The 121,738-nt window shown below is 44.5% G+C and overlaps 8 protein-coding genes across 12 annotated transcripts; 4 read left to right on the forward strand and 4 right to left on the reverse strand.

Moving 5' to 3' along the window:
- The first annotated feature begins 340 nt into the window (after nucleotides 1-340).
- On the forward strand, nucleotides 341-12,551 carry LOC146300773 (membrane-spanning 4-domains subfamily A member 4A-like). The gene is made up of 9 exons (XM_084706010.1): nucleotides 341-469; nucleotides 2,841-3,095; nucleotides 3,268-3,378; nucleotides 10,465-10,521; nucleotides 10,648-10,777; nucleotides 11,290-11,291; nucleotides 11,883-11,996; nucleotides 12,130-12,216; nucleotides 12,422-12,551. The coding sequence occupies exons 2-9, from the start codon at nucleotides 2,922-2,924 to the stop codon at nucleotides 12,497-12,499; spliced, it is 753 nt and encodes a 250-aa protein (XP_084562136.1). The 5' UTR covers nucleotides 341-469; nucleotides 2,841-2,921; the 3' UTR covers nucleotides 12,500-12,551.
- Nucleotides 12,552-14,663: 2,112 nt separating this feature from the next.
- LOC146300774 (membrane-spanning 4-domains subfamily A member 4A-like) lies at nucleotides 14,664-16,329 on the reverse strand. The gene is made up of 6 exons (XM_084668985.1): nucleotides 16,143-16,329; nucleotides 15,872-15,966; nucleotides 15,474-15,530; nucleotides 15,224-15,346; nucleotides 14,760-14,889; nucleotides 14,664-14,689 (listed from the first exon to the last, which is right to left on the reverse strand). Exons 1-6 carry the CDS (start codon nucleotides 16,327-16,329, stop codon nucleotides 14,664-14,666), a joined length of 618 nt encoding a protein of 205 aa, XP_084525111.1.
- Nucleotides 16,330-19,025: 2,696 nt separating this feature from the next.
- LOC146300775 (membrane-spanning 4-domains subfamily A member 4A-like) lies at nucleotides 19,026-23,319 on the forward strand. Of its 2 annotated transcripts, none has more exons than XM_084705999.1 (8): nucleotides 19,026-19,141; nucleotides 19,726-19,986; nucleotides 20,159-20,266; nucleotides 21,398-21,454; nucleotides 21,582-21,728; nucleotides 22,124-22,237; nucleotides 22,364-22,459; nucleotides 22,928-23,319. In XM_084705999.1, the coding sequence occupies exons 2-8, from the start codon at nucleotides 19,813-19,815 to the stop codon at nucleotides 23,015-23,017; spliced, it is 786 nt and encodes a 261-aa protein (XP_084562125.1). In that variant the 5' UTR covers nucleotides 19,026-19,141; nucleotides 19,726-19,812; the 3' UTR covers nucleotides 23,018-23,319. The 2 variants fall into 2 exon arrangements, with proteins under 2 accessions (XP_084562125.1, XP_084562117.1); XM_084705991.1 differs by lacking the exon at nucleotides 19,026-19,141 and having other exon boundaries at nucleotides 19,902-20,008; nucleotides 22,928-22,997; nucleotides 23,169-23,319.
- A 2,258-nt stretch (nucleotides 23,320-25,577) lies between these two features.
- On the reverse strand, nucleotides 25,578-42,757 carry LOC146300776 (transcriptional repressor p66-beta-like). Of its 2 annotated transcripts, none has more exons than XM_084706028.1 (11): nucleotides 42,554-42,757; nucleotides 33,318-33,760; nucleotides 33,026-33,155; nucleotides 32,076-32,207; nucleotides 31,392-31,523; nucleotides 30,673-30,843; nucleotides 29,364-29,718; nucleotides 28,956-29,158; nucleotides 28,541-28,651; nucleotides 28,152-28,386; nucleotides 25,578-27,503 (listed from the first exon to the last, which is right to left on the reverse strand). In XM_084706028.1, the coding sequence occupies exons 2-11, from the start codon at nucleotides 33,746-33,748 to the stop codon at nucleotides 27,367-27,369; spliced, it is 2,037 nt and encodes a 678-aa protein (XP_084562154.1). In that variant the 5' UTR covers nucleotides 33,749-33,760; nucleotides 42,554-42,757; the 3' UTR covers nucleotides 25,578-27,366. The 2 variants fall into 2 exon arrangements, with proteins under 2 accessions (XP_084562154.1, XP_084562146.1); XM_084706020.1 differs by having other exon boundaries at nucleotides 29,364-29,733.
- A 904-nt stretch (nucleotides 42,758-43,661) lies between these two features.
- Nucleotides 43,662-66,790, reverse strand: iqgap3 (IQ motif containing GTPase activating protein 3). Of its 2 annotated transcripts, none has more exons than XM_084706043.1 (39): nucleotides 66,721-66,790; nucleotides 66,386-66,426; nucleotides 66,083-66,170; nucleotides 65,520-65,676; nucleotides 65,076-65,153; nucleotides 64,780-64,856; nucleotides 64,375-64,442; nucleotides 64,162-64,275; nucleotides 63,689-63,867; nucleotides 63,468-63,549; nucleotides 62,941-63,104; nucleotides 62,744-62,831; nucleotides 62,459-62,622; nucleotides 62,093-62,253; nucleotides 61,786-61,901; nucleotides 61,470-61,633; nucleotides 61,095-61,185; nucleotides 60,773-60,940; nucleotides 60,376-60,518; nucleotides 60,048-60,218; nucleotides 59,711-59,794; nucleotides 59,553-59,624; nucleotides 59,321-59,390; nucleotides 58,911-59,119; nucleotides 58,545-58,697; nucleotides 57,892-58,055; nucleotides 57,343-57,567; nucleotides 57,009-57,149; nucleotides 56,765-56,849; nucleotides 56,367-56,599; nucleotides 56,048-56,180; nucleotides 55,759-55,861; nucleotides 55,411-55,558; nucleotides 55,063-55,150; nucleotides 54,658-54,870; nucleotides 54,243-54,409; nucleotides 53,911-54,039; nucleotides 45,898-46,006; nucleotides 43,662-45,175 (listed from the first exon to the last, which is right to left on the reverse strand). In XM_084706043.1, the coding sequence occupies exons 2-39, from the start codon at nucleotides 66,417-66,419 to the stop codon at nucleotides 45,062-45,064; spliced, it is 4,947 nt and encodes a 1,648-aa protein (XP_084562169.1). In that variant the 5' UTR covers nucleotides 66,420-66,426; nucleotides 66,721-66,790; the 3' UTR covers nucleotides 43,662-45,061. The 2 variants fall into 2 exon arrangements, with proteins under 2 accessions (XP_084562169.1, XP_084562161.1); XM_084706035.1 differs by having other exon boundaries at nucleotides 66,549-66,774.
- A 214-nt stretch (nucleotides 66,791-67,004) lies between these two features.
- On the forward strand, nucleotides 67,005-75,655 carry ttc24 (tetratricopeptide repeat domain 24). Its single transcript, XM_084706052.1, has 15 exons — nucleotides 67,005-67,045; nucleotides 67,365-67,467; nucleotides 67,879-68,132; nucleotides 68,447-68,740; nucleotides 69,804-70,005; nucleotides 70,228-70,440; nucleotides 71,229-71,357; nucleotides 72,134-72,255; nucleotides 72,547-72,639; nucleotides 72,978-73,036; nucleotides 73,222-73,340; nucleotides 73,538-73,721; nucleotides 74,579-74,661; nucleotides 75,091-75,139; nucleotides 75,239-75,655. Exons 3-15 carry the CDS (start codon nucleotides 67,923-67,925, stop codon nucleotides 75,348-75,350), a joined length of 1,869 nt encoding a protein of 622 aa, XP_084562178.1. The 5' UTR covers nucleotides 67,005-67,045; nucleotides 67,365-67,467; nucleotides 67,879-67,922; the 3' UTR covers nucleotides 75,351-75,655.
- Nucleotides 75,656-76,471: 816 nt separating this feature from the next.
- On the forward strand, nucleotides 76,472-86,639 carry gnrhr3 (gonadotropin releasing hormone receptor 3). 2 transcript variants are annotated; one of them, XM_084706063.1, is made up of 4 exons: nucleotides 76,472-76,755; nucleotides 81,276-81,798; nucleotides 84,195-84,396; nucleotides 84,519-86,639. In XM_084706063.1, exons 2-4 carry the CDS (start codon nucleotides 81,277-81,279, stop codon nucleotides 84,932-84,934), a joined length of 1,140 nt encoding a protein of 379 aa, XP_084562189.1. In that variant the 5' UTR covers nucleotides 76,472-76,755; nucleotide 81,276; the 3' UTR covers nucleotides 84,935-86,639. The 2 variants fall into 2 exon arrangements, with proteins under 2 accessions (XP_084562189.1, XP_084562197.1); XM_084706071.1 differs by having other exon boundaries at nucleotides 84,522-86,639.
- Nucleotides 86,640-98,451: 11,812 nt separating this feature from the next.
- Nucleotides 98,452-108,841, reverse strand: LOC146300780 (immunoglobulin superfamily DCC subclass member 3). Its single transcript, XM_084669599.1, has 11 exons — nucleotides 108,538-108,841; nucleotides 107,358-107,502; nucleotides 107,093-107,226; nucleotides 106,799-106,939; nucleotides 106,514-106,672; nucleotides 100,994-101,159; nucleotides 100,560-100,810; nucleotides 100,076-100,240; nucleotides 99,585-99,773; nucleotides 99,320-99,430; nucleotides 98,452-98,585 (listed from the first exon to the last, which is right to left on the reverse strand). Exons 1-11 carry the CDS (start codon nucleotides 108,767-108,769, stop codon nucleotides 98,452-98,454), a joined length of 1,827 nt encoding a protein of 608 aa, XP_084525725.1. The 5' UTR covers nucleotides 108,770-108,841.
- Nucleotides 108,842-121,738: the final 12,897 nt, after the last annotated feature.

Raw genomic sequence — 121,738 nt, forward strand, 5'->3', positions numbered from 1 at the left:
CTTATCCCAGTTGTATTTAAGGAGGAACATAACACAAGCCTTTCTTTCATCATCGAGTTTGTTCGAGTTTAAATAGGCAAAAAAATAAAATGTTCCTTAGAGGTTGATTATTTTAAAGTCTGCCTTTTTTTTAAGGCAATAGACAAAACCCAAGCTACTGCATGCATTCTGACTAGACTATGACATTCTAGTGATACTGCCCTCCATTGTATATCATTGAGTAAAAAAAAATCGTTAAAAAGCTCAACTAAATTATGCTACCTTCCTTCAGAGTTCCATATTAGTTTTCAGATTGAAAATGTGGTTGTGTTACGCTGCTTAAACTGCCACCTAGTGGATATTTTTTGCACTTGACGAACGGGAAATCGGAGATGGGTATGACTGCAGCATGGCATGGAGCCTCCTCCCGTCTCATAGCCTCCCAACGCGCAGCTGAACTCACAGCGTCGCTGTTTGATGCTGCTTATCTGTAAGTAGGCCTACATACACATGATGTATAATATCATATTTTGCCGAAAATGTTTGTTTTGTTAAATTTTTCTGTAAATTAGGACTACAGGGTCGTCAAGTGTTACCAAAAACTTGGTGTGTGTGTGTGTGTCCACGGTCAATGCGTGAGGCTTAAGAACCCTGGTCGGACTATGTGTTTGTCAGGGCTGCCAACTTTTCCAAAAACCTTAAAGTGAGATTTGGTGGGGCCAACCAAAATGTTGCTGCGTACAAAGTAACGTCTAAGTTGCTTCACTCCGTGTGCCTGCGCCTTGTCCATTAGTGTTAGCAGGACAAGCCTAATTGGTTGGCGTTGTCTTCTCAGCGTGAGAAATACAAGGTGTGTCGTGAGAGCATGTGAACTGGTCGAAATGCTTGTCTCACGGCCAATGCGTGAGCGTTGGCTGCCCTGGTTATATTCATACGTTCAGTTTCACAACGAAAATCGTTTCAGTAAAGGATATAATACAAATTTTCGTCTGAAGATTAAGGGTTGTCCTAGTGGCTATTGTATCAAGGAAATGGAAAGTAGCCTAAACGAAAAACAACAATAGACGACAACAATAATACACGATTTCGGTTATACACCAGCGATAGAATAAGTGATGTTTTTTATTAAGGCGGTGCTGGTCGCAAGTCAACCCCGATTGAGGGGAGGAGGCTGGTAGCAGAATGTAATATAATTTAGCCTATGTGGGTTTCAAGAGGGATTTCAATTACAAGGGTTTTATGTCTAATTGTTAAGGAACATACTGAGACGAGCTTTCAGTTTGCAGAAAATAGTTACGGAAACATGTGCAGGATGAAAGGAAATGGGGCTGAGGGGAGAGTTGAGGAAGAGGAAGATGGGAATGGGAACGGCTGGCCCGCTGCACCCAACGGAGACACTGTCTCGACATCTGAACACAGAGTAGAGAAGGCAGAACCAAAGATGGAAGCCGGAGAGGCGAAGGCAGCAGATTGAAACAGAGACCATCCTGTGTCGTACTAAGCAATGCAGAGTGCAGTGATAGCCTGTTTAAATTGCCCACCCTGCTAAGAATGTGTGCCCCAACTGCGTGTCTCCTGCATGAACAAGCTCCGCCCAATTTTGCTGTGTTTCAGGGTGAAGATGATCGTGTCTGGGGAGTGTAGCATGATGTCGGAGATTCATAGGTGAGCAGAGGGGTCAAAGGTTGAGGAGGTGGAAATGAATTCTGAGCAACTTAGGAAGCCGAAGAAGGCCAGGAGGAACATGGCTTCTAGGGTGGCATCGGTGGAAAGGGAGTAGTAGCCAGTGCAAAGTGTGTGGATACAGGCGGCTAGCAGGTCGGCAGTGAGGGGTTGCCGTACGGAAGGAGAGCCATTGGCCCACCAATGAGAAAATGAGCTGCAACCATGCGATTGCGATATTGGTTTTTCCATGAGAGACATCATGGCTTGCAAATAACTAAAGCATGGCAGTTGGCCCTGCCTCTCTCCTCCTCATAGCATTTAAAGCTACAGACCCAGAAATGCCACGTCCTAAGGAAAGCTCATTGTGGGACTACTCGTAGTGTCTGTAATTCTGGGAAGATAGATTTGGGAACATGTCATGTAACCTGTAAGGGGGTCAGCCTCTGGTGCCAAGAGTCTGAATTTCTGGAGGGAGGGACGGGAGAGGGAGTCGGCCATGGTGTTGTCGTGACCGGGGATGTGAACCGCTCTGAAAATGAACTGATGTGTGACTGAAAGCCAAGTCTGATCAGCCTTTATTAATCCAGGAGACGACGGCAGTATTGTCAGAGCGGATGAGGATGGATTGGCTTGACCATTCATGGCCCCAGAGGAGGGCGGCGATGATGATGGGGTAGACTTTGTGAAGTGCGGATGAAGGGTTTGGTGAGGGAGAGGGGCAGGAAGGGAGGAGGATTTTGTCCTTTGTGGTGGGAACGAGCAGGTAGTTGGAGAGGAGGAGAGTGGGACACTGTGATTATCTGCGAAGCGCCGCCTTTTTTCTTTCGGTGCCCATGTTATGAAATTGCATTCCTCCATGCTTTAGCTGGGCTGATGCGTATGAGTTGATTGTGAAGGAGGAGTCCTGGTGTTCTGTCTTCCTCCCTAACTTCAGTTAATAGTCAGTCCAAAGTTTAGAATAGGCTACTGGTAAATAAATGTATTCCAAACTAGTAAATTACATGTCTCTTTCTCTCTTTCACTTACTTACAACTATAAAGTACAGACAGAACTATTACGCTATATAATATCACCAGATGTTAACACTTTCATTCACATTGTGAATGTTCCACGGAGGACCAAGTTCACAGAATATATGAGCAGTCATGTGACTATCACTGATAAATGATCAACTTCTATCAACTTTTCCACACTAGAAAGACCAGTCCAACAACCCAACACAGACCACACCAGAAAGACCAGCACGTCCTTCCAACAACCTGCTCTCCACTGTGAAGATGTCCAGCTCTGTATCAACAACCACTAATGGGGTGGTGGTCATCACCCATGTTCACCCTGCTGGGAACGGCTTGGGGATGGGGGCCTCTCCCCCCACCTGTATGGGTCGGGTAGGACCTGTGGTGTCGTCTGTGATGGAGAAGTTCCGTGAGGGACATCCAAAGGCTCTGGGTGTAGGACTTTATTGTACCAAGTGTATGTAAGATAAATATAAGAACGGACCAATAATGAAGCATGTTTCAATGCACAGTGGGGTGTATGGCTACATCATTGTTTACAGATTTCTCTTATGACCATGTTCTGTTATATAGTCACTGTTTTTGCTCTGTCCTGTTTTGCCATCAGACAGTACAAATCATGTTTGGAGCCATGGCATTTTTGTTTGGAATCGTGATGACTTTTGGCGATCTGAGTCTTGGAGTAGTCAGTGGTATATTCATCTGGGGCAGCATCATTGTAAGTGCACTTATTCCCCTTTGTTCCTTTTGTTGTTGGTGGTCATTCTACAGTACTGGTGTGGATTTCAGTTTACTTTTAAAGTTCTGTTGTGTCACTGTTGAAACAATAAATTGAACTAATCGATAGGATCTGTTCTCTTACTCAAAGTATGTGGATAAGTTTGACCAAAATGAGTTGAGCTCACAACCCTTGGGCTTTAATGTGGTTATTGTCACAGTCAAGGCAACTCTATATGTAATCATTAGTGCTGTCAAACGATTAAAATATTTAATCGCGATTAATCGCATTAATGTCATAGTTAACTCACGATTAATCATATTTTATCTATTCTAAATGTCCCTTGATTTCTTTTGGTCCCATTCCTTTTTTCAAATTGTAATGCTCTTATCAACATGGAAAAGTGTTTCGGATTGCTTCGTGCAAATATTTTTTTTTAATTGAAAACAACATTGCAATCGCCTGGCTTCGACAAGGGGGCGGAGAATTCGCATCAGCTGTGTGCTTGGCCATCAAGTTGTATTTCAAACTGGACATGCTGCGATGATAGCTCAGTTTACAATGACCAAACACACAGATCACTTTGATCTTGTCAATGTAACTATTTGGCAACTTTTTTAAAGTAAACCATTCAGAATCTTATTGGAATCTATTTCGTCGTCTTGCGCTCGCCATCTCTCAAAACGTAACGTTAGTTTACTATAGTGATGGGCTGCTCGGTACTACAGTGTCGATACTGTCCCGACACATTCAACACATTCAACACTCATCGGAACAACGTTTTGAGACGGGTTTTAAAAACACTTCCGGTCACGTGGCAAAATGATTCGAAACGTTTTGTGATGTGATCTTGAACGAAACCTGTGCCTAACTTGCCCAAAGACTGATGTGTCGGGGTATAAAATGAGGCGGCAAAGCCAAAGGTTTTGAATGAGTGAGACCTTGGTTGAGAGATTTGTGAGAGTTTGAGAGAGTTTGAAAGAGATTGAGAGAGTTTGAAACAGTTTGAAACAGTTTGAGAGAGTTTGAGACAGTTTGAGAGAGATTGAGACAGTTAGAGAACGTTAGAGAAAGTTAGTTACTTGTGTGCCATTAGCAAAATCCTTTTTGTTCATTTGTCTGTTTGTGTGCTGTTGTGTGTTTTTTATTTTTTTTATTTTTTTTTATATATGTATAGATATTATCCGTATGAACTTCAGTGTAGTTATTCATAGTTTAGTGCTGCCTTAGTTAGTTAATTGTGTGTTTCCATAGTTTGTTTATATTAAGTATCAGTTGATAGATAGTTTGATAGATAGTTCAGATAAATAGTGTAGATAGTTTGTAGTATAGAGCCAACAAGAGACAAAGGTCCCATGTGTGGGAGCACTTTGATCTGGTCTCCCCTAACAAGGTGCAGTGTTTGCACTGCCCTATGAATTCATGACACACATCCACCCGAAATCCATACTCGACTAACAATATATATTTTTGGCCTTCATTTTGGTTTGGAAACAATGCAAAAGATGTAAAAATATATTTTTGAAAATGTATATTTTTAGTTTACCGTCTCAATCTGTTCAGAAAGCATGCTTTGGGCCATTTCTATTTTAGACTGAGAAAGATTTCTGTAATATTCGATTACACATTGTCTGCATTGCAGAACGGCATTAATTCCACTCAACCACGCAGCTCGTTACACAACCAATGTGGAATTAGCTATAAAACTGTTGGTTATGCCATACTCGTAGTTGCCAGCAGATGTTGCTGTTGGGTAAAGGTTTCGAGCGTTTCAAAGGCCCCGACTCAAATGTTTCAATTGTCTCGGTGTTCCGAAAAGCCTCGATTTGCCCATCACTAGTTTACTACCAGAGAATGTCTAATATCCGTGAACGGGCTCTGCTACTACTTTTTAGCCGGCTCGCAAGCCAAACAAGTGTGTGTGGCGTGCCTGTTGTTTTGTTTCCGGTCTAGCGAGATCCGGTGTGGTGTTGTAGTTTTTTAACGTCGGTAGTTGTTGCAACAGCATGTGAAAAAAACTACAAAGTTTGTTTGGCCAAAAAGAGCGCTAATCGCGCGATAAAAAAAATTGACGCCGTTAATTTGGGTTTGCGTTAACGCCGTTAATAACGCTTTGAACTGACAGCACTAAAGATTATGCTTTTATGATGTGAATAAGTGACTTGACGATGTGGAGATTGAACTTTTGAGAATTTCAAAGTACCAAAGCCACTGACGAAACCTTCACTGGGTGCAGCATAGGAACGGCGCATTATTTATGGTTCCAGAAGTGTGTGTGTGTTTCACTGATATCATATTCACCGACTGCATGACGGGCACTGTGCATTACTTTTTACAATGTCATCATGTACACTTATCACAAAATATTTGACAGTTTTTTAAATTAGAAAATACAAAACACCAAAGTATTTTTATTAGTGCTGTCAAACGATTAAAATATTTAATCGCGATTAATCGCATTAATGTCATAGTTAACTCGCGATTAATCACAATTAATCGCACATTTTTATCTATTCTAAATGTCCCTGATTTCTTTTTGTCCCAATCTTTTTTCAAATGTTAATGCTCTTATCAACATAGAAAAGTGGTTCGGATTGCTTTGTGCAAATATTTTTTTTTATTGAAAACAACATTGCAATCACCTGGCTTTGACGAGGGGGCAGAGAATTCGCATCAGCTGTGTGCTTGGCCATCAAGTGGTATTTCAGACTGGACGTGCTGCGATGATAGCTCAGTTTACAACGACAAAACACACAGATCACTGGTCTTGTCAATAGAACCATTTGGCAACTTTTTAAAAGCAAACTTTCCATTCAGAATCTTATTGGCATCCATTTCGGCATCTCGCGCTCGTCATCCACTCAAAACGTAACGTTAGCCTACTACCAGAGAATGTCTAATATCCGTAAACGGGCTCTGCTACTACTCTTTAGCCAGCTCGCAAGCCAAACGAGTGTTTGGCGTGCCTGTTGTTTTGTTTCCGGTCTAGCTAGATCCGGTGTGGTGTTGTAGTTTTTCTAACGTCGGTAGTTGTTGCAACAGCATATGAAAAAAACTACAAAGTTTGCTAGGCCAAAAAGAGCGTTAATCGCGCGATAAAATAATTGACGCCGTTAATTTGGGTTTGCGTTAACGCCGTTAATAACGCGTTAAACTGACAGCACAAATTTTTATTCAAAGTATATAGCTGTCAAACATATCAAATACTAATGAGAAAATCCTATTTTGTAGGTTAGGCCTATTTGAAATACGTCATTGAAATACATGTATCATGAATACTGCCCATGCTTGATGTTATCGATATGTAAGTAGCATAACTTGACATTATTTGGCTATCAATTAATAACAGTTCATTTGTTTTAGTAAGCTCTTATCCGCTCTAGTTACTAGGCTCAGTGCTTCCATTGCATCATCGATACATGATTTCAGCTCCAACCAACAAATCCTGAACACAAAAACTTTGCAAAACCGTCAAACTTCAGTCGGCTACATGGTTCAGTCTTTTTAATGTGTTTAATCAATACATTTCAAACAAAGAAAATATGTGTATAGACAAAAAAAATCAAAATTCACTTTACAGGGACTACAAAAACAATTGTTTGTCCATTGTTTGGCCTTCAAAACCGCGAAACTGCTGTTAGAGTTGCCAACTGTCCCGTATTAGCCGGGAAGTCCCTTATATTGGGCCTAATTAATTTGTCCCATCCAATGCCTCCCTTGTCTAGTTTATTGACTGATATGTTTATCTGTGAGTAGGCCCTATATAGGCTACATTTTGTGGATAATTAGTGAAGACGTTCATATTTTAACAATAATTGTAGTTACATATTATCTGTAAATTATGGGTTTGTGTACCTACTAATGATGATTTAATGTAGGCCTAGGCTATACTTTCAGTTTTAAATCGAAGATTTCAAGTTGTTAGGCAACATGCTGTAAAGACAGAATACAAATATAGGCTATTGTTTAAATATGAAGGTTATTTATATGTCCTGGGGGTATTCCAGAAAGTAGGTTATGTGACATAACCGGGTAAGTTAACCCACCACCAGCTGATTCACAATTATTGCAGCAACCTACTGGCAACGTTGCTACAATGCTGGGTGTCAGCTGGGGAGTTAACTTACCCGGGTATGTCACATAGTCTAACCGGCTTTCTGGAATACCCCCCTGGTTTTCAAGTGTCCTTGTATGAAGGAAATGCAAAGATAGGCTAGACTAGGTTCAACAATAAACTACAAATGTTTACTCTTCGACAGGTCTGCAAACGCCTTTGTAAGCAGAGATTTGACAAACAAATTGTTTTAACAAATCGAGGCGACAAAGCATTTGCTGAACTGTCGAAGAGTAAACATTTGATTTCTTATATAGCCTACTACAACAATACGTGGGAAGATCCCAAATCAAACACGGCAAATCTGGAGCAGACGCCAAGTTGTCAGAGCAGTCAGTTGCACTTGCACTGGTGACGTCACTAAATCTCCAATGCAACATATCAAACAACTCTTCAAAACAACTCTATAAAACGGGAAGCGATTGACTGCTTTCGGACCTGTGCAAAAAACATATTTGGTTGTTTAGGCTAGAGCTATATACTTTGTCACCAAGCAGATGCCACGTTGTAAAGGTCAATTGCTACTGTGAAGAAATGATAACTATACCGCTAATCAATGCTGCTATACCAATCACTACCTCAAGTACATAAAATGTGTACTCTAATGCTTAATACCAAAACATAATTGTAACCAATTGCTTTAATGAAGAACTGATGAGATCATGCAACAGGAGGTTTCTGTGAAGTGAGGTCATGCTGAAATGTAAATTTGGTGTGTGGGCAAGAATTCCAAGGTCAGGCAGACTGACTTGGGAGGCAAGTTCGTGACGCTCAAGGACTGGTGTGAGCATAATGGGGCTACTCAGCTCATGGGAATAAAGTGTCAACTTGGGAGATAAGGTGATGCTGGGACCGTAACTCTTTACTGCTTCAGGACGAGTCAGACCGGCCGGTCTGACTACCTTTGGATATACAACCCCTGTTCTAAGGCCCCATTCCCCTGGAGACCCTGCCCCCCTTCTCACTGGATGCTCCCCTTCCCCTTGGAGACCTCCCCTTCCCCTTGGAGATCTGCCCCTATACATCATCAGCCATAGAAGTGGTCTGCCCCCCCCCCCCCCTCCTGGAGACACAGCCCCCAACACCCTGTACATAATCAGGACCTTGGGATGATCTACTCCCTACCTTAGAGAACCCCCCGAGGACAGGGCGACAGAACTTGGACTGGGCAGATCTCTCTCTGATCTCTGTCACGACCACTTTCTCAACAAAGGCCTTCGTTTCATCTATTCTGAGACTGTTTCTGTGAAGCTGCATTGGCATCATTGACTGATTCACTGTACTAGACTTAGAACATCCTGGTGTGTTGTTTTCATTGTGTATTCTTGTGATTGCATTATTATTTACAATAAACTACAAATAACTTGTTCCAGTATTTCACCTTCTATCATTCTCCACTACCCACATTTGACACACTTTACACTACATCTCCAAGGCACAGTAAAAAACTTTTGTTTACCTCTGCGAACTTTCAGGAGGTATACAAACGGATTTGTTAACTTATTCAGAATGTCTCTGGACCAATAAGAACAGCGTATTGGTCCAATTATAATACTAGTAGCTCTATATAAGAAACAACGATAAACGACAGCTGTAGCCTAAAAGTCAGTCCAAAGTTTAGAATTATAGGCTAATGGTAAATGAATGTATTTCAGTTAACCAGTAGCCTAAGTTACACATGTATCTTACTCAAATAATAAAAAGCACAGACAACATAGGCCTACATAACAAAAAATCTGTATAATATCACCAGAAGTAGAGGACAAAGTTCACAGAATATATGAGCAGTCATATGACTATCACTGATAAATGATCAACTTGTTCAGCTTTTAAGGAGGAAGTCCAACAACCCAACTCAGACCACACCAGAAAGACCAGCACGTCCTTACAACATCCTGCTCTCCACTGTGAAGATGTCCAGCTCTGTATCAACAACCACTCATGGGGTGGTGGTCATCACCCATGTTCACCCTAATGAGAACGGCTTGGGGATGGGGGCCTCTCCCCCCACCTGTATGGGTCGGGTAGGACCTGTGGTGTCGTCTGTGATGGAGAAGTTCCGGGAGGGACATCCAAAGGCTCTGGGGGTAGGACTTTATTGTACAAAGTGTACGTAAGATAAATATATGTAATCAAAACAGAGAGATAGTGAAGAATGTTTCATAGTACAGAGGGGTGTATGGCTACATCATTGTTTACACATTTCTCTTATGACCGTGTTCTGTTAAATAGTCACTGTCTGACTGTTTTGCCTTCAGACAGTACAAATCATGGTTGGCGCCATTACATTTTTGATAGGAATCGTGATGGCTGTTGGCGAATTGAGTTTTGGAGGAGCAAGTGGTATATTTGTCTGGGGCAGCATCATTGTAAGTGCACTTATTCCCTTTGTTCCTTTTGTTGTTGGTCGTCATTCTACAGCACTGGTGTGGATTTCAGTTCACTTTTAAAGTTCTGTTGTGTCACCGTTGAAACAATGAATTGAACTGAAATGAATTGCGCGCGTCATCCTTTTTTGGGGACGTTAGGCATCTTACTCCACCTTCCTTTCCTCCACCCACTACTACACCCACGCAGCAGCGCACACAAATTGGGCCACGTCCGATAAGGCATCTTTAGAAGACGCACGGATACGCCATACTCACCCCGGTTGGTGTATGATCAGTGCTGCTGCCGCCCTCCACCATCCCCTTGTCCCCCTTGCTGTCTGTCTGTTCTATCCTGCAGGGGGATTATATCTCTATTGGTCTAGTGCCTCCCTTAGATCATCCACTCTGCCAAAGTCAAACCTACATGTCCATGTAATATACGTGACTGTCTTGACTGAAAGTTTATTTTTTATAGTGCATCATAGAGTGTACTTCATTATGTAGTTCATAGTGTTGCATAACAAATCAAATTGATTTAAATTGACATCAACTTTGTGTGTACAGGAAACCTACTACTGAGCAAAATTTATTTTTCTCTCTTAGTACATAATTGCAGGCTCTCTCACCATTGCAGCTGAAAAATCATTGAACAAGTGCCTGGTTAGTAATGTTGAGCTTCCTTTATATCCAGTCTAGTGTTTAGGATTATCTTATTTATATTCATATATATTTTATATAGATTTAAAGTTACAAATCCTTTAACCCTGCTTTTTATCTCTCCCTCAGGTGAAGGCTTCATTGGGAATGAACGTTGTCGCCACAGTGACTGCCTGCATAGGCACCGTTCTCTACTCTTTAGATACTGCTGGTGTTTCTCACTATTGTTACTTTTACCATGACATTGACTATCGACTATGTATGGTATGACCATATATATTTATTCCTTTTTAATTTGAGATGTTTATGGAATTTAAGTTACAGTATGTATACTGATAACAATTAAAATGGTCAATTACAGGTCAAGTGCAAGTAGTAAGACCTCTTTCACTTCAGTCAAACAAGTGTAGCTGACCCAGGGTCATGCTGTACCCAGGGTTGAAAGTGTGGGATATGACTAATTTAGCAGAAACAGTGTAATGAGCAATTTATATATATATATACTTGAATATGAGTGTTACAAACCCTCCCCAGATGTAAGCGGCCTAGGGCGGGGAGAGGATGCAACGCTGCAACCCCAATAGGTATCTGGTAGGTGAGACCGGGTAACAGGGAACACTGGACACAGGGATAAATAAATGTTCAAAGGTTTATTGGCCGAGACACAACCCCGACAAGGGTATAAAGGGGACGGAGAGCGTTGCCAAAGAAAAGAACGAAGTAAAGCCACCCTGGCTGCCTATCCACAAACTAACTAAACAGAAGTACAAGGGGTGGCACCCGCTCCTTACCTAATGTTTCTCCAACAGGTAACTGCCTACGTGAGGGGAGATGTAAACCCATGGGTAGCTTGCCTGTCCCCTTTGTTCCCTGCCAGGAGGGCAAAAGAAAAGCTACACCGAGTGTAGACTGAATCAAAACTAATACTGATGTACAAACCAAACAAGGGAGAACCAACACGAACGAATTAAAGTCGGAAACAGCACACAGACACGACATCAAACAGTACACTGGCACGGGGTCTGGCAGCCTCTCTCTTTCCCAGTCAAACCGCGCGGTCTCTTAAGCGGTCCCTCGATTGGCTGCGTGGAGGATGATAGGTCATGAGCGGGGTACGGGACCGGCCAATCAGCACGCGCCTGAAAGGAGGAGGGAGCGGGGAGGGGAAAAAAAAGACAACGAACAGAACCACAGAACAGTAACAGGGGACGTAACAATGAGGCACAACTGTCATTCCGTTCATGCCATCATAAGAGTCTGCCTAATTGATGTAGGCTATTAATTGACAATAGTAGATAGCTACTAGAGAAACAGTATTTGGAGTGAAAATCTTCACAAAATGTTTCAATTTTGTGTCTTCACAGGCGCAACATCAGGGAATGTCTGCCGTCAACTTACTTTTCTCTTTGCTGGAGATGATGGTCACCATCAGTGTCTCAGCATTTGCCTGCAAAGCTGTCTGTCATTCCCCCCCTGAAGTAGGTGGAAGCATTGACAACAATGTGGGTTTTGTCAAAATGCAGTCCAGTGCTGACATCTGGTATAGGCCACTGCAGGGGACGGTGAAACAAGATGCACCTTAATAATTACATGTCTTATCTTGTCTTGTAGCAGGTGTTCATTGTTGGAAGTCACTTACCACAAGGTGGCCCTGTACCTTCACAGACAACATTCAACATCCCACCAAACAGCTATGAGGTAGGAAGTCTAACACTGCTTTTCCCCCTATTCTACACCAGGAGTCTCTGCATCAAAACCTTAGTTACAAAGGGGATGCAGACAACACTAACCAAAACCCAAACATGCTTCCTCTCAGAAATTAACATGAATATTCAACTTAATAAGAATCTATAGGTTATGCTTGATAAATTATGTCTTCTCATATCCTCTTTTGTTGCTACAGACACTAGGAGCAGAAGAGGGATTGCCGGCCTACGACAACAACAGACCCCCCCAGTATAGTACAGCTATGATTCCTTGAGGCTCTCTTGCCAGCTTGGCTTCTAGGTTCTCTTTAGTACCTCCAATAATCACTTTTTAAAATCTTCCACTGGTTAGAGGGAAATTATACAGACTGTATGATGCTTTACCGTCATTATTTCTCTCTCTCCCCTAGTAGTTCAAACTCTGGCATTTATCCTACAGAAATTAGCACAGCATAAATTAATGATCTATTATTTTGTGGAATTTAAATAAATTACTGACTTTGTGAATCAAAGTTGTGTCAAATAAAATTACAGCTCTGGAAAAAGTGAAAAGACCACTGTACCTTTGTCTAACCAAGCTACACTGGCTACACAAACACATAGCACAAGTCTAAATGGCCCACGACATGTATTATATTTTGTATCTGTTCAATACACTTAACCCCACTGAGATCTAGACTTTTGTTACATGTAGTATACAATGGAACCCAAACAACATCTTTCATCAACCGAAGAACCGCACGTCCTTGGGTCTTGAGATGGACACCTGCAAAAGTAGAACTTTGCACGGTGCCCGGTTGCCGAGCTAATTGTTTCCCCCCCAAAAACACTATAAACTTGCACAGACAGATTTCCCTGGCACTATAGTATAGATGCTGCCTCTGATTGATGCCTATTCAGTAATTTGCCCAGACTGGTTGAGATCTGTGGTTGGAGGGATTAACATACCTTGACAAATTCTGTTGCTACTTTATGTTTACATTTCTGGCTACATTTAAAATCAAAAGATATCAATCATTTAATAATTGTTGACAAAGTGCTAAAATGTTTGTTTTCAACATTCAAATAGGTATCCAATGATTGATGAATAATAATGTATTGCTAAATGATTGTACCCTAACTGAAGTAGCTGTTTAGTAGGATCATGATTTTGCATACCATTGAAATAATGCCTGACACCATTTAGTACTATATTTGTGTTTAGCAGTTAAATTATTAATATGAGTTGCTGTGAATAACGGTGCCATCAACTGTCTTCTTATTAATTACTTGTTTATCACTGATGCAAAATAGGCCCTTCTTTACCAATCACCAAGTAACTAAATTAGGATACAATTATGAGTCATTAGCAAAATGTTAGTTAAATATTAAATGATAATAATAAGACTTTATTTATACAGCACAAGAATAGCAGCTCAATGTCCTTTACACAAAATCAATAAAAACAATAAACAATAATAATAAAAACAATAATACAAGTGAAACAACAAAAAACAAAAAATTAATGTAACAACAAAATACAAGCCGCAATCTTTGCGGTGTCTCGAGTCCGTCTTGGATTCGAGCTGCCTTTGTAGTTTCCAAAACATATAACAAACCAGACTAACCGCAATTAAACTGTTAGTAACTTTAAACTAACCTTCATCTGGGTGATCACAAGGGTATGTGAATATTTGATGTGCTGGTTGCATACGTCAGATTTCTGCTTTACTAATTAGGCAGAGAAAAGCTTTTGATATCAAACATTGTCTACTTAAAATCAACTGAGTCAGTGTACTTGTGAAGGGATAGATTAAATAGGTCAATAAATGGGCATAGTTGGTTGTGGTCGCGCTTGCAGAGACGGTGGTTCCGAGTTCGAGTCCAGTGATGGGCGGTTAGGACTGTTGTGCACTGCCGACGAAACTTATGCGGCTACATCTTTTACATTTGGAGGCTCAAAGTTATATGGCTGTATAAAACCAACCCTACTTGGAGCATCCATATTTGTTTTCGTTTTTGCTGTAGCCTAGAGTCTAACCAGTAAAACCCCAGTGTTTGAGATGTAAGAAAACTGCTTTTTTCAAGATTTTGACAACTTACTTGTTTTTTTTCTTTCAAATTTGGCCTATATTTGATCAACATTGCTAGTTGATCGTCAACATGCGTAGGATCTAATCCTAGGGTTAAACTTTGATTCACAAAGTAAGTCATAATCTTCTAAAATCCCACAAAATTATATTGTTATAATTCCAATCAGCCTACAGCAAATGTATGTAATTGCCAGGACAGATAATTCGAACTACAACATGAAAAAAAAAAACATATGACAAGGTAAAATATCATTCAGTAATGATGTTTGATGTTTGATGTTTGAAGATAACAAACCAAAGAGAACCTAGAAACCAAGCAAGCAACCGCAAGGAGGGACTTTTGTCGTTGTCGGCAGGCAAGCCCTCCTCAGCTCCTTTTGGGGTCTTCAAAGTCTGTAGCAACAAAAGAGGATATGAGAAGACATGATTTTGACCAATCCCACGTTGTTTTAAATGCTTTCACCTACTTTGGGAGAGGAATGACAGGCAGCTTTGCAGGCAAATGCTGAGACACTGATGGTGACCATCTCCAGCAAAGAGAAAAGCACCATGACGCCAGAAATTTCCTGGGAAGACACAAAATTCAAGAATTGGTGTACACATGACAAACATTTCGTGAAGATTTTCACAACAGATAAAATGTTACTCTCGTAGCTATGTACTTGACGTTGTATAAGAAGTATTTAGTCACCTACAGCTTTCAGGCAGACTTTTTTGATGGCATGAATTGAATGACAGTTGTGCCGCAAATTCATTTATATATATATATATATATGCAATACAATTGCCAATCATAATACTGTTTATGCTAAAATAGTAATATTCCACAATTCAACCCTGTGTACAGCATGTGGGTCAGCTTCACTTGTTTGACTTCCATAAACATCTAAAAAAAGGAATACATATTTACGGTCATACAAAGTTAATCCGACATGCCCTATCGGCATTGTAATCGTAACAGTAAAATACAGCAACATCTACAGAGTAGAGAAGGGTGCTTATGCCAGTAGTCACTGTGGCAACAACCTTCATTCCCAATGAAGCCTTCACCTGAGGGAGAGAGAAAAAGCAGAGGTTAAAGGATTTCTAACTTTAAATCCATAAAATATATAAGAATATATGTATAAGATACTCCTAAACACTAGACTGGACATTAAGTAAGTTCAACATTACTAACCAGGCACTTGTTCAATGAGTTTTCAGCTGCAATGGTGAGAGAGCCTGCAATTATGTCCTAAGAGAGGAGAAAAATAGATGTTTGCTTAGTAGTATGTTTTTCTGTACACACAAAGTTGATGTAAATTAAAATCGATTTGCTTTTTTATGCAACACTATGAACTGTATACTTATGTACACTCTATGGTAAACTATACAAAGAAGGACATTTAAGTCTTAAACTGGAGAAGCTTAGCTAGAGCTTAGCCATACCAAACAAAACTGCTTTAGTAGAGTAAAAGCTTCAAACATGGGGAATGTGGTTTCAATTGTAAAACAACAAAAGTGAACTGAAATCCAAACCAGTACTGTAGAATGACGACCAACAACAAAGGGAACAAATGGAGAATGTGCACTTACAATGATGCTGCCCCAGACAAATATACCAAATATTACTGCACCACTTAATTTACCAACAGCCATCACGATTCCAAACAAAAATGTCATGGCGCCAACTTTCTGATTGGAAAACAGAAAAAAGTAGCACCATCACAGTCAGTGACTCTTTCTGTAACAAAACATGGTCATAAGAGAAATGTGTAAACAATGATGTAGCCATTCACCGCGCTGTGCATTGAAACATGCTTCATTATGGGTCAGTTTTTATATTTATTTTACAAACACTTGGTACAATAAAGTCTTACCCCCAGAGCCTTTGGATGTCCGTCACGGAACTTCTCCATCACAGACGACACCACAGGTCCTACCCGACCCATACAGGTGGGGGGAGAGGCCCCCATCCCCAAGCCGTTCCCAGCAGGGTGAACATGGGTGATGACCACCACCCCATGAGTGGTTGTTGATACAGAGCTGGACATCTTCACTGTGTGGGCAGGATGTTGTAAGGACGTGCTGGCCTTTCTGTTGTGGAAAAGCTGATCAAAGTTGTTTTTTTATCAGTGATATATACATGACTGCTCATATATTCTGTGAACTTGGTACTCCGTGGAACATTCATTATGTCAATGAATGTGTTAACATCTGTTAATATTAATAGTTCTGTCTGCACTTTATAGTTTATAGTATGTCAGTGAAAGAGAGACAGAAACATGTGTAATTCACTAGTTTACTGGAATACATTTATTTACCAGTAGCCTATAATTCTAAACTTTGGACTGATTATTAATTGAGTTAGATTAACTGAAGTTCACCAGGACTCCTCCTTCACTCCAATCAACTCATACGCATCAGCCCAGCTAAAGCATGGAGGAATGCGACCGAACCTCAAACTCCCTGTTTTCAATTACGAGTTCTGCATAAAGTCTCTTCCGTTCCTCTGGTCCTTGTACTAGCATGTTTTTGTCAATCCTCTATTGAGCAGGCCATTTCCCTCATCCGCCTGGCCGGTTGCGGCACCTGGCTGGCCAAGGCTGAAATCACAACCGCCTTTAATGTCCTTCCCATCCACCCTGACTTCTGAGCTTTCTTTAGGGTTCACCTCAAGGACTTGCACTGCGTTGCCGTCCACCTGGCATTCGGATGCAAAAACAGCCTGACTCATTGGACTGTCTCTCTGAAGCACTCCACTGGATCCTCCTCAACGAGTCCAAGGTCCCCTTCCTCGTTTATCTCCTGGACGACTTCCTCACTATCGGCCCCCCTTCATCTCCACCGGTGCAAGGCTTATCACTCTCCTCCTCTCCATCTACCTGCTCACTCCCACCAACACCAAGCGCCAACTCCTCTCCCTCCTCGGCCACCTGAACTACACACTTCGCATCATCCCCCAAGGCTGCTCCTTTATATCCCACCTCCTCCTCCTGGATTCTTCTGCACAGTTTCTCCACCACTCTGGACACCTCCTGCCTCATGGTGCAGGAGTGCATGATGAAGCTCTGGCATCACCTCCTGCCACACTGGAACGGCATCACCTTTTTTAATCACCAAATGGCATCCAATGCCCATGACATGCAACTATTCACAGAGCCGCCTCCTCCTCTGGTTTCAGCTGCTCCTAATGGTCCTCTTCCCCATGGCCTTCAGAGTTCCCTTCCTGCCCCTTTGCCTCACTAACCCCCTCATCTGCACTTCACAAAGTCTACCCCATCATCATCGCCGCCCTCCTCTGGGGCCATGAATGGTCAAGCCAATCCATCCTCATCCACTCTGACAACACTGCCGTTGTCTCCTGGATTAAAAAAGGCCAATCAGATTCCATCACCTTCGCCATGACCTTCATCCGCCACCTCAAATGGCTTTCAGTCACACATTAGTTCATTTTCAGAGCCGCTCACATCCCCGGTCACCACAACGCGATTGCTGACTCCTTCTCCCGTTCCTCCCTCCAGAAATGTAGACTCTTGGCAACAGAGGCGGACCACCTTCCCATGACGGCTCCCCTCCCCTCCACGACCTTCACCTCCCCACCCAAGATGCCATCTTCCAAGGTCTGTCCCCCCATACACTCACATCTACTGGACAGCCTGGAAGTGCTTGAAGTTCTTCCACACTGCTCACCACCTCACCTTCCCCTCATTCTACCTCCTTTCCATCACCAGCTTCATTTCCTACGCCCACACGCACTTCTCCATCCGCACTTCCACTATCAACGTGTACATCAGTGGCATCAATGTCTTTTGCAAGTTGCTGTCCGGTTCCCCACAGCCATCTCCCACAGTCAGACCTCCCTCCTTATGAAAGGCATTGAGTGCCTAGAACCCCAGCTCTCCTTCCTCCTTTCCACCGATGCCACCCTAGAAGCCATGTTGCTCCTGGCCTTCTTCGTCTTCTTAAGGTGCTCAGATATCACCTCCACCTTTGACCCCACTAAAACTTATTGAAGATCATAATAATTCAATTTTTTATGATTATTTTTAGGGGTGCTGAGATGAAATTTACACGTGCTTGAGCACCCCTAAAAAGAGTGTAAAATCGCCACTGATTAACATAACATAAGCAATATATAGGAAACAGCAGACAAATGAAGACAACATCATTTGCAGAATGTGGGCTACCAGAGCATTGACAATTTGACTAGAATATAGGTGGCGGTTGAATTTAAGAGATTAAAGAGAATTTCAATTGTGATCTGAGAAATGTAGGCACCAAAACCACTAAGAAGAACTGTCATCACCAGCCTGCACTGCACAATAATTCCATAAATCTGTGTGTGTCAACGACATCATCACGGGCACTGTGCCCTATCTATAATTCCAGGAATCTATGTGTGTGCCACCAATTTGATCACTGACACTATGCAGTATCTATAGTTCAAGGAATCTATGTTTTTCACTGACATCTTAATCACCAACTTCATCACGGTCACTGTGCTGTGCACTAGTTAAGTTAGTTACAATACACTGTATTTTTCTCTAGGCCTAGTCTATTTAATGCACATAGTTGGCAACCCTATGTTGCGATCACCCTGACCGTGACCCGGACACCTGATTCTACAATTTTATGTTAAGCCACTGTATTTCCTTTTATTGTAACAAAAAGTTATTGCTGTCTAGATAAAATTACATTTAATTAGGTCTATGCCTTGCAGGCGGATCAAGCTGTGGCGGCGTACATCCCCCACCTCCACCTTCAGAGCAGGAAATCAGGGTATTCCCCAGTTGACATTCAGACATGCAGCTGAAATTATAGCGACACAGTTAATTTCTTGTTTCTGTTGGATGACATTTATCCGTAAGTAGGCTCACATACATATTATAGACAATTAGTGTAGATGTTCATATTTTGCCAAAGTTGAGTTTGTTTCATTTTTCTGTACAAGTTATGTGTTTGTGTACCTACTATGATTTTATGCAGGCCTAGGTTACTTTCAGTGGTACAACGAAAATAGTTTCAGGAAACATCTTCAAGAAAAGTCAAGCGTTGTGTTTTTTTAAGATTTCAAGTGGTAAACTAACTGTCTGGCTTTGCATGGTAACAAGCTCTAGGGGCAGAATAAAAAACGATTGTTTAAAGATGAAGGTTAACTATGGATAGGCCGAGGAAGGAAACGCAATGTCGTTTAAACGACAACAGCAATAGCCTAGAAGTCAGTCCAAAGTTTAGAATTGTAGGCTACTGGTAAATAAATATATCCCAGTAAACTAATAAGTTACACGTGTCTGTCTCTTTTACTGAAATACTATGGAAAACAAACAAAACATAGGCCTACATAACTATTAATCTGTATCCCCAGAAGTCAACAGATTCATTCAAATTGTGATTGTCTCTTGGAGGACACATTTCACGATATATGAGCATGTGTTGTGACTTTTCAGCTTTTAAGGAAGAGGTCCAACAACCCAACTCAGACCACACCAGAAAGACCAGCACGTCCATACAACATCCTGCTCTCCACTGTGAAGATGTCCAGCTCTGTATCAACAACCAGTCATGGGGTGGTGGTCATCACCCATGTTCACCCTAATGAGAACAGCTTGGGGATGGATGCCTCTCCCCCCACCTGTATGGGTCGGGTAGGACCTGTGGTGTCGTCTGTGATGGAGAAGTTCCGTGAGGGACATCCAAAGGCTCTGGGTGTAGGACTTTATTGTACAAAGGGTACGTAAGATAAATATAAAAACGGAACAATAATGTTTCATAGTACAGAGGGGTGTATGGCTACATCATTGTTTACACATTTCTCTTATGACCATGTTCTGTTAAATAGTCACTGTCTGACTGTTTTTGCTCTGTCTGTTTTGCCATCAGACAGTAAAAATCATGTTTGGAGCCATGGCATTTTTGTTTGGAATCGTGATGACTGGTAAATTTAGTTTTGGAGTACTAAGTGGTATTTTCGTCTGGGGCAGCATCGTTGTAAGTGCACATCTTCCCTTTGTTACCTTTGTTTTTGGTCGTCATTCCATAGTACTGGTGTGGATTTCAGTTCACTTCTAAAGTTCTGTTGTGTCATTATTGAAACAATGAATTGAACTAATCAATAAGACCTGTTCTCTTACTCAAAGTATGTGGATATGTTTGACCAAAATGAGTTGAACTCACAACCCTTCTGTGGTTTAATTTGGTTATTGTCACAGTCAAGGCAACTCGTGTAATCATCAATGAATGCTGTCATTCTAAGTTAAACTTGACCCCACTTTACTAGCTGAGTACCTCCAATTACAGAAGTACAGTTACGTAGTTTCATTGAACTGTTTCCTTTTTACTGTTTTCTCATTTTCGAAGCTTCTTCTCTGCTAAAGCAGTTTAGTTTGGTATGAGTACGCTCTAGCTCAGCTTATCCAGCTTTAGACTTAAAGGTCCCATGACATGAAATGTTCACTTTAGGAGGTTATTTAACATTAATAAGTTCCCCAAGCCTGCTTTTGGTCCCCCAATGGCTAGAACTTTCAATAGGTGTAAACCACGCCCTGGGTATTCTTCTCCGCCTTTGAGAAAATGAAAGCTGAAACGCTCGGTTTTGAAAATGTCCCTATTGTGACGTCACAATAGGGAAGGTTACTTCCCCTTTCTCTGCTTTGCCCGCACAGAGAATTTTGCCCACCATTTAGAAAATGAGCTACAACCGTGCAAGCGCGATATTGGTTTTTCCTCGAGACATCATGGCTTGCAAAAGACCAAAGCATGGCAGTTATCCCTGCCTCTTCCTTCCTCATAGCATTTAAAGCTACAGACACAGAAACGGCACATCCTGAGGAAAGCTCATTGTGGGACTGCTCGTAGTGGGTGTAATTCTGCACCAAGGCTGAATTTTGTGAAACAGACTTCAGATACAGTATTAGGGGACCACTAAGACCTATATAAAATCATCCAAAAACAGCATGTCATGGGATCTTTAAATATCTATGTTTTATAGTGTACCATGGGGTACTTGAGTATATACTGCATAGTGTTGCATAAAAAAGCTAATTGATTTAAATTGATAAAAACTGTGTGTGTACAGGAAACCTACTAACTACTAAGCTAACATCTCTTTTTGTCTCTCAGTACACAATTGCAGGCTCTCGCACCATTGCAGCTGAAAAATCGTTGAACAAGTGCCTGGTCAGTACTGTTGAACTTCCTTAATGTCCAGTCATGTGTTTAGGAGTATCTTATATTCTTAACATGTATATATTATATAGATTTAAAGTTACAAATCCTTTCACCCTGCTTTTTATCTCTCCCTCAGGTGAAGGCTTCATTGGGAATGAACGTTGTTGCCACAGTGACTGCCTGCATAGGCACCATTGTCTATTCTTTAGATGCTGCTGGTGTATTGTACTATTGTTACGATAACAATCACAATAACTATGGGCTACTATGTCAGCAATGCAGGGTATGACCATATATATTTATTATTTTTTAAAATTTAAGATCTTTATGGAATTTAAGTTACTGTGTGTATACTGACAATTAAATGGTCAATACAGGTCTAGTGTTGAGCAGTAAGACCTCTCAGTCAAACAAGTGTAGCTGACCCAGGGTCTTGCTTTACCCAGGGTTAAAGGTGTGGGATGTGACTATTTTAGCAGAAACAGTATCATAATTAGCAATTTTATTGTATATATAAATGAATATGGGGCACAACTGTCATTTCATTCATGCCATCATGAAAGTCTGCCTAATTGCTGTAGGCTATTAATAGACAATAGTAGATAACTACTAGAGAAACAGTATCTGGAGTGAAAATCTTCACAAAAAAAGCAATTTCTTAATTTTGTGTCTTCACAGGCCAAACATCAGGGAATGTCTGCCGTCATGGTGGTTTTCTCTGTGCTGGAGATGATGGTCACCATCAGTGTCTCAGCATTTGCCTGCAAAGCTGTCTGTCATTCCCCCCCTGAAGTAAGTGGAAGCATTGAAAACAACGTGGGATTGGTCAAAATGCCGTCCAGTGCTGGTATAGGCCACTTCAGGGGACGGTGAAACAAGATGCACCTTAATAATTACATGTCTTAATTTGTCTTGTAGCAGATGTTCATCATTGGCAATCACTTACCTCAAGGCTACTCAAGGCTTCCCTGTGCCTTCACAGACAACATTAGGATCCCACCGAACAGCTATGAGGTGGGAGGAACAGAGGGGTCAGCTTCTGGGACTTCAGCCCCAAATGTTTTTGCAAAAGCCCCCCAAAAAGAATTTAAGTTGTAATTTTCGTCATGGCCGAAAGGTTTAGGTTGCGAGTACAAGCGGACAAAATGGGTTTCCTCAGGAGGGTGGCGGCCACTGGCGGGCCTCACCCTTAGAGATAGGGTTAGGGTTAGCGCACTCGCATTACCTGTGGAACTTCCTATCTAAGGTCACATTAAACTGTGACTAAGTCCTAGGTTGGGGCTAAGCCAGAAATGTTTACAATGTCTGGCTCCATCCCTGCACCAGGGTTTTTTGTCACAAAGTCACAAAGAGGATGCAGACAACACTAACCGAAACCCAAACATGCATCCTCTCAGAAATAAACATTAATGTTCATCTCAATAAGAATCAGTAGGCTATCCTTGACACATTGTCTTCTCATATCCTCTTTTGTTGCTACAGCCTTTGAGGACCCTAAAAGGACCAGAAGAGGGATTGCCTCCCTACAACAACAACAGACCCCCCCAGTATAGTATGGCTATTATTCCTTGAAAATGTTAACTGTGACTGCTTGCTTGGCTTTAGTTTTTTATGGTCACTTTATTACCCCCAATAATCTCTTTTTAAAATCTTTACACTGGTTAGAGGGAAATCATACTGACTGTGTGATTCTTTACCCTGTCTTTTTTTTCTCTCCTTTTAGTTCAAATAGTCTGTTCTGGCAATTACAAACATTTGCATTTGCCTATAGGAATGGTGTGACATTTAATTTTGTGGAATTGTGGAAAAAAATACTAATGACTTTGTGAATAAAAGTTGTCAAATAAAACTAGAGCTTTGGAAAAAGTTAAGACCATTGTACCTTTTTCTTTCCTTTTTAAAAAAGTTGAGAAGGACAATTGGGTTACCCTTCTGTTCCTCACTCAAAATGGTTCTTTTTCAACCTTTTTAAAAAGGTGCAGTGTTTTTTTTTCCAGAGGTGTACATTATTGGACTGTATTGTTTAATTATAGAACAAGATACAATATGAGCAGTACTCAAATCGGTTCCTCTTTTCATGTTAGTTCTTACAATCAATAAAAATGTCCAAAAAGCAAAGTGCTGTTCATTAGTCATATTGGGTTAAAGCAATCACCTGCTTTTACTGCAACTGGTTGGTTGGCTGTATTACAGACCTGTACCTTTTGAGAAAAAAAAACTGGTTTGGACCCTGGCAGTTCAACACATTTGTATTCTTTTTGAGCAGCAGTATGAAAACAATCAAACAATACTAAGTCTGAGCTAGCTAGTAAAGACAGAGTGGGAATCTATCACACTTTTAGCTGATTTTGTCAACAAAAGCAAAACATTTGTCGTGAATTTTTTGAAAACATCGCTTTAATTTTTTTTTGACAGAATTTGATACAAGTCATACTGAGCCATTTTTGGGATCATACCATGACAGCATTGTGTTAGACTGCTGAATGCTTCCAATGGTTTGCTTGACCCAACACATTGCACACTATGGATGCCTCCACAAACTTAATGACAATGGCAAAATTACCATGTAGCTTAGCATTTATACTACTGTGCATTCAAAATGCACAGTGGAGATCGCTCATCTCATGAGTCTCTGTCTTACTTGGACCATGCGCTGCTTGTACCTGGAAACAGATAAAAAGGGGAAAAAATAAAAATCCCATTCCAGTTGTTTGATCTAAACCAAGCCTTGCTAAATTATTATACCTATATACTAATCAAAATATAAAGCATGAAATAATGTCAAAATAGTAATAACTGTTAAGTGAACAACAGATTTGCCAAAAGAAAACTGGACAAAAAGCAGGTAACTTTACACACTAACAGGTGGCCCTGGGATAGATCAAACAACCATCCAAAATAATGATCCTACTGGATAAGTACTACAAAACAATATACCGAAAGGTGTGAATGCATTTGATAGTAAATAGAAAAGGTAGAATATTAACCCCCACACGTTTTTGCACATTTGTGGCACGGGAATACACAGTGATCACAAAACAAAATGACAAGCTTCACAATATCCATGGCTTTTTGCTTGCACAATGTACACCCATCTTCAATTCATGTGTTGTGCTCCACAAAGGAGTAAAAGCTTATATACATCAAGTCATTATTAATACACCTGTTCAAGCAAGTATTGTATCATTTTGTTTTGTAACTTAGACAAATTCAGTTTATTCAGGTTATACTGTTTTGTATTCATTTTTTTGTTCTTTTTTTTGTTCTTTAATTTTTTTTACAAAAATCTTCAGAAATGAAATTGGATTGACAGTTCAGCAAAAGGTAGTTTTTTATATATATTTAAAACCTTACAAAAATGACATCTGAAAATGATCTTTTCCAAGTGTTATAACTTTTTTCCATAACATTTGTGGATGCATCATCTGGCATAGTTTGGGAAATAGAACAGAGAGAAAAGTTGATGGTAAGGTAGATAGAAGAGATAGCATACACACGACAAAGGACAATTATTAATATCAAACACATAGCATAGAAGACAATGATACATATCAAAAATCTGTGGGGGTAAAAACCACCAAACCGTCACTGTGCTAAAACAGTGATTATTGTGTTTCATCATGTCCTTAGAATAGATTAATTTAATTGGGCTATTTTACCTAAGTGCCACATCCCTTACAAGGGATAAAATAATTTAACGGCAACTAGTGTATACCAGACAGGGATTTCTTTTAGTTATTATGTAGTTAAATTCAGAATAAAAACTCCTAAGAGGCAATTTTTTGCTGTGTATCCAAATATTGCACCTGCTTCTGAAGTTTAACAAGGTTAAATGAAACAGAGGAAAAGGAGATCTTGACCTTAGTGTGAAGCAAAAAGTATGACTACACCGAAGACAATTTCATTAAGAGAAAACTGTGTTGGCAAAATGATAAAGAAAATGGAATAATTCATTTTAACACTGTTGCTCTTCATTTATGAAGCTTCTTGCTCTGAGGGAAAGCACATCTCCTGTATTGTACATACAGTTTCTGGTGGCCTTCACTTCCTTCACTTAGGAATATTGTGCAGACAACACAGACTGAGTGCAACCTGTTAATAATGAATAGAACATTCATATTCGGAACCCATCAAGAATCAAGTCAGACTTTTATTTTGTGGACAGACACACATTCTTGCCTAGAATAGTTTAATTGGAACCTCAAGTGCTCCTTAAAAGTACAATCCTATTCATTGCCATGGCCCATGATGTATACTCTGTAAATGTATTTCTATATAAACAGTTTGATTTAAGTTTGACAGCTGCTAGTTTGTCACACAGTATTTATCGTCATTGAGGCCAAGTACCTTTCAGATACACCACTTCCTCGAATAGACGCTGCAAATATGAGTAGGTTGTAGCTAAGAGCTAGCCACTTTCCCTAAGCCTTACACTGCATAATGGACTTGTACACTAGCAGGTAAAAAAAGTCAGACAATGTAATATTCATATAAAACTTAATCCACAAGTTTATGTCAAAGAAAAGGTAACTCTTACTAGGAAACTCTAGACTTAAAAACAAAAGATAAATAAAAACAAGGGGTTCAACACCTATGTCCCAATTTTATCCCAAAATGTCATATAATAGATCTTCTTCTGAACTTACGTATATCTTTCCTATCCAATTCCTCAACAAGGTTTCCCAGCCAACCAAAATCACCATCCGATGTCTCGTCCAATTAAAAAACTCTGCTAACTGACATCCTTAACAATCCAACGACTTATTACATAATGATGTCACTATCAATCATATTCATCCATTTCTTTTTTCATTTATCTTTCAACATAAAACACTGCAGACTAAAGCACCTGTCCTGACTCAAGTAAAAAAAAACGAGGTGGGATTGCAATGTGGTATCTAAAACTTTAATCTCAAATTAAAACAGGGACCAGTCTCTAAACTCATCTGGGTTCATTGGCCTTTCTCTGTTTTAGGTGTATCCACGTTTCAACAGTCACTTCATGAAGTATTGCTATGAACAAGTTCCCAAGATCTAAAACATTGTATCTTTCAACAAATCATTGGAGTTTTATTTCCTCCTCCTTCTGCACCTAAACTCCCAAGCTTGTAAGAGGTTTGAGAGAATTTGTGCCAATTAAGCGACCACAAGAATCACCTTTTTAAAACAAAGGTTGGGCTATGTCTGCCAGTCAGGGAGATTCCACCATCTTGAAGACGATGTGTGTAACACCTGGATTCCACCTCGAAATGTTGGGGGCCCAGTTGAGTGAAGCCAGATAAGGAGAGATTCGACAATCCGAAAAGACAGTGTAATTCTTGGGGAAAAAATTAAGCCATTCCCAGAAATGACAAATAACTGATTTCTTATTTTAAGAAGGCTGGGACCAGACAAAATATTGCTTAAAGAAAAAAAAACAAGCACACGAATACGAAACAAAAATTAACACCCCACTTCTGTCACCCCCGTTATATAGAAACATGGTGACTTGAGGACATCGACGAGTCAGTAGCGGTGAAACGAGAAGGACATCCATTGCACTAAAGACGATTGCATTAACATGGGGACTTTGTATCACGTGTTAAAACGACTGGTCGTTTTAATTAAGAGCGTTATCTTTCATTTATATTTTTTTGTCTTTTTTTGTTTTTTGAGTCATTGATTGTGTTTTTCATACAGGTTAGTTTGGTAGGCACACTAACAGGCACTGCATGCGATGGAGGGTCGAATGGTTACGGGGGCGGGGGGGTGCGTGTTGCAGTACTGCACCAGGATGGGTTGTAGGAAGGAAGGGGTGGAGGAAGGAGTGGTGTGGTTCATATCTGTCCAAGGAGGGACTGGGATATGGAGCAAAGGGTAAGGTGGGGGGGAATCATGTCCAGCAGGATGTGGGGGGGGGGGGCGGGGAGCGTGGTGTGGTTTCATTTCTGTCCAGTGAGGGACTGGGATATGGAGCGAGGGGGGATCATGTCCAGCAGGTACTCCCTCTGGCGGTCAGCTAGACTGGACCCCTTGTGGCCTCCGACATTGCCTGGGTTCAGGTAGGCAATGTTCACCCCTGGAGAGAAGGAGTAGAGAGAGATGGGAGTTAATGGAAGTTGTACACTGACAGAGGTTGGTGGACTCAAAGTACAAAGTGTTTTTTTGTCTTACATCAAATTTCCACTTTGATCAACACCACTAATGCAGCATAAAATCTGTTATTTTAACTAACAAAACTGTTCAATCTGTGCAGGCTTTCTGTTGCTTTGGTAAGAAAAATACAAACCTGAAACTACCTTGATTTATGGCCTCCTATCTACTACCTGTGTGAGGTGTGCCCCTATTGCTCTAAAACAACAAAACTAAACTATAGTGTCATGGCTTCTACAGTCCTATTTATTTATTTTTATCTGAACATATAGCCACTGAGTAAAGGTGAGTTTCTCTCAAGATGGAGGCTTTCCCTATGGGCAAAAAACTTTCCCTATGAACTTCTTATGAGCTAGCTAGCCTGTCACGGTTTGAATCGCCTGACACACAGTTGTAAAATGGAACTTTCATGTCACAGCTCATCCCGTCAGTTTCAACAGGGTGAGTTACAGCTTCCCAAAAGCAGTCAAGCTGATATGGGTCAAAAATAAAGGTATATAATGGGTTCAGGGTGCGATTACCATTCGCACTTCCCAAACCCAACCCTGTGACCCCTCCCCACCCAGCCACTCACCGGGGATGCTGTAGAGCTGGCGCCTGTTGTCATGCTGCTGCTGCTGCTGCTGCTGCTGTGCCCGGCTGTGCCCGCTGGTGCCCGCCTGGCCACAGCGCTTGCCCGTCATGCCCATGAGGCTGCTGGCCACGGAGAGCTGGGAGGCCTGGGCGAAGTTGGACAGGACGCCTCGGGCGGAGCCACTCAGGCTGCGCTGGAGGGAGGCCTGGGACTGGGTCACCTGGGGCTGAGGGGTCTGGCAAGCGAGCGCATGCAGATTAAACATCTCCACATTTAGATCTCCTCCAGGCGCAATGACACGTGTGAGTGTGGGAACATTACGGGACATTGTGAGATTCAGCGTCTGGATGGAGGCCAACAGAAGGCGGTGGCTCCTTGCGATGGCTCACCTGTCTGTGTGTGTGGTGTCGGCTCATGGTCTCAGCCTTGCTCACACTGGGGGATGTCTGGGCAGAGCTGGTGGCGAGAGCAGCCTGGAGCTGGATTCTTTGCTCAATTTCCTACATCAAAAAGCGTTGGGTCGAGTCAGTGAGGTATTCATTTATCATACAGTAGTGACCAATCTTACATAGAGCAAGCAGTTTCAATTCAACAGAGAGCGAGAATATTTATTTTTCCAGCCAATTCATTTACTGGACTGCTATTATAAATGGTATCATAAACAAACAATTGTTGACAAAGTGGTAAACGATTGCTAAGCACTGACTGACAGTCATAAAAAAAAGAGTGTAAGACACTGCTACAGTTATGTCAATCAACCCCAAAGCATCACTCATCACCACAGCAACAACCCCAAAAACGGACCTGCTCCTGCTGCAGGGCTTTGACGAAGGCGTTCTTCAGTCTATTGGTGTGCTCGGCCTTCAAGGCCTTCTTCTGATTGGATGTCATGCAGAGTTCGCACAGAATGCGCCCGCCCTTCTCCTGCTTCCAGTGGGGTGTGAAGTCGGTCTTACACTGGGCGCACATAAAGGGCTCCATAGAAGAGAAGGGCAAGCGGAGTTTCCCTACAAACAGAGACAAATAGGGGCTCATGAACCCTTCAAAATGAGGAAAAGAGGAACAATTTGAGTAAATGAGGTGACAACTGGAGTATCAGGTAGAAAGAGGACCCCCAACCATCGTGGAACCAGCATTCTCAGCATAACAGCACAGACGCTATGCATACTCCCCCAGAGAAGCATTATCAAAACAATGGACTGTTCCTCTTACCCTGGCTGTCGATGACACTCTGCACCACCTCCTCCAGCCCCACCATGTAGATGAACTCGCTGTTGGCCGCCGACGGCAGGAAGTGGAGGAGGGGTGCTGGCGGTTTGGGCGGGGGGATCTCCAGCAGGGTCTTCTCCAGCTGCTTGCGCAGGGCCAGCTTGGCTGCCGCCTGACTGCTGGCCGTGTCGGCCATGGACGCCGCCGCCGCTGCCCCCCCGGGGCTGTGCAGGGAGGAGGGGCTGACCGCTCCCACCCCCGTTACCCCCGTGGCACCGCCCGCCGCCTGCATGTGGGCCAGGTTCATGTACATGGCGGAGGAGGAGGACGAGGAGGAAGAACGCTGGGAGGCCCCCACCTGCTGGTTGGAGGACTGGAATTACATACAGAGAACCAGACACTTGATTTAGAGCAGGGGTGTTCAACCCTGGTCCTCGGGGTGCGCTGTATGTTTTAGATCAGAGGTCTTCAACCCTGGTCCTTAGGGACCCCCTGTCCTGCACGTTTTAGACGTTTCCCTGCTCCAACAAATCAAATCAAATGTATTTGTATAGCCCTTTTTACACGCAAGCATGTCACAGAGGGCTTCACATACGCCCATAGAACTGCCCCTCAACCAACCTAAACCCTCAAGGAAGACAAGGAAAAACTCCCAGAAAAACTCCCAACGGGAGAAAAAATTGAAGAAACCTTGGGAGGAGCAATTCAGAGAGGGATCCCCTCCTCCAGAGACGGTTGGTAAGAGAGAGGAGCTGACACACCTGATTCAAATGAATGGGTCGTTATTTAGTTATGCAGAAGTCTATTAACGACCATTCATTTGCATCAGGTGTGTTGGAGCAGGGAAACATCTAAAAACGTGCAGGACAGGGGGTCCCTGAGGACCAAGGTTGAAGACCTCTGTTTTAGATGTTTCCATGCTCCAACACACCTGATTCAAATGAATGTGTCATTATGAAGCTCTGTGGAAGCCTGATAACGACATATTCATTGGAATCAGGCGTGTTGGAGCAGGAAAACATCTAAAACATACAGGACAGCAGACCCTGAGGACCAGGATTGAACACCCCAGATTTAGATGGTCCATGGAAGCCTTAAGTGAATTAAAATGTCAATATTTAATTCACTTGGTACACAATAAAGTTCATATGGTTCCAACTGATTTCGTTTTTCAAATACAACACATTACCCTCGAAAAGGCACAGATAGCATCAAACCGAGAAAACGAGTTTGCTACGATCCAGGAGGAAAAAACACTGTATCAACATGCGGAAACCTCCTAAAGATGCCTCGGCAAAGCAACTGGACTTGCCTGCTGGTAGCTCACGGCGCTGTTGGCGTTGCCCGTCGGGGTACGCATGCCGCCCTGCTTCTGCATCAGTCTCTGGCCCTGCAGCTGGCCAGGGTTGGGTGCTATGACCCTCTGTGACATCATCATCTGGGACATGGAGCTGTTGGAGGCGGACCTGATGACAGAGTGACCCTGAGCAGGACGAGAAAAGGGGTGAGGAGGAGATTTTGTTTTTAATGGGACTCATCAGTTGAGTGTCAGCCATATAGGCCTTGAAAATATGCCGTTTTATCCACCCCCAAACAAACCTACAGGCTACGTAAATAAATAACGTGATCTACATAAAATATGCACACCCATCAAATTATTTTAGGGGGTTGTAGTTCCTCTTCCAGCCACTAGATGCCACTGCATCACCAGCAACAAGACTCGCAGAATCCAGGAGCTATTTGTAGTGCATTGTGTTCCTCTGACCCAGGCATGTGACAACATGAATATACCCAGTAACTGATAGTGAATTAACAGCATGTGTGAATGACAATCCGAGGTGTAAAATGACCACATCTAGAATCAGTTATACTTCTATGTTTGGTTATCTTCTTGAGTGATCTGGTCCTTCTTAACTGGCAGAACAGAAACAAAATAGGTGGAGCCCTGCCAAGCGTACTCATGTGGCTAGCGAGCACACACAGTAGCTAGAGAGCCAACTGGGCCCAGAGCTGTCCTTGTGGCAGACCCACCTGTGCCAAGCGGAGGTTCTGTGGCTCCGGGGTGTGGAGACCGGGTCGGGCAGTCATCTTGTTCATGCTCTGAGCACTGTGGACAGAAGCTCCGCTCTGAATGGTCGAGGCTGTGTTCTGGACCACAGGGACCTGGGGGTCGGTCAAAGGTTAGAGGTCAAGGTGCAAAGGTTCAAGGGGGGGGGGGGGGGGGTTAGGGTCACAGAATAATTCCAATATTACAAATCATTGGGTTTGGTAATGTCAAAAAGATAATTCTTTTCTTAGAAACTTTAATCAGTTTAATGTGTGGTGGATACTAGCCTATCAATGGCAGAGAATAGCTGATGTTGCCCGGGGAATTTTTAGTCCTTTATGAAAGTGACTGGAGTTTGATTGAGTTTGAGTATTGTGAATTGGTACAGTGAACCAAATGCAAGGGTGAGTAGTGAATGAGTGAGTGGATGAGACACGACGGATGAATGAATGAATGAGTGTCCTAAATAAATGGTTGAGTTTAGATTACAGAAAGAAACCGCAAAAGGGCATGAAGTGGTACAATAGGATGAGTGTACGGAAATGAGGATTAGTGCGTAGAGATGGATGAAGCCTTAGGATAGTGTAAACATGGATGGATGGATATATAGCTTGGTGTATGGATGGATGGATATATAGCTTGGTGTATGAATGGATGGATGAACAGACCTTTTGGACCAGGTTCTCCTTCTGCAACTGGCTCTGCCTCAGCTTCTTCAGCAGCACCAGTCTGGCCTCCTCCAACCTCAGCTCCTCTCTCAGAGACCGGATCATCTTCTGCCTCTCCTCGCCGCTCTTACCCTACCCCCCACACACACGCACACACATTAATATCCTTGACCTGCATGCACAGACACCTGTGCATTTCCCACAAACCACACAGGTGTACAGTGTGCACACACACAGTGTCTGCAGTATGAGGACACACTGACGCCCCAAGTCCCAATCCGGATGACGTTGCGTCGTTTCGAAAAATGGTTTGCTTGTGGGCGTGTTGCCAGCTGTGAGGCAATCAGCTTGGTCTCACCCAAGTTATAGTACTCACCTGTCAATGTTTGAGTTGCTGAGGTGAAGCTACTTCACCAAAATAAGGTAGCCAGTAGCCTTGCTTATGATGATGAAACGGGTCAAAACGCATAAGTGCAGCCAGACCTACTGGTTATTCCACACGAATAGGCTAAACTCAATTATTACCATCAAGTGAAATGTAGGGGCGAGTGGGGTCATATCATTCAGGAAATCCCGAAACTACTCTCATTAGCTTTTCCTTCATCCACATTGCTCTGGGTAGTAGAAGCGAGTGGTAAGGAAACCGAAGGGTCAACGTCGCAGTCAACGTCGCAGTCAACGTCGCAGTCCCCGCAGACGTCCTGTATGTTTATTGGTGTCTGCGTGGCTTCGCGCTGCGTTCATTTGCATAACGTTGCGTTTCCTCAACTTTTTCCCTGCGTCGCGACCTGGCTCCGCACCGCAAGCAATCCCAGCATGCTTTGCACTGCGAATTGCTCGCGTCCACATTGATCGCCAGGCAACCCGCGTTCAGTGGGGCCTTGGATGTTATCCATCTCCATACAATGTTGACCATATCTTCATAATAAAAGTCATGCACACACACACACCTTGAACATCTCTAGGTTGGCCGTCCTCAGTCGCTCCTCCCCTCTGCTGGGCCCTCTGGGGCTGGACGCCTCGTTGTCTGACAGGACGATGACGTCAGGGGATGGGGTGAGGCGTTCTCTGTCCGTGTCACTGGGGGTTACACGCACAGTAGGAAATGTATACAATTATAACTCTGTATAGCACAGTCAATGACATTTTTCGTACCTAAAAGTACCTGGGCCTTTTTTCTTTTGCCCGAGCACAAACTCCCCGACCCAGACCCCTCTCCCTTCTCTTTCCCCCTCCACTCACCCTCTCTTGGCGCTCATATCCACCGGCTCCTCCCCCATGTTCTCCTTCCCACTCTTTCCCAACATGGCGTGGTGGGACACGCCCGCCGCCGGGCCCCTCAGGGTCCCATTAGTCCTCTCGTCGTAGGCCCCGCCCCCCAGCCCCGACGAGCTGTGGTGGTGACCCTTGACCTCGGCCATGCCGGCCGCGGCGGCGGCGGCGTTGAGCCCCACCAATCCGGCGGCCTCGAAGCCGGCCAGGTCCTTGCGTTTCAGGTAAGCCAGCATCTTGAGGCGCTCCATGGCCTGGTGGCCCTCCATCTTGATGCGCTTGGACAGCAGCTCGTCGCGCTCTGCGGCGGGCCCCGGGCCGTGGGACGAAGACGAGGAGGAGGAGTCCAGGCCTCGCTTCAGCAGGCTCAGGCGCACAGCCTCCTCGTTCAGCCTCTCCATGACTGGACTGGACTGGAGGGAGGAAGTGGGGGGGGAAACAGAGGGGTGACAAAGGTGAGTGGAAAAGGGAGGAATGAGATGCGCGCGAGAGAGAGAGATCGAGAGATGGGGAGGTTGGATTTTGTTTGATGGAGGAGAGGTCGAGGGAAGAGAAAGACGGGTAAACACTTAGTTGAAATAACAGACCGTTCCAAGTCTTCCCCTCTTCTTTGTTCAAATGATATCAAACCGTCCCTTTTGGCATCCCCCCCCCCCTCCCCACACACACACACACACACACACAGATGTCAAACACCCACTCAATCCCCTCACGGTTCACCTTTCCTACGGCAGAGCGACAGTGAAGAAGAGCCTGTCGTGCTTTTCTCCAGCGGGGAGGCGAACGGGATGACAAGTCTACTGCTCCGCGCTCACACCCCCACCATATTGTTTGCTTTGCCACCTCAGACAGCGCTAACAGTTAGCTGTCATCGCCCCTGTCCGGTATCCTCACTCTCATAGGAGTCTGACACGACACCAAGGCTCGTCCCCGGCACCTTATTCCTTCCCTCGACCACTTGTCTTAGGTTTCAAAAAGGGAGAATCGTGCCAACGAGCCGCCCTCCGGTCTCACACCCAACGTAGGAGGTTGAGACACAGAGGTGCGATGGTTTTAGGATGGCTAAAGTCATTAATATTTGTATGATTCATATCGTTTCAGTCAGGAAAGCGTATACGGCAAACTGTCATCGTTTTTTCCCCAACAACAAAAAAATGAAGACTCTGCTCAAAGTGCCACTCCCCGCCGGAGGGATGCATTGCACTGCCATGACAACAATAAAGACAGGAAACAGGACGTTGGCGCGCCTGGCACATGTAAAGCAGAGCATAACTGAAGCAGATAAGGGCTGGGGGGAAGAATGCATTGGTGTGTATGTGTGCGTTCACGTGTGTGTGTGTGTGTGTGTGGGGGGGGGGGGGGGAGGTGCAATTAGCAACCATTAAAACCAAACTGTGTTCATATTCCGTATAGTATAGAAATGTGATGTCATCCGTCAACAGTCTTATTGGATTTGGATATTCTCAAATGTCCATCAAACCTACAGAACAGGATCTGAACAGTCCTTTAAAATGGCTGGCAAAGTATGGAATGAACAACACATAGTTCCCTGACCTCTTCCGCCCTATACAAGTTGAATGAGAGGGTAATGTGATATGTACCTAGTACAGAACATGCTTGAGGGCTTGATGCATGTATGCTTATGGATATATACGGTATCGCTAGTGTGTGTCTGTGTGTGTGTGTGTGTGTGTGAACAGCTTACTGCAGTGAGCTACAGGCTCAGACACATGATGACTTAAACAGGCACACACATGTGCAACCGTAGGGTGAGCGGGTTCATGTGTTCTATACAGCGACAGTATCAAACCCTGCATTGGTTAAGTGCCTGTATCACAGTGTGTGTGTATATGTGTGCGTGTTTCAATCCGACTGCATTAGACACACTTGGTTGAATCATCGGGTTGAGAGGGTTGGTTGAGGATGCAGCGGGAGAAGCAGCATAGGTTGCACCGCAGGGAGCTAGTTTGCCCTGCAACTTGGGCCAATGATACGCATTAAGACTAGGAAGAGTGATGGGGATTGGCTAGGAGGGAGTAGGGGGAGGTGGGAGGGCTGGGGTGGCAAGGGACTAGGATGGTGGACTGGTTATAATTAGAGCACAATGCCTCGTTAGGTGGAGATAGAAGCACTCTTGTACACTCATACACATACATGCGGACGCACACACACAAAAGAGGTATATCCAAGACACACTCACGACAACGACATACAGCACGTTCACGCACATGCTAATGAGGACGACCTTACACGCATAAACACAATACTGTACTGTGTGCCTGTTCTTACTCACGCAGCCACACAACCCCCCCCCCCCCCACACACACACACACACACACACAATACTGTACTGTGTGCCTGTTCATACACATGCAGCCACACACACGAACTGCATGCTTTTTAGTACAGCTCTGTGATTTACAGTACACTATCCGTAGTAGTTATGAGTCATGGAAGTTACCATTTCCTTTGTAGGGGCATACAGTAAAACAGAAAAGGCCTATATATGCCAAAGCTTTGACTCGAACCACCCACCTAGGGGGGCGGGGGGGAGAGAGAGAGAGAGAGAGAGAGAGCAAGAGAGACTACCAAGCCAATCAGTTGAGTGTATCTGTGTGTGCGTGTGTGTCTTTAGCTCCAGCCCAGCACCTCTTGACCACCCCCCCCACCCCCCATCCTCATTCCTTCTTACATAATATGATGACTGTAGCCCTGCAACACACACCAGACTCTCTCTCTGTGTCCCTGCCCCGTCTATACCCATCTCTTATACGTGTGCTGCGGCCACATACATCCACTCACACGTGTACATGCAGTGTGCACACGTCGGCAGTACTTTTATACTCACGCGTGCACACACGCACACATGCACGCACGCACGCACCTCTGGGCCTGCAGCCAGACAACACAAGAGTCAGACTCCTCCATACCGCGAGAAGAGGAGGAGGGAGAAGAAAGAGGTGCTAAGATGGAGGGGATGGTAAACGAGAGAGCTGATCAGCATAAGCAACGACACACACACACACGATAGCGCGCACACACACACACACCGATACATCAAGATTCCCCCGAGCTCCACACACCTATTCTTTTCAACACGGAGTTCAGCTACCTCTGGTATGATTTTACCACCCGTTAAACAAATAAATCACAAAGGAATTTTTTTTTTTTTTTTTTTTTTTGCTCTTCCTATGACCAGCTCCTTGGATAAAACACCCACACACACTCAACACAAAAAAAAGAAAAATTGTGTAGATTTGTATGACATCAAGGTAAAAGGCAGCCGTGAGATGGAATATCCTTGGGCAGTCTTGGATATGAAGACAATACATTGCAGATGGGTACAGTTCTAGGGAAGGTAAAGATTTGTACAGTACAATCTTCAGCCATGCACAGCCCTGCACAAAACACACATGCGTGTGCACGCGCGCACACCACAGCACATCCGTACATTTGACCATGCATACGAGCGTGCAAAACGCCCAAGCACACACACACACACGAGAGACCATGCCAACATAAGGCTCCTTTGTTCCTTTTCCCTCAACCCCCACTCCTCCTCCTCCATTTTACTACAGTTGTGCGATGCCAACAAAGCCCCCGTATAAACACTCACTCCCCCTCCCCCTCCTGACTCCACTTCCCTCCACCCATCCCTCCAAAAACACAGGAGGGGAGCAAAAAGAGAAACTTTTTTGTGGAGGGGGGGCGGGGGGGTAGTAAAAGTATGCTGCGTAGTTGCATTTTCAGGACCCCTGAGGGACAAAGTGACGAATATGGGCTTTTGTTGCTGAATTGTTAGCAATACAAGTCTGTCTCCGGGGCTTTGATTTCTAAAGGGGATAACAGTATGGGAATACTGTACGTGCTCGGGTTGTGAGTCTGCGTTTGTCGCGGTGTGGGTCTGGGACTGCGGTAATGAGGAAATATTACATTTAGGCATATCACTTGTACGGCTGTAGGCTTACTGGATCGCCCGTTATATGGAGCAAAATCCCAAACAGCTTGTGAAACGGAACCAAAGCCAATGCGATTGTCAGCGTTCCCTGTCTGTCCATGAGACCACCCTGTAAAACGCGCCGCCGCGTGACTGAACCACTGGAATACGCCATCTTCCAAACACATCTCACCCTGTCGATAGGGAAAACCGTGGTTGTGTGCAGTGACATCAAAAAGGAGGTGCTGACTATCCACCATTGTCTCTACATTCCCTCAGGGGATGCAGTAACCAGATGGAAGATCTCCACATCACGCTGCCTGACAGGGCCGTAACATGCAGCTTGAGGTTGGGGAGATAAGCTGTGAGTCAGACTTCCAAAGCTTTTAGTACTGCGTAAGACTATGACGAAATGAGTTCTCCCCTAGAAGGAGCAGCAAGCTAAATGAAATGAGCAGCTAGCCGAGATGGTGCGACGGCAGGAAGATGAATCCGGAAGGAGGTTTATAGCTTGCGCCCTGAGCGGGTTAGGAGGTGACACCCAGGCCCGGTCATTTCTCAACACACAGGAGCATCCTTCGCTCCTACCTCGCCGAAGGAGGTGGTGAGTTGGACACGTTCACAGCTATTCTGGACAAAGCTAAGACATGCAGCCCAGATAGCCTCCAGCTCAGTTTCACACTCGTTGCCAGCTGTGAATACTCAAGTAGCATGTGATACAGGCACTGACATATGCACTTGAATGAAATCATTCAAGACACAATGATGACCAATGTTGAAAGAATTAGGACTAATGGCTTGTTCTAAAGGGTTCCCTGACCATGTGTGTTCCCAAAGGTGTGCTCCAAGATTCTGGAACCCAACGGTTTTGTCTCAACAGCACCCCACCACACCACAATAGGTTCACACAAAATGAGCTTTGAATATGACCCAAAGGGTATAGTTTTTTTTTTTTTTTACATAAAAACCTGGCCTCCAATCAACACATTCGCATTTATCGTCAAGATGGTTCCTCCAGTGTAGGCATTATCGGTACACCAAAGATTCAACAAAGAGAATACTCTTTCTAATTCAACCCAATAATCGTAGGAAGCACACTGTGTGGATGTGAGGACACAACAGAATCATTAGCACGGCCTCAAGTCTCCCCCTATCTCATTAGCCGTAGCCCGAGGAAGACTATTGATTTGGAGGAAAGCGAAAAACACGAGGACATCGTGTTGATGGCACAGCTGCAGTCTCCAACCAATAGCCTTTCATCACCATCAACCCACACGAGCGCATGCATGGACACACACACACACACACACACACACACACACACACTACTGAGTGGGTACAGAGAGTTCCTGACATTAATGAGAATGATCAGGAAACAGTGGCCATGGTAACCAAGTGGTGAGCGCTGGTCGTCTTAAACATGTGAAAACCTGGGAAGTTGCTGTCCAAGTTCTTATTAAACCAGCGTTTAAACCGATCCGCAGTAAAACACTACAGCCATAAGTCTGGCGCCAGGCCCACAGACATACAGGACACACACACACACATACACATTTAGGAGGTATCAAATAATGTGATCTCCACATTCCAAACACACAGCCTATACTCCATGCAAACACTAACACAGACACCCACCCATCCTCCTGCACCCCACCCCACGTAACAATAGTTAGACGCGCAGGTCTTCATCACACAACACTTATCACCCGGTTGCCAAGGCAACCGTGGCCTGTCTATTTATAGACCGCACCACTAATCAATTTAATTTCTGCGGTTGCCTAAGGGAGGGAGGGAGAAGGTGCAGGGGACAAAGGGAGCAAAAGGAGGAGATGGAAACATGTCAGAGGGAGGGAGGCACAGGGTCACGCTGCGTACAGGAGAGAAAGGGTTTCGTCTTGAACCGTGGGGGTTCAGGTGCTACTGTGCACGACGCAACAAAGACGGCAGACTACGGTGAGGACTGACAGACGTCAGCCATCGCTCAGCTGGAGCGTGAATGGACATTGAGGAATGAGCAGTGGGACGGATGTCCGACCGGGCCACCTTGCCCATTTCTAGTCCATGCACAGCATCGTGTTTTGATCGATGTCCATATATTAACAATCCCAAAACGATCATCGATCAGTAAATCAAACCCCTTTCTTTTTCAAAAAGAAAAACATGTCCCAGAGATGTTCTGGGGTTGTAAAACCGTTGCCTTTCGAAGACAACCAAACACTTCCATAGACACCACATTGTGACATTCACCACTACAGAAGAGGGGCAGTGTCTCAGACTTGCCCCCACCTGTCCCTTTAAGAGCAGGAGAGTCCCCCATTCTCTCTCTCACTCTCTCTCTCTCTCTCTCTCTCTGTCTCCCTCTCTCCCCCCATGGTGCCAAGCAGAGTCCTAAAGCGCCAGCCAGTCTGAGCCGGTTTGTAACCTCAGGATATGGAATTATCTCTTAATGTGTAGCCCTTCATGACATCACACACACAGAGACAGAGACGGAGACGGAGACGGAAACAGAGACAGGGATGTGGGGTGGTCGATCACTAACAAAGTTGGAGGAGGTACACTGTAAAGTGGAACCGCTACTTGCTTGGTACCAAAATGGTGGAGAAACAAACATGTGTACCATGTGACCTGTATTCATCCTCCGAACTAGACCAAAAAAAAAAGATATCACTATCTTTGCAAATGCACCTGTGCACAACCAAACGCCACTTTCATAACCTTGAGGTCGGTCGCCTGTGCAACAACAAGCCTCTTGTCAACAGAACATATGCCCAAGGCCAAGTCAGATCAATACTCTAATGTATTCGTTTCTTTTCTCCACATTTACATGTAGTCATTTAGCAGACGCTCTTATCCAGAGCGACTTACAGTAAGTACAGGGACATTCCCCTGAGGCAAATAGGGTGAACTGCCTTGCCCAAGGACACAACGTAATTTGGCTCGGCCGTGAATTGAACTGGCGACCTTCAGATTACTAGTCCGATTCCCTAACCGCTCAGCCACCTGACTCCCCTGACATTTCTCACCTGCTCTCATTTACCTATAGTGAAGGAAAGGTCTGGTGTAAGCAGCCTCGCAGAACTCTCACAGCTGGGCTGGAGTTGGTGGTACCTTAAGCTCATGAAAAGCTTGGAAGTTTAAGACCTACGTGTGTTCCCAATGTCACCCACAGGGATACCCGCAATGTTCCGGGACCCTCAGGTCACCCGTTACGCATTCTACCAGTTACCCAGTTCATGATGTACGACCACATGCCTGCCTGTGTGCATGTGATCTCTCATGTCAGTGTGGCACAGTGTTGAACTGACCAGCAGGGTAGTCCAGTCAGGTTCAGGTGTACTGTACATTGTACTGTACATCAGAACTCACAAAATGTGTGTTTTGAGTGAAAGCATTTGGCACTTTTGAAGGGACTGTGATGGAACTAACTGGGTGAAACCAGTGACCCTTCTCTAGGAAATACCTTTAGAAATCCACAGTGTGCTTAACATGTCTGTGTAATACAATCCACAGACGGAGGACGATCTTACACAACGCTTCTTTAACAGGTGAATCATCTTTCTTTATCAAGCTTGGCTCACTGTCTCGTAACCTGAAAGGACGAAGACGTAGAAGACTGTAACAATGGCTGATGGGCTATACTGACAGACAGAAAGAGTCTGTGTCAGTGTCAGGATCAACAAGCCACAACCACCTTTATTGAGTGCACCTTATACAGTGGCATCTCTACTTCTAGCAACAGTCACAAAAGCACTGAGCTGTAGAGGACACACTCACTTTCACCTGGCAAGGTCAATAACACAGTGGCCTTAAAAGAGAAAAGTAAGTAGGAAGGAGAGCTCAAACAAAGGCAAACATGCTATTTTGGGTTGCACATGCACCAAATACAATGAACATTGCTTTAGACAACACATGAGAGTTGTTGTCAGTGCGCAATTTAAGAGCAGAGGCTGATGTACAAATGCACAGACCCTGATGCTTTTAAGTGAAACAACTACCAATCTTGTGACACTGTGATACACTGATATCACTGACAATAAAAAGCAGTGGGAAGTTGCTTGTATGTACATTTTTTGGGTAAGGGAACTGCTTATTCGACTTTAAAATGTAGTGGAGGCTTTATCAAACAATTATGATAATAAGAAATGGATAGAACTGTTGGTTCCATGCTAATTCCTACATTAAATGTAATTGTTCATAAAAAAAGTGAAATCCACTACTGTGAAAGATAGTCCTCTGTGAAAACGTGACACAGGTCAAGTTCATAGACCCACATGCATTGAGCTATGTCTTGACAATTATAGGTTGAAAACATCATATATTTTAATAATTATGACTTTATTATTATTTATTACTTTATGGTATGCTTCCAAGTGACAACATTGAAATGGTAATTGTAATGCTCCTGAAAATAGCAGCAATAGGAAACTATGTAAAATGCTAACTTGAAACAACATGACTATATAATGTTGCCAAAATTATAAAAAAAACATAATAAACCCCAAAACATTTTCAACTGAAAGGGATGTAAGTGACCCTTAAGAGTCATTAAAGTCATGCATTCACTAATATATGCAACACCAGTTGTCATCGAAAACCAGGGTGGCCATTTGCATGCATACGAAACAAGTTGAGAGGGTGAACACGTCTTCACTTACGTAAATGGCTGATGCATTTTGAATTCATTTTATTGTATGACATCTGCACACACAACACTTCGTGTCGCCTCCTTCCAAAGCTCACCCCGAAATAACACCGAGTTTCAGAAACTCGATTGTAAACGTAAAAATTGTGCAGACACATTTTTTACCATTAAATGTATGACCGCATTTTGGTATGAACACCGACACCACGAAGACGTAGCTATTTTCCGACCAATCTCCAGGGTTAACCCCAAGGGACTCGAGATTAAACAATAAAGCGGATTCCTTTCTGTATCAATATGATCACCGCGCGCAATATAATTTATTGCTATATTGTAAACAACTTTGAACGTGGCAACATCAACTGCTTCTTTGTATATTCTGTAGAATTAACACATGTTTATTGTCTAATTTTGGAACTAAAAATATAACGGTGGCAAGGAACAGCTACTGTATCAAATAGGTATACTCAGTAGTGTACCGTTATTTCAGTATCATCTCATCCTGCATTGCCACTTCGCAAGGGCTCAGTATTTTGATACCATATAACATACATAATCTAAATCGGGCATTGAGGTTTTTAGTTCAACTTCAGTTCAGATAGGCCGCGGCTCAATCCTCGGTCTCACCTGACTCGCCTTCACCCCGCAGGTTCCACTGGCTTCGGGTTTGGCTTTGGGATCCTGGGGCGCAGCAGTAACTCCTTACAACCAGTCAGTCCCCAGCACCGGCAAGCAATACAAAAGCGCTGATTGGGTCTCGACAAGCTCTCATGCTCCCAGTCCGTAAGCAGACAGACAAATTATTGGTCCGTGGTTGTGTCGTTGACGCGCCTCCACTGAAGGTGTGAGTTGTTGTCTAGGAGGGAGGGGAGAAAAAGCGGCGAGTATATGAACCAGAAAGAGATGCCCATCGTTGTCGACAATGCAATTCTAATGCCATTTGAATGGGCCCATAAAAGCATCCTCCTATCTTACAATAACTTACAACTCATCAGCTTTTATGTTTATACTTGCGACAAACTTTTTAAGTAATATATTTATTTATGAGTTTATTTGGTTAATTATGTTCCATTTATACTTATCTAATAGAACACCATTCATTAATTTATCTTTTATTCAAACACCCTATTGGTGCGTAAGCAAAGTATTGGACTAAACATAAAATATTTGATTTAAAACAAAAATGTGCCTTATCAGTTTTAATGAAGTGTCCACCAAGACCAAATTAGATGACAATTTGAAACAGACTGGTCTTTTTGTCTTTCAAATAGTATTGATATAATTTGCGCATTTATAAATAATTTGATTGGTTGCAAATCTATTGTCCTCTCTAAGATCAGTCTACTCGAGTAGGGTTCGATGGCATCAGTTGACCTCACTTCCAACTGCGCCCTCTGGCGGGGACATGGCAGTCTGCGGGTACAAATTACAGTATCAGTGGACGCATCACCCACCATACTAGCGTTAACCACTGCCAATCCAGAAACACTTTTAAGTGGAGATCCATGGCGGGTTTTGTTAGACACCAGTTTGTGGAACTCACTGGGTAAATGGGCATGTGCTAAAACGGTTTGCATCTAAAATGTCCGATGGCCAACTTAACTCTTGCGTCGACATAACGGGTGAAATAAATGGTAAAATTATCAGGTAGCTGATAAGTTGTTAAAAAGATTATCTACTCTTGACAACCATTATAGTAAAAAAAAAAAAAAGAAAAACATGACAAAAGCTTAAGTGATTGTCTATAATTCGAAGTTTATTAATATACTACGAAAAAGCAGCACCAACAGTTGTCATAGCATAATATGTAACATTTCTTACAGTTCTCTCTGGTAGTATTTTATTTAGGCAATACAGTAAAATGACTGGATTTTCCTTATAGCCTACATTGCTGGTATAAAAAAGGTTTTCAATGCAAAATAACCTTTAATAACAAGATTTTAGAGTAAAGATACAGATTATTCATATATACACACACACATTGCTATAGCAATCAGTTGAAGGGTGAAATAAGGTACATAGCAGAGGTACATAAAAACAAAAGGATAGAAAATATTTACATTAATTGAGCAAGAGATTAGGTCAAAGGTTACCAGGGTTAAAGGTTTACTTCCAGTAACAACAAACAGGGAGTCACCCCATTAACAAATGTGTGTATACACTTCTCCTCAATCAGAGGACATGCACGACACACTTCAGGGACCCCCAAAACGGAACATAATTCTGTTGCAATATCCTGAATCCCATTTAAAAAGCAGACTGAAACAAAATGTTATGCTCTGCAATGTTACATTCTGCAGAAAATGGTTTAAGAGTGTAATGGTATCAAGTAGTTGCATCAAGACAGTTTTAAAGAGTTGCACCAATACACAAAACCTGTGTGCAACAGTAGCCAGCGCCTGTACAGTACAGGCTGGAGTGTTTCTATTTAAACACCATCTCTACATAATGCATGAGAAGACGCTCAGGGAGTTGTTGAAGGGGTGCAGGCAGGCACAACCAGCCGGCTGGAAATACGATTAGGAGACTGTTGTTGTGTAACATCAATGGGGGATTAAACATTTTTTTATATAACAGATAAAGGAATGCACAGAGATTGAATACTGCATGTAAAAACTGTTGCACACACCTTTTGATTACAAATCCCTTGTTTAAGAAAAGCTTCTCTAATATGTTTCAAGAGTTAAAAAACAGCAGCACATTGTAAAAAAACAAAACAAATCATTTGTACTGGAGGAGTGTGAACTTAAATGCAAAAGACATATCAAGGAATCAAACGAAACTCATTTTCAACGCCTTTGGTGCACATTTCGTGCTTTTGCAAAAAACTAGAGCACCAATGCTTCAAGATATAAACCCTCATCATCCTGACTGACCACATTCTGAACATCTGGTTTCAGATATAGCAACAAAAAAAAACTGCATGCTACCTTTTGAAATCCCAAGTGAAGAACAGTTTCAGAAGTGTTGATGTACATAAAAAAATCATACTGTAGGCTTAGATCCAAAACAAAATGAGTTATTGTACTGTGAAAGACCTGAAAGCAATTTGCCGTGTGAGAAGGGGATGGCGCTTTGCAGGGTCAGTAGGAGAGGAACTTCTCAAGAAGGCCTCTCCAATCTTTGGATGACTCCTCACTTTTTAAAGAACTTCTTGTTGAGGAGGAAGATGAGGAGGTTGACATTGACCTTGGCCTTGCCGAACATCTTCATCACGGCCACACCCTCGTACTGCAGCTGCAGCAAGTCCTACCAACACACAGGTGACATTGTTGAAAAAGTTTGGTACAACTTGTGGTTCCAGTATGTGGATCAACTGTCGCCAGTATCTTACACAACAATCACTTTGATATTGCCAATGCCAGCTTTTCTTCCCATTTTCCATACAATAGAATACAGCTTGAAACTAACACATCCATATATATTTACTTAAATAAATCAAATTTGCATTCCTAATGTCTACTGAACAGGGAATTCAAAATGACTGTATGGAGAATATTCCTCGGAGAAGATGTATTTGAATGAATGTATCAATGGACTGGATTTCCATATTGTTGGAGAAAAAGCCAAAGGACATCAATTATTCAACATGTCATCTTGGCCTTGTTCAATGCAGCAAGAAATGGGGTCAAGAAGGCATGAAAGCTTGTCGTCTTTGTACTGGGATACACACAAATAACAGTCATACTGTATAGACCTTCTTCATCTCCTTCCATGTTCATTACAGGGAGAGCAATACATCCAGTTGTTGTAGTTCTTGTTAGCTCTACAGCACCATTTTCTATACCATCTACAACAGCTTTCTAACATTTCTACATAGATTCATATTTGTATTGTCAGTTAATTGAACTCACTTTCATTGTGTTTGCTCCATTTGCACGCAACTGAAGTGATATTTAAATATAGATCTTTTGATTGTTGTTTTGACCCAAAAACATAAATGACTTTCCCAGAGAGCTATATAGCCTTACCTGATATTTCAGAGGGAACTTCTCCATGTCCACCCCCATGAACCGAGCTTTCACCTGGAACGTGCCCCCTTCTTCGCTGGGCACAATGTCGAAGATCACATTTTTAAACCTGAGGGCGGAGGAGGAATGGAACATTGAAACTCGACGAGAGTGAACTCAAGTCCGTCCAAGGACAGCGTGCATCAGTACATCCCGGTTGGGGTTAGAGTGTAACCGGACAGGTTAAAAACGTTAGACCCTTGAATACACAACAATACCAACAATGTATTTATGAACACGGTTTTATTGGTATTAACAAAGTTTAAAACAGGAAACTGTCATCCTATAAAATACTAGCAGAGGAAATAACACAAGAAAACAACTCATCAATTCACAGTTAGAACAGGGTGGCCAGACTAGGCGCCGGCAGTGGAAATGGGTATTATCTGCAAACCTGTAAAGAGGGCTATAGTAATCTAACCGACCGTGTGGTAACCCTATAGTGGAAAACGTCAAGATGTGCAAAGTTTAAGCAGTGATCCCCACTGAGATCAGTCTGTGCAAAGCGTGTAAACAATGACACTGCAAACGTACGTGCAAAAACTGCAAACAATCTGGCACTATAATAGCATGTGCAATATGCAAACAGCTGGAGGCTAAATGAGCCAACAGGTAAGATCACCACCCAGTATGACAACACAGAGCCCCAGGTATGAAGATAATCGATATAAATATGGTGACACTGCGGGCAGCCAGTGGAAAGTCTAACCACAATTTAAAATACACAATTCCCTACTCTAACGGGGAACGGATTCGAAGGCCAATCACCGTTCGACAGTACTCACGGCCCAACCCACGGCCTAGCCAACCGAAGTCCAGGAGGAGGTTGAGGGACAGATGCGAGCCTGTCGGCCACGCCTACGAGGCACTGACGTTGTTCCCCCGTGCGTTAGCAGCCCAGCTCAGACTGGGGAAACAGGAAACTATAATCCACACCAACAATAGTTCGTCTCGGGGTAGTCGTCCACACTGCTGATGGCGTCTGCTTCTTCTGTGTGCTGGGGAAGTGCAGGAGGTGTATAATTAAACGCAACCAAATGTAACGATCACGGTTGCAGTTGTTCTTACACACATAAAGTAATAGCGGGGCTACTTCCCTTTATGGCGTGGAGTTGAGTGCGTTGAACAATCTGATGGGGCTTGGAGGCACCGTGCTGACCGATCATCCAGGACTCGGGGAAGAGGGCGGCTGGCTCCGGATCTCGCCTCCGTGTGTGGAAACCGTTGTCGTCCGTAGTCGGGTGCGAGCCCTGAGAGGAGATCTTGGTTTGTTCTTATGCCTTTACCCGGCCAATCCCGTAGGTGGTCAAATCAGCCCGCCGATAAGGAACACCTGTAGAGAGATGTCACGCAAACACCGACACAGCAAACATACAGAACGATATCGGCTGTCCCGCCCCCAAACATGTGTTCAAATGAATGACATTTGCTCCCGTTACAATTCCCCCCCACATTAACAGTGGTCGTCCCGAGCACTACTGTCTGGTTCAATCCTCAGGGCGGTACCGTGCTGGAGGTTGACCCCGATTGTGGCGAGCTGGGTACCTTGGTGGGGTACCCGTTGCGTTTCCTTGATGGTGTGTAGGGGTTGGGCCATGATCTACAGGTACATTAAGAGGAACTACTAGATCGTATACAGGGGCTTCGGGGGCCGGGGCGACTGGAGCAATGGCAGGAGGTGGCGTTGCTGTGGAGGCCGTTGGCGCTGCGGCCGGTCTCAGCGGTGCGGCTGTGGGTTCCTGCTGCTGTTGTGGCATCAGTTGGTGGCGTGCCAGTGGGATGTATGGCCAAACCGGTTCTGGTTGCCAGGTGTCGTTTCTATGTGGGTTCGCAGGGGTGTGGTTGGTTGGTGGTGGATCACCAGGACAGGATCTCAAGTTGTTACGATGGATTGTTCGAATAGGACCATCTTTACCCTCTGGCCGTATAGCAAATACTGGCCGGTCCTGGTAAGGCTGGGAGACGACTACAAAGGGTAATGGGAGCCACTGAGGGGCCAATTTACCTTGAGCCCGACGGCGAAAATTTCTGATTAGCACCCTCTCTCCAGGTAGCAGCGGCAAGGTACGGGCATTGCGGTCATACCGTTTTTGGTTCCAGTTTACACGACGCTCCGCATTTCCCCGTACTGCGTCATAAGCTTGTAGAAGTGAGTGATAGTGCGTTCGGACCCACCCGTCTAGATCAGCTCTTTGTTGAGGTGGTGCAACTTCATGTAGCATGTCCACTGGAAGCCTGGCGTGGCGGCCAAACACGACGTAGTGTGGTGTCATCCCGGTGCTAGCGTGGGAGGAATTGTTGTATGCTTGCAGGAGGGCTGGAAGATGAACTGGCCACTGGGCCTGGTGCTTAACCTCGATTGTGCTCAACAGGGACAGAAGTGTGCGGTTAAGCCTTTCGCAGGCCCCGTTGCCCTGTGGGTGGTACGGGGTAGTATGTACCTTCCTGCAGCCATACATGGCACATAGTTGTTGCATTAGGGCCGACTCGAATGCTCCCCCTCGGTCGGTGAGGATCCGTTCTGGGCAGCCAAATGGGAGGATGAGAGCAGTCCACAGTGCCTTCACCGTTGTAGCAGCCGTCTGATCCTTCGTGGGCACGGCCAGTGCGTAGCGTGAAAACAGATCCGTGATGACCAAAATATATTGGTAAGGGTCCGCGGGCCTTCCGAGTGATAAAAAGTCCAGGGCCACAGTTTCAAATGGAAAGCTGGACGGAATGGGGCACAGGGGGGCTTTTGGTTGTTGCCCCCGCTTTCCTACCACACAGGTGGTACATTCGGTGGTCCATGCCCGGGCACTTGCACTCATTCCCACCCAAAAGAACCTCCTCCTAAGCAAGGACATCATCTTGTCGCCGTGAGCGTGACCTGCCGCTCTGTGGTATTCCTCCCATATCGATCGAGCTTGGCCCTCTGGGATGACAATTTGTCTTACTGGGGCCCCAGTGTCAGGTTCAGTGACGTGCCTCACCAAGGCTCCATCTTGAAGCTCCAGATGGTCCCACTCTTGAAGCAGGCGACGGAGTTGTGGGGACAAGGCCGAACGGTTACCGGTGACTGGAGGTTCTGCCTCTAGCCTCCAGGCCTGGAGGAGTCGTAGGTCTGGATCCTCTATTTGACGCGTCGCCCATAGGTTTGAGCCAGGGCAGGGTTCTACTGACGTCGTGCACGCTGTGGCCTGTGTGGTGGTGCTGGTGGCTTCTCCTGGAAGTCGCGACAAGACATCTGCGTTTCGGTTGGCCGTCCCTGGTCGGTAGCGTACTTCGTACGAGTAGTTGGCCAGTTGGGCCACCCATCGTTGTTCGGTTGCCCCCAGTCGTGCGGTCTGCAGGTGGACTAGCGGGTTGTTGTCTGTGAACACAGTGACTTGGGCCCCCCACAAGTAGTCTTTGAATTTGTCTGTAATTGCCCACTTCAAGGCCAAGAGCTCCAGCTTGAAGGAGCTGTAATTTTTGTCGTTGCGCTCAGCCGGAGCGAGGCTACGGCTTGCGTATGCTATGACCCGCTCTTTTCCATCCTGGACTTGGGACAGGACCGCTCCTAGGCCATCCAGGCTGGCGTCTGTGTACAGCTTGAAAGGCAATTGGAAGTCCGCAAAAGCCAGTATGGGGGCACTAAGAAGAGCCTGTTTCAGGTTGTCAAAAGCAACTTGGCAGTCAGCTGTCCACTGGATTGGGGCAGAAGGTCTATTAGCCTGGCCCTGTAGGAGCTGGTGAAGTGGAGCGGCGACTTTGGAGAAAGCAGGGATAAATCGCCTGTAGTACCCCGCGAAGCCTAAAAATGACCTCACTTGCTTGACGGTCGTGGGCGCAGCCCAATCGCGGACAATGGCCGTCTTGTCTGGGTCGGTTGCCACACCCTGACTGCTAACCACATGCCCCAGGTAGACCACTTGCTTCTGGAACAGATGACACTTACGGGGTTGTAGTTTCAGGCCATGTTCTTGAAGGCGGGTAAATACCTGTTCTAGGTGTTGTAAGTGGGTGGGGAAGTCGGGCGAATAGACTATGACGTCATCGAGATAAATCAAGAGGTGATCGTACACTTGTGAGCCGAGGCAACGTTGCATTAATCTCTGAAACGTAGCTGGCGCATTGCAGAGTCCAAAAGGCATACGTTCAAAGTGGTAGAGGCCAAAGGGTGTAGTGAACGCAGTCTTCTCCTGGTCCTCTGGTGCGACATCCACTTGCCAGTATCCGCTCGCCAAGTCGAGCGTGGAGTACCATTTGGCTTGGGTTAGGCTCGTGAGGGACTCCTCAATGCGCGGCAGGGGAAAGGAGTCTTTGTGAGTCACGGAATTAAGCTTGCGGTAATCCACACAGAATCTCCACGACCCGTCTTTCTTTTTTGCCAGGACCACTGGAGCTGCCCACGGACTCGAACTTTCTTTCACTACCCCACTGTCAAGCATGCCCTGCAATAAGGCCCTCAACTCTGGGTAGAGGTTTGGAGCGACAGGGCGGTAGCGTTCTCTTATTGGGGGTGCTGTGCCAGTGGGTATCTGGTGGGTGACCACTGAGGTCCTTCCAAAATCTTCATCGTGTGCAGCGAATATGTGTGACCACTTCTGCAGGAGGGCCTTCAGTTGTGCTTGTTGATAGTCATTCAATTCCTCCCCACGTAGTGCCAGTGCCGGGTGCTCCTCGGTTGAAGTCTGCCCTACGTGCTGTACATCGACCTCAACTATCTGGGGACCAGTATTGCGCAGCACCAACTTCGACCGCCCTTGTACATCTCTGGGGTCAATCTGGGTCACTGTAGCCAGGGGGCGTCGTTGAGGTAGTTCCAGCGGGAAAGGATTAGGGTTGCAGATGCGCAGGGGGACCCTCCCACCACGGGTCCAGCTCAAAGATCTGGCCACTCTCCATTCGTGCCCATGGTCTTCTAGGTCTTCAACCAGGACCAGGCAATCCTGTAGGCCAGCTGCTTGTGGAACTTGGGCCCAGATAATAGTCTCTGTGGTAGGAGGTAACCTCACTGGGGACTGCCGCTGGAGTCTAGCCACCCCTTGTAGCTCCATCTGGCCCATCGACGTATCCGCTTTCTGGCAAGCGGCAAAAGCTGCATCCCAAGCCTTCTCTGCATGAGGAGAGAACACAGATTTAAATGCCGTCACTCCTGGGTGCCCCCTACGGAATACCTCTGTCCAACAATCCGCCACCACATTCATTCCAAGGAGGCCATATTCTGTGTTTATACAATCATCCCTCACAATAACCACACCCTTTTTCTTAATGTCTATTCCCCCAATACTAAAATCCAAGACAGCATAACCCACATAAGGAATACGAAGACCATTGGCCGCTTTCAAGGTTAGCCATGGTATACCACTGGGATCTTGTATGCACTCCCCCCCAAAATAGTGCTGGAACAGTGTTTGGCTGAACATGGTGACTTGGGAGCCAGTGTCAAGTATAAATGGAACCCGTTGCCCTTGAACAAACACTTCCACTTCAGGGCATTTGCCCACCATTGAGGGCCTTTGTGGGGGTACGATCTGGGGCCCCTCCCGGTTCACTCGCCCTGCTGTGACCGGGGATACCGAAAACCCGGCTGGTGCGGCCGTCGCCGTGGGCAAAACCTCTGAATATGCCCAGCCTCCCCGCAGTCGCGGCAAATGGCTCTCCCTTGGCCATCCCATTGGTAAGACGTATTATCCGGGGGGGCAGACCCTAGCCGCTGTCGTCTCGGGTCATGTTCTTGACGCCAAGCCTGTTGGGGGTTTGCACCCATGGCCGGCAGTGCTGTAGCACCGGTGGCTGGTATGATGTTTAAACGCCCTTGCAGCTGTTCGACGATGGATTTACTTAGGAGGCTCACCTGTTCTGTCAACTCTTGACGCAATTCGGCTCGGAGGGCTTCCTTCATTTGCTGCCAATCAGAGGTGACCGTTGAGGGCCTCTTGGATGTTGTGGCAACAGTTGGGCAAACTTGGGCTTCTTCAGTGTGGCCCAGTTCACGCTCCAATGCTTTTGCCTCTGCACAGACCTGGACAAATGTAAGCGTTGTGACCCTTCTGAGCTGTCTTTGCAGTTCTTGTTTGGCTAATCCCTGCCTCAGGCCCATGGAAAACTGGGTGCGCAGCAGTTCGTCATCCGAGCCCGCATCCTGGGGGTCTCTTGCTCTCCACCTGTGATGCAGCTCCCGCAGCCGAAGAGTGAACGTGCCCACATCCTCTCCAGGTTCTTGTTTACAGTTAAAGAACTGTACTCGCAGCAGGGCTACTGGTTGCTGGCCCCCATACAGCCTCGCCAGGGCGTCCAGAATCTTTACATCCGTATTTCGATCAGCCTCTGCCAACAGCGCCACCTCCCTTTTTGCATTCCCTTCCAATACGCTCAACAAAAAGTCTACCCGCTGTTCGTCATTTAGCCCCTGGGCCCGAATAAAAGCCTCAATTTGGGTTCGCCAATCTAGAAATTTGGATGGTTCTCCTTCCCCGCTATACTTTGGCACCCATGGCCCACTCATGAACCATGGCATCATTGTGGGCACTACTTGGGGTTGTGCCCCCGCTACCATTGGCTGCCCGCCATTATTCATATTGCTGTGTACGTCAAGGGTCCTGCCGACTACGCCAAATTTGTAACCGGACAGGTTAAAAACGTTAGACCCTTGAATACACAACAATACCAACAATGTATTTATGAACACGGTTTTATTGGTATTAACAAAGTTTAAAACAGGAAACTGTCATCCTATAAAATACTAGCAGAGGAAATAACACAAGAAAACAACTCATCAATTCACAGTTAGAACAGGGTGGCCAGACTAGGCGCCGGCAGTGGAAATGGGTATTATCTGCAAACCTGTAAAGAGGGCTATAGTAATCTAACCGACCGTGTGGTAACCCTATAGTGGAAAACGTCAAGATGTGCAAAGTTTAAGCAGTGATCCCCACTGAGATCAGTCTGTGCAAAGCGTGTAAACAATGACACTGCAAACGTACGTGCAAAAACTGCAAACAATCTGGCACTATAATAGCATGTGCAATATGCAAACAGCTGGAGGCTAAATGAGCCAACAGGTAAGATCACCACCCAGTATGACAACACAGAGCCCCAGGTATGAAGATAATCGATATAAATATGGTGACACTGCGGGCAGCCAGTGGAAAGTCTAACCACAATTTAAAATACACAATTCCCTACTCTAACGGGGAACGGATTCGAAGGCCAATCACCGTTCGACAGTACTCACGGCCCAACCCACGGCCTAGCCAACCGAAGTCCAGGAGGAGGTTGAGGGACAGATGCGAGCCTGTCGGCCACGCCTACGAGGCACTGACGTTGTTCCCCCGTGCGTTAGCAGCCCAGCTCAGACTGGGGAAACAGGAAACTATAATCCACACCAACAATAGTTCGTCTCGGGGTAGTCGTCCACACTGCTGATGGCGTCTGCTTCTTCTGTGTGCTGGGGAAGTGCAGGAGGTGTATAATTAAACGCAACCAAATGTAACGATCACGGTTGCAGTTGTTCTTACACACATAAAGTAATAGCGGGGCTACTTCCCTTTATGGCGTGGAGTTGAGTGCGTTGAACAATCTGATGGGGCTTGGAGGCACCGTGCTGACCGATCATCCAGGACTCGGGGAAGAGGGCGGCTGGCTCCGGATCTCGCCTCCGTGTGTGGAAACCGTTGTCGTCCGTAGTCGGGTGCGAGCCCTGAGAGGAGATCTTGGTTTGTTCTTATGTCTTTACCCGGCCAATCCCGTAGGTGGTCAAATCAGCCCGCCGATAAGGAACACCTGTAGAGAGATGTCACGCAAACACCGACACAGCAAACATACAGAACGATATCGGCTGTCCCGCCCCCAAACATGTGTTCAAATGAATGACATTTGCTCCCGTTACAAGAGTTCCACCCGTAAAGAAATAAAACATTTTATTATTATTATTTTTTTTTTAATCTATTACTGCCATGTTTGGCATTACATATGGGTGTCTTGAGTGTGGAGCGTGTTCCCACTCACTGTGTGACCGGCAGGTCTTCGATCTCCAGCAGGACTCCTTTCTCATGTAGACGGGCAGCAGTGTAGGTCAGAGTGGCCTGCTTGCTCTTCTTGCCCTTTCCCTCCGGCGCCTTCTTCCCATTGGCCTTACTGAGAGAGTCGAACGGCACACATCAGCCTCAGAGGACGGGCGTCGCATTCTAGTATCAAGCGCTTCTTGTTTGGTACGCTGTGGTTTTTCTTTTCTTCAAGAGGCTACAACACGTTGTGTACGCGTGTGTGTGTGTGTGTGTTGCTCGTGGATAAGTTGCTTGGAAGACGGTTCTCCAACAGTGGGTGTAGAGTGTTAATACCTGTGCTTGGCTGTCAGGTTGTCCAGGCAGGTGGTGATGTACTGGCTGTAGTAGTCCACCTGTTCACTGTGGAAGGAGCTCTTGCTGTGAAGACTGCCGAGGGTCTGTCTCAGTTTCACCAGCTCTGCCTGTCGACGCTGCCTGTAGAGCCGCTGGTGGCGAATGTCCTGAGGGATGGGGCCAGGGCGAGGGTTAAACACAGTTCCCTGTTCCCACGCTCAGTCAAGGTGGAAGGCACTGAAGCGTTGACATGTTGGAGGATTGTAGATCAGATTGGTTGAGACTGGACACGCCCCTACTGCTCCACCAGGTATGTGTCCAGGAGCCCAATGAGGGGGAGACAGTTCAGGTGTGTGTGTGTGTGTGTGTGTGTGTGTGTGTGTGTGAGAGAGAGAGTGAGGGAGTGTGAACACACCTTGGATATGAGCTGCAGTATCTGGGTCTCGGAGTCGGGCGGGGTCAGGACCCCCAGACTCTCCAATCGGCGAAGGCTCCTCTGGATCTTCCTCTTCTTCTCCTCCAGCGATAGGTTGCCGTCGGCAACCAGCGACTGGTTCCGCTTCATCTTCTCCGGGGTGCGGGCGTCGCGCTGGGCCCGGCGCTGCATCATCCAGCCGTGCTGCGCCTCCTGCGGCACGCGAGCGGGGGTCGGTTAGATTTGTCCGTTTGGGATGAGATCGGGTTCAGCACCCGTACACGAAAATATGGACGGCTATTGAGCCGGACCGATCACTAATTTACCAGGCTGAAATAATATAAATAGGGAGGAACATTTTGTGGAGGTATGTGGATAAACAACGGTTGGAGATGTACGCTGCACCTGGTCTTGGGAGGTGGAGGCGCGCAGCACCTCACTGAGGGTGTCTCCTGACTGGGCCCGGATCACATCGATGATCAGCTGCTTGGTGCTGGAACACAAATGTACTTTTGACACTATTCCACAGGACGTTGTATCCACTAACCATTTGATCATTAGCTTTTTGGAATTTTTTAAAAGATGCTTAAACCCTAATACATGCAATCCCGTGCATGCATTGCATAATTTATTCCTAAAAAATGAAATCGGGAATACATTGAGATTTTCTTCTGATATTTGTTGGCTTAAAATATTGGACGACTTTCATCTCGTTCGACTCTACAGACCTGCTGAACAGGGTTTCCCCCCTACCTGAGGAGGATCGCTCTTGAGTCCTGCCGGTCGTCAGAGCCCCTGAAGATGTCAAACTTGCTGGTGAGGGTGAGAGACACCTCCATCTTGCTGTACTGGGTCAAGGTCTGTTCAGTCAGGGGGTCTCCTGGGCTGACAACACCCTCCCCTGGAAACAGGACCAAAGACAGGGGCCGTGACTAAACGGTTCACACACCGTCTCTTAAACCACATCTACAATAACATACAGTGCTGACAGTTAACATTTTCAGTGGTTGGAATGTATATTTTTTGTAAAACAGTGAAGGTGAAAACAAAGGCGGTGTTGATGCTGGGTTGTGATTGGTGGGGGGCATAGGGCGGGCTTACCAACTAGGGCCTGGATGGTGGGGACCTTGCCCAGGTCGCTCAGCAAGGCCAGCAGGGGATCAGACGGATCTGGGCACAAGGAATCCTGATGCTCCAGGAGAAGCTACACACACACACACACACACACACACACTTTAGTTCTATCTCACAACTACACAGAAAACTGAATCCCAACTGAAATGAGGTAAAACCTGGAAATTAAAGAACAGAAGATGGGATTTGAAATACAAAATCAACATAATAACGTCATTTACGCCCACAATTCTATCAACCCAGGTTCCATCTAGACCTTGTGTGTGTTGAGCAGCTCGCTGATGGAGATGTAGATGACAGGCTTGTTGAGGATGACCATCTCTGAGTACTCATCGATGTTGAAGCGCTCCCCCGGCTCTGGCACATCACACGCAGAGCGCAGGAACTTTCTGGAAAAGGCGAGCGACAACGATAGCTTAGTGTTGACCAGTTCCTCTGGTTCAGGTTACTAAACTCTACAGACCCAAAAGCATAGTCAACAAGGTAAAGGGTTGTTTGTAAGCTTGTATTTTGTATTTATTTTGTATTCTTTAAAGAACATGGGTCGTGAAATGCATCCCGGAGGGAAACCTCACCTGAACTTGGCGTGGGTCAGGGTGATGTATTCATTGAGGGAGCGCAGGTGGGCGCTGTCCCCGTGAAAGTGCTTGTGTGCGGCGGCGTGCTGGAGGACACGAGCGATGGAGCCAAGGATCCGGCGTTGCTCGGGCAGGAGGGCGGAGCCCGCCGAGAACTCCACCACGTCGAAGCCGTCGGGCGCCACCACCGCCGGGTTCATGTAGCGGTAGTACACCAGGTTCCCCACAATCTGACCAATAAAACGAGAGGCAATAACAAACCTGGTCACCCAGTTATCTTTCGATGATAACTGACACGTTTGCAATAACTTCTACTACACTGTAGCAGATCAGTTGATAATTAATTATTTGACGTGGACAAATAATACCAATTGGAGATGAACAAAAACTGTTACCTTATAAAGCTCTTCATCACTGGCCTGTGGAAATTTTTCATGCAGAGCATCTCTCAAGACTTTGGCAGTGTAGCGCATTCCATACCTGGACCAAACAAAGAATACTTAAATTAAGTTCTGTTCAGATCACCAGTGGAATCTCTCACAAGCCAAAGAATATCCCACACAAGCGTTAGAATTTTCTGAAACTGGAGTTTCAACTGGGTGATGATCATTTGCCCTTAAGCCAGTTTTGTTGACTCACGGCAGCTTGTGCAGGTTGCTGGTGATGGCATTGAGAACACGGTCCGTCAGGTTCTTGAGGTTGACAATGGAGATGTCAAGGCGACGCTGCACCTCGGGGTGGGCCAGGGCCTGATCGGCGCTCACCTCGTACGGCAAGGAGCTGGAAGGGACACCGGAAAATTCATTGACTCGCAGGACTATCGCCTACCAACGTGATTGATTTAGTCATTCGTGTTTACACGCGAGCGTGCATTGCTCTTTCACGGAGTGGTTCAAAAAACAGCTCTGTAGTGTGACTGGTCTTCGAGTCTTTTCTAGAAGGTACGTTACGAGTCTCTGTGACCTATACTGACCTCCTGTGGCCAGTCTGGGTTTCCGTCTGGTTGACCCAGCTCTTGTAGATCTCCACTGGGTCTGTGCGGATGCTGATGGAGCGATCCTGCAGCACCTCCAGGATGGCCGGGCCTAGGATCTCCTTGAGCGCATTGTGACCGCGAGCGTGGCGGTAGAAACTCACCAGCATCTTGATGACCGTGGGGTTCCCCATCACAACCTCCTGGGGCTGGTCCACTTTCAGTCTGGTTGACAGAGCGGACAGCATGAGAGAACAGTTTGATGGAAGTAAGACGTGTTCTGATGACGCAGTGCAGTGTATATGATTTTAAGGTGTGTTTGTGTGTGTGTGTTAAAGCTCAGCAGAAGCCTGATAACAGACGATTGACTTGAAACAAGTGTGTTGGAGCAGGAAACATCTAAAACCCCACAGGAAAGTGGGTCCTGAGCTCCAGGGTTGAAGACCACCATGCTAAAGAACTGGATCTCACTGTGAAGCACCGAGTGAATGTGGAACATGTGACTGTGTGTGCGTGTGATCGGTACAAGTGTGTGTGTGCACGACTGACTTGATCTCATGGCGCAGGGCTGCGGTGAAGAGTTGCAGCAGCAGGTAGGCCTCCCTGCAGTCGGAGCCGTAGTTGAAGAGCGTGAAGATGACGGTCTCCATGAAATTTGTCGTCTTGTTCTGGGACATCAGGAAGATGAGCTGGGCCAGGTAGAGGGGCTGGGTCTGCGAGGGACGGAGCACACACACTCATGTTGGGGGACTTCTGTATATACACACAGTCTTATGTTGGGGGCTTCTGTATATACACACAGTCTTATGTTGGGGGACTTCTGTATATACACACAGTCTTATGTTGGGGGGCTTCTGTATATACACACAGTCTTATGTTGGGGGCTTCTGTATATACACACAGTCTTATGTTGGGGGCTTCTGTATATACACACAGTCTTATGTGGGGGATTTCTGTATATACACACAGTCTTATGTTGGGGGGCTTCTGTATATACACACAGTCTTATGTTGGGGGACTTCTGTATATACACACAGTCTTATGTTGGGGGCTTCTGTATATACACACAGTCTTATGTTGGGGGCTTCTGTATATACACGCAGTCTTATGTTGGGGGATTCTGTTCTATAGGAAACGCACAAACCACAGAAGCAAATATGAGGGGTACTCCTACTGCACCCTCTCAGTTTTCCTTTGCTCACCTGAAGCAGGTAAAACAGGTGCTGGTAGGCCTCCAGTTTGTCCCTCTTGTCCTTGCTCAGAGCCTTGAGGCCCTTGCTCTTCTCCAGGGCCATCATGTCAGACAGCTGCTCCTTGTTCTTCTTGGTCAGCTTCTTACAGTGGGACACCACTTCCTGTGTTCGAGGTTCATCATGGAGATAAAGTGAGAGGAAGTGGCATTCTGGACACATTTAGGAGGTTTAAAAAAAGCGTATTTTGTGTCTCCCAGTGTAAAAGCGTGCACCTCGTTAGTTTTTTTGTCCAGTTAAATATAACATGGCAGGCTTCCCCTAACATACTTGTGCAACACATGGCCGCATTCACACGCCCCACAGCGCGCCGTCTACCTGCAACGTGACACGGTTGCGGACCAGCAGGCCGATCTTGAGGTCCATGAGGTCGAGGTCGGCCTCCAGCTGGCGGTTGGAGCGGATGGTCCTCACCACCTCCTCCCTCAGGCGCAGCAGCTCCCCCTCCTGGCGGATGTCGCCGTCGCCCATCTCCAGCAGGTGGGCGAACTTCCGCACCACGGAGAGGGGAGGGGTAGCGGAGTGGACTGGGGGACGAAGAGGGAGGGGGGGCGAGGAACAGATGTTTTGAGAAAGTCATTGAGAGGCCCTTCGTTATTGTACAGTGGCTGAAGGGAGAGAAAAGAACTGAAAAAAGGGGTGTGTTCCCAACGTACTGTACCATTCTCAGAAGGTACATTGGATGTACTGTATGTATGGAGCTGATCACATCCTGCCCTGCGACTTACCCAGCATCCTGTACTCCTCGCGGGCCTTGTTCGCACGGAAGAAGGCCTGGATCTTTACAATGGCGCCCACCTGTGGCCGCAGAGATACGCAAGACAACAACAATCTCCTCCATTACTCTTTTGGGGTGGTCTCGACAAGACAAAAGGATCTGAGCATTTATGCCAATCCTGAGGGCGAGGAAAGCGATACATGCCCGAGTAATATGTTGAAAAAAATACAAAATAAACGTACATGGCGCCGGAAGAAGCGAAGGCGAGCGCGGTATCTGCTCCGTGCGAGCCACATCTTCACAGTGGCCTGGATCTACGGGGTGAAACAGTTCACCTGGGTCAGACGCTGCGGCAAACGCAGACGCGTACGACACAAGCGACTGTCGGGATGGAGCCTACCTTGACAACGGCCCTCCAGTTGAGATAGAGGTGCTGCAGTCGGTTTCGGTAGGCCCTCTGCTGCACAAACCTCCTCCAGTGGGACTGAACACACACACACACACACACACACACACACACACACACACACACACACACACACACACACACACACACACACACACACACACACACACACACTATTGATTGATCCACTTTGTCAGAGCATCAATCCAACCTGACATGCCGTTCTTCCGGAAGTCTATATAGATTTTGCTAAACAAAACCACACGACACTAATGCAGTAATATCCCCAGTCAGTGTTGACTCATGTGTGTGTGAGTGTGTGAGTGTTGACCTGGATGGTGATGACGGCTGGTAGCTGGGTGTTGAGGAAGTGCAGGCGAGCCCCCAGGGTCTGCCTGAGGAGGAAGCCCCGGGCCCTGGCTTGCAGCTGCACCACCAGCCCCTCGCTGGCCTTCCACTGGACCTCTTTGCTGTGGGCTGCTGTGACACTGCTCAGCACAGCCTGCAGGGGGAGACAAACACGACTGTTGGCTACCTGTAAGGTGGAATCCGTTCCTGTCAGTACTAGGCAGGTTCTACTGGGGGAAAAAATGACCTCAACTCTACATCCTTTTGTGTACATCTATGTGCCTTTTGTAGGAGTATGACGTGTTAAAGACCTGGATCTCGTCATGGGCCAGGAAGATGTTGCTCTGCTCGAAGCCCTGGGGTCTCTCCCAGGTGCCCTCCAGCTTCTTCAGGTGGAAGTAGTAGAAGCTGCCGTCCCCAGTCTTGGTCCTCAGCCACGGGCTGCGGTTGTCACCTGAGTAGCATAGTTGCGATGTCGTCAATAGTAACAGTGTCAACTTGTTGCCATGCCAAACCGTTGAGTGAGTATACCGAAAAAGACGCTGATCAACTTGACCGATCTGAGAGATGCAGTACACACAGGATAGCCTTCAAATCAATCTCGGCCAACTTGATCCCAGGCTTTTGTCATAGGCTGATACAAGTTGACATGAAAGACAAAAGGAGACATGGACAAGGCCTCGGTTGGAGGTGAATGAGAGTCTCTACCTCCCGCCGCCTTCGCCCTGAGCAGGGCAGAGAGTTCAGCCTGGTAGCCTGCAGCACACACATCCACCAAGCTGCGCAGCGCCACCTCTGGCAGACGCAGGACTCGCAGGGTCTGCGCCGCCTTGCCCTCCTTCACAGCCTGGTTCACCGCTGCCAAGCCCAGGGACACTGGCAGCCAAGCCAAACGCAATATACATAAGCCAACAATGCACAAATGTTGTGTATTTGAATATATGTTATGTGTGTGTGTATATAATACATATTCATTCCTCGAATAACAAGCAGAGGGCTAAAGCTGCGATGAGCCGAAAACAAGCCATACTCTTTAGAGCTTTCTGACTGTGTTGATTGGCTATCCTCACTCCTTCCTGAATGTCAGCCAACCACAGCTCGGCTCCGGGATCGCGGTGAACCTATGATAATAGGAGAATGTCACGTTGACTCAGCGATGCAATCTGAATCAGCGGAAACTGACATTCTTATATGAAGGCATGAAATGGTCAAGCAGCATTTGTTTTGGCATTTCAGTTCATGATTGTGAATGTTTTGGTGACTGATATGGTATATCTTAATGTCCTTAATACTTCAGCAGGCCTTCAGACAATACACTCTCACAATGAAATGGTGCCAAACCCACCAATTTCAGTCAGTAACCACAACCCTGACATCCTGTGCCTAGTCAGAGCCTCTGGTGTACCTTGGCCTTGTGCTGCCTGGCCCTGGTCAGCACGTCGTGGTAGTGGTGAGCGTTGGCCGGCTCCACCTCCTGGAGGCCACTGGAGGGCAGCAGCAAGGCAGCCAGGGTCTTCTGGGGGTCTCCTCGACACAGAGCCTGGTTGATCAGGCTGATGGTGAGGATCTCTGCAAGACAAAAACACAGCGACGACAAGTCAGAATTTCATCCGAAAATAATAATTTTCTTTCTTTTGTTCTAGCTATTCTAAATGATCTGGGGTGAACGAGGCGCTCTGGAAAAAAAGGCCGTGAACCCCGGAGTGTTACGAAGGCCGTACGGTCGTGTTCGTCCTGCGCCGCGGCGTTGACGTTGTTGAGTCCTCCCTGCAGCTGGTTCCAGGTGAGCAGGGCTCTGCCCGCCTGCCTCTTCTGCTCACACAGCTCGTCAAAGTACCTGAGACAGGAACCGGAATGGAACAGACGCCGTCAAACATCCGGGCGTGTTCTAAACTGACACATGGAAGCCAGCGCGTTCTTGTCGTGCGTACACACAGAACACGGACGGTTCAATTCATAAATGGTCAAATATGGAAAAAACATTTACCTGCATGCAAAGGTGCCCAGGCTGACTATACACACTCTTACCTCTGAACCAAGCTATCGTCGATGTCTGCCAGCCCAGCGGCCGGGCTTATCAGCGTGGCAGAGAAGGCCCCTACGTCTTTAGCCTCCACGGCCTGGTTGATGAGGGCAACCGCAGACAGCATCTCCACAGCCACGTACAGCTCCTCCTGCTGCAGCTCCCCCTGTCGGTTTGGATGAACAAATGTGGAAAATGGCATGATGACGACAACACATTTGAAAAAACATTGTACTAAAGTCATCAAAAAATGTATTTGGTATTTGAAGGATGTTAGGCATCTTTATGTGAGAAACTGAAAGCTGAGTTGAGATGATCAAACTAGCTACTGTGCACATATGTGCAGTCAGAGGTCTCACACACACACACACCTCAGGGCTCTGCCGCTGCAGAGGGACCAGCTCACTCTGGTAGAGCGCCGAGGCGAAGGGGTACACGTCAGGAAGGTGGGCGTCGGGGTTCATGAGGGCGCGGAGCGTCTGCCTGGGATCACCGCGACGTAGCGCCTCGTTGATGCAGCTCACAGCCCCCTGCACTGTCGGCCCATTCATTTACATGAGTATTCTTTCACTTTCAAGTTAAATGTGTTTTTATGGTATGTCTTTTATTGAGATAGTAACGTATATCTATCTGAGGGAGTGAGAGTGCGTGTTTACTTGTCTGGGCGCGCTGAGCTTCCTCGTTGGCGACACACACACCCTCCTGAAGCTCTTCCCGCTCAAGAGGGTCCACACAGCCCAGGTTCTGTCACAAGTCACACGGAAAAGTTACTTAACACCGCGTGGAGCGGGTGTGTGTGTGTCTGTGTGCCGAAACTGTGGTGTGACGACTATCAGCATTGGTGTTCTCTCACCAAGGCTTTCTGTTCGCGGTCGGAAGCCAGTTGGTCCAGGTACCAGGGCCCGTGGTCTCTGTGGAGGCCCCTGAGGGCCAGACAGGGCTTCTGGAGGGCAGAGAGGAGGGCCAGCACTTCCCCGCATTCCAGTGCCTCATCCACCTGCTCTATGGCTGCACGCACTACACAACAATATGGCACAACAAGGCAGCATTTAAGGACCAGCTGAACACATTTCAGGTTAGACAGATTTATTAATTAAATCTCTTCGTGTGATATGTTTATCTTGCTTCTGTACAATGTTACCATGATAATTCACCTTGTAACTGACGGCAATGGTTGGGCAATACAGTAGCTGAACATTTCGGGACATTTTCTAATGAAATATACTGCCATCTAGTGAAAAACATTTGTATATGTCATCTTTGACAGAAGCCAGTAGATGGCATTATTTGAATTTTTTTTCTAACGCTTCATTAACTGCTTCCCAAACTGCAAGGAGGAAAAGTAAATACAAACATGAACAATCATTTAGTCTGACTCACCATTTACTTTGTTGATGTTATCTTGGATCTCATTCTGAGTAAGATACTCTTCATAAATATCCTTCTCCTGGGAACCATTGCGCTGAGAGAGAGAGTGAGTGAGAGAGAATTCACATATTTGCCACTAACCAGATATGGATCCAGTTTCATTAATCATCAGAGATGATTTGAATACAACTCATAGAAACTTCACCATGGGGAGAACGACATCGTTTGCCCACCTTGGTGTAGGAGAGAGCGGCCTTCTGTGCCCGCGCCTGGCGCAGCATCTCCTGGTAGATGGGCATCATGTGCTCCTGTAGGTCAGCCAGCATGGCGTTGGGATTACGCAAGGCCTGGGCAGTGTCCTCCACGTGTCCCCTCTCCACAGCCTCGTTGATCGCGATGACTGCGGCATGGACTGGAGGCAAAGGGGAAAACAGAGGGGGGTGAACATTTCAAGGGCACCGAGGAGGCTGATAGGTAAAAGACGAGCCGTTAGAACCGCCACACTGTCAAATGTGTTATCGAGTGTTTGAAATACAAGTAGACATTCGTGTTTCAGCATGGGTAAAACACATTAGTTTGTTTAAAGAAAGGTCTATCACCCAGAAAGATAAACCTGTGTTTTTCTCCTTGGAGAAATACAGGAATATCTTGAAATACAGACCCCTCCACTTCATAGTACTGAGGCCAAGCACGTGACTCCACATACCAGCAGCCTCGTCCACCGACAGCTCATTGGCCAAAATTCCCCCAATCTTGCTGAAGGCAGGCATCTGGATGCCATATTTATCCAACTCCCGCTTCATGTTGTTTATCTCCTCCTCTACAAAAGAGATGAGACCCCACAAAAACCTGTTACGTGCAACACAGTCAATCCAGCTTCAAAGTTAGCCGTAACTCGAAATCACAAACAAAACATTACCTGTAAATTTGACCTTGCCACAGAGGTCATGGATCTGTGGGGCCAACCCGAGACGGAACAAATAGAGGCTAAAGGGAAAGACAAACCCATGAGCAAACACCTCCTTGTTAGTAATACACTGGGCACAAGATGCATTGTTTCGGAAATCCTCTCCATAGTCATACAGAATGACTGAGAGCGTGGATGATACAGACTGATAGCTGACCTGAGAGCGTAGATAATACAGACTGATAGCTGACCTGAGAGTGTGAATGATAGACTGATGGTTGACCTGAGAGCGTGGATGATACAGACTCATAGCTGACCTGAGAGCGTGAATGATAGACTGATAGCTGACCCGAGAGTGTAGATGATACAGACTGATAGCTGACCTGAGAGTGTAGATGATACAGACTCATAGCTGACCTGAGAGCGTGGATGCAGTACACAGTTCTGGGCATGTTCTTCTTGTCATAAATGTCCGTTGTCTCGGGGTGGAACATCTGATACATACAGAGATAAATCAAATCTTAAAATGGACAATTGCTTGGTTAGGTTTCAAAATAAGAAACAACATTTTGATTTCAAATAAGCAGATGGGTGAGTTTTTATGGAAGCAATTTCACCACGCTGTAACCGTTAGAAATGTCTATTAGAATTTCCTCCGGCTCTTTTCAGATTTCCATGAAGTGGCAGGCAAGTGAAGCTCATGCATCATTTACCGTTGGAAGTCCGACATCCACCATCGCACTGCGCCAGTGGTTGATGTTGTCCGTGTGGCGGAACTGCAGTCCCAAGGCCTGGGGGTGGTGGTGAGGGGGTATGAACAGTTAGATATTAGCATTATGACACTTATTTAAAATTCAGTGAAGCTGTGCAAATCCATGATCTACTTCAGCACAAAATATTAACTCTGCACGTACCACTTTTTACCCCAAACACAGAAAAATGCATGACGTGCACATAAAGTAAGTTCAGTGTGAGTTACTTAAAACAATACCACATTGTGGAACAAAACCCTTTGTAAACTTGGAATATATGAACATGACTGAACACATGTAAATTCACTAAACATTAAGCAGTCAGAAGAATACAGTAAAAGAACACAGTTGTAGAACAGGGAAGAAAAAAAATGGCAGACACAACAAATGAAACGTAAGCTGTACCTTGTAGCGTTCCTGGTCCAGATCGTAGATTTTCTTGAGAGGGACTATTTTAGGAGCAAAGCAGTGGCCCAGCTTGGCCAGCAGAACCCCGTTTCTCAGGCCCTCCTCCAACTCTGTTGGGGACGGCAGGTCCTCATGCAGACAAGCTTCCATCCACCTAAAAAGAAAAAAAAGTAAAGGGTGTATTTCAGGCCTTCCCAGACTTCAATCACCTTGAATCACATGCTAGTAATTCACAACATGTGCTTATCCAGATGTTGACACCTGGGGAAACCATACAAATGTGAGAATCGGTATAGTTGTTTCGGTGAGTATATATTTCAAATCGGTGTAGTTGTTTCGGTGAGTATATATTTCAAAATAAAGGCCACTTGAGATTAACCTACGATGCCTCTACAGTCATGAGTACAGTAGACAATGAGACTGTCACTGAGGAGCAAAATGAATGAGTCAAGGGCTAGCAAGCAGTCAAGCTTTGATAAAATCACTGACATTTGAAATGAGACATCTTTTACTTGGGGCATTATTGGGAAAACTTTTATATTTCTATCAAGCTAACTAACCTCTTGGCCTCCTCCAAACGGCAAAGGTATTGGTAAGCCACATTTTGGATTCGTTGTTCATCCATCTCCTCGGCTGTCAAACGTTCATCTGTGACCACAAAGTAAAATTGACATTACCATCACCAATAACATTTCAAAAAGATTGCAGATTGATTATCTTCTGTGTGAGGTTTTCAGCCTAGTCCACGTACACACGAAACGCTGCTACAGTAACAAATATGGTGTGGAGGTGTACTTCAAGTGAAATTGTGTTCTTTTAGCTGGCGACAATCATTTTATTTAAGAAAATGTCGCTTTACTTACATCCTGAACGTGGTTGTCCACCGGAATCTCCCATTTTGTGACTTTCCCAATTTGTATTTGTTGAAAGAAGGGCAGTCGGTTACACACAGGATCTCCTGCGTTTTTGCTTATCAACTAATCTAGCTACAGTGCTACTATAGCTAATAGCTCTGGCTTTCCCTACCTTGCTATCGACTTTTCTCTTAAAAGGGCTTTTTCTTGTTCCACTTTCACGATCGTTCGTATTCGCATGCCAATATTATCTTGATTTGTTTCGCGCGCACATGTATTCAAATCCAATACATCTTATAACTTGCAAACTTGCTCAAATGAAAGACATAACAAAACTGACTTACACATTCAACGACTGAGTTCTGTCTGGAATCTCAAAGCGAGCTGTTTACTTTCTGTCAAGTTTGAAATATCCCGCCGGTCACTCATTGGCTGGCTAATCAAACAGTAGGTGTATTCGACTTCATGCAGCGCCGGCGTCGCCTGCAGCCGACTGCAGCCCGGCTGAGTGAAGCAGCCAATGGCATTCTCTGCTTCAAGGCAGCCGGCTGTAGCCGACTGTCGGCGCCGTCGGCGCTGCATGAAGTCGAACACACCTAGTTATAGTCATAGATATATATATATACACCTATGGTTATAGTAGCCATTGGATGAAAACGTTGCATTACGGTACATGAAGTTTATTTTAGACACTCATGTGCGCACAGACTGACAGAAAATCGATAGTAGCCCACTAGATCTTATGATTACTTATTGAACCACGTACATAATGTAGATATATTAAACTTGAAATTAGATGCATAGATTTTCTCTCTTATGAAATAATCAGTCGTAAAAAAGTTGTGGCTTTTTTAGTTGTCCTTGTCCACACTTCCTAATTAAGATTGCTATGGCAACGGAGTCAAACCAGACTTGGGAACGTTTAGCTAGTAGCTAGCTAAGCATTGTCAAAACCTAAAGCTAACAATAGACTACCTATTGCCCACAGGCATAATTAACATGCTCCACTATCACCGAAGAATATCAGCAATCCAGATGAATCGCAATACATTGAATCAATAACTCTTTGGATGGCCTATTATCTTGAAAATGTAAGTGTATATTTGAGCTACAAGCAACAGTACTGTAGTCGTGCCTAGTAACGTGATAAGATTGAAGCTGGCAAGAAAAACTGTAACTTAATTGCGACCCAGTTATGCTACAGTACTGTGTAGAATATGTCAAAGTTGATAGCCAGTTAACTATAGCTATATAATTTGACTGCGTTTGTCAGTAAACCAGGTGTTACATTAGACAGATGATTAAACATTTATTCAAAGGGGACAGGCAGTGAGTCACCACATGTCAACATCAACGCCTCACATGTCAAATCTCTCAGCTACCGAAGGGGGGCAGTATGCCGCCCGTCTATCAAGTCGCCTTTGTGTTTACCTACAGAGTGGTTGCGTAGTGATATTATTAGACCTTTCTAATCTCTCCCTCTCTCTTTCTCTCTCCTGCAGTGTCATCATAATGCTCCCCTGTAGAACCCCCCGCCAAGCCCAACATGGCATCCGATAGCTCTCCGTCACAAGAAGGCAAGAAGAGGAAAAAGAAAAGTGACAGGGCTGTTAAGTGCAAGGACAATGGCACTGGGGTTGCAACAGTCCATGCGGACATCGACGAGCTCACTGCCTCTGGGCACAGTGCCCTACAGGGGGGCAATTGTGAGGAAGCCCTCAGCTACTTCAAAAAGGCCTTCAAAGCTTCTGTAGAGGTGATTTTAATTAGCCATATCAGCTAGTACATCCTTCCTGCATAATACACATGTTCAGTCTAACTCTCAGCTGCTTCAAAATGCTTCAAAGCTTCCATAGAATTTGTATTAATTAGCCCTACAGGCCCATGCACTACACACACATACAACTCGTGCATTATACAGACGTACTGGATTGAGTTTGAGTGAGATCCAACCCCAGATCCCTGTATCTTAGCAAGCATATCAAGCTGTTAACATCCTATTTAGTGTAAGCCAGTGTATTATTACCCAGTGTACCATTTCTCTAACCCCCACCCTCCCCACACCCACAGCTAAAAGAGACCCGGGTCCAGCGGGTATGCGCCTTTAATCTGGGTGCCGCGTATGTGGAGGCGGGCAAGCCCCAGAAGGGTCTTGAATTCCTGACACGCGCCCAACCTGGAGAGCGGGGGGAGCGGGTTGCAGATCTCCAGTTCAACCTGGGCGTGGCCCGCGATGTGCTTGGTGAGCTTGGCCAGGCGACAGGACACTACCTCCAGGCCGCCCAGCTGTATCGCTCCCAGGGGGATGGTGCCAGTGAGGGGGACACATGCATGAAGATGGCTCACTGTCATCTCCTCTTGCAGGTCTGCATACACACCTTTTTACAGTGCGTCATGGGGATTGCATTGTCACTCAAGATACAGTACTTACATGAAACATGCTACGAGGTTATTTGGATGTGCCCAAAGCGAAACCTTGCCGTGTCATCTTCTGAGTCTCTCTGTGTATTCGTGCTGCAATGTTGCTAGCATGCTTGCATTGTGATGCATCACAAAAATAACGCCCTTGTCATAGCCTCTGACACTGAAGAATAGAGTTCCTGCATCTAAAACTTGATGATATATAACATTGTTTGCTCCACAATGAAATATCATCTGAGCTTACCTTTCATACAGTTTATCTTATATGTTATCTTAACTTAAGCATGTATTTCATCCTACTTTTTATCATGAGAAAACGAGATGTGGGAAATGAAAAAGATGTGCGCTTGAGGGATGCCCTTCTGAAGTAGGATATTGCCCACAAATCAATTTCCCTTCCGTCTAATAAATGCATGCCTTGCTTCGTAATAGGGAAGGATTACTGTATATGGAGCTTTGCATTCTGTGGCCCATTAGTAAGTTGCTGAAGCAGCATTTAACCACCCTCATAACGTCTGCACATGCAGAACTCTTTAAGAATACTTTAAGCTTATGGATTTGGTCTGGATACACTAACGGACAAAGCATTTATTCACCAAGAACCGTGATTAAAGATCCCAAGAAAATTTTAGCAAGCAGACAATCAGGTGATTGGACGATCCTATCACTCATTTTATTATGTGAGACAGTCTTTTTTCCTTGTGTAGTGAATGGGTCATTACCTGGGGAGCATTCATCCAAATTGAAGAACTGAAGAGCAGCAATCAGGGTTTCAATCTCACCGCCATCGCAGAACATTGATTTTTCCCACGATGGGGACTTGGCATAATTGTGTGCATGCTTCTGCCCTCTACAGTATCTCCATATGTTCAAGTCTTATGTTCAAGTCTTGCTGAAAGCACGCAGGATTTAATATAATTTGTATTCCAGTAAAACAAAACAGGAAGTGTACAGGCATTTTTCTGAAGACTTGGTTATGGATCAGACCTATGATCTGTGCAAGCAGGAGTGGAGCTTGGCTGCCAGCAGCTACCAGAGGGCCGGGGAGAGCTACAAGGTGGCAGGCAAACTGGACACTGCAGCCATGGCCCTCAAAGAGGCAGGAAGTCACATGCTCCGGTCCGATGACTTCACCATGGATGACATCATCAACGTGCTGACAGAGTGCCTGGAACTTAGCGAGAACATCAAAGACCCAGAGTCACTGGGTAGGTAGATTACCGCCTGCAATGTAGGTCAGATTGTGCTGGGCAGTCGAAGCCAAGTAAAGAGGGACTCATTTTAGAATCATCTGTCATATTTCTTTCTAATAAAAAAGGCTGCCACCCGCACACATCATCCCCCTCTCCCTCTCCCCCCCCCCCCCCCCCTTCCTTCTTTCCTTCGGTGCACCCTCTGTCTCTCTTCTACTTCTCCCGTGCCTTTGCCAGGTGACCTGTACAATGACCTGGGCTTGAGTTTCTCCCAGCTGAAGCTGTTTCAGGAGGCTGCAAGCTGCTATGAGCGGGCACTGCCCCTAGCTGGCATTGGGGCCAAGCCCAGCAGGCTGGCAGTGGTCCTGCAGAACCTGGGTGCCGCGCACAACTCCCTGGGCAAGTACAGGCAGGCCCTGGAATACCACACTCAGGCAGCCAGCTTGCACGGTGAGCATGGGGGTGGGGGGGGTGGAGGTACTGGGGGGTGGGGGGGGGGTGGACACAGTTCATATTGAAAGAGAGTGAACAGTTAGGGAAAGATAGCGAGAGGTGAAAGGCAGAATAGAGAGGTTGAGAAGAAAGACATAACAGAGAGGGTTAGGGAAACGAGGAAGAGGATGACTAAAAAAGCCCAAAAGGAAGACAGAATGATGGTAAACGATCCGAAAGATGAAATAGTGGTTGCATGAGAGAGCTCCGCTCACATACTCTCCTACCTATTAATACTGGAGGTGCATTAGACAGTACCCTACATGATGGTGGTGTACGTCTGTTTAAGTGGGTGTAAAGGCATGTCATTTTAGCCATTTAATTATGTGTGTGTGTGTGCATGTGTGTTTTATGGCTTTGTGTGTGCCCTACAGTACATGGCTTTAATAATGGCTTTAATTTGTCTCTGGACAGCTCTCATTTGGACAAGTGAATTATGTGTCTGCTTGTGTGTGTGTGTGTGTGTGTATGTGTTTGGGACCAAACTCACCCAGGGGTACTCCTGCAAGAGTCACCAGAGTGCTTACGACAGCACTGCTTAATGACTCATGCTGACGTAGCGTGTGTACTTTTGAACAGCATGTGCGTCAGCTCCAATCGAAGGAATGTGCAGAAAGGACCGCGGCACGAAAAGATCTGTTAGCCGCAAGAAAACGTGTCTCAAGTGGGAAGCTGAGTGTTTTAAAGGCCCTCCGCCATTAGCCCCGGTGCATTTACCTCATAGGTACTCCACTCCATCTCTCCAGGCTCCCAGGGGAGTCGCCGTTCCCAGGGAAGGTGCTTCAGTAACCTGGGCTTTGCCCTTAGTCAGCTGGGCCAGCATGAGGAAGCTGCTGAGAACTACCTCCACGCCCTGCAGGCCTTCAAAGACACAGGTAGTCCTGGTGGACCCAGTCATATTTTCGTCAGCTTTCTTCTGCTACTGACCCATGCGTAATTCATTTAGACATGGGTTTGCGTTAGCCAGTGGAGCAACAGGCAAGCTTTAAAAAGTCTGTATGTGGAAGGCTATGTTACTGTTTTCAGATCCCAACATCACATTTGGGTAAACTGCTGACCTTTTCAGTTGGCAAATCATATCCTCTCCTTTAGTAGCTTGCATTGTATCCTGGAATAGCTGGATTGCATCAGACCACATGAATGATTCTAGATATCTCTGTCCAACTTCGATTTATATCTATCAAATGTCAACATCTCTGGATATCTGGACTCCAAATGGGCCAACAGCAACCTGTGTGATGCCCCCCCCCCCCCTCATCACCGCCCCCCACCGCTGTTATCCACATCCTCTAATGATCTGTCACTGTCACCAAGTACCTCATAGCGCTCCCTGTTGCCTACGCAATGATCTTCCTCTCACCTTTTCCTTTTCTCTCTCATCCCTGCCTCCCTCCTTCTCTGTCTTTCACCACCTGCTCTTTTCTGTCTTCCTTTATTATATTTTTTCCCAATTAACTTTCCTGATTTTCTCTCTGTATGTATCTTTTGTTCACTCTCTCTCTCCCTCTCTCTCTCCCTATCCCTCCCTCTCTCTCTCTCTTCCTCTCTCTCTTCCTCTCTCTCTCCCTCTCTCCCTCTCTCTCTCTCAATCTATCATTCAATATAATGGGGCTTCATTCTTTTCCCCCCGCCCTCCCTCTTTCCTCCCCAGACGACTATAAGGGGCAATGTCAAGCGTATGAGGGGTTGGGTGAGGCTCGCTTCAAGCTGAGAGACCTGAAGAAAGCTACGCAGTATTACAAGCAAGCTTTGGGAGCTCTTTCACAGTGTAAGGTGAGCTTGGATCAATTCAGTCCATTGTTAACACACCAATGCAGTCACTGTAAGATCAATCGCACGTAGGAAAAAGGACCGTTTGCAGATCGGTGCACTCCACAACTATTATTTGGACATCATTTGAGCTGTTTTGGCTCTGCACATACATATGTCATTAATATCTGATTTTTTACATTTTAGCAACCAGGTTTTACACTCGACCATTTCATCCACTCGTTTTAGTGATGTGAATCAAAGCCATAATAGCAGTCTAACTGTCAGTCTGTGTACGTCCCTCTGATCTTCCAGGACTCCTCCAGTAGTGTCCAGGAGCGTCTGGTCAACAAGCTGAGTGACACTCTGCAACTAACCCTCTCTCTGACCACCCCTGGCAGATTACAGGTACACGCAACATGTACCCCTTTGCACATTGGAATTGATCAGTGATGTTATACAATAATCTGTGTAGTTTGTGGTTAGCAGTACTGGTCTGGTTAACTTTTTAAGTCATCCTGTGCAAAAAGTGAATGGAGATTTCTCGGTTGTGGATCTGATGAAATGTGCATTTAGTGGCTCTTAGCTGAGATAAGTTATTTTCGTGTTTGATCGAAGACTCCCATTTAAATATGTGTACGACTCCTTTACAAGTGTTTCTGGTAGCAGAGCAGTAGTATGGATGGGCAGAGCGATTCAAGGATGTTTCCAAGGCTTGTCAACATCACCTTGTTTTTCTTTCACAGAGAGGTCCTGGTCCTCATCGACCCTCCCACAATGGGATTCTTCCGGGACAGGCTGCAAGGTGAGACTAAGCACAAATCGACAGGCCACTATTGTTGATAATTGACATTTAGACACAAGTCATTTATATTTCATACCACTGCAGATGGTTGTGCGGTAGAAAGAGGAGTGCTGCTGACATTTCCTAAGGCTGCCCAATAGGCTGTGGGATTTCAGTGTGTTCTTAATTCACCCTGAATACTGTAGGCTGCCTGACATCAAAGGCACCAAGCCAGGGCCAGGCCTCCAAACTCTGGACCCGGAATCCACCCAACACCACAGGGGTGGCCTTTCAAATGGGCACAGGGTGAAGGGTGGCCCCCAGAGTAAGCTCCCAACATTGACATTCCATTGCGTGTTTGCCTGCCTTTTCGAAAGCAAGTACACAAGTGTGTTTGCAATGTGAGAATGTGAAAATTTTCTGAGCAGGTGACTAAAAGTGGTTGTTAACTTGTTGTAAGCGTATTTCACTTCATTTGGCATGTGTGCCTTTATGAAACATATGACTACTGTTGGTCCTTAGTGAGTGGAGCTGACTCCGTAGGAGGGTCTTCCCAGGAGCAGGTGGGGGGAGTGGGAGCCCTGGGCCAGGATGGAGACCAGACACAGAGAGAGACCACAGGAGAGGAAGCTGGGCACGTGTCACCTCTCAGGGGAGGGGCACCAGAGCAGTCAGGCCATGTGACTGTGCTTCCTGGGGCCAATAGGTAAGGTACCCCCGCCCCTCAACACACACATACAAATGATATAGTATGACACATACTGTATATACACACCTGAACAAACTGTGTTTGTGTTTTCTGTGTTCACCACCCTCTGTTTCTTACAAATGTACACATGCACATCTATAATTGAACAGGGAAACCCCCCCCCCCATGAATACACTTTATTTTGTGAATGATAGCTTCGTTAAGTGCTTACAACTGCATTTCACATACGGTTAAGTCAAAGGCTTTTCATAACCTACCAATTAAGACCGTCATCTTATGTTGTGTATTTTTGCAATGTGGCAGTATCCTGGTGTAATTCACCTACAACAGAGATGGAGGGCTTGGGGAGCATCCGTCTCTGCGGCAAAGTCATATAATGAGGAGAATAGAGAATCATTAGCAGGCTGTGCATTTATCAATAGAGTCCAAGCAGGGAAGGTTTAAGCACATGCACGCAAAGACAATAAACACACAGGAGGAGCTTTGACCTTGACTGATGATGATGATACACCAAACCATCCACACGCACACAGACTCCTTTGCTCAGTCTCTCAGTCTTTCACGTGCAAACATACGCACCAGCTACCCAGTAAATTCTTCTTTTTCCACTATAACTGAAGATTGCCTTGACTCTTGTACAGTTAGAGTGTTGACAGGGCTTAGTGTCTGTGAGCGTGTGCAGACATGTACTGTCTGTGTGCTTGTGTGAAATCCTCCTGTTTTACCCACTCCATGAATCCAGTTTCTCCTCTCACCTTTCGCCACAGAGTCAAAAGTCATTTTAATTACCCTGCAGATGTTGTCAGGAGAAGATTGCTTTGCTCCAATGTTTCCTCCACTCTTTATTTGTCCAGAAACCTAAACAATACATATGAGCACCCAGACCCACACTACCAGAACCAGAGCATCTCTGGCAGCATTGGGAACACTCAGCAAAGTAGGTATCATAACATCGATGCAACTTGACGACAGTCAGCTCTTTTAAGAAATCCTGAGGGGCAAATCCTCCTGTAATATCCAGGATGTATTAAATACATTCAGTCACATGACCATACAAGGGCAACTCCTATAAAATCTGGAATGTAAAAATATTGTGTTGGGACTGCAGGTTTTTGTGAAATCAAAGGTGAGGGACTTGCTAACACGGCATGTACAAATTGTACAAAATGTACAAAAATTTGTATTATTGTAACGATCTTCATGTGAGACAGTGTCATTGATGAACATCTTGTGCTGACATGAAATAAGGTGCTGGAGTGCCACCATTCTGAATGGATTATAAAAAAAGGACCTGATCCCCACTCTCAGATCCTCCTTTAGAACCAGATTTGACAGCTGAATGAAATGCTGTTGTATTTCTCTGCAGGTGAACATTTGTACGAAAGTATCAAAACTGGGAAACTGCAAATTAACAGGTAAGGAAAATGATGGATGTGTGGTTTCTAATGAAATGTGCAGAAAGGAGATTGAGGAAGGCTAGGACCCGCAATACTCAAGTTATTTTCCTGTTGAAGTGAGACCCCATTGATCGAAGACCAAGAGGCTCCACCTACTAGTGGATCGGTTAATGAAGATGCCACAGCCCTGATTAAAAAGTGGAAGTCTCGAATATGTACAGTCATGTGAATGGTGTAATTAAGTACTAACTAGCCATTCACCAAAAATGTTTTATAGCCTCAATTTGTCAAATTTGTACTGGTATGTGCATGTAAATATTGTTCTTGGGGGGTTTTGTTGATTATTGATATTTGTTGATATTTGTCTAAGGGCCTCATACCTTTCATTATATTTCTATGTAGGCTTTAATTATTTCTAATAATGGCTTAGAAAGCAATAGAATTGTATGGAAAAGGGCTCTGGGAACATTTCACAGATTGATCTGTACTGATGTGCACTTATTCACATGTACAATTGACTGTGGGTTATGAATCATGGAATAAATTATAATTTAAAAAATGGCTTTGGCTGTCAATGCATTCTATTGTTTGCCAATATTAAAATGTGTTCTGCTTTTCATTAAAATAATATTCATAATGTTTTAAATCAAATAAGCAACTAATTTTCTACCACTGGAAAGGAAGTTATATTGAAACAATACTTCACTGTCACAATCGACCACTCAATCTGCTTTCATTATTTGGTTCTATAGGGCGTATCTTGTGGAATTCAGTCTTAGCTTTGCAGATGGCCCTCAAATGAAACCTCAACTGTGAGTTTCCTTGATGTAAGAAGACTCACCCCCACTGGAATCGCTTTACAGATTGACACAGGGGGGTGGGGGGAGTAAACTGACTAATCCAGTCGTTCACTGACCACAGTGCTTGAGCCGGTAAAAATGCTAGAGGTACGGGGCAAACAGCGTCAATCTTTATGTAGCCGTCTCAGCAGATCAATAAAACCATTTGTCTGCACACTGACTACATGCATATTCTGGTTTTCTTATATTCAAACTAATAGGATTTAGCGGAAACTGACTGCTGAAGATCCAAACTGCTAGAACGGTTACCTTCTCTACTTTCATTTTTTATTTTAGGGAAACCAGTATGACGGAAAATATTGTCAATTTATATACGATTTGTTCAAGACCATCAATCTACTCCGACCAGCACTCTTCGCCTTTCAGCACTAAGTATGCGAACAGCACCCGCTTAGTTCTCTGAAATACAGCGCTAGTGGGACAGAATCAAGTGGTCGCCACTGCAGTCAGATGCGTAGCCTGATTTGCCTTCCGTGGACCAAACGGACAGATCTTTGAGAAAGATTGATGTAGTAGGGAGCTTTTTGAATAGACAAAATACTTTCATCAATTAATAGGTTACTAAGCTAAATTAAAACATTGAAAAAACGTCAAAGAAATTGGATCCCGGAAAAGAATAGCCTACCTACTTTGAAGACTTATTTCACATGCTTTTCACGGAAAATGAAACATAATTTTTTATTACATAACAGAACTTTAAAATTGGAATTTCCAATCAACACTAAGGTTACATCCAGTAAAGAATGTTGATCCAAGTGACCTGAGCATTTCAAGGTAGGCTATGACTCATTTTGATGCATTATAGGCTATATCAGGAAGGTTGAACTGAACTGAATCAGCCTAATAGGCTTTAGCTAACTGACAGTTACTCAGCAAAATGAGACTTTGAAACTAAATGCATATGCTTCCTCACATATTATTTTAGTTTACAATCTACTCTACTGGTTGGCCAAACTGTTTCTACTACTTTAAGTTTCTTAAACAATTTGCCTACTCAGATTGCTAGTCTAAAGCATTTCCCAAAATCAGTCGACATTAAAATAACAGTGAAGTGCCTTTGGGGCTACAGCGTAGCTAGAAATACCTCGTCTGATGTAGGTATAGGCTGTAGCAATGAAAGATGTACTGCGAAACTTGATACTCCTTCAGATATGAATGAGGATCACCTTCTCGAGCCAGGGATGCCTCAGTGGGCGAAATAACAATAACTGCTCCTAAAAATACATCCAAGTTCACTTTCAAAAGTGCAGCGAAGCCATTCGCAGCTAACGAGTCTTCGACTTTAAAGTGTACAGGTATATGAGCAGCATTGGACCTGGAGCTGGTGTTGGAAGAGTTTAATTCATTGATGTAGCAATTGATTTTGAGTAACCGGGAAGATCATTAGGTGTGCTTGCGTTCGTGTGTGTTAGGGTGCGTGTGAAAATGTGAAGAACGCGTGTGAATGCATGCGTCAGAATCTACTATGAAACGGAAGTGCTGAAACGTGAAACCACGTTCATCTTTTAATGGATCTCAAGGATGCTTCTACACGTGCTAACCGAGCTCGAGCTTAAAGGATCAAATCAAAGAGCAGAGAGACGGGACATGACGTACAAATGTTAGACCCGGTGTTCTGACGATTTGTCTCACAGTTTCAAATGTTCCTTGGTAGCGCAAAACCACAGGGTAAAACTTGACCCAATCTTAACCATGATGTGTGCAGTAATTTAGGTTTCTGCACTGGAATTAACATTTCTGTGTATATCTAAAGGTGTGCCAGTGCCATCAATTCTGGCTGTTGGTCAGCTCAGTGTTGGGGTTTAACAGGTTTCACCAAACCTGTTCCTCAAGCGTTCGCAGGTGTCCTCTAATGCAATGGTTCTCAATCCTGGTCCTGCCCTGCATGTTTTAGACAACGACAACGACCCATTCATTTAAATCAGGTGTGTTGGAGCAGGGAAATATCTAAAACATGCAGGACAGGGGCCCCCAAAGACCAGGATTGAGAACCACTGCTCTAACAGGTTAACTCAAAGGAAACATCCTGAATGAGTCCCCATTATTTGATTATTTGATTTTTGGTTTGATTCCCGGTTGTGCCGAATGACTTTGTGTCCTTGGGCAAGGCACTTGACCCTACTTGACTCGGGGGGAATGTCCTTGTACTTTACTGTAAGTCGCTCTGGATAAGAGCGTCTGCTAAATGTTAATGTAAGTATGAAAATCACTCCTACAAAATATTTGTTTAATTGCTGGTCCACTTACAGACCTAATTATAAACACACACACAAACACATCCAAGGTTGTTGAATTAAGCAGGAGTGGGGAATGGTGCATGGGCCATCAAGGCTGGGTTTGTGCCGTTCTGACTGCAGTGTCGATGTTATCAGTAGCGACCTTTCCAAGAGATGCTTCACAGTGAATCAACTGGGTGCTTTCAGGAGAATAACCCGACAGTGGACAGTCATGGTCAATAGAGAATGACCGGCAGGGAGGTCATCATGTTGGGAAATTGTTGTGGACATGATGTCCCAAATGTTGCAATGAGATGTCGCTCATTTGGATTGTAGGATTCCAGTAAGCCTCAATTCTACAAACAGACAAGCACAGACATTTAAAATACATAGAGTTCTTGGTCCGAAGTAAATAACATTCTGAGAAATGTGATGGTACAAAATTCATTTTGGAGATATGAATGATAGGGTTTAATTCAGTCTCTGTTGTTCAGATGTAGTCTCCACATTCCTCAAAAACTGAAGGAACAACCCTCAAAAACATAAATAAATTGTGCACTTTACTGCAATTGATGCAAGGGTTGATGTTGAAGCAAAGACATCAACTCTCAATCGTGGAATGATGTCATCCTATGATGACATAGGATCCATGATGATATCCATGATACCTTCAGAAACAGGAAGTAGCCAATTCTAATTAAACAAAGACCAAACAGGTCTTTGACTTCCTCTTGACCCTCTCAATTTGGGAATAGTTTTTTGTCGAGCACTGGGCTATAAAGTCATACATCAATTATTTAATGGAACACAAATGCAGACACGGAGCAGATTAAATTAATTGAGGGCACATCCACTTAAGATGTCAAAAACCATGACAAGAAGACATTTCTATACTTTTTTTAAAGGGATGAAATCACTTATCACTGAAAGATGCACAACATTTCATGCCAAAAGGGCTTCAGGATTCATTGGCTGTTGACTCCACCCCTCACATTAGCCCGTGGACAAAGACTGAACAGCCTCTGCACTTTATTTCTAACAAATGACATGCCCTTTGTAGAAGATTTATAAACACTATTAGTCCCTACAGGGTTGGTTTGATGACAAGAAAACGAAGATTGGATTGCAATGGTTTGTGTGGCACGTTGCACAAGGACATTTCTCTATGGCAGAACCGTGGAGCAGAAAAACCGTGTCCCTCCATGCCAAAGCAACATCACTTTGTTAGTATTCACATGGCAGGGAGGAGTGTGAAGCTTTGACAGCTCTAGGTCAGAGCTACTGGTCCTCTACATCGAGCCTTAAGCCAATATTGTCAGGAGGGAAGATGCTACATGTGGCATACTGTCCAGTGGCTCTTCTTGTCATGAATCAACTCAATTTTACTGCACCCAAACAACGAATGTCTTCAAGATGCTGCTTATACTGTTTTGAGGTTGTCTTGGTGTGAAATACCTTGGTAGTCATCATAAAATCTTGCCACTTAGAATCCTTCCACCTATAAACTGTTCCACCGGGAATTAGGAATGATTCACCCAAATAGAACTGAAGAACCTCTGTAAATCTTTAATTTCTTTTGAAGAATTATGTGGGCTGCCAAGGCAGATGCGGACAATTATTTTACCCAACCATGTCACTATGACATTATAGTTATGGGCTGGGTAGAACCTAGTATCTGAGCCTAAACCAAGCTTTGATTAGATTGTTCACAGTCCAGAGGTGTGATGAAACCTATATCTCCCTTCTTCCACCTGTGTACGTCATTGTGCCACAATGATTCACTCGTCACAACTGGCCACACAATGCAGCTTGAAGGCAATAATGACTGTTGCCTAGGCCACACACAAGCAGGGTGAAACTGCCTTGTATGTGGAAGGTGATTTCTACAGGCCATAATGTAGTAAAGAAACAGATAAATCATGTTCCCAAAGTCAACTAGGCTGTGTTGTAGTTCCTTTTCTGGCCTTTCCTTGAACCCACTTTTGTGTGGGTGCTGGTGTGGTATATTTTCAGTCAAAAGTTATTGTTTTGGCCTCTGATGACAAAGTGCTTCCAATATCTTGGTAACAGCTGGTTTATTGGAGTTGAGACATTGATTGTGGTGGTTTGTTTGATGTTGAACTTTTATGTTGTGTAGAACACTGCAGAATTGATCTTGCTTTATGTGACCTTTCAGTGTTTAATAAATGATGCATTGCATGGATGTGATTTAGGGAAATGCTGTCTTGTTATTACAAATGCAACTCAGCATATATATATTTGCTGTATTTGTACAGTACACGGGTAATAGGTAATATGCATAGGCATGCAAAACATGAAATGTTTGGGAAATCTGTTGACTATTTTTCATTCCTATATTCTGGTTTATTTACATTAATATATACAAAGTACGTTTAATCAAAAGTCTACTTTATACCCCTTTACATCAACAACATTTGAAGCACTCACACGAGTGAGATCAGACGGGCATAATAAATATGTTTAGCTCAAGTTAAGGATATTTAGTAGACCAAGCAAGGTTAATGAACACAAGTTAATTTGAAAAAATTGTCAGATTTACAAGTTTACAAGTTGACAACTGGTTTATTAATTGCATTGGTTATGCTGCAGAGACTTTGTATTTGTTATTAACAATAAAGGGGCTGCTCTGACGGCTTATTAGAAAAGAGCTGTCTGTTGTGAAGCTCTGAAAACACACACTTATCTGCAAAAGCAGTTCCCAGTTACATAACACAGAGCAATTATCGCACACACATTTTCTTTTTAGTGCTGTGGGATTGCAATCTGTCACATATAGATTTGTGTGATCATTGTTTTTAATCTCCTAATGGCTGTCAGATATTCTGCTGAGTTGGTTGATAGACCTTTGTAAGGAAAATGGAAAACCCCAAGTAAACCCCACACTTAATAGCATTCAGCAGAAGAGCGACCCACATTCAGATTTGAATGAGCAACCACATAGTATAAGAAGAGTCAGTCTGAGTAAAACATCCTCATTCTTGTGTATGTGGGAGAAACTGGAAAGTAGTCATTGTGTATGAACCAAAATTAACATGAACTATCTCCACTCTCCTCCAGGATGTCTTGGAACCTGTCTTTCCTGGCGTCAACAGTGTCGCCGGGGCTCCCTGTCGCCAACTCCTCCCAGTTCCCATCACTGACGGAATGGGAGGCACCCACCTTTACCCGTGCCGCCCAATTCCGTGTCAGTGCCACCTTTGTCCTCTTCCTGTTTGCCGCCTGCAGTAACCTTGCCCTATTGGTCAGTGTGTGCCGAGGGCGTGGCCGTAGGCTGGCCTCCCACCTGCGACCGCTAATCGTTAGCCTGGCCACAGCAGACCTGATGATGACGTTTGTGGTGATGCCGTTGGATGCCATCTGGAACATAACAGTGCAGTGGTACGGCGGGGACGTCATGTGTAAACTGCTCTGCTTCCTCAAGCTGTTTGCCATGCACTCTTCTGCGTTCATACTGGTGGTTATCAGTCTGGATAGGCATCACGCCATCCTGCACCCCTTAGACTCACTCAACTCCCACCACAGGAACAAGAGGATGCTGGGATTGGCTTGGAGTCTGAGTCTGCTGCTGGCCTCCCCACAGGTGAGTGGGTCAAGTGTGTGTGTATGTGTGTATGTGTGTATGTGTGTATGTGTGTTTGTGTGGAGGGGAGTCTTAGAGAATAGAGAAAAAGGGGAAGATAATTAGACTGAGAGAGGGAAGAAGAACTGTGTGGGACATAAAGAAAAACAAAGGCAGCAGAAAAAAGGGGTGTTTGTCTGATTCTGACACATGGATTCACCTAAAACATTTCATATGGTCTTGGCAACGTGATTAATCCTAATCACTAGTTGTGATGTCTCAATTGGCCCAAGCTTTTAGGACCTCTAAACAAAATGAGTGTTATGCAGTGCTACTCAATAACCTAGTGAAGCCACTGTGCTGAACAGATAATCAATCAGTGTGCACAACCCATGTTTTATGTACCGTTACGCATTCATTCTCCAGTGACTGATGACGCGACAGAAAGGAAGGATGGCGGAGGCCATTATTTGTAAGCTGGTGTTGAAGATATCATGTGAAGGTCACATACACATGTGCCCCCACACACACACACACACACACACACACTTGCTTAATTTTCGTCATTCAAAGGTCTTGAGTGAAAGATTGAAAATGTATGAATCCTTGAAAAGTTGATGTTAAAGGAAGTGGAAATGAAGCATTGATCTGTGTGGTGTGGTTCGAGCATCTCGGGTCACAGAGGGGTTTATGTAAACAAGAAGCCCCTTTTTAGTTGAATGCGTAAAAACAACACACATTTGGCTGCAAGTACGTCATCTATAATGTGAATATTGGTCATTATTTTTATTTTTTTTACATACTAACGAGTAAAAGTACATTACTAGGTCCTACATTTGTTACGTAGATAAAATGCTTTTAATGTGCCATTTCTGGCAACCCTCCTCCATCACATCCTGTAGATGTGTTTGCACATTTACCAAGAAATGACTTGTAATTCAATTTGGGGATTAAAGAGGGTCATGGGCTCAACACAGGTAAACATAGTATCAAAGCATATTTTTCAAAAACGCTGTCCCTAATGAGGACAGATTTATGACCAAAGCAACAAATAAGGCTCATTTGCTGTCAGGGGTGACTCCGGGGCTCCTGGGAATTTTATCTATGCACCTGGTAGAAGTGGGTGATTCACAGAGCCCTGTCGTCTTGCCTCTGGCACCTCTCCCATAATTGTATATTCAGTTTTGATCCAGGGAGAGAGAGAGAGAGAGCGGAGAGGAGAGAGAGAGTAGCGACCAAGATGTACGCAGCCATGCCGCATTGCAAGAGCACCCATGTGACCACAGCCCCTACCCCCACCTAGACGTGACCATAGCCCCTCCCCTGTTCCAGGAATAGAAGCAGATGGGTTAAATAAGAGGGGTGGATCATGGGGAGGATTTCTAAATATAGTGTGTGAGGCAGTGTGTGAGGCATCTTACTATATTATCTTAATTTTATTGATAGATTCTCACGATCCAGAAATCTGTTAATTGAATACTGGAATGAATGATTGAATGCTGGAATGAATGAAGAGAGAATATGTTGGTAGATTATTGAATCAGTGAGTGCAGCAGGTGGAGAAGAGTGTGTGTTGGAGGGGTGGGAGGGAAATTCTGTATGTGTGTTTGTGTGTGTGCTTGCCTTGTATTTATATGTGTTTGTGGACAGTCTGTTTGGATTTAAAACACTGAGCAAATGTAAGTACTCTATAGAGAGGTGACACAACCTCACAATGTTCTCACAAGATAACTCGACAGTGACTTCAAAAGGCTGTTTGCTAAGGCTGTACGCTGCTGTAGAACTGCATGTTTAAATCTTCTGCTGTCAAATCAGTAAAAAAAATAAAGAACTTGCTTTTTGTAAAACTATTATGACTTTTATGTTAACCATATGATTTATGTTTGCTAGTTTTTGGAAACCATGCCTTGTCCTTCATTCCAAAGCTAGCTCAACAGATTAAACTGTTGACAAAAATGAAATATTTATCTTTTGACATGAGTAATGTTCCCAAACTATTGTAGATTGAAAGCTATTTTAGTATCTACTCCTGTGACACTAAATCAAAATGACTAATCCACCTTCATTCTAATTGTGACAGTCATTCAATAAGAGAAGGCTCGTCAGTGAAGTTGTGTCAGGTGGTTGCTGCCAGCCAACTTCTTTAATTAAACAGAAATGGCCACAGTAAACATGAGTCAGCCTTTCCAGTTTTCATTAGAACACAAATTCTGAAAACAAATTCTGCTGCATTACAAAATGACTGTTTGCACTAGATATACTGCCAAAGTGTCTCATGTAAATTGGACTGGACACAAACTAAATCCATAATGTAAAAACACAAGGACCGACAAAGAATTGTCAGGGCCTTAGAACACCACAGGCAGTGCAGTGATGTCTTCGTTAACAACAGTATTTCTCCACCTTCTGTTCCACAGCTGTTTATCTTCCGCGCCATCAAGGCAGAAGGCGTGGACTTCACCCAGTGTGTGACCCATGGCAGTTTCCAAGAGCGATGGCAGGAGACAGTCTACAACATGTTTCACTTCGTCACCCTCTATGTGTTCCCTCTGCTGGTAATGAGTTGCTGCTACACCCGGATCCTCATCGAGATCAACCGTCAACACCACAAGAACAAAGGTACCCCAGTACAGAAAAGCGAATCCCTCACTTGAGTTCAATGTGACCATCTTTTGGCGAGGTCTTTTATAATCTAACCACAGTCTCTTTCATGTTTATTGAACAATGTCTTACCTTTACAGCAGGGGAATCTTGCCTTAGACGCAGTGGCACAGACATGATCCCCAAGGCCCGTATGAAGACACTCAAGATGACCATCATCATCGTGGTATCCTTCACCGTCTGCTGGACACCCTACTACTTGCTGGGCATCTGGTACTGGTTCCAACCCATGATGCTGCAGGTCACGCCGGAATACGTGCACCACGCCTTGTTTGTCTTCGGCAACCTGAACACATGCTGCGACCCAGTCATCTATGGTTTCTACACACCTTCTTTCAGAGCTGACCTGGCTACGTGCTGGTGCTCCAAGAGGACCAGGGACTTGGCTGCTTCTCCCAGGTCTTTGGACCGCCTGTCCGCCCGGCAGGGACCCCACAGTGGGGAGCATGACTCCGACGGCCCCAGTGGGGACCAGACCCGAGGCACTGCAGGATAGTTTCATCCTCTCGCACCCAATGAGTTTGGGTTTAAGCCTTGAAGTACAGTGGAAATACGTTTGCGTTTTCAGGGCAATGTAACTAAACCCATCGTGTGATATGTGGACAGAGCATCAATATAATACGTTTGTGGAAAGTGTTGGAGAATTGAATGAAACAATGGGTACCACCATTGTGGAGGTCGACAAACTACATAATGGAGAGTGAAACTCCTATTTCTCCATACTGTAGGGTATAGTTTAATAGGCAGTAGCTGAGAGCTTCCAAAATAAATCACTGAACTGAGAATGTGCTGGAATTTATCATTAGAACTCCAGAGCCATTTGACTCACCTTTCAGTCTTTAGGTGGAATCTGATAAGTTAAATCACAGAAACAGCCAATTGGAGTGTTTGAGAACATCTGTCAGGTCAATAAGACTGTGCCCTACAAACAAAGGTGACTTTTAGACGCCAGTATATCTTCACAGCTGAATTGAGGGGATACTGTACATTGGACACAAACTAATGTCACTGTCTTTCAACATTGCTTTATTAAACTGTAATTAGTTGCAGAATATAACATTCATTCTGGTCCACTTATTGTAAAATCTAGTTTTTTTTTACCAGCAGATCTGCCTCTACCTCTAGCAAACCAATTACATTACCACCACCTCTCATGGCTGTATGACTTTACACGCCATCTCCCCAAAGATTGCTTTTCCATGCTGCTATGGGCATTGTGTAAACGCATCACCACATTTCTAAAATGTCACTTGCACTCTGTGGTGAGGATTCATACAGAACTGTCCGTTCAATCAGGACGTTCATGATAACCAAAGTGCAGAACTATTGAATGGATAGCAGGACTTTATTTTACACTTAATTTTCAACCTGTATTGAAATGTAAAAAACCTTTACTACTAAGATCCACCTGCTGTACTGTATATCTTATGTTTGGTAAGTGCATGTTTGGTATCACATTCCAAGTGTGTTTGTAAGTCAACAACTTGTCAATGGTGGATCGTATATGACATAAAGGTTTAACTGAAGCTGAATTAAACTTGAATTGTTATGCAGCAATTATATTACATTTGTAAAATCAGTTAAATACTTATATAAGCAAGGGAGTCACAAAGATTCAGCACATGAAGGAAACTACCAGGCGTTTGATATTAGTGTATATCTTCAGGGTGTATATTTTCACCCTCTGATACAGGACAATGTCATCATTTGCTCAGAGCTATGAATTTCATTTAGAATTATTATATTGCCTCAAGAGCTTTGCATATATCAGTAAAAAAGCTGTTGTAACATGATAGAGTGATATCTGTAGTCATCATCAGAGCCTCAAGTTTAATGTTTTATTATTTACACTTGCCAAATTTAAATAAATATCAAACATATTTTCTTTATTGCTCTTTTTAAAGTTTTAAGTGACAGCCCTGTATTTAAATTGAACATCTAGTTTCTCCTGTAAGCAAGACAAGCACAACATATTCAATTCAGAACTTATCTAAGAAGATAAATGTCATCTCACAATGTTTATGACTGACCTATATTTGAAATAATCTGGTATTCTAGTAAAATATTTCCATCAAACAAAAATGTAATTTAAATTGTGTAATATGTTGTCTGTCTATCAGTCTGTATATCATGTAAGTGGCTGTCATTTGTTTTGCTGTTTTATAGGATTCCCAACAATAATAAAAAATAAAATGCCAAAATAACTGAAGAATAACTTTAAAATGTATGCTCCAACAACTCTCTAGACTATGCCTTCATGAGCATGTCTGCTTCTTTAAAAAAAGGTTTATGTGAGGCAAGTGAAAAGAATATAGAAAGAGAGCGAGAGTGAGAGAGAGAAAGAGAGAGAAAGAGAGAGAGAGACAGGCAGGGTGGCACACAGGCATACCAGAAATACAACTTTAGTGGCAGAGGGATTCACGAGGAAACGATCATTGATCTTCAGATTTGTGAAGGCAGGAGCAACAGACGAAGAGCACAGGGCCATCAGTGTCTAATCAACCAGGGACAGAGACGACAGAGGATTCTCACAGGCTTCTTATCTAGCGGGCGCTGTCCACATGAACTCCGTGTAGCAGGGGGCCTCACAGTCATCCATGTCTAGCTACCCAATTTACCCAATTTACCCAATTTACCCAATTTCTCTCTCTCTCTCTCTGTCTCTGTCTCTCTCTCTCTCTCTCTCTCTCGCTCTCGCTCTCGCTCTCGCTCGCTCTCTTTCGAACACTCTCACACAAACATCCGTGAGACTATGCTGCACATGGGCACATACATGTATCTACAGCTGGTGTGTGTGTGAGATAGAGAGAGTGAATGCCTCTCTTTATTCTCGCTTCAGTATGTAAATAATCTTAATTTCTGAGAAAGACAACGGGATGCCTCATGCTCCTAAAATCCTGGTAGATCTTCTTACAGAAATATGGAAATGCAATCCCAGGACGTTCTACCTTCTGCCAGAAAAGAACAAACAAGGACACATGGAAAAGTGAAACCTGAGATAAAAGGAATCATTACTGTCTGACTAAAATGTTTTACTAACACTATGACAGTAATTTTGAATGAGATCTGCTTGACGTCAAGAAACAGAAATGTACCTATTATTATTTTGGAGGAGTGCTATTCGAGAAGGAAATGGTTGGTTATAGAAACTTACATTTAAGTTGTGTTTAATCAAAAACAAAATAAGGTTCACTAACGTGTTATTGCTGTGTTGTTTTTCAGGTTGACATCTGGAGGAGGCATGGAGCAAAACAGCAAGCTGTGCTGTTGGGAAGAAACCTGTTTTCTCACTCTGAAAAGACGCAATAATTCACAAGAGCAAAATAATATCAATCCATAGCAAATATTCTTATATCTTTTGTTTTCACTCGGACTCTCTCTCTCTCTCTCTCTCTCTCTCTCTCTCTCTCTCTCTCTCTCTCTCTCTCTCTCTCTCTCTCTCTCTCTCTCTGCAGACAGGGTGAAAAGCAATCATATCCAATGTTATGTCTCTCTCTCTCTCTCACACACACACACACACACACACATGAACAAACACACACACACCTACATACAAACACACAGACCATTAGTATGCGCCAGAGTCCACCTCAGTATGCTATTCTTGATTTTGTGGATTCCATGGTAACCTGTTCCATAGTTGACGTCTAATCCAGTGATTCCAGAATAAGCTGTGTGCTGTTACATGTGCACAGCCTCTACATACGGTATACAATAACTCAATATCTAGAGTTGAATACATCTGCTGTTGAAACCAAATATGAATTTGTTTATATCCTGACTTATAATATGCTTAATTAAACCTACACATCACCTACAGTCTGTTATCAGCAGAAAAATTGACGATTACCATAATGTGTGCTCATACATATTAACACTTCATTAGAATTGGGAACCCTTAAGTGAATACAAATTTATATATGTGCAATCATGCAAGTCATGCAAGTCTGTGAAATCTGGAATGCGCAGTTTTTTTGTTTTTGTTGTTGCTTTGTGGCACATTTTCTAAACACAGATTCAGCAGCCAACTTCAAAATGTTGCTCAGTTTAATGATAACATGTTGAACCATATCAGTGTCTTTTAAGAGCTAATGGTAATGGATGCTGATATTACGTGTTTGAGGAACGACTCGAGCCATTTGCTTATTCTTCCTTATCAACCACCTGCAGAGAGAGCATGGCATGGGTTCCATCATTATACAGTCGTCATCAAACGGAGAACATGGAACCTTGTCTTAATAACTCAGCATGGTGCCACACACCTCACAATCCACCTGTACATCCTTCTCCCTGCAATAGAATAAGTAGCATGCTAGTCAAGCTAACTGAAACACAATGTGACGATGGGGATTTCTGTGAGATAAGGAGGAAATAGAATCCCAAATACATAACACAATTAGAATTTGCAAATACGATATCAAAGAAGTGTTTTCGATGCTCAGAAAATGAGTTATATAAAAAGATTTGTGAGTATTATTTGATTTCGTTTTTTTAAATGATTATTTTCTCTGCTTTTTAATGATCTAGGGAAAGATTATCCCAGTTCGTTGCCACCGAGACCACAAAACCTCAAAATATAATCTTTTTATACTGTAACAGTAACGCATGCAGTTGTACACCAACATTCAGTAAAATTCACCTCTGTTTTGTTGCGATTGCACTTTATACATTTCCAATAATTGCAAAGGTACTGTAGGTGTCAAAAGTAATGACCTTGCACCCATGGGCCCCCTGTAAGATTGTGTCAGTGAGGGGGCCCATCTCTCTTGGTGAGAGGGAGGTTGGAGATATGGATCTGTGTTGGCTTAGGAGGGTTATTCTTGGAACTCAGCCGGAGATAAACAGAGGACCCTGTCCTTTACAAGAACCTGGAGATGGAAAACAGTGAACAGCTGACAGGGGGTCTGACAGAGGGGAGCAGCTAGAGATTGTCTTCCACATGACAAGTTCAGAGGGACTAACACACAGAGCAGGATCAGAAGAATGTATCTTCTATTGACGGTGGGGATGTCGAGGCTGCGTGGATGTGGGTGTGTTTGTGTGTGTATATGTCTGTTAATTCTATAGTATTCTCTGCACTCAATGCCTCTATTCACAAATGCATAATAGGCAAAGACATGAGGGCTGACATTAAAGTGAAAATCAATAACGTCACGAATACTTCTGTACTGCACACCAAGGTCCGGTGAACAAAAGGTCAACATTACAACAGCAGACAAGGCAGAGGATCCTGTTACCTCCACACACCCTTGCTCTCTGTTCAGAGGTTACACGCCACAAACACTCAAATGACCCACACCAGACCAAAATAAAACCCCTCTGAATCCTGGCTTATCTGTAAACAAATAACACTTCTTTAGTTTCCTTTTTAGTCATCTTGTGTCAACACACTCTGGTATTTGATGTATACTGTATGTATGTATATATATATATATATATATATATATATATTGAAAACTGTCTGGATGACAAAAGCCATCTAAAGGGATGGTTTAGTCTAGGATTTGGGGGGTTGTTACACGATCTTGGAGGACGAACATTTCCAATTCAGAATCAGTCTCTGCAATGTCTTATTATTGTCATTCCCATCCAAGGCCCCGTCACTGGGCTGAAACATCCAGCACCATACAGCAGCATTGGACTTGGGGGGGGTTGTGCCTTTACTGCTGCAGTCCCTTGGTATTTCACAGAGCCATGAGCTGCACTGGATGCTGTCAGAAGTAATCACACTGGCAACAGCGGATCAAATGAATGCCAGAATGAAGCTACAATGACGGGGCTGCCCCATGGGAAGAAGAAAAGGGCTGGAAGGGAGAAATAAGAGCCCACACTTAAATTGCCCTCCATGCGGTGGTGGAAATCTTTACCTAAGAGATATGAACACAAGCTTGGTTTGGTAGAGAGGACACATGATTTAATGCATTATTTTGTTGTTATCTGACTTTGCAGTTTTTGTCAATTACCTGCCAGGTGAGGAAAATTTGATTTGACACATTTCAGGTTACATTCAGGTGTTGTGGTGGGTCTACTGCTCAAACAGCTACTGTAGCTCATCACTGTATTCAGTCATGAATAAAAGATGGCTTCCCCATAATATAATTTTGCCAGCACTGCACAGTTGTCACTCATAAACAATAGGGTGATGTAGGATATACACTTTTGACAATTGATACCAAAAGCTGACGCATTTCTCAACCAGAGTAATTTCCTCCTTCAGACAAAATTGCATAAATTAATTTGTGTATTTTGGAGAATGTGAAGGTTTGTGGCAGGAATTAACAACCTATTAAACAAGGCCTCCATTAAATGATCCCAAAAATGCCCAGCATTGTTTTGGTTAACATTCTGCTCTGTCCCTGGGAGATAGGGAAGTATTGTGTGCCATGCTCATGCTGACGGTTCAGATAATATCCCACCTTGGTGCAGAGCTGAAAGCAATTAGGTTCATCCATAGGTAATTGAATCGGTAAATGACCTGCAAGCCAAGATTAGACTCGACAGTTTTATCACCAGAAAGGATTTAATTTGCAGTAGAACCAAAATTAACTGAAGGTGAACAACTTTTTCTGTTATTCCTCGTTCAGAGGAACTACGACGGTTTGTTCATCAACAGTGACAATTGTGTCACCTAAAATATGACACCCTACAGTTCTTAACGACTTCTTACCTGCCTCCAGCACTAATTTGATCAAAGGTTCCTCACTGCATGAAGTAGAACTGCATCTGTATGAAGGCATATGACTAGGATTCATTATGTAAAGGTATCATTCCAACAGCTGACATGTGCTATAAACAAATCAGCCCAGAGAGGTTTAATGTTAAGGGAAAGAGCTTCAACATGAAGAAGAGGCATCCATTCAAAACTATTAGGATTTAGAATATGAAAAATGAGATCTTAACTTCCCCTTTGTGGTGCTCTACTTAGATGGGGTTTTTTCATTAAAATGTAAGAATAATATTATCTTCAAAGATCCCCATCTCATCTGCAAGTGCATGCTGTGATTTCTCAGTTATCTCCCAAGGATAGCATCCCTTCTGTAGCGTGTGTATATGGTGGTGCATTGCTGTGACAGTAAACCCAAAAGCCTCCAATATGCTTCATTATCTCAGTCCAGGGTGGTGTCCCTAAAGAAAAACAACTGTGCACTTTTTCGTCACAAATGCAATTGATTGGCATTCTGTCTTAGAGTGCGACCCTTGGTAACAACCAACAGTAAATTTAATTGTGAATGATATGGAAGGATCTTCCTTACCACAGATAATTGTTTTTAACGTAAGAAACACACAAAATACATATTTAAATACAAAATTAATTAATTTCACAAAATGCTGAATTTTCATTTGTTTACCAGTTACCAGGTGCTAGTTTTACTGGTTATATTATACTTCACCAGACCTTCAGACAAAGACCGAGTTAGCGGAGTATGATCTCAGTTGATGTAGTCTTGTCTAGATTACTTTGCACCAAATAGATTGTAATGACTTTCACATTGTGTGGATCCCTCAAGTGTATTTATAGCTCACTGAATAATTAATAGGATCTCTGAATGTGTAGAAAGGAGAAGGAAGGGAGTGGAGATACAGGGTAACGAGGCAGCAGTTTACCTCAGGGCTAACAAGACACCAGTGAGACACGGGATAGACATCAAACATGCCTTTTAATGACCAGTTGAATTTCTCTCTGTCTCTGTCACACACACACACACACACATACATACACACACACACACACAGACAGACAGACATACAGACACACACAACTCTTTCTTTTGTTCCCTCAGGAGTGTTCGTCAGATGTGACTGTGACGAACCCTGTGCCTGAATCTTATCACTCTACAAAAAAAAGTATTGATTTGCAAGTGCCCCTTGAGCATTGGCCTAGACTTTATGACAGGACCAATGTATTTACCGTGACTTTCAACCAGTTGTCAATATCATGGAGAAATAGATTTGGTTTCAAGATTGAAAACAATTTTTTTGTTTTCCCCAGGGTATAGGATGACCAATCCAAACTATGTATTCAATTTCTGTTTTAACTAAATAACATGTTCCATGAACATCGTTTAAACCCAAGTAAAACAAAGTACAGTTTTGTTAACATTAAACAAAAAACAAATCCTAAATTTGTTAAGTTAGCACGTCATCAAACTTATCACAAAAAGAAAGTAATTTCTTTTTTATTGCAATTTTTGGGATGGGACCAAAAAAGCATGTCCGCTCATCAGTCACTTGGTCTCTAACTAGTAAAAAGTGCTGTGTTAGTATCTTGCACCTTGGCAAAAGCTTTTCTGCTTGCTATTCTAGACAGCATTAATCAGGCTTGCCAGCAGGTGTTATCAGGTGCTGGCGCTGTGGCTTGGGCTCCCCAGGCAGAGAGGGACTGTGTGTGTGAATGTGTGGGCAGACCAGTTGATGCCAGGAACGATGCATCCATGCCAGCTCTGGGGCGGACTGGAAACAACTGCATTGCAGACAGCTTCTGTGATAAACAGTCAATTTGTGTCCAAAACTGGATTGACAAAACATTACTGTTCAATTGTTGGAATTTGGAATGTTCTTGTAGGTTCAATATTTGTGTCACTGTTAGCCGAATTTAATGAAATGAGCACCTGGGGCTAATCTTGCATTAGGCCAATAAAGCCTACTTGTTCACAAAAGGCACACTTTTGTTAAGTAGATTGCTAAAAAAAACAAAAGTGTCATGTGAACCCCAAGTCGATTTTAATCTGTGTTCATATTTAAAATTGTAATCATACCATTACTTTTGGGACACTGATATTTGTAACTGTGGTGCAAGTTAGATTAAATACCATTACACCTTTTATTCAAAGCTGTTGAGAAACTAGAAGCTGGATTTGACCTTTAAACCATCTAAAAAGTCTGTGTTATAGTTGGCATTGTAAATGAGAACTCATAAAACTCTGTGGTCTACTTTAATGGTCTTAGTTTTATTTGGTTTTCAGGTGTCATTTCATGTGAAAGAAAGAGAAACAGAAATAAAAACAGGCATGTTGTTTCAGATGGCGTATTTCAACACTCATATTACCCAGAGACCCACAGTAGGGAATCAAAGACTACAACCATAAACTAGGTCATCTCAATCCTGGTTGTTTCTGTTCAATAACCATTGGCCCATTCGTACAGTGGAAACAACAACAATATGGAGTCTAATCGAGGTCTCTGGTTATGCCTTGAATAGTTTTTACATGAAGTCTCCAATTCTCTCCTCTGGTATGGAACCAGTTTCTAAAAGCAATTTAAAGCTTTGGGGTTTTTAAGTATGACACACAAAAATGTATGGTTTAAAGAGAAAAGAAAATTGTGAACATTAAAGCATCCCTTTTCTCATTGGTTCTAACATACATTCACTATTTCTCTACATTTATGTTTTACTACAAGGGCAATAGTTTACCAAGAGGTAGGCTGTGTGTCTGGCTTTGTGAAATAATCCATAAGTTCAATGCAGTATTGGTTTTACAAAAAGACCGAATTAAAATGTATTATTTGAAATACAAGTATTCGATGTACTGTACAAAAGTATAGAAATGCAAAGTAAAGTTGCATCTGATCAAGGTATGGACTACACAACAGCTGTGTAGAATATGGCTTAGGAATTCTCCTATATGGCTTACTATGATATGGCTAGTGTCCATCTTGAAAAGTTAACTTAAATAAAATGCTACATACTTTATAGGAAAATAACATAATAGGTCATTAAAATGAAAGTTCTTCTGCTAAATGTTTGTAAAGTAAGACTCTGAAATATTCCTCCATCCTAATACTGCTTGTGACCCTACCCTTTGCAGACAACACACCATCCTTTTCAAAAAATGTAGCCAACATTTTCACATCATTCAACTAGATAACAATTAAAAAGTAAATACAAATGAAAATCAGAGGAAGGGAATAAAAAAGGGAATACTTATAATATTAATAACAATAATAGTGACAGCTTTTGAAAAATATTATTATTAATAGGTCTTAATTTTGGCAACATTTCCAATACACAGCAATACAGCAGTAAAATGAAAATCCATTAATGAAAAAAAAAAAGATTCTACAAAAAGAACAGCCACAAATATCCTCATGTTTTTGTTTAGCTCAAAGAAATATTGGATCTGAAATTATGTCTCTAAAGTCAAATTATAGTATAATGGCAAAGTATTTTTTAATTGCCTTTTGGTATCACATTTGTTTCAATTAGAAAAAATAATCACAAACAAATGTGTTTGTGTATTAAATGAGGTATTCACAGTAATAGTGAAGGCAGTGGTGAATCCTGGGCAACTGACAGTTGTGCTGTAACCTTGAACACTGTTAGGGGAATGTGTTTGCTCATCTTGTTCAATACTTTGTCTTATACAAGCAGTGTAACAAAAGCTGCACAACAAATAAACAATCATAAACATACGCTAGAAGTGCAGTCTAGTCATTTACAGCCAATACAATTTAAGAATTTGAATATAACATTCACAAAAACATTGAGAATAAGTGGCTGCACATGGTTTACCAACTGCCAGTCAGTCAGCGAAGACACACATACTCCATGTAGATATTTAAAATGTATGTGCTTAAGTCATGAATATGTAACTTGAATTTATCTGAATATACAGTGTATGCTAAAATAGGCAAGAGGTATTTGGTTATAATAGTATTTCTAAAATTCGAAAGACAGTTATTTGGCAATTTCAACTCCATTTAGTTATAAAGAGAGATCTTCTTGTAATAATATATGAAAATATATATCCCATTTTAAAAGCAAAATGTTCCAATGAAAGGAAAATAAATGTGGCATTCCTATTTAAGTCTGCCAGTTAAACACAAGAAAAAACAACCTTGGTACTTTAGTGTGATAGGAAGTATACTATTCTTGTTGTTTAGTGTTTACATTTTGGCTCACAGTCCACTATTCTGTTGCTTTAAGGACAACTGGTTTGTCTTGTTTTAATGGCAGTCCATTTAAACAGGAATCCTGTTGGTAACATTATTTCACCAATTACAGACCGGTAATGAAGATAAAGACTGAAAACCGTAACAATTTTAAATCTTTGGATATCGTTCCACTTGGTTTTCATTGAATATTTGGAAAGTTTGGTTGAAACAGAAATCTACAGGAGAAAGCTAATATTGTGCCATGTAAGTTTTTGAACACATTTTGAGGCAAAACAAAATAAAAAACTGTAGGTTTAACAACCTTCAAAGTAATAGCAGGTTTTGATGATGACAAAGGCCTCACAGGCACTGCAAGCCAATCACTTGTTTGGTAATGGAAAGCTTTCTGTAAATGGCCATCTCTGCAAAAAAACACATAAAAAGTATGCAGAAAAGGGCAAAAACCTGTGAAGTTCCTTCCATTGACCACAAACGAAACTTGAGCAGGTTCAATAGTGTCCATACTTTTCGGCAAGGCTCAAAATAACTACCGTGTTATTGTTTATCTGTTTACCATGTCTCAGGCATTCAGTGCTTGCCTCCTGATGAACTTTTCAGTGTCTTTTCTCCCCTGGTGAGAAGTGAGACGGTACGATGCTACCAGAGGTCTTGGGGCCACAAGTGGTGTCTAAACATTGACCGATTCTGCTCTCATTCACGGAGGACACATGTTATTCCATCACTCTGACAGTGCTCCACAGCTTGGCTTGAAAAGCTGTCTGACATCAAAAACAGAGCATGCTCCATAAACTGGTTGGGAACCTGTGGGTTGGAGGTAGAGTGAGGGTGTCTCCAAATCACCATTGGGGTGTGGAGATGTAAAGGCTTGACACATCATGGAAACATTCATCAGGTTGAAGCGCAGTAGTTGACCATTACAGGTTTTACAGTTTACAGTCAGTAGAAAAAAAATCCCCCCCCCAAAAAAACAACAGTAGAGAACTTGGTTTGTTCCATGAACTTCCACTTCTTTGTGACAGCGTGGAGCGAACCAAGTACATTCCGCCGGGGTTTGGGGGGGGCATCCTGACATACATTCTCTTTTTGAGGATTCCTGCTTTTCTTGACAGCAAGGATGGTTGGAGGTTGGAGGCAGTGTAACAAACTTGACAACAGGAAGTGGTGGGGACTGGCACAGGACACTGGCACTGGCACCCAAATAGCAAAGGGGAAAGTGGGCACACAAGTACCCTTTTGGTTTTGAGGTAGGTACGCTTGACCAGCAGCACAACAGGCAAAATGGTTACCTTGATAGCTCCGGCATTTCTTGCCAGGCTGAGGTAGCTATCTTTGGAGGTAGATAATTTTGGTGGGGACGCAGTAGGGGGGGGGGGGGAGAAATGGAGGAAAGGGGGGAAGGAGTGGGTTAAAAAATGACTTATTCTCTGGTTCCTACTCATCTGCCTTGAGGCTAACTCGGTGAGACAAACAATCAACTCAGTCAGGTTCAGTAAGGCTGAATCAGAACACGCTAAGTTGCCCTAAGGTACTAACTGACCACAGCGAAAAGATACATAACGAAAACACCTCCTCGTATTCGCTTGGTGAACAGTGAACACACTTTGGCTCTGGGCTCAATATCATTAGATTGAGTCAACATGGACTTCTCAGCAATAGCTCTCAACACCTAATAATCTAAAGGCCATGTTCACTGTTCACATTGGTCAAAGGCCTCAGTGTGTCTGTAGTTTGGCTGAACCTGAAACATGGCACCGTTGGCAATTAACTTAAAAAATGACATTAAATTAAGCTGAACTAGTAAGGTTTTGGTTTAGGAGGAACCATCCTTGGCAGTTGGGTAACAAGCTATGGCAACAACGATAACAAGCAACCCAACTAATGTCTAGTACCACACAGGGAATACTACTTTCTACTAGAAAATTACAACTTTTCTGTACTTTAAAGTAATTTGTACTAATAAAACCAAGTAATTTGTAGAGATCAAGATATGAGACACTCTGAACATTCCCTTCTGACTATTGGTATGTATATGAAAGTAAACTAGAAGTTTTGCTAAGCTTTGGTTTGATAACAACATTTTTAAGGAAGGCAACAATAAGTAATTTGGGCATTTAACAGAAAAAAATCTGCAAATGCAATACTGAAGCTAAAGTATGTTAAGACTTTCCTGTGTGGTAAAATACATTCAACAGATGTCCTTGGACATGCTCACGCTCTCTCAATCTCAAACTGAATTAGAACCACTCGCATTCATAAAAAGGACTAGGGGCTTGTAGCTGCTATTAGGCAGACTATGGCTAAGGCTTAGGCAGGCAGGCTAGGAGTAGGAACCATTGAACCATCAGCCATTTGTTTCAGGGGGAAGGGCAGAGGGGGGGCAAGGGGAAGTAAGTGGAGGTGTGGTTGTGTTTGCTTTAGCCGGTGCTTGTGCCAGGCTGGCAGGGGGGAGCCTGCTCTACGAGGATGTGACACTGAGCTGGAGGGGCGTGTTCGGCCCCCACCACCATCACTGGTGCAGCGGAGTTACAACTCTGCAGGGGGAGAGAGAGAGAGAGAGAGAGAAGGGGGGTCGTTATTTTAAAGGGTGATGGTAACACGTCTGATGGAAACAGAGTGTGTAAGTGTGTGTGTAAGTGTGTGTGTCTTTGATTCTCTTCATGCATTAGCCTGTCAGAAGAGCTCACCTGAGGCCTTAACTCTATAGCCTCGGGGATGCGGATCACCCCCTCTTTGGGGACAGCAGCCCTCTGTCCCACGTCACCCCGGTCCCTTCCCTGTGGAGCCCCCCAGCTGTCCTGGGTCCCCTTCCTGCAGAAGAAGCTGGGGACCGAGAAATGTTCACACATCAAACTGTAGCTCGAAATCTCAAAAAGAAAAAACTACAGTATACTATGGCAGTATACCATTGCCCAATGCATGACAAGATTTCCCAGCCAATGCAAATATATAAGAGTTGTAAATAAAGCAATTTACACATATATACATACACACAAGGGGTTGCTAGGACTTTTCTCAATAGAATCCAGTATATATTGTATATGGGTTTCTTATTGGGGGAAAATGTCACTATAAAAGGCTAGGAGATTGTAACTGCCAGAAGGTGCTGTATGTGACCAACGTTTACCTGCGTCTGTAACCAAACATGAGGAAGAGAACACAGAAGATGATGCAGGCCATGCTGATGTGGATGCCGACCACAATACCCGTCATGGAAGCATCCGTGCTCTGCCCGCAGTTACAGGGCGCCTGACCACCTGTTCATACACACACATACACACACACACGCACGCACACAGGCACGCACGCACACACGGGGATAGGTTAAGCTTTTTCAAGGGTACTTTGAGAACACAGTGCAATGCAACACAATTGATCTCCAGTGTAGATGCTTGTAGAACACACCCGCAAACCCAAGCACACACACATTGCAAACATATGTCCTCCGATGAGACCAATAATGCATTTGCATTTGTAGATAATCCAGTATAGAGTATAAAGCCAATCATTCTCTCCAGACACTGGCTCTGTGCATAATGGCACTGAAGTAGTTTCCCATTTCAACTATCAACCTTCCAATTGTACCGCATAGCACACCCCCACCCCTGCCTACGCTCCTGTGCTACGGTGGTTTCAAACTACGACTGGCGCTCAGCAGACAAACACTTATTGTAATGAGGCGTGTTTGGAATAAGCGGACATAAAAACACATTCTCTCTCTGTGAAGCATGTCCTTGAGGTCCTGTCTCAGACACACACCACAGCTGTGCAGACACACGCTGAGACAAGCAGGAGAATAACGAGCTGGAGAGGGAATGTGTGTACTCCCTGACTGCCTCACACTGGCCAGAGCAGCACACCATCTGTGTGCTGCTCTGCTCCGTATTGCCTCCTAGTGAGAAAATGATGCATTGCAAGTCAACGAGGAACCAGCATGCTGTGTGGTCAGGATTCTAGTGAACGACTGTAGTTTTCTGGGTCTTACCGCCACCGTTCTTGGCGCTGGTACCACTCTCAGCCAGTGAGACCAAACGCTTGTTGGCTGAACCATCCCCGTTCCCGTTGAAGGCCACCAACTGGATCTCGTACACAGCAGCAGGTTCTGAACCAGGAAATTGATCATTAAAAGTGAGTAAATAACAGCACAATGAATGGTTATAGTTACGGTTAGGACAACGTTACTTATAATAACTTACTTTCAGTGCTTTCATTTCTGAAAAAGATGAGGAGCATGTAAAAGAACTGTTGTGACAAACCTAGGTGGGAGATGGTGTGGGTGTTGATGTGGCCGGGAAAGACTTCCTGCCCCTGGAAATCGGGCTGGGGGACCTCGCGGTAAGCCAGCTTGAACCCTTCCACCTTGCCAGGCTTACTGGGCAGCTCCCAGAACACCTGCATGGCTGTCTTGTTCAGAACCTTGGTGAAAAAACTAGGGGAACTGGGAACTGTGAGGAGAAAGAGGGAGCCAGAAAGAGATAGAGGGAGGTAGAAATAGAGAGTGAGGATAAGTGAATTAACATCTAAATACTTTGATACTTCTGGGAGACAGAAAACTGTGAAAAAGCAGTTTGTTTCCACATGCATAAGCATTAAGCATATTTAAGGGGGAGAAAGAGAGAAATAAAAGACAGATAAAGGTGACTTAGATTTGAAAATAGAGATGGAAAATAACTTTTTGTTTGAAAATGTTCATTATTTCTCCTGTCCAAATGTAATCACATTCTCGGTAACATGAAAAGTGACTTACCGCCCCCTAGTGTTGTGGAAATGACAGTGCTGGACTGCTGACTGGCACCCAAGGGGGAGTAAGCCTTGAGGTAGATGGAGTAGGTGGTGGCAGGCTCCAGATTAGCAAACTCATGCTGGAAGGTGGTCTTACTGACAGCCTCCTGCAGCTCTCGGCTGTCTGGCTCTGAATGTGAGGAAGAAATTGTGTCAGCGGTAGAGTTCACAACAACAGAGATAACAACAACAAAAATCCCAGCAATTATGTATGACAAAGTTTAAAATATTCTTATGATCTTAGACAGACCATGTTCGTAACAATCGCACAGTTTAGGAATTGGAGCGCACACATTGCAGTGATATATTATCTTGTAACATCATCCGCTTTATACCTGTTAACAACAATCCTAAGAAGCCCCAATCTACCGCCATGGTCTGCCATCACTGTTTTGTGGCAATTCAGTAAATCATAGTCAACGAGATAACGCAAGCAAGCGTCTCCTCACCTCCCAGCATGCGGATGTGCAGCACGTAGCCGATGATGCCGTCGGTAACCTCGGGGGAGGGCTGAGCCCAGCTCAGCTGCAGGCTGGTGGAGGACAGGGGCGTGGCCTTCAGGTCCTCGGGTGCCTCGGGCAGCTCGGTTGACTGGGTGATGGCCAGGCGGGCGCTGGCCTGGTTGGTGCCAGCGCTGTTCTCGGCGATGCACTGGTAAATGGCCTCGTCCTCTGAGGTGATGCGTGTCACCGCCAGAGTGCTGCAGGGGGAGGTAGAGGGAGTTGAAGAGGAAAGTTCATTGAGTGAATGAGCAATGACACTTGGTGGTGTTCTATCGGGAATTGTTCCGTCTTTACAATCCAACAAACGGTCTACGTGAAGTCACGGTTCCATAATCCTGTACTGCAGCTCATGCACAAGGAAGCAGCTAGGATGTATGCACCTGTTGTTGTTGGTGAGCTTGACGTTAACACCGGGCGTCAGGATCTTGCCGTTCTTCAGCCAGATGAGGTGCGGCTCAGGGACGCCCTGGGCGGTGCAGGTGAACACAGCGCTGGCCCCTGCTGGCCTGGAGACAGACTGCGGCCACTGCAGGAACTCAGGAGGAGCTGGTGAGGAAGAGGGAGAGTGATTTCCTCCCGTTTCCTTGGCTTTTACCAACCTGGCTTTTCATTGATTAGTATTTTAAGAATCATCTAATGAAACCATAGTATTGTTCGAACGTGACTTCGAAACAAATGTTACACCGAGGGCACAGAGGATGAATGTGAAGACACACATGTTTATGTACACATGCGGAGGCTGACAGAGTGGCGATATAGTTTCTAAGTTGTAACTCAAATTTGGAGCCTAAAGAGCAGTGATTGCTTGCCACATGGGGCTGCCTCCCACTTCCTTCTCCTTTGCTGTCTCCTGTCTCCTGTAGTTACTAGGAGTGTCCAGTGGAGGGCAGCACTGGTGTGCTAGCATTGAACTTGACACCAAGACCATGACCATGCTGAGTGACGGAGAGAAAATGAATTTTACTTTGTAAGATGTACAACTGTCTGCTCAGGTTTTTCATTTCCCAGTGGAATTGAAAAAGTGTAACACCAAACTTATTTTAAACCTCCTCTGCAATACATCCATAGTCTAAATGGCACATGTGCGTATACAATGGACCTCAGGTATTGTGAGTAGGGCTGCGCCACTCCATTTAGTTGGGTCTATGGAGTGGGTTCAATGAGTATATGTTTGTGGAGTACGTTCATGTTTTGCTCAGTTGAACCAAGAACAAAAGCCAAACGACAAGCACTGACTCCCAGCATTGGAACAACAACACACAGCCGTGTTCTGGGGTCCGACGTAGACCAGAACGAGGCATATGCCTAAAAAACAAGTTCATGACCCGTGACAGCCGCGTCTCGTCCCCAAATTAAAGCGACACCCCTCTTCAGGCCCTCTCAGCAGTGACCGTGTAAGGGGACGGAGAAGGGGGACAGATGCGGTCTCGCCACCACCCTGCCCTCATATGGGACACAATAGCACGTCTGCGTCGCGAAAAACCTGCGCCCGCCCCCCTTCCCTCCCCCCCGCACCCATCCGCTCCTCTCAGCATCTCATTAGTCTAACGTCACCCCCCCCCACCACCCTCCTCTCTCACTCTCGTAAAAATGAGCTCGCTCACAAACCCATTGTGATGTCTCTGAGAAGAGTCCAAGGAGAGATTGAGGGGGGGGAGGTTCCAGGGGCCAAAGGGCAGGGGGCACGGGAGGGAGTGGGGGGGGGGAGCGGAGGAGGGGTGTCCAAGGAGGAGCCCGTGTGAAAAGGGGAGCCATTAATCAATCGCAGGCATGGATTTTATTTCTCGATGGGCCCGTGGGGGCCTCAATCTCTTTCATTAACAGGAGAGGAAAAATAAAAGCCCTGTAAAAGATTTAAAGGGAGTAGCCCTACGCCCTGAAATACAGCTTTGGTTCCTCACAGACTTATGCCTAGTCACTGCTGTGGTTTGGAACGCTTCACAAGCTAGTTTAGGGAGACTGATATGGCCATAAATGTGTCAGGGGTACTATATCTTTGCAATAACCACACCTTGCAGTAGCAGTATTTTCAGGCCATCAAAACAGTTACTGGGACTAAACTAGATCTTAAATTCTTAAATACAGGGCCTTTGGTAAGTTGAAGCAGTCGGTATGGACAGTCTGACAACTGCCACTCTCCACAGTAACAGACACCAGCCACCCCCTTATACCTAAAGTGACAGTGAAAGAGTGAAACAGTGTGTACATTTCACTTCAACCACAAGCAGTTTGGAGAGCTCAAATTGAGTCGAGTAAACCACTTAATGGCGGTTGTGTGTGTGTGTGAGAGAGCCTTGGTGACAGGGTCATTGTCATTGTCACTGTGTTTGCAGATGGAGCCCCCCAGCTGTCCCAGGACTAGCCCACCGAGGAGGGGTGGGGTAGATAGGGGTAGGGTGCAGGTTCACCCTCTCGTGGGAGTGAATAGGTCTAGGGTGTGTGTGTTTGTGTGGTTGGTAGGTAGGCCCGGCAATCAATCTACCCCTAACAACCCCCTTTCTGTACTCCCCATGAGCTGGAAAGCACTTTACACTTGAACTTGGGAGAGACAATTTATCAAGAGTAGATGGCTAGTCAGACAAACACAAACCCAAGTTGTTTTTCCAAACGGGTTGGTGTTTCTCATTTTGCTCAATAAAGCAGCAGGAGAGAGCTGAGGTAAAACGCTGTTCTGAGTTTGTCATTCTCTTTAGCTTCTTCTCTGTGGCCCTGGTTTCTTTGACAACGGTTCTTCCCCACTGGCTCTAAAAGGTCCCAATGCTCCTTAGCTTCTGTTTGAAACCAGAACCGAACACATCTGACGCAGAAAAATCAAGATTTTTATACGTAGTTCATCAGGTGTATCTGGGATGTACTGAGAATACATACTACTATAAAAGCGTAAAACACAGATGTGAATGCAATTTCTTCTATTGTACAGAACTTTTATAAATGTTCTAATTGCAGTGGTGTACAATCATCAGTGATTGTTTGGACTTGTCAAAGGCAGGTTCTCAAATAATGCGTGTTCATCAAGCTATAGTGAATTTATCTTCCTGTCAAATGGACTGTAGCACTGCACATCCTATTGTATCATAGCACAACAGCCATCCCCTTCACTCTAAAGCATGTGGTCTTCCAAGCTCTGTCGTGAGAACCACCCCACACCCAGGTTGGAATCCTATTCCACATGAATTGCCCCGACCTCACAAAACCATATGCACAATATATGCACATAATATTCAAATGTGTGAATGAGCAATGACTCCCTGCACTCCCTATGCATGAGGATGACGACCAAAAGCCATGGGAATGGCCCCGTTCTTAAAGACCACCCTTAGAACTAAGCTGTTGTGTACACACAATGCCCGCCGTGTCCCATTGTCATTCCTCAGCCTCCTCCTTGTCCCCCCCTGCCACTCAGTGTCCCCTAAACCTGGCCTTCCCTCTGTCTGTCACTAGCAGCTGGGACAGAGACAAGTGTCCCCACAGGGCAGCATGCACACGTATGTGTGTGTGTCTCACGTTTCAATCAAGGTTTGTCAATCAAAGCCTACAGCCTCCAGCTTCAAAGCAGAGCAGTGCTAGTTTGCCATGGCTGCATCGCAGCCTCTTCTGCTCGCTGCCTCCGTAACTCAACGCCCCACCCCCCAACCTCTCTCACGCATCATTTCCGGGGGGGTCTGTTGGGAGAGGGGTCAGGGGTGGGAGGTCAAGGGTGATCCTTCACTCTGACACAATTATTCTGCTTCTCCCCAACCCGTCTCTCCTTCTCAGCTAGTGTTGTCTGTTTTACTTGGCTACTCAGATGTCTTTGAATTTTAACAATGTTTTATGAATAAAAAATCACCACATTTTCTTTTTCATTCTTTTTTTCCACCCATGTGTTTCCCTGGTTTTATCCAGCCTATGTTACTACATCTTTTACTTCAATCTCACTTCTTTCCCTTGCAATGTAAAGTACACCACATATATATATATATATATATATCAATGTACAAGTATGCTATAACTCTTATTGTATGTGTATATGAGATACTTGACTATAATGTTCAAAATAATTCTTTCTCTTTGGAAATTTCCCTTACAGATGGTGGCTAACCATTGTCTGAGCCTTGTCTACATCCGTCCAAGTCACTTTGTACTCCATCCTTCCCTTCCCTCCCCACCCCCTAACCCCCACCCCCTAACCCCATCCCAAGGCCACAAATGAGGTTGAGGAGAGGGGACAGATAAGGGTTAGGGGGTGGCCAGACGCGACCATGGAGATGAGGCCATCCTGCGATATGCACTAGCAAGCCCAGATTGACCCTAGATTTGACTGCCAACATAATGACAAAGGGTGCAGAGAAGCAGTGACTGGTCAAGTTCAAGTAGAGTTAGTGAACTTCTGAGATCCTGTGATGGACTGACACAGATGGTGTATGGAGGACAGAAGGATATGGAGGGCAGGGTCACACACATATTTACTACACACTTCAAATTCACATATTAAATATAAGTATAATAGGTTCATAGCATTTTTTGTAAGATAAAATATTTACTTTTCAAATCTGCATTGTAATCAACTTCAATCTTCCAGACATAAACTATAGTCCGTAGTTTCTATAAATAATCAGAATCCCATAAAGCGAGGCTGTAAACAAATAGTAATTTGTGTTGGACTTTTTGTTTATATCAAAGGGGGGGGGGGGGGGAGTGGTCAAGTGAGCACCTTTGTCCTGTTTCCAAAGTCAATCAATAAATGAATGAATATATTAGAGCACCAAGCCAGATCGTGATGGAGATAGAATGGATGTATAGGCAGGTATTGATTGAGCAGGGTGGAGGGAACTGTAATCAACCAGATGTTGAGAGCCTGAAGCCGTTAAGTCCTGGAGCAAACACACTTAAGCATGTTCACTCAATGTGTGTTCAGAGAAATAGGGCACAGATGTTATCAATACAAATGATTATTCTGTACATGTAAATACGTTGCTTTGCGCACTATAACAGAATTAGAACGTTATGCATGTAGGGTTATGTTTTTGCCCCTTTGCAGTGAGAGTGTATCTGATTTCAAACATTGGTCGAACAAACAAAGCCAAAGAATTGTCTCCTTTGTCATGATGCGAAAAGGCAGATCAATTGTCGAATATCTTTGAATGGAATGAGGCTGGGGTTTTGAAACTACAAACGCCGCTAAGTCCATCATCCATATCCAGTGGGGCCCTCAATATGATATCCAGATCACATTAGAAAATGGCCAGTAGCAGGTTAGAAAGCCCAAAGGCCCAATCTGAACTGAGGTCAGAGGTGACTAGAGCAGGGGGATGGGTCCAGCTCACTCTGGAGGTCATGGTCAAATCCAGCAAAGGTTAACACAGTCCGACCTCCTCCCACACAAAAAAAAACTCTATCCACCTGCCACACACGCACACACAACCTAGATCCTCCTCCTCATTACTTACATCTCTCCTCCCTCCCATCCCCCATCTCTCTCTCACACAGACACACAGGGTGAGTATTAGGTGCTCCCTTGAGGGACCCTGGGTCAGGGAGATGGTCTATGGAGGTGGATGGGGAGGTGGGTGGTTGACTGCTTTGCTTCAGTGGGGGCTGGGAATAAGTGTTAGATGGAATATGCTGGACAAAGCTTTGTCATAGCTGCCCTGAATTGTGTGTTGTGTATGTATGTGTGTAGTGTAGGAGTAGACCACTAGATGTATTTTCAAAAGACAAGTTCCCAATTAACAGCAACAAAAACAACGACAAACAAGGAAGGACTAGTAATCTAGTCCTCTTAATCTGGCCTAGTGATCCATGTGAAGTGTCAAGTGGTATCCATGCTAAACGCATCTAAAATGTGATCAAGCACAGCAGCACTTCTTACGAGTATACCTCGTGCATCTCTAGCTCATTTGAAGTGGTCGAAGCCTCACCTTGCACCACCAGTCTGCCCAGCGCCGTACGCCTCATCCTGGTTCCGGGGCGGTTGGCAGAGCACACGTACACGCCTGAATGCTGCAGGGTGGCATCGGAGATCATCAGGTTGCCCGTTCCGAGCACCTGGATGCCCTCCACCCCGATGGAGCGTCCATCTACGATCGGGAACGAAGGAGGAGGGAGAGCAACATGTCATTGAGGAGAGTGTGAGAGGAACGCATCCGTCGGGACAGAAAGGGATTTATCGGATGCATCGGATGACAAGAATGTTAAGTGTTTACCCAGGCGACTCCAGGATACGATGGGTCTTGGGTTGCCAGTGGCAATGCACTCCAAGATGGCGGTCTGGTGAATGGTAATGGTCAGGTTCTGTGGACCTGACAGGATCACAGGCTCCTTGTAGATCCTAGGGGCTGCCACTGACAGGGGGGAAGAAAGCAAGAGAGAGAGAGAGAGCGACAGCAAAAGAGAGACAAAGAAAGAGAGAGAGCGCCATAATGATAAAGGTCAGATTCTGCCACTTGAAAAGATTTGAGGACAATTTCGGATGGTCCAGCCACACAGAAACACTGTCTTACCAGTGACCGTCAACTGAGCCTCGTGACTGTAGCGTGTGTTAGCGATGTTGATGGCAACACAGCGGTACACGCCACTGTCTTGTCGCCTCACTCCAGTGATCTGCAGGATTCCATAAGGGAGGAGGGTGTACCTAGGTCCAACAGAAAGGGGTCAGATATTACATGGAACGGTTGCTCTTGAATGAATGTGGAATATACATTTGTGGATAAGGACAGTGTGTGTGTGTGTGTATGAGTGTGTGTGTGTGTGTGTGTGTGTTACCTCTCGTCGTCAGTGTTCAGGGTAGTTCGGTTTCTCTCCCAGGTGATGTTAGCCTCTGGGATGCCATTCACCACGCAGGCCAACCTGGCGACTCCACCCTCATCCACTATCATCGACTCTGGGTGTGTGTGGAATTTAGGGAGAGCTGTTTGTGTAAGAAAGAGAGACAAAAGGAAGAAGAGACACAGAGAGATAGGGTAAACAGAAGGGAGGAGTGCATTGGAGAATGAGAATTATAAAATGTTTCTTTCATAACATATGTGACTATTTTTTTTTTCTTTTTTCATTTTCAATGTCCAAACACTGAAAAAATTGATCTCCCTTGAGACCTCTCTCTGATTGGCTTTGAGGAATAGCCAAACAACCAGGCCAATTTCACAATCAATACCGATCATTACGAAAGTGGGGGCATTCTTCTTAAATGAAATTGTATCACCATGGTAACCCATTCGGCTCAAAGGCAGCACCACCAATCCTCACTAGGGCTATAATTCCAACGCTTTACCCATAACCCCCTGCCCTGCACCCCGCCCCCTAACAACACATGCTCGTTGGCCACTTCTGGTTTTATTTGGCCAGAGGGAGGGGTCAGGGGCATGAGTGAGGGAAAGGTCGTTCACTCAGAGGGGGGTTTGGGGAAAAGAGAGGCAGGGGCTGAGGCTATTAATGTCCAATCCCAACTCGGGGGCTGGAGACACTAGATAAAGGGGGCCAGTGGTGGGGTAAAACCGTCAGGTGTGATTTAAATGCACCCTGGACAGTGTTGAATAAAACCCATACTGTACACCAACACATAAAAAGGGATTGACCAGCATGGGAGCTAGTTTTACAGGGGAGATGAATTGCCCACCTCAGTGTGGAGCTGGTGACATAAAAAAGGACAGGACACATTATGTAGTTTCCATGTCTGTTGGTTCCACAACCATCTTTAACGACCAGCCTTTTCTGATTTGTGTTTTGTATGTAGAGTGGTTTGTAAGGGTAGTATTGAAATGAATCCTTCAAGAGTTCAGTCTGATAAAGGACAACTTTAGGGCTTTGGGTAAAGAACACGTTTGCCAAGATTTACATTTGACTGAAAACACGCAAATACTTATCCTATTTTTACATCCTCATCGTGGATGCATTCGTCATTCCATTTGTGTATACAAATTGGTTTGTGAGTGTGTATACCACTTACATGCCAGCTGCACCCGTGCCTTGCGGCTGATCAGCATGCCGTAGCGGTTCTGGGCGGCGCAGTCGTACTCGCCGGCGTCTGTCTCATTGCTCTCCCTCCTCTTGGAGAAGTTCTTGATCAGAAGCGTCCCATTGGCCAGCACGCTCGCCTTCAGGCCTGTGGGCACGGGCCGGCCGTTACGGCGCCAGGTCACCGAGATTGGCCCCTCGCCTTCCACCTGGCAGTCCAGCATCAAGGGACGGTCTCGCACGGCGATCACATCATTCGGCTCCTGCAGGAAGGCCAGCTCAGAAGCTCCACCCAGAACTGGAAAATAGAGAGAGAGAGAGAGAGAGAGAGAGAGAGAGAGAGAGAGAGAGAGAGAGAGAGAGAGAGAGAGAGAGAGAGAGAGAGAGAGAGAGAGAGAGAGAGAGAGAGGTCAAATTGAGAGGTGTGCTCACTTTGGTAAATCCTCAGATTACACATGGTGATGGTGAGGGTGATGATGATGAGGAAGAAGAGTGAGAGAGGGGGAGATGCATACTCACAAAGATTTTAAGAGCCGGTGATCCTCGGACTGAAGTCACCGATGATGACGATGATGATGAGGATGGTGATGACGATGATAAAGTGTTGATGGAGTAGACAAATGTCTTGGAGGAGCAATCATTCACAGGAGACAGAGGTGATGTTTGATACAAAAATGAGATACCCCCAAGGATAACAGCACATTTACTGCTATTGCAACAGTGACCACAGCACAGAAGAGTTATTGCAAGAGAAAAAAACACACTCTAAAACAGTGTGGTCAAAGACTGTTGTGAATCAACTCACAGTCAATCAGACATAACTTTTCGCAGATGCTTTAACGATCCCAGAAACGAAGACTCTTAAAAAAAACAGACTCAAATCAACGTTATGACCTTCCACCAAACTACAAATCAAAGAGTGATTCCAGAACACTCCATGCAGGGGGCCAGAGAGATGTGTTTTCCACATCCATGGGCTGGCTTTACGATATGAACTGGTGCTAAGTAACAGTGCTGCTGCAGCTACACAGCACTAACCTCAAATATATTAGAACAAGGCTGAGGTGATGGTCCTGGCTCATAAATGCTGAGAGGACTCCATTTTATGACAATCACTCCTCGTTAAGGTGAGGTAGGAGGTGACAGGGATCATGTTCAAAGATGGCCAATGGGGACAAGGAAGAACGCTGATGTCACTGACATAAATGGTCCTTCTCCTCCATCAATGACAGTTAACAAGATGAGTTTCCTGTCTTGCAATGTCTTAAATCACTTGTGTGGCAATAGATTGCCTGGATAGTTAGCAGGTTTAGTAGCTTGACATACAGGAAACATTCATGTTAAGTATATATGGTCTTGTAGGGCTGGGTGTCAACCTGCCCCCACCTCTCATATGCTAAAATCTGGAGTTGCTTGACAGGGTCTCAACTTGATGGGTCTCACACCCCATTGTGTAACTTACTGTAGCATTGCTAGTCATATGTTGAGAAGTAAGAATCAAGATTTGGTATGATTGGTTGTTTTTGTGTATAAAAGGAATTGCGAAGTATTGTTCTGTGGATTCTTGATCTCTTGAGACCTTCTCCCAGGCTCTGGCTTGTCCTTGTACTCCTTGTCCATCCTCACATCTTGCTTTTCTATCTTCTTGTAATTGATTTCATTCATTTGCAAAGTTATTAATTGTATTTCATTTAACCGTCCTTAGACCATTCTTGCTCAGATTTAACCCATATGGTCAAATACCTGGAATTCTATTGGTATTGGTATTATGTGGTTCATGCTAATACACTGTTCAGTTTCCCATCTTCCTTTAAACCATAGGGGAATTCGCTTTGTTTGTTTGGCCAATATTTAACACCCTACAATGTTATTACACTGTTCAGTTTCCCATCTTCCTTTAAATCATAGGGGAATTAGTTTAGATTGTTTGTCCAAAATGTAACCCCCTCCAGTCTTTTAAATACATTAATAAAAAAGACTGTTGAAACCCATGTAAAACAAAGCCTTCAGTATTTTACCTCAGAGGTGAGGTGAATGTTTAGGAAAAAAATCCTACACGACGAAAAAGGGGTTCCCAAAACCAAGACATTCATAAGATTTTTATTGTTACTATATTCATGATCTCCTTTTTTCTGCAATGAATCAGTAGGCCAACTGAACTGCATCAAGTAAAACACCTGGCATGATCCCAAAATGGCAAGAAGCCAACACCTTATTTCGTTGAGATTCCTATACTTTGGTGACCAACAAAGGGCTTGGATCACAACCCACTCACCTCTGGTGTGTTGGACAAACTCCAGGCCCTCGTTCCCTTCATAACACCTTAATTACAGCTGAATAGCAGGGTCGTTAATGAAGGATTAACAGGGGAGTAAGGGTGTGTGTGGGATTCATCCTTGGCTGGGTTTTTACAGGCTGCAGGGGAGAAATCGCACACTGATAAATGGGGAGTTTCATTGAGGGAGTGCGGACAGCGTGAAACCCTAACTCTTCCCCTACAATGACGATGGATGAAAAGTGGGAGTCGCTCCCTCAGCGGAGAGCAGCCCACACTGTGAGCACTGGTGACAGCTTCATTCTCCAGCAGAAACACTGTGTGTGTGTGTAGGGAGAGTCATCAGAGTGAAAAAAGTGAGAAACAAGGGCGCAGAGGGAGGGGACGGGCCAAAGCCAGGCTGTGGAGGAGTCTGCCTGGGGTAGAGTTTTCTGAGGGGTGAACTTGCACTTGACTTTGCTCTGACTTGATTGATAGCTCTGTTAGTTAGCTACCCCTCTCACACCAACACCCCTATACCCACCCCACCACCATTCTTCTTTTCACAATGCCCCCCCCCCCCCCCCCCACAAACCTCACCCCCCCCAGAACACACAATTCATCCCCCCAAAACTGCTTCCCACAATAGAAGTGAATGCCGGGGAGCCATTGAGGCAAGAGAGAGCTCAAACAATGGCAGAAGTGGAGGAGAGGGGGGGTCAAGTTAGGATGACTTCAATTGAGTCTGGGTGGAGGACTTGTCTAGTAATAGCACCGCTCCCCGACACCCTCTGCCCCTGTTAGTCATCACCCACTCAGGGAGACTGAACATCTGCCCCCCCTCCCCTTCACTCCCACCCACCCCCGGTTCCTCACAGTCCCTTCTGCCCCTCCTGCTTTTTAACTTGAACTTGGAGGTGACTTTCCCATGCCACCCCCATCGCTCAGTCGCCTCTGGACCCCTCGTTGACGTCGCCGACACGCCCGTCCCCTATTTTACGCACCATTTGAAGGGGGGGGGGGGGGACCTCCGCATTTTCCTGATATTTTCTATCCCCCAATTTTCTCTTCCCCCCCCGACCCCTTTCTGATGTCCCAATCCCTCGTTCCCAGCTGTTCCAGATAAAGAGAACAGCAAGTCACAAGACGGAAGAAAAGGTTTCGCACCATTTCAATCTCTTGAGTTTATGCAGCGACATGTGAAAGGGAGACGGGCCTCAAACCCCTGACGTCTGGACTGGGCTCCTTTCACCTCACGAAACATTTACAATGAACACAGGCCCAGACACAACACCACAACAACCCCTGTAAGCAGCAAAACATCCCGCCATCACACCCAGCGCCCCGCAGCTGCTCTCTATCTCTCCTCCCCCCCTCCATTCTCACACTCCTTCTTCCTTCACCCCTCCATCCGCACTTCTGCCACCCGAACCCAAGCCATACTCCTCTTCTACACACATCAGTCCATTCAGACCCACGAAGTGAAAAGCCCCAATCTTGGCTATGCTCCAGCACATGCTGTGCGACAGCAACCAGTTCCAGTTGTGGTTTTGTTTGTCTAATTAGCCTCCCCCTTCTTACTCGCTGAGCCTTCCCCCTTGAATCCTTCAATCTACACTATCTCTCTTACAAGCTCAATCTGAGGGGCCAATTACAGGCCATTCACTATTCACTTTACTGCCTGACACTTTGCCAGGCGTTCCTCATGAAGTATTTGATCTGTTCCAAACTGGGAACTATTCCATTACTAATTCAGACAGCAGCAACCATGAAAGTTAGGATTTATGGTCATGACTAAGTTCTCCCTCGTCGAACTATACTTTCATTCCCCCAAATGATCAAATTTACTTGGAGGCTAATGCAATGACAAGTTTTTTCCAGACATGTATACATACTGTACATGTACATCATGATTTGAGTCGGTGTACTATCCTGGGCTGAGATGTATCAGATGAGGTTGTTGCACAATGGTCGATGGTCAACATGGTCGATTTTCACACCCTTTCATGCCATGAAGCCAGGTGAGGACCTATGGACTTCTACACAAACACTCAATATTAGCTGTGTGACTGGAGCCGACAGAAAGCCAACCAACCTCCCTTCTGTTCTGCTAACTACAATCTGAATACCCCTGTGTGGACCAGAGGATGAGAGACAGACCTTGCTCTCCCAGGTACACCCCAGGACCGCAGCCTCCTCTGGGGTAGATCACAGGCACCGAGACCCAGGGCCTCAAATCAAAAGCATAACCGTACTTCCAGGACCAAAGACACACTGCCTAACACAGCACCCACTGGGACAATAGACCTTGGGCCTTTGTCAGTTCAATTGGCTTCCTCTTGACAGTGTTAACTCTCCACGGTTGGACATGGTGCCGTGCTTTGTGTGGGATCTAAAGAGGGAAGGAGTGGATTAAGGGATACCTGGGACTAGTGAGGCCGCAGGGCGCATAGAGAGTGAGATATCAGTCACAGGGACTAAGGATTAGATTAATGTCGGAAACTGGTGGGTCGAAGCATGGGATTAGAGCTACCTGGGGACTTCCAATACTGGGGCTGTGAGAGAGTGTGTGATGTAAGCAGAGAGCAGGGGAGTGAGTTAAGACTGAACAGTGTGTGAGCAGTCAGATGTCAAACAGTGCTGGCAGATATCTGAGGATTTAGACCTGTAAAGGGAGCTACAAAAGAACTCCCCGTTGGCTTGGTTCATTTAGCGCAACGTTTCGACAAGAGCATTATAGTGAAATGCAGCACTTTAGGGGGGGGGGAGCACACATTAAATAGATATAAAAAGGGTACTTTAATAGTGAATGACATTGATAAATATCACTGTCTTAAATATTATTTTAGGTGTCAGTGTTTGCATGAAGACATGGGTGTTGCGTAATTACAAACAGTCATTAAGTAAAAGACAGAAAGGCAGATGTATCCCCCTCTAAAATGTTCTCTGTACTTCACGTTCCCAGTTGTATTCCACCCGGCACCTGCTTCAAAGCCAATCTATACCGCAGACCTCCTCCAGCCCCCTATGACCCCGGGTGTGATTGAGCGTTCAAGTTTAGGGATAAATTCGCCACCCATCTGTGTCCCAGTACTATGAAGAGGGAGTCTGGCCGGGGGGATAGCAGGAACACTGGAGACAGACATCACCCCCACCCGATTCTATCATCCCCCACACCCTTTACATCCTGAAATCCCAAATCTCCAACCCACCCCCCCCCGCCCCCGATTTTGACCCCCAGCCCCTAAAAGGTCATGAGAGAGTTGGGTGAAGGGGGGACCAGGGCGGAGGACAGCTTGCGGTCGGCCACCGGTGCAATCCAACCCCCCCACCCCCAACCCCAAAACCAACCAACACCCCTGAACCCCCAGACTTGCCTTTTTGTCTTCACCCCCCCTTGGCCATGAACTTCATGGTTTCCATTGAGGCCGGTGGCGCAGCGCAGACTAAGCCCCCCAGAAGAGTGAAAAGGGGGTTTGAGGGGTGAGACTGAAAAGGCAAACACTAGCAAATCCCTTCATTGGTTGCGTCCTGCGTTCTCCGTATAACCTTTATGGGAGCGTGCAAGTTCGCATGTGTGGGGGGGAGGCAAGGGGGAGGGTCGGATTCGGTCATAAGTGAGTAAAGACCTCATTGGTGAATGTGTCTCAGAATCCTTAACTGACTCGTCCTGTCCTATGTCATCCCCCAACCCTGGGAACCGTGACAACTGTTCAAACTCCAGCATGTTGGTGTACACCTCATATAAAGGCACTTTTACAGTGAAGTCATATTTATGTCAAACGCACTAGTTAGACAGACAGGGTTCATGGAGCCTGATACTGTGAACAATGCAAAGGGGAATAGGTTGTTTAGACAAATAAAAAAACCCTGGATACATGTCACCTGACTGCAGCTTTAACAGACCTGTGTGACAAGGGGAGTGATGCTCCAGGGGACATTCAAAACATCTCAGAATCATCAGAACAGGCTTGAGTTACAAGCTCTCCAAGTGATTCAAAAAAGATGAAACAATATCTAATGTAATCTCACTTGGATCACTGATCTACTAAACAAATGAGTAAACAGTTTTTTTGTTTGTTGTCAGAATCTACTTGGACAGGGCCTACTGACTAAAGGGAAGAATGGATGGGAAACAAGGGTTGTATTGACAACTATATGGGGGTTTAAGTCAGAGTGCTCTGCTCAACTGGGATAGTTGAGGGGGGAGTTGTGGACTTGAAACCCAGTGGCGCAGGGCTGAGCCCATTGTCCCGCTAATAGGAGTTAAACTCCCCCCTCCTCCTTCCTCCCTCCCCTCTGCCTCCACCGGCTCTGTGGCACGCTCTCTCTCTCTCTTACGGCCCTGCGATGGCTGCCAGTGGATCTTACACCACATAGTTCCCAGCGCTATTGTATAATGTCTAATGAGTGTTCATTATTAATTGGTCTCTGCCAATTTGGGGGACTGGTGTGTACCCAAGAGCCCATTTCCAATTAGGCTAATTACATTAGCATAATGCAGGAAGAGTCTTCATTCATCATGTTACTAGCTCTGCAGCAATTACAAACCTCGGTTTTGAGGACACACTTGTGTATTTTCTGTTAATAAAATGGAAAATAGTTGGTGTTATTTTTGGATTGGGTCTACATTTTGGTTGCAATGTTAACACATCTAAGTCAACGGGCCGATGGGTAGCAGATTATGAACATTTAAATCATGTTAAGGCCAATGGGTACGTGGTTGAGTTGAGCAAGCTATTCCCTTTTCATTTACCATGAACAATTAGTTTTATATAAAGTTTAGTTCAGTTATGAACTTTTGTTTTTCTTTGCAATAGATCACATTGTCCTGGTGTATATTACAAGTTATGAAACCATACACAGTATATCCCAACTGTAATCCTATACACACAATGTCTGTACCATGACGAGCAGTCTGATACACAGAGAAACTAAGGTCTCCTAGGTCCTCAGTCTTAGCACTTTATATTGAATTTACTCAACACATACAGCAGGAGACAACCTTCAATATATGTTTTCTTTTGTTTCATAAAAGTACAGACAGTCCTTCCTTTTGAGTCCATTGTGGTGAACTTGTACACAAGTTCGTGTCATAGCCATTCATAACGACTGATGAATGGGATCACTGGAGCCTTACAGTTCATGTCTTAAGCGGCAACTGAGGCATTTGAAGCCATAGCTAGCAATGATCTGTGGGAATCTTTGTCATCCCTTTTGGAATGGCAGCCAACACCCATCATGAGCCAAATTTGGTCCTATACTTGGTAAACAAGAACCCAGGGTGAGACCAGCTATATCAGGGAGGATATCAGTAGGTGGCTATGGGAGACTATGGCCTGTAACAAAAAAGGTTAAGGGAACTGGGCCAAGCTTTCACCTCTGATGGCTGCATAGGGCCTTAGCTCTGATTCTTTCTCATTGTAGGTCTTTGGGATTAACACCCTGGGTCTGAGAGATGCTGTTAGGATTAAGAGAACACAGTCTGAGCAAGGGCAAAAGGAGAGGGTGTGTGTGTGTGTGTGTCTGTCTGTGTGTGCGTGTGAGGGAGAGATAATTGTGCTGAGGTCTGGTGGTGTCCAGGCAGCTGTGGGGGGATTACAGACGACACTCCAAACACACGAAAACACACACACACACACCATCATCATTATCCCCAGCACCATCCACAATGAGGTCTTAATCAGGGGGTGTTGCACAGACAGAGAGGGTCTGTCTGGTGTATGTAAATGAGGGTGTGTGGAGGGTCAGGGTGAGGGTCAGCCATCGTCTGGCCCTTAGGGTTATCATGCACGGCTGTTTGACCGTGACCATGAGAGCTGTCTGAGCTTGAAGACAATGCAACTCGAATTCTAAAGCACCCTTGAATATCAAAAGTGACTATTATGTCCAAGTTTATGTCCAAGTTTAGGTAAAAAAACTTTGAATTTGTCTTTCAATTAATTAACTTTTGATGCAGTTGGGCTTTTTAGAATGGTGGGAAATGACAAATTTGAGACAAAAATTTGGGGAATAAAGCTTGTTTGATTGTCTGAGAATATCAACTTACAAGTAAAAATGTTCCATTGCATTTAGTCAGCAGCTTTTGACTGTAATACCTTGGTAATGGACAGGCTGGTGTGTAAATGAAGAGTTTCACTGTTGAAAGTTGTAGCCACTATCTAATTAGCATTTAAACATTGTGTTTAACTAGAGGTATATGTAATAAATTATGAAATTAGAATTCCTTGTAAGGGGGAAGCTAGTAATTAGTCTAATGGTCCATTAGGTAAAAGATAATACCTGACCAGAAGTAAGTCAGAGATTCTCTGACAGAGAATCATAGAAAACAAAACTGTAGTCTTGAACGTCTTGGACCAGAACAGACTAGAAATCTAAAAAAGGCAACAGTTTATTGGAAATCTTTGGATACAACTGGATAGCGTCCTTGCGTCGTAATCCACGCCTTTTATTTGTACCTTTGCCACCTTTAGGCTATAATATGCAGACCTAGCACCAAAATTTTTATTTTTTATCTGGACTAAGCTGCCTATGTATTACAAAGAGTAAAAGTAAATCCGCTCTGCCAAGGTCTCTGAAGGTCAAACGCATTAAATGAAATAGTTGTAAATATCCTAATGGTTGAAAACATAGCCATTCGTCTTTACGCGCGGCTTAATGGAGCCATTGATTGTCACTAATTATGCCATTCGTTTCCCGGGGTCAACAATTACAACTCCTATTGGCAGTCACTAGACCAGTGTTTTTAAGAGAAACAAACGTTCAGATATTTTGGTGGAAACAGCGACAAAAACACACGTTTTACGCACTGAAATTGCAAGTGTGTGCAAGGACACATGGCCACTCCGTACACCCAGGGCATGCTTCGGATAAAACAAAGTACACATATACAAACATATTTTGTGTTTCAATCTTCCCGTTATAGTATCAACGTAATAGGATATGGCCGTAATAGGGTAATCGTCACTAACACATTATAATTCGTTTGTTACTGAACAGTTACCTGAGCACCTCGATGAAGCCTACTTGTTTAGCTTAAGTGTTCTAGGACCGTGAACTTGACTTTCAAAGGTGAAACTATCAGACATTTACCGATGTTTCGCGTTACCTGACAACACTTTCGGGTGAAATCATGAAGAGACTATTTTACTTAAACGTTGTCGATTTAAATGGACCTTTCTATTGAATTTTCTTTTCAACAACTAACGCTAGGCTATTAGTTTGCAGTCTATCGTTTTCATTGCCAGGATAATATATTATGGTCTTTAAAAAAAGTATATAAAACGCACTTAACTGGGTCATTCTTAATGTCATTTACGGACAACTCTTGACTCACGCAGCAGCATGAGAGGTTACATGCATTTAAATGTAGGCTATATATTCGCTTAACGATAGGCTACAATAATTCATAACCATTTCAGAGTGTATAGAAGAAAAATTACCTGTGGAGATGACCGCTAGTAGAAAAACCTGGAAATTCCGAGTCTTCATGGTTTGGAAGTAATCCTTTATAAGTTTGGGTGTCTATAACTGCAATCTTTACGGATATTGCTAAATAAAATTAGGCACGTTCATAAAGTGTAATATATCCACTGCTTCACAGTTTTTAAAACGATCTAATTTGAAGCGACATTTCTAACATTAAAAAAAAACATTCTTGCTTCTCAGTTTCCCTGTCCAGCGCGAAAGGGCTGGCTTCTGGACTCGTTCAAGGCTACTGGGAGAATGTCCTCTTTGCTATTGTAGAAGGGTCCTCGCGGGGTACAGAGCCGTTTAGTTATGCATAAGGGTATTGTTGTCTTCACCCCCGTCAATGAATAGACACTGATAAAACAGAATTGGCCGGCTGAGGCTGGTTAGTGTAAGGGAGCCAATGACAGGACGTTGGCCAGTCAAAAGGCGGGGTCCTACTCACACCTCAAAGGACCTTTTGGGGATGCTGCATAAAAAGGGTAGCCTTCATATGGAATGGACTTGACCATGGATAGATGAGCACAGATCCCGCTGTGTATGCCTACACAGACCGTTCTTGGCATTAGAGTTCACGTTCATTAGATCCTAAAGTTATGATTGGACTACCTGTCAATGGAAAATCTGGTCAAAGCCCAAACCAACAGTCTGAATAAAATGATAATTCTCCAATGTTCACATTCTTTTGTTCTCTCTCTTTTTCACACACAGAATAATGACAACTTTTTTTTAATGAGATTGAATTAATTGCCATTTCTGGAGCAAAAAAGCGGTTTTTCTACCATAAGGCTCATTAGCACCATATCTATAAACATGTACATATGTGGTATTAACAGCCTCTCAAAATGTATATGTGGATGAATGAGAAAAGTAGTGAATTGTTTCTGTGTAGAATCTTGAGGGCCTGGTCCATTCAAAGGGCCTTTTCACCCTATAAGCTACATCCAAACTCGTCTCATCATCTCAGCCTTGCGCACCACAAAGGAGATCTCAACTCCCTCCCGCACAATAAACCCCCAGTTTAGAAAGAAAACAAACATATTCAGCTACCATCACCCCGTCACTAGGCTCCTCATGTTCCTTATTTGGGCTTATAAAGGGAAGCTTTTGGATTGCCTGGCTGTTGGAATGCAGCGCGGCACACGGTGTGACCCAACAGCCAATTAACTGGCATCAGCGTACACGGCGTGGTGCCCCCGGCACACAATACACCCCCCCTTCTAGGCAGAGAACAACAGGGTGGGGAGCCATGTGGTTTTCATTAGGTGGTCCTCTGTGTTCGGGAGCCTCTATGAGGACATTCAAAAGAGATCTAATTAGAGCTGAGGTCCAGTAGAGTCTGGCTTGGACGTATAATGAGGAAGATATCAACATGCAAAGCAACAAGGGTCTGTAAGGAGAGCGAGAGTGAAATAGAGAGGCACACAGCCGAGGCTGGTGGACAGAGGGTGAAGATGCATGTCATCTCCTTGCTCGATACACAAAAGGACTGTGTGTGCACACATGCGTACACATGCACACCTAATGTGCTCATTAGCAAGGTCTTGGGTGATTTTTACCATCACCTGGGTTCTCATCGATGCTTCTCCAGTTACATGGAAACTCTCATTGTCCATTCTGGGGAATGCATACCATTAATAACACTCTTTTGGCTGTTTCTTGGAAACCGCTGAAGATGAGAGCTTTGTAAGGCTGGGTGTCAACCTGCCCCCCCCCCTCTCATATGCTAAAATCTGGAGTTGCCTGACAGGGTCTCAACTTGATGGCTCTCACACCCCATTGTGTAACTTACTGTAGCATTGCTCGTCATATGTTGAGAAGTAAGAATCAATATTTGATCTGGTTGGTTGTCCTTAAAAGGAATTGCCAAGTATTGTTCTGTGGATTCTTGATCTCCTGAGACCTTCTCCTCAGCTCTGGCTTGTCCTTGTACTCCTTCTCCTTCCTCGCATCTTGCTTCCTGTATCTCTGGTTTACAATAATCATGGTAGTGTAGGTAAGAATTAACCTTCATTTTGTAACATGTCTGCCTTGTAATTGATTTCATTCATTTACAATGTTATTAAATGTTTATTTCATTTTAACCTGACTGTGACCATTCTTGCTCTGATTTAACCCATAGAGTCAAATAACTATCTTTCTATTCGTATTGGCATTATGTTCATATCAATACATTGTTCAGTTTCCCATCTTCCTTCAAAAAATAGGGGAATTAATTTAGGTTGTTTGGCCAATATTAAACCCCCTAGAGCTTCGTGCCACGTGAAGGGGCAAACTGAATCCCACAAAAGAGAAGTTTTTTCACCCTAATTAGTTGGCCTATAAAGATAAACACATTTCTCAAGAATCTCTGGTAGGTTTCCGTTAATTCTACATTTCCATCTTTCGTATTATGTCAACAGCTGTGCATAACGCTTGAAAATACTGTACAGCATCCATAAAACAATGTGTGGGAGTTACATAAAGCTTGGCTAGTTATAGTACATAGCATTGCCCTTGTGTCCCTAACAAACAAGGCAGGCTCCATTCTTAAAAGATAGATTGGGAATGAAGCGTCTAAGCCCATTTCTCATTAATCTAGCCGGTAAAGTGTTTTGTTCAATTCCCAGAGTGAAAGGGCCAAAGGACAAGAGGAATAAATATATTGAGAGCTGGAATCCATAAAGGACGGCCCTTATAGCTACAGTTTCATCAAACCACGCTGAACCAAGGACCAGCAAGGCGCGGGAGAGCCTTATCAACATACTGTACACAATCTTTGAAAGAGCCAACTGACCCAACACACATACATAATACTCATATACCCTTTCATTTCTTCTATATACTTCTTATAACTCATTGCTTTCTTGCTGACTTTATCGTGGTTTATAACATACAAGATCCAGTTAAATGTGTTTCTCATATCTACTGCCCTGCCCTCAGAAGGTCCAGATTCTGCTTTATTAACCGTGATCCTTTGGAACTGTGATCCTATTGGCTTTGAAAGATGAAGACTCAGCATGTAAACAATGGGTCAATAAAAGACAATAATAAAGTTTCAGTGGTCCCGGTACTTCAATCCCTTGGCCCCAGAGACCAATATGGCAAAGACTATAGTAGACTATACAGTATAGTAGCAGGCCACCCACCACTGACATCACAAACTGGATATAACTAACCAAGGAAATCAATGCCCGGAGTACGGTTGAAACCCTCCCACCATTATTAGAAATAACAAAGTTTAATAGAGTTGTCCACTACTGTTCAGTTCAACAATGGGAACCACATGAGCCTGGAAGATCGACCAACACTTGGCAGCTTGTGCCAGTCAAGCAGAGCATAATCCCATTAAACACATAACAGGCTTTGGGGTTTCACATTGCGACGACCACAGTGGCCAGATCTGAGCTGGCTGTACCCTCCTCCTCCTCTACCTCACTTGGTGCAGCTTTTCACACCGTTCTCAGTTCAGGCTTGTTGAGCTTAATAG

The sequence above is a fragment of the Hypomesus nipponensis genome, chromosome 2 (genome assembly GCF_054491055.1).
Source record: "Hypomesus nipponensis isolate SF chromosome 2, ASM5449105v1, whole genome shotgun sequence".
NCBI classification, from domain to species: domain Eukaryota; kingdom Metazoa; phylum Chordata; class Actinopteri; order Osmeriformes; family Osmeridae; genus Hypomesus; species Hypomesus nipponensis.

What these genes read in the sequence shown, in the direction of transcription:
- gnrhr3 (XM_084706063.1), top strand. Translation starts at nt 81,277, where the DNA reads ATGTCTTGGAACCTGTCTTTCCTGGCGTCAACAGTGTCGCCGGGGCTC. An exon ending in TGCTGCTGGCCTCCCCACAG is followed by an intron (nt 81,799 to 84,194) that starts GTGAGTGGGTCA and finishes TCTGTTCCACAG; the next exon opens with CTGTTTATCTTCCGCGCCAT. An exon ending in TCAACACCACAAGAACAAAG is followed by an intron (nt 84,397 to 84,518) that starts GTACCCCAGTAC and finishes TTACCTTTACAG; the next exon opens with CAGGGGAATCTTGCCTTAGA.
- LOC146300775 (XM_084705999.1), top strand. Translation starts at nt 19,813, where the DNA reads ATGTCCAGCTCTGTATCAACAACCAGTCATGGGGTGGTGGTCATCACC. An exon ending in AATCGTTGAACAAGTGCCTG is followed by an intron (nt 21,455 to 21,581) that starts GTCAGTACTGTT and finishes TCTCTCCCTCAG; the next exon opens with GTGAAGGCTTCATTGGGAAT. An exon ending in TCTGTCATTCCCCCCCTGAA is followed by an intron (nt 22,238 to 22,363) that starts GTAAGTGGAAGC and finishes TTTGTCTTGTAG; the next exon opens with CAGATGTTCATCATTGGCAA.
- LOC146300773 (XM_084706010.1), top strand. Translation starts at nt 2,922, where the DNA reads ATGTCCAGCTCTGTATCAACAACCACTAATGGGGTGGTGGTCATCACC. An exon ending in GACATCCAAAGGCTCTGGGT is followed by an intron (nt 3,096 to 3,267) that starts GTAGGACTTTAT and finishes TTTTGCCATCAG; the next exon opens with ACAGTACAAATCATGTTTGG. An exon ending in TCCCACCAAACAGCTATGAG is followed by an intron (nt 12,217 to 12,421) that starts GTAGGAAGTCTA and finishes TTGTTGCTACAG; the next exon opens with ACACTAGGAGCAGAAGAGGG.
- ttc24 (XM_084706052.1), top strand. Translation starts at nt 67,923, where the DNA reads ATGGCATCCGATAGCTCTCCGTCACAAGAAGGCAAGAAGAGGAAAAAG. An exon ending in TCAGGCAGCCAGCTTGCACG is followed by an intron (nt 70,441 to 71,228) that starts GTGAGCATGGGG and finishes CCATCTCTCCAG; the next exon opens with GCTCCCAGGGGAGTCGCCGT. An exon ending in GGGAAACTGCAAATTAACAG is followed by an intron (nt 75,140 to 75,238) that starts GTAAGGAAAATG and finishes TTCCTGTTGAAG; the next exon opens with TGAGACCCCATTGATCGAAG.
- iqgap3 (XM_084706035.1), bottom strand. Translation starts at nt 66,616, where the DNA reads ATGCGAATACGAACGATCGTGAAAGTGGAACAAGAAAAAGCCCTTTTA. An exon ending in GACGATAGCTTGGTTCAGAG is followed by an intron (nt 61,902 to 62,092) that starts GTAAGAGTGTGT and finishes TTCCTGTCTCAG; the next exon opens with GTACTTTGACGAGCTGTGTG. An exon ending in CAGGGCGAAGGCGGCGGGAG is followed by an intron (nt 60,519 to 60,772) that starts GTAGAGACTCTC and finishes TATGCTACTCAG; the next exon opens with GTGACAACCGCAGCCCGTGG.
- LOC146300776 (XM_084706020.1), bottom strand. Translation starts at nt 33,748, where the DNA reads ATGGAGAGGCTGAACGAGGAGGCTGTGCGCCTGAGCCTGCTGAAGCGA. An exon ending in AAGCCCTGCAGCAGGAGCAG is followed by an intron (nt 28,652 to 28,955) that starts GTCCGTTTTTGG and finishes TTTTTGATGTAG; the next exon opens with GAAATTGAGCAAAGAATCCA. An exon ending in GACACCACACACACAGACAG is followed by an intron (nt 28,387 to 28,540) that starts GTGAGCCATCGC and finishes CTCGCTTGCCAG; the next exon opens with ACCCCTCAGCCCCAGGTGAC.
- LOC146300774 (XM_084668985.1), bottom strand. Translation starts at nt 16,329, where the DNA reads ATGTCCAGCTCTGTATCAACAACCACTCATGGGGTGGTGGTCATCACC. An exon ending in ACTCATTGAACAAGTGCCTG is followed by an intron (nt 15,347 to 15,473) that starts GTTAGTAATGTT and finishes TCTCTCCCTCAG; the next exon opens with GTGAAGGCTTCATTGGGAAT. An exon ending in ATGCCGATAGGGCATGTCGG is followed by an intron (nt 14,890 to 15,223) that starts ATTAACTTTGTA and finishes TCATGTGTACAC; the next exon opens with CAATTCTTGAATTTTGTGTC.
- LOC146300780 (XM_084669599.1), bottom strand. Translation starts at nt 108,769, where the DNA reads ATGCTGGACTGCCAGGTGGAAGGCGAGGGGCCAATCTCGGTGACCTGG. An exon ending in GGCACGGGTGCAGCTGGCAT is followed by an intron (nt 107,503 to 108,537) that starts GTAAGTGGTATA and finishes TTACACAAACAG; the next exon opens with CTCTCCCTAAATTCCACACA. An exon ending in AAGCTCACCAACAACAACAG is followed by an intron (nt 100,811 to 100,993) that starts GTGCATACATCC and finishes CTCCCCCTGCAG; the next exon opens with CACTCTGGCGGTGACACGCA.